Here is a 144,179-nt window from a genome sequence, read left to right as displayed (position 1 = left end):
TGAACTTGGTCCCTGGTGAGCCACTTGCCCTTGTGAAGGAGTTGGCCTTCTTTGACAACTTGATACAATTGGATATTCTGCTAGCGAGTGTGCTTGATCTATGTGTCCATGATCCGATCAGTTGCATCTTGTTCCATGCAATCTGGATTTAACTCTATGGGTGTGAGTTGTTCTACAATGTCGGATGTGTCTAGTAATGGTAGAAAGTATGGCCGAAGGCGGTCCACACTGAACACTAGGTGCAGGCCAAGGAATGGGGGAATTTTGATCTCAAATTTATTGTCTCCCACAGCCTTGGTAATGGTGTAAGGACCATATCGAAGTGGTATGAGTTTCCGATAGGCTTCTGTAAGGTGTTCCTTTTGCAAATACAACCAGACTTTGTCACCCACTTGAAACTTGTGTGGCAACTGATGTTGATCATATCACTACTTGTACCTGGCATTTGATTCCTCCAGAATGTCGTGGACCTATTGGTGAATATGTTGGATGTGCTCAATAAATTTGTTTGCCTTATCTGTTTTAGACTGCACATGAGCCGAATCTACATGAGTAGTTGCAAATGGCATGGTCACATCAATGGGACATAGTGGCTGGAATCCCAAGCCCACTTGAAAAGGGCTATGGCCAGTCGAGCTATGGAGAGGCCGGTTGTAGCTGTCCTAAACATAGGGGAGGCTCTCATCCCATGTGCGTGGATGCTTTGATTTGTACATGCGTAGAATGTGTATGATCATCCTATTGACAACCTCTGTGTGGCCATCAGTTTGAGGATGGAAGGCTGTGGACTTAGTGAGTTTGGTGTCCAGCATCGACTAGAGACTAGACCAAAATGTACTAAGGAACTTGCTATCCCGATCTGAGATGATAGACTGTGGGATCGCAAAGTGTACCCACACTTGTTCAAAGAAGAGTTTAGTAGTGGCTTATGTTGTGATATTCTTCTTGCAGGCTGCCATAATGGCCATCTTCGAGAACCTGTGGACGACCATAAAAATAAAGTCATTTCCATGCTTAGTAGAAGGAATGGCCAACAAGTAATCCATGGAAAGGGATTCCCAAGGTCAACTAGGGGTAGGCAGCGAGGTATAGAGGCCTTGCTTCTTGATGGTTGGTTTGGCAATGGCGTAGGCAGTGCATGATTTGATGTACTTCCTGACATCTTGTCGAAGATTCGGCTAATAGAAATACTTCTTCAGTACTGCCATCGTTTTCTCGACTGCAAAATGCCCAACAACCCGACTGTAGTGTGCTTCCTAAATCATCTTGGCATGCTTGCTTGAAGGAACACAAAGGTCACCCAGGTGGCATAACAGGGCATCCTATAGATGAAAATCTGGAACATGCTGACCCTCCAAGAGTGTCTAGTATGTGTGGCCGAATTCTGTGTTGCTTTTGTAGAGAAGTGGCCAATTAGAAGTCTCGTGCCCACAAGAGTTGAGCACAGTGGTTAACACCATGATCGGTGGTCAACTGAGGCAATGTGCAACATTATTGGTGTTGCCCTTCTTATACTTGATATTCAAATGGAACTGTTGCAGGTATGTGGACCACTTCTGATGGCGATCATTCTACAATTTCCCTTGGGTCTGTATGAACTGCAGGGGTCAGTGGTCTATGTGGATGACCATTTCCTTCCCCAAAATGTAATGCTTCCATTGTTAGTAGGCTTGCACAATGGAATACATCTCTTTTTCATAAGTGGGATACTTCCAGACTGTGTCTGAAAGTGTCTCACTATGATATTCCACTAGATGCCTATGTTGAGTAAGGATTTCCCCAATAGCATAGTCAGAGGCATCTGTCTCGGCCTCAAATGGTTGTTGCAAGTCTGGTAATGTGAGCACTGGTGCCAAGCATAGGTGATCTTTCAACTCTGTGAATGTCTTCTATTGAGATTCAGAACAAAAGTATTTTTCTTTCACTCCTCCCTTGGTGACTTGACTCAAGGGTCAAGTGATATGAGAAAATCCCAACACGAACCTATGGTAGAAGTTGGCAAGACCTAGAAAGTTGCAGAGCTCTATCAGAGTGGTTGAAGATGGCCAATCCCAAATGACTTGGATCTTGGCTAGATCCACATGCATCCCCCATTCATCAATAATGTATCCCAAATACTGAACCTGGGTCATGCCAAATGTGCATTTCTCCAAATTGGCACATAACTTGTGTTGCCGCAGTGTTTGGAGAACCTGTCGGATGTGGTGGAGGTGCTCTTCCCAACTCTAGCTAAAGATCAGGATGTCATCCAAGTATACCACTACAAATGAGTTGGTGAATAGCTGCAATATGTCATCCATTATCCTCATGAAGGTTGTAGGAGCATTCGTCAATCCGAAAGGCATAACCAACCATTCGAAAAGGCCCTCCTTGGCTTTGAAGGTAGCTTTCCACACATTGGAGGGTTCGATTGGTACCTAGTGATATCCTAACTTCATATCGATCTTGTTGAAATATTTTTCCCCCTTCAGTTGGTCCAGGACGTCATCAATCTGTGGGATCGGGTACCTATTACAGACAATGATCTTGTTCAGCGCCCGATAGTCAATACATAGTCTCCAAGTCCCATCCTTCTTTTGTACCAACACGATCGGGCTCCCATAGGGTGATGAACTCGAACAGATGTGACCTTTCTGCAGTAGCTCTTGAATATGCCTCTTGATTTCATCATTCTCCAGAATAGAGCGGTGATAGATTGGTCCATTGGGCAGCGGTGCACCTAGGGTCATCGATGGAGTGCTTAACCTGACAATGCTGAGGAACCCTTGCGAGCGAGGTGAAGATGTCCTCGTACTCCTCCATGACCTTGTCCATCTATAGTTGTTGTGTGGAGGGGCCCTGTCTGGAGGTCATGGCCACCATCTTCTTCTTTCCTTGAGGGCGTACCATCAGGAAAACAAATTTCCTAGTTTTGGAATTGAGCTTACTACATTGTTTTGCAGTGACCAGAGAGATGGCGATAGGCGGTGCTACCTCCGGTACCTTGTACAATTTATTTCCCAAAGTAACAATAACAACATGGGGCTTTGATTCATACACAGCATGTCACTTCCACAATTATGGTTTTCCTAATAATACATCACAAACATCAAGGGGAGCAACATCACACAATACCTCATCCGTGAAGGGCTTGATGTTGTATGGAAGGCGACACTGCTGGCTCACGCGAAGATCTCGTCCTTGGTGAAGCCACCCGATGGTGTACGATTGTGGATGTGCTATGGTAAGTAAGCCCAGCCACTTCAAAACCTCTGCTGAAATGAGGTTCTTTTGGCTCTCGATATCGATAATGAACTATAGTGGGGAGCCGTTTACCCACATCTAGGAGTGGAAGAGACGCTCCTGCTTCTTTGGATATTCGAGTTCCTCCTTCTAGATCTTCATGGTGGCAATAGTGGTGTTGGGCTCCACATCGATAATCTGCTTCCCTTTGTCATTCCCCTTGTCCGGTTCTGACTCAGAGTCGGAACATGCATCCGATTCTGAAACCTTTAGCTTGGCCACTAGTGACTGCTTGTCACAACACTCACTTGTGTTGTGAGTGGAGCTCTTATGGAACTCACACCACTTTCCCGTGTCCTTTTTTGGCTTCGTGGCACTGTTCTTTGCTTGCATCTTTGGCGGGTTTTCTTGGGCTACCCCGCCTTGGCTTTGTCCTTTGTTTTGCGGTTTGGGGACACCTTTCCCTTGCCTTGGATTCACTGATCCAAAGTCTCGCTTCTTCTGTTTAAACTTTTTCTCGATCTTGACGGCATATCGGTATTTCGTGCCAAGCGAGGATATGTTCAGGAATTCTATTTCTTCCTGGATGTACCTATGCAGGCAACCGCAGTATTTGAGTACCAAATGCTACTCTGAATCCTTGATACCCAACTTTGTGCAAAGGGTGTTAGCCTCTTGTTGCAACAGGTGTTCATCTTTCATGATTGACAGTTGAAAGTGCCAAATATGTCATACTTTGCATGCTGCAATGCTCCATATTTCCAAAAGAGGCCAAAGAAGAAGCCATGAAAGTGTGCCAGTCTAAATGCCATTGCTCTATTCCAATTTTGATGAGTTATTCCTTTTTGAAGAATTTTCTGTTAAGGGAAGGCAAAACAGCTTAATCTTGGCTTCCCTAGTGTTGTGGGGGAAAGTATCCAACTCGGAATGACCCTAACCCACTCTAAGGGTGACAGTTCCTTAGCAACAGCTGAAAGCAAAGCTATCTAAAGTTTCTTCTTTATGACATGCAAGAGATAGAAGGAAGAGATCCACTTACCGATGTCTTGTGCAAATGGTCGATCCAATCTCCTTCGTTTGCCGCTTGCTCCCAGATCCAAGTCTTTTCACGGGCCCAGCTACACGAGATCCTGCAAATAAGACAAGAAAAGGAAACTACAAGAGGCATGCATTCATAATCGATTCAAGGATTAGCATAAATCAAAGACGCAAGTAAGACAATACACCATTGAAACACATGCGAATAGAAGAACCTCAAATGCTTTATTAATATATGGAAGTAAGGTTCAGGCGGCGATACAACCATGAGAGGTCCAATCCAGCATCACCTTCCCGACGGAGAGAAATCTCTTCTTCACCTCCCTCAAGCAATCACCCAAAGCTCACAACTGTAAACCAACAGCAATTCTTTGCACAAAATTCCGGCTTCTAGATCCCATGGGATGAGATCCTTATATAGAGTTTTGGAGTGAAGATAAGTCAGCTTGATGTGTGACTTGTTGTCCTCTTCAACTCCAGTTGTTCTTCAGTTCTTCACTCGGAGTTTCTGTCTTCCACTTGGAGTTTTAGAAGCTCTTAACTCATCATTAGGCGAATCTTATCATCAAGTGTCTTTTTAGAAGCTTCCTGGGCACTGGCACTTTGAGAAAAAGATTCCTCCACATGTCCAAGTATGCCCAATGCAGGTAGCCTTTGTTCTACTTGCTATGCAACGCAGGTAGCCTTTGTTGTACCTGCTATGCAGTGCAGATGCCTAGTGGAGCAGCTGCAATGATCCAAAACTGACCTGTTTTTGAGTGTTTTTCAGTGGAGAACTGATTTGCAGTGCTGTGGTTTGCTGACCTTGTTCCTCTAAGGGTAAGAACAACATGTTTAGGGACTTTGGATCCCTTAGATTATTGACATTTCATGCTCTATGCTGTAAGGCACAAAAATGTCTATAACAGTTGCCCCCTAAAGTATGAGGTCGTTTATCGGGTGAAATGCTTTATTAGGAGGATCCGAAGTTCATTCAATCGCCGGGAGGTGACCTGTAACAAAATACAATACAATACATTATCTTTTCATACTTTCTTTTCATGATCTAGCTGATGCGGGCATTTCCCATGATCAGCTTTATAAATACATTTGCCGTACATAAACAGACGATCGTCTGATAAGAGACGGATAATTCTCTGCTTTTAATTATCATCCTTTTAGTAGGATGCTCATCTGCTGCACATGTCTATGTTTTTATCTCCTGAATATCTATCGCAGCCCGGATGGATGAAACTAGATCCGGGGTCTTCAAACTTGTCCGATCTTCACTCTAGTACAAGTCGATCCATGTGAGAATTTCTTGAAGTCGAACATGGAAAGACATCGCTTGATTACCAGTCAATAATGTAAACTGTTAACAAGCGCGAGAGGAATCACCGATAATGATGATGACCCTCAAGGTACTGCAGCACAATTCACGTGGTGTGAATATAGGATCTGACGTCGAACACCACGCAAAGTCTCCCGGTCGAAGGTAATTAATGTATACCTATCGCCGGAAGTGAGAAACTTGCCATTGAGGCATGCAAGCTTCAAAGTACTGAGGGGGTGTTCCTAGATCAACTTCTTGGATAATGAGCTGATGTCGACAAGAAGTGATCCGTCAAAGGAGGGCCTTAATGAATCCCACATCAGTGACACGGAACGGAGCTAGTGATGATGGTGAAAACGATCTGTGAAATATGATTCAGGGTGGCGGTCATGGAAGGATGAAAGATGATGTATGGTAGTGGATGGGACCCGGTTGACACTTTCTGAATGACGTCTCTTGAACATATAACGACACTGATGTGATGGATCGGTAGCATTACCCCATGTATGGATGGTATGGCGAGACCATGGTGAAGGGACCGGTTAATGATAATAACCCAACCCGATATTTACGGAGGCCAAAAGTGTCATGTTCAAGAGCAACTTGCTACCATTAAGCTTTGAGGTTCTTCCCAATTTTTCCCCAGTCATTTCTGACCAGTACCTCTTTATTTTTGTCAAGCTTGAGGAGGATAACATATGCTTGATCTATAACCTGCCCTTCGGGCAAGCCCATCACTATGTTTTAACGAGCCTAGCAATAGGGAAACTCGTTCTTGTCTAAAGACAAGTTTGTCGCTATCTAATATTTTTAACGAGCCCAGCGACAAAGACAACTCGGTCCTTTTCATTTTTAGAGACTCTGAAAAGGGTACATAAAGTGGACTCCAGGGGTCCTTTTTCGTCATCTAATCCCTTAAGTCCGAAAAAGTATAAAACAATACAGAAGGGATGAATGTTCGATATCTTTATCGAGCCGAACCAGACAAGCGCTCGATCTTTTTGTGCACTAATCCCTCAGGTCCAAAAAGATTAAAATCTAGAGGAGGGATAGCTCTTCCGGTCCTTTTAACGAGCTGGAAGGCCAAAACTCGGCAAACTTTTCATTTTTTTACGAGTCAGTGAAAAGAGCTCAAAGAAGACTCGTATTTTGAGGAACGAGTGATAAACAGGGATAGCAGCAGATTCCAGGTACAGGTTGGAATTTTCCAATCACGGCAGTATTACAAGGATGGCTAGGTGAAATCACTATTCGCAGCTATTCCTCAAAATAGGTAAACAATCAAGTGGATGTGAATGATCGGCCAAAGGAAAAGTGGAGGTGACGGTGCACAAACACGACCAAGGCTTTTATGGCTAATGAATTTACGGTCTCAAATGGTTATTTACCGGTTCATTTTTTCTGAATGAGCTTGAACACTGGGGGGAAGCCTGCTCACATGTGTGTTTATTTTTTAACGAGCATGAACTCTTGCGAAAACTGCTCGGTTTTGCGTTTATTTTTTAACGAGCATGAACTTTGCCAAAACTGCTCGTTCTTTTGCATGCCCCCAGCATCATAATAATGCATGTCAAAGGAGGGTGCCCCCCAAGCTTCATTGCATTCAACTTGGTGGTTGGAATGAAGGTTTACCTTTGAATTTTGAAAAGGGGATTTGTTTCATTTTTTAATGAGGTTGACATAGTAAAAGAACTATCCTCGTGACTCCTTGTTTCATTTTTTAACATGGTTGACATGAGATAAGAACCGTCCTCGGAGCCCACTGTATTTACAGTATTTCCATTAGGGCGATGATCCATGCTGACAAAATATTTAGGAATCTTCCGAATCCGTTGGATATAGAAGATTTCATATTGTAGGTTTCCATTGTGGCTACTTCTGCCAGATTACTCCCCGGTGGTAGGGCAAAAGTACCCATTAAGGCAGGGTCTTTTAGGAGACCTACTCCAATATTTTGGAGCGATTGATTACTTTCATGGATCATTGTGTTGCTTCCCGTAACTTGAGAACTGTTGGGGAGAAATGTTTGTTGGTCGACGATTGTAATTTTTCCTTGAAAAGGAAATACAATCCTCCTGAAGTAGGTCGACACAACTGCAGCCATGGCATATATCCAAGGCCTTCCCAGTAGGATGTTGTAATCGAGGTTTCCGTCGATTACTTCCACATCAACTTCTACTGTTTTTCCCCCCAGTTCAACTTGCAAGTTATTTAAAATCCCATATGGAGTGTATGATCGTCCATCAAATGCTTTTAACATCGTTGACAATTTCGACAAGGGTGGTGAGCCTAAATTTTTCCAGCAACTCGTCGACATAAGACATGTAGATGCCTCCTCATCAATAATTGTTCGATGAACAGTTTTGTTGAGGGCTTTCACTTGAATAAGGAAAGCTAGTTGAGCTGGTATCTGAGGGTCATATCCTTTATGATCAAAGGCCACAAGATTGGAATCCATTGGGCCAATCCCACCTATGGCTGATAATAAAGCTTGCTCTTGGGAGGTGCATTTTTGCGCTACCTCAAGTGTCGACATAGCGGATGACGATTGGGTCAGGTCCTCTATTATATTGTAATCCTGTGTTATTTTTTCATGAGGATTAAATGTCGATTTGTGTACTACTCCCTTTGGCGACTTTATCATTGGTTTAGGAACGATGGGTGGCACAACTTTGGTCAAAGTTGTTGTTGAACTACTAGGTTGTTTATTTGCCTTGTTGTTCAATTGCTTTGGATTCCTGTGATCTTTATTCCTTGTCAAAGCATTATTCTGCTACTTTGAGGTGGACAACATAAGCACTTGGGATCGGGAAGCATTTTGATTAGCAACCAGATTTTGTCTTGGATTAGGAAACGGATCAGTCAATACTGCTGGGGTTTTTGAACTCTTGAAGAGTTTCTTAACTTCAGTTATATGTGGACAATCTTTCGTCCAATGATCCTCATCGCATATATGACACCCTGTCGGGGGCTTCCCTTTCCTTTTCTTTTCTTCTTGCCCCCTGGTTGCTTCAGTTGTTTTCCCTTGTTGGTCGACATGGCATTTACTTCTGAGGCAAGAAGTTCCTCATTTTCATTTTGACTAGAAATTTTGCGTTTGCCAGTCACGCCATTGCTGGCGTGAGAGTCAGTATTCGATTTAGGAGGGGGAGGAATTGAAAATTTAGGTCTGGGGGCGTCAGGTATTTTGTCATAGAGCGTGCCAGACTGAGTATATACTAAGTCCAGATATTGAGCACGAGCAATTACCTGCTCCTCTGTTACGACTCCCACCTTGGCCACATCTTCCGTTATAGCCGGAAGTAACGACTTTATAAACCATTCAGCTAACAGCTGATCGGGAACGTAAGTTTTCACCATCCTACGACGACGTCGCCACTCATGTATATGATCAGATATGTGAGTGGCCGTTGTCTGTTTGAAGTTGGTAAGGAGTTCTGTTCCCGTTTCATACCTTATCGGTAATTGAAAATGGGTTAAGAAAGTCGTGGCTAAGGAGCTGAAATTGTCGAAAGAGGCTCTTGGCAATTCAATGTACCATTTAGCCGCTGGACCTGTCAACGTCCTCTGGAAGAGGCGAAGTCTTATCGAATCATCGTTTAGAGTGTTCGATGAACACCACAGATGAAAAGTCATGACGTGATTCGACGGGTCTTCACCTGGATTTCCATTGAATTTAGGAATGTCCGATGGAAGTTTATGCGGAATCACTGGCCACCAAGGGGCATAAGCAATTGGATCATTCGTCAGCCGGTTTAGATCTGGCAATTCTAGAGTTGCTACAAAGGGCAACTGTTGGTTCAGGTTAGGCGAAGCATATCCAGGATAAGATAGTATCGCCTGAGCAATGGGTCTTTGCAGACCAGCATAGTGCTGACAACTTTGACAAAGTTGATGGGCATAACCATTATAGCATGGTTGCCCATTACTTACAAAGACTTGTTGCTCAGGTCCTTGATATGATTGCTGGAATGGCGGTTGTTGAGATTGAACTAGCTCTGGTTGTTGGACCATTTGCTGTTGACCAATACTGGATGATTGACCAAGATGAGGAGTCACAGTACTTGTTCGAGCCTGAGTCGCTCCAGATAAGGAGGCACTACCCTGAGATTGTGATTGAGCCACCGAGACAAGAGGTTTTTGTATTACAATAGGTAGCGCTTGTACTTGCGACGCATTCGCCGTAGCAGGTGTGGTGGGAATATTCGACACAGGGTGTACTGGTTGCATTGAATATGCAACTCCTGATTGTTGAGGCAGTATTGGTACCCAACCGCTAAATGTGATTCCAGTTTGACCTGAACTTTGTTGTAAACTCCCACATGGTTGTTCTCCGGGAGGGAACAATGAAAGAGCATACTGCCCTCCACATGGTGGAAATCCAGTACTTAAAGGGTAAATTGGCCTTTGAAGACACATTGGATCAATTTGTTTAGTTTCAACATAAGAAGTACCAGATGATAATCCGGATGAAGAAATAGGAATTAACCATATTGTTGTCCTTGATGGGACTCCGGCTTGTTGTTGGCAATTTGCCAGGACAGATGGTATACCAGCAAACATCGTTGGAGTGGCAGTAGGAGGCTCTGCTGTTGCTGTGTCAGACGACACAGTCCTAGATGTTGACGGTTGTTCAGACATTTTGAGTCTATCCAAAAGATTTTAGTGATTCTACAAGAACTTACGATGCCAAAAGACTAACTTCGAAGATCAACGTAGGAATAGGAGGTGATTATGTTCCGTTTAAAATGAATTTTATTATGACGATGCTTTAGACACAACTTGCTTTTTCACTTTTTAAGAGTCGAGAAAAAGCTAAAGATGACTCTAGTTTCCTTCGATGTATTAACGAGCCCGAAGTGACAAATGCTCGGATGGACTTTTTCAGTTATAGAGTTTGAAAAAGGCCAAAAGAAACTACTCTGGAGTTCTAGGCAGAGGGTGTGCCAAACCTTTCGCGAAACCACTAAATACGTTTTATGGTACGAGTGGTCGATCTTCGTGAATGTTGTGTTCACTGCATCGCGATCAGTAGGGCGGCCGACACGGCTTCCTATGAATAAAGGCTTTTTTCCTATAGGGGTCCCCCAATATACGCGACGGTACGCGGGGGCACAAGTCCGTATTAGTGCTATCGTCTCTCAGGAGGAATCGCCCACCTTCGTAGAGATCGACAGTCACTATGTTTAACGACGTCGGTTCACGTCTCTACCTAGACCTCTACTGTGTTTTGTTATGTTTCAAAGCGTTGTTAGATAAATTCAGTTCTTTTTAGGTTGATCATGCTTAGCAGTTTGCCTTTATGGATCACCACGTGATGTATGATACAACTCCTAAATGCAGTCTAAGAATGATAAGCAAGCTTTTTCGATTCTTTCAACTTATGAAAATCTTAACTACTGAAGGAAAAGAAAGACATCATCTTTTCAAATAGATCATAGAGCACACACTGATGCACTTTTCCTAAATCGGCATGCAAACTGTCAAAATGCACATGCACAATGCAAGTATTTCTTTTCTTCTTCCTTAATGTTGATGTATTACAAAAAGAAAGCTGTTGTATGATTTCGAATTCAATTTCAAGCGAAAGCAACAAGTGTTTGTCCAATTATCAAAAGAACACCTTAAGATTCACTCGTTTCAACACAAGAAATACTGAAATTCGAACCATATAACGAAAGCAAATGCTCAAGCAGCTATGAACAGCAATAAACTAGCTCTCAGAATCACAACGACACTTTCTCATAGGTCTAGATCCAAGAGGTCATAGCAAGACTAGTTCACTTTCGCTATGGGAAACTGTGAATGACAACAAGAAATACAATAAGAACAATCACGGTTTCTTCATACAACTGAGGGGGAATGAAGGCAAATAGAAGTGGTTTCAGCTGGGTATACAGGTTGACAACAGGCTGCAAAAACAATACTGAAAACTGGGCAACAGACAGTGGGGAATCCCAGTTGCACAAGGCAAAACTGGATCAGCGCAGGTGTTGCACTGTCAACCTGTGATGCAGCTCAGGTAGCCCCTTCGGGACCTGCGTTGCAGTGCAGGTAGCCTTTGTTGCAGCTGCACTGATGAGAAAACTCTCGCCTCTCTCAGATTCCGGGTCACAGTTTGCTCAAAAATCAACGGTTTTTGGCCAAATCAGAGGCTGTCAGTCAAGTATACACTAGAGGATGATTAAGGAAGATGAACACTATCACAAAGAGCTAAAAAGAGTCCTTGTGAATCAGCTCTTCAAATCATAAACATGCCCAGCACTGAGCTAGAGTAGTTGCCCTCTACTTTGCATTCGAAGGATTCGAATGCAGTTCGATTTGGTACTCCCTTTGTTTAGGAAATGAATAGTGAGAAACACAAGCTACCAACAAGACACGATTCCCCAGTGGAGTCGCCAGTCTGTTCTGGGGGAAAGTATCCAACTCGGAATGACCCTAACCCACTCTAAGGGTGACAGTTCCTTAGCAACAGCTGAAAGCAAAGCTATCTAAAGTTTCTTCTTTATGACATGCAAGAGATAGAAGGAAGAGATCCACTTACCGATGTCTTGCGCAAATGGTCGATCCAATCTCCTTCGTTTGCCGCTTGCTCCCAGATCCAAGTCTTTTCACGGGCCCAGCTACACGAGATCCTACAAATAAGACAAGAAAAGGAAACTACAAGAGGCATGCATTCATAATCGATTCAAGGATTAGCATAAATCAAAGACGCAAGTAAGACAATACACCATTGAAACACATGCGAATAGAAGAACCTCAAATGCTTTATTAATATATGGAAGTAAGGTTCAGGCGGCGATACAACCATGAGAGGTCCAATCCAGCATCACCTTCCCGACGGAGAGAAATCTCTTCTTCACCTCCCTCAAGCAATCATCCAATGCTCACAACTGTAAACCAACAGCAATTCTTTGCACAAAATTCCAGCTTCTAGATCCCATGAGATGAGATCCTTATATAGAGTTTTGGAGTGAAGATAAGTCAGCTTGATGTGTGACTTGTTGTCCTCTTCAACTCCAGTTGTTCTTCAGTTCTTCACTCGGAGTTTCTGTCTTCCACTTGGAGTTTTAGAAGCTCTTAACTCATCATTAGGCGAATCTTATCATCAAGTGTCTTTTTAGAAGCTTCCTGGGCACGGCACTTTGAGAAAAAGATTCCTCCACATGTCCAAGTACGCCCAACGCAGGTAGCCTTTGTTGTACCTGCTATGTAGCGCAGATGCCTAGTGGAGTAGCTGCAATGATCCAAAACTGACCTGTTTTTGAGTGTTTTTCAGTGGAGAACTGATTTGCAGTGCTGTGGTTTGCTGACCTTGTTCCTCTAAGGGTAAGAACAACATGTTTAGGGACTTTGGATCCCTTAGATTATTGACATTTCATGCTCTATGCTGTAAGGCACAAAAATGTCTATAACACCTAGGTTTCAATTTCTTGTTCTAGAATGTAGAGAATGAAAATCTGTCCAAACAGTTTAATCTTGGAAGATTTGTAGATAGGTAGAGAAACAAAGGAGCCCAACTGCTTAATCTGGGCCCTTGGAAGAAATAAGTGTAGATTTAGATAGGAGGACAGCAAAAAAGAAAAAAGGATAATCAAGGTCTGCAAGTCCAAGTGCACCCATGCAAAAAGAAGAAAAAATGTCAGGTAAGTAGGCTGGGTAAGTAGTTTTGTGGTTGCAGAATCAAGCTAGGTGATCCATTTCATGCCTTTTAATGCTATAACTATTCAGATCACAGGTATAAGGCAATTCCCATTTGGAAGAGCTCAAACGAGGCATGTCTAATTCCCCTTTCTTCTAAATCCCCAAATCACTCACTAAAATCCCCTTGAGGACCTTGGGATCTGCCCAACCAGTGCTATTATTACTTCATTTTTGTAGAATACCAAGTCAAGCTTTGACTTTCTTTAGTGAAAAGAAGCCACATTTCTTCTGTAAAATCATGTCTCCACAGTCCATTCACTTCCTATGTCTAAGTTTTAGCTCACAAACTTAGCCTCTCCCCTACACTTCACCTCACAAATTCATATTAACTCCTAAATCTACTCTCTAGCCCCCTAGATCATCTCCTTATCCCCTATTACACAAAAAACTATATAAAAGCCCCAAAAATATTACATATCCCACCCTATAGCACTATAGCTATGTACATACAGTTCTGGGATATAATAGTCCACCTGGGACTATTATGAACCCATCCGTGTCATAACTCTGGGATTGGTCTAAACCTCTGGTTAGGCCAATAACCTATATCCACCCCTTTACCTATAAAACCTCATATTCCTACCCCTCCACAGTCATTTTCCCAAAATTAATGTTTAAATGTTTTATTAAACATTAAATTTTCGTCTCCCCCCGCTTAAAACTAACCCATAAAACCCACATTTCCAAAGTTTTGGAACCCCCCCCCCATCGCGCATTTTTGATTAAATAAAATGGGCGGGTCCCATCCCTAACCTCCCGCTACCTCACCTACCTCGCCAGCTGTCTGATGGCCAGCGCCCGAGATCAACGGTGGCCAGGTGTTTTCATATGCCGATCCGCCGGAGGTTAACATCCGGGGGATGCACGGTTTCCCCGTCGTACCCCTGCCACATGTCAGCCTCCCGGTGTGTTCAGAGGCCCCTCCCCCAATATCGCCTGTGCCGAAAGGTGGTGCGGGGAAAATCGGATACCGACTTCCGCCCTCCTACGTCAGCGCCACATCATCATGACATCATCATCCTGCATCGGCCTCCTGCCACCGTGTCTTGTGCCACATCACTGCCACGTCGTTGCCACCATGTCGCTGCCACGTCACCCTGCCGTACTGCTGACATCACCCTGCCACGTCACCATCGTACTGGGACCCACCGGTGATGTCATGCTGACGTCATCATCAAAAAGGGCGCGAAGCGCGAAATCTGCAGCAACGGATGCCCGAAATGAAAAACCGAACCAGTTTTTGATGCACGATTAGCGCTTAGCGCTAATCGTGCATCGCTAAGGGAAATAGGCCAAAATGGAAGCCCTCTCATGGCGCGGCTGCCAAAAAGGGTCCGAAATTTGCAAATTGACAGCAATTTCTTCACATAGGTTCGGAAAAGGGGAAAAGACAGTTCTAAAGGCAACAGAGGGCTGAACAGCAGCCATAAAATGTCGATGGGACACTTTAAGGCAGTCAGAAGACAATAAGGAGCCCATGTTCAGTGAAAGTGTATCAGAGGAAGCGGCGATGACTATCAGTTAGTATTTTTGGTGGAAATCCCTATTTCCAAAGTAGGCAAACATTAAGAGACCCCCATCAAAGTCAATAAAGCAGTATTCGGCCATCAAAGCTCACCTAATCAAAGTTAATGCGTAAGGCCACCTAAGGGCAGCGCTGCAGAAATCAAAGCACAGTTATGGCCAAATGCCGGCGCAAGGCTCTAAGGACATCATAATTACTCATTTTTGAGGCAGCTGCCCCCGGCGCAGCATTAGATAGATATTTTGAGCATTTATTTCAAGCATATGTTAGGTTAAAGACACTTATTGCATCAGATCTGTCTCAGATCTAATTATTGTAGATATTTTGCTTATAAAACCACCCTAATTTAATGTTTAGAGGGTTGGTTGGTTGATTTGCTCCACTAGAGACTCGCTCTGTATACTTGATGTTTTCATTAATCAAAGATTGCTGAAAAGCTTGGAGGATGGACTGTCTACTGTGTTATTAATGTTTTAAAGAATGAATATGGAATTCTTGTGCTGCAACACGACTCAATAAGTGATTTCTACCTCTGTTTTCCATTGACATATGCTCATATCATACATATGTCATCATCTAAATAGCAGATAAAAAGATTAGCTTAGAACTTGCTTGATTGCACTCTATGCTCAATTTCTACTGTTTCTTTATGTTTTCCTCTGAATTGGTAATGAATATGAATTCCCTTTGGCTCATATTTCTCCTAATTCACCCATGTTTGACAGTTATCTAGGGATTCTTTACTGCTCCTAGATAGAGCTCATTCACCTTCCCTCTGTTAAGCTGAATAAGAGATTCTTAATTGCCTCTCATTCCTTAGCCTTCAATCCATCTCCATTTAGCTTGAAAGTTGTTTCATGTGTATCTATCTTGCTCCATATTCCTCTTGTGACCAAGAAAACGCACCAGCAGTCCTACTCCATGACTCCATGCCCAATGGTTTGAACTTATCATACTATGCATTACCTCTCTACTTGAAAGCTTCATCCTTCCCACCAAAACTCAAACAAAACCCCTTGAACTCAATAACTAGCCTAAAATCATCATCAACAAAGCTAAATCATAAAGAGAGAGCCCTCTCTGATTGTGGGTAGGCTAGGACCTGCAGTCCAAAGATTGGTTAGTGGTTACCTCGGCCGTATTCCCTTGGGAGTCAAAGGGAACAACCTGAGTGATAACAATGGGTACGTAAAATATTGGTAAACTCTGAAACATCTTGGTCCCTCCCTACCGCAGCTTGGTTCACTTTATGTATTGATCCTCATAGCTTCCGATAGGGTAGTACTGCTCCTTGATGGCAGTCCGGAATGAATTCCAAGTGGGTGTGGATGAAAATAGTGAGGTCGTACTTTCATCCTTTTGCTCGCAGTAGGTTTCCCACCAGTCCTTGATGTGGAGGGCGACTTTGAGAAGAGCGAAAGTAATCTTTTCCCGGACGGAAAAATCATGAACATAAAAATACCCTTCTAGCAGATTTAACCATTTATCTACGACGTCTGCATCTATCTGACCCTCAAATATGGGAATGTCAAAGTTAACTTGTACCTTAAAGGGTGTGGCACTTCCAGAGTAACTGCTGGAAGTAGATGTGTCACCCCTGGGTAGCCGCTGAAGGATCTGGGCAAAGTTTTCCATCATCGCGTTCCTTTATCGCTTGAGGGCCTCTTTGAGCAATATTTTGATAGGATCTCCTGCCCAGTTCAAGAAAGATTTTGATAGGATCTCCTGACCATTTCAAGCCCTAACTCCTTATATTCCGACCTCGTTGGGGACATGAAAAGAAATATAGAGAAAGAGCAGACCCCTCTGATACCACTTATCTGGATTTAAACAGGAACACAACAAATTATAGATATAACCATACATATAGAGATGCGGTAGAAATAATACTTCATTTCATTACTGTAAAATACTAAAATATGCTTACAAACAGAAATGGAAATAAACTAGCTAGGGTGATGGTAGCTTATCTTTGAGAAGAGATGTGGTAGCTACATGCCTCTGAACTGTGTTACAATGAGGCTCGAAGGCCTATTTATTGTTTAGAAATAATGGAACCCTAAACATCCAAAAGCCTAACCCTAGAAGATGAAATGCCAAACTGTGGGCCCCGTTTGGGTAAATTGGTACATCAACTTCCCAGGGTCGTAACTTTGGCATGCGATCTCTGTTTGATGCACACAATATCTCGTTTAGGGCCTCAAAATGGCTCCAGAAGTTCAGGACCCGAAAAACTGCTAAAAATAGTAAACTGTGCTACAATTAAGGAAAATGAAAAGCTGAAAGAAACAATGGTGGGGGTCCAAGTGGACTTGGTGGGTGGCCACCAATATCCACCTAGATCAACTAGGTCCACTTTGTATTGTTCGCCTCCCTCACCTCTCATATTAGGAAAGGGAGGAAAGAGGCTTCCATTTATTTCATTCATATGACATACTTGTATTATATATGTGAGGAGTGGAGAGCACTGGTCTATTTCATAGTACTTTTCTTCATTGAAATTTCTCTCTTTTGAGGCATTTGGAAAAATCAATGCTACTTCTTATGCTTACTATGGTGGAGAAGAGAGGGATAAATATTGTGCAATAATAAGATGCATGTGTAGGTGCCAAGGAGGAATTGTTGATGATGATGTTGGTTTGTTGAGGATATTTAGGTAGTGGCAAGCTTTGGTTAAGGGTGATTTCTAGATAGGAGGAGTTGGTGGTTAAGGTTTCCATGGTCCCCCTATCTAGGTTTCTGAGCACTTGACTTTTATCAACTTTGTGATAAAGTTGTGGTATGTATTTGCACCTCATCTTTTAGAAAGAAGATTCTTGATGGATAATTTGACTAATCATTTGAAAGTTCTTAGTGGAATATTTTGAAATGACTTGATGGTTTAGCCCTTCTTGCTGGTATTCAAAGTGTTTCCTTTGAATGAGGCCTTTGGCCCTTATCCTCTTTGTTTTAAAGTTGGGAAAAACTTCAAAAAAGGGTAGACAACATCTTTTGTTTACATTGGCTACATCTTTGAAAGAAGTCGAGGGGATTTGTTTTGAATTTCAAAGTATCATATTTGAAAGAGGCCCAATGCTTAATTGGTTAGATTCAAAATAATACATTTGGAAAACACCCAAGAACCTATTGGGTAGATATTTTGAAAGGGATTGATGGCCATATTTCAAAGAGGGCCCATGGTTTTTGGGAAGATCTTTCAAAATTGGTCAATAGATATGTTTTAAAAGAGATTAATGACTTTTTGATGTATGGATACGATTTAAAAAAGGGAGATATTTTGAAGAGGTCAAGTGGGATATGTTCTATGTGTATGGTTGAGTTTTTGAAAGGGGCCTATTGGCGATATTTCGACAGGGCCTAATGGCCTTTCCTTTGATTTTGGTGGAAAACTTGATTAAGGTAGATGAGATTTTCTTATGCATTGGGAACATATTTAGGAAGGGATCAATGTGATATTTCCAATAGGTTTAATGGGTTATTTGAAGGGCCTTGGCAATTGTGAGTATTATGATGATTTTTGAATCAATCCCAATAGGTTCATTCAAATAGGATGGACGGATTGAAGGTAGAGTAAGAGGAAAGGGTTTGATGGGTTTGAATGTATATTTCAAAGAAGCCAAAGTAAGGGCATTTAAATAGGTCGAATGAAACTTTTAAGGACCACGCCTTAGTAAGATGATTTTTTTGATGGTTTATTAGTAGAGAAGGGGATTTTTGAGCCTTCAAGGGTTAAGTTGAGACAACCATATAGAAAATATGTGAATGTGGAGATACAAGGAAATGGGTACATTACAAATAACAACACTAGTTAGAATTTATATAATGAGTTAATGCTAGTAGAAGAAAACTTAACATAGTAGAGTGAATAATCATTTTGATGCACTTGAGTGAGTTTTCCCATTGATTTTTCTAGGATAAATTTTTATGTCATATTATATATGATTTTTCTTGGGTTGATCTCTTTTCTTTTGAATATATAGTTTCTTAGATAAATCTTTGTGCCGTATTGCATATGGATGTTATTTTCTTGCATTAAGTTCTTTTCATTTGAATACATACTCACTCATAAAAACTGAAGTGACATGAAATATAGATAGGGAAATTAATTATTCACGTATCTATTTGGGTGAATCATGTTAGCCACGGGCTAAATGATCATAGACCTTATTTAGTATTTATATCAATAAATTTCAGCAAAGTTCAAAAGAGAAGTGGTGCACCCATATGAACATCGTTTGGCTCAATATTATACTTTTCTTATATGTTGATGATATTGTTTTTCTTACAATATATATATATATATATATATATATATATATATATATATATATATATATATATATATATATATATATATATATATATATGTAAAAATGAAGAACCTTCCATTTTGCTCCTTCCCAATCCAAACACATTTACATCTGTTAGAAATTTTAGAAATTTCAAAAAAAGTAAGAGAGAAATTAAACACAAGACAAATTAGACACTGTGTATTATTGAGCACAAAACAAATTACATATATAGTTGTATACCACCAATTTCTAGATGATAAGATTGGAAGAAGGTAGATCTATGACTCATAGAGACCTCACACACATAGAGAAATAACTACTTCTAGAATCACACCTAGAAACTCACAATGACAACTCACAACAACCGAAAACACATAAAAGCATTACATCCAATAACATCTCTCACTTGATGGGTGACTCATCCATTTGCATCTCTCAGTTAACTTATACTGGGTAGACTCAGGGATGGGAATTGAAACAAACAACATAAATCAAACACGAAAGCAATACAATTGCTATTATTGGGGCTAATATTACCAGTAATAATGCATGTGCTTTATTTGAAGAACACGAATGGACACTAACAAAACTTGTTGGATCACCCCAGAGATTGGGATTGCCAAGAAAACTATCTTTAAACATCCAAACCTGGAAAGTGGATGGAATTGTGCCAAACAAGTGGTTGACAGATATGTTGAAAAGAGTCAACCTCAAATTCCCCAATTCAGGAGGAATACCCCCCTCCAGTAGAGTGTTTGACAAGTCTATATTGTCCAAAATTGACATGGGGCCTAACCATGCAAGAATATCTCCTGTTAACTGGTTGTTCGCCAGATTCAGCTCAAAGAGAACTGCCAATGACATTATTATGTTTGGAATTTCCCCAGAAAATAAATTGTGATCAAGCTGGAGGCTAGTGATATCACGCAAACCTGCAAGTTCATCAGGAAGAGGTCCCTAGAGTTGGTTATTTCTTGCACTAAAGTTGACAAGATTTTTCAGCTGTCCAATCTATGCAGGAATGATTCCACTAAACTGATTGTTGGAGATCTGTAACCATTTCAGCTCCTTTTCCCTCCCAATCTCTTTAGGAATGTGGCCCTCAAACATATTATTATAGAGCTTCAATTCGATAAGATTTTGAGAGCTCCATAATGCCAGAGGAACCTCACCACTTAGTTGGTTTTCATAAAATTGTGCATATTGCAAACTGTTGTAAGAGTATAAGGACTTCAAGCTCCCATTGAAATTGTTTGAAAATATAAGCAACGCCTTAAGATTTCTTCCCTCGCATAGATTTCTAGGCAGAGGGCCCTTGAAGACTAATGAAACCAAGGGCACAGAGCAGGCTTAAGAACCCGGCTGCTATGAAGAATTTCGAACCTCAGAGTTTCGTAACTCCTATGTAAATGTCCTATAGAGGAAATGCAAGAAGGGGCTAAAGGCCAATTGGAAGATCGCAATTTTGTAAGGTATGTTTAATAAAAGTTATGATATGTAGGGGCTCCGATATAACACCATAGTGGAATATGAAGCCTCTGGTCACAGGAAGCGGTCCTATAGAGGAAATGCAACAAGGGGCTAAAGAAAGGAGGAGATAAAGGCCAATCAGAAGCTCATAATTTCAGAAGGTCATTTTAATGGAAGTTACGATGAAGTGGAGCTCCGATACATCACAGTTGTATTTGAAGTGCTCGGTCATAGGCAATAGTCCCATGGTAAGAAGTGTGATAAGGATATAGGCTTGGAGGAGCTAAAGGCCAATCAGGACCTTGCGATTTCATAATCCTGTATTAATAAAAGGTTTCGATGTGTAAGAGCTTTGATATAACAGTTGAGTGCATTGCAAGGTTGGATGAGTCAACAACTAAGGGAATTAAAGAAGGTTGGTCGCTAGAGTTATTATGACTTCAGAAGTTTGTTGATACAGAGACAGAGGCCATCTCCTATTTCTTGTCCATGTCTTACTTTCTTAAATGAGGAACAAATAATTCATTCTCAAAGCACTGGCAAGATCTGTTAAGGCTTGAATAGGCATGAAAGTCACATTAGAATGGGAAGGATGATTGAGATTGAATTATCGATATGGAGGATTTCTCAGGGAGTAAGTGAAGAACTTGGAATCCCATCATTATGTTTAAATGCCATGAAAAAATCCACCCATTCAATACAACAGTAGCATGGAGGAGCCCTATAGAGGTACACTCGAACAGTGATGGAAACTTGTGACAAAGACAACAATGAATAATGTGTAACATAGGATCAAAACCACTGATTTCCATCAAGCAAGTTGGGAATGAGAGTATTGTTGAATGTGTTAAGTTGTGTGGAGTCTAAGGGACTATGTCAAGTGGTGAGCTGAAGCGAAGAGCTAGTGAGAGCTACTGGAAGAGAAGTCTGAGGGCTGAGAATTGGTTGTTGTGAGTAGTGGATGGAGTGTAGCTGTGAAAGACCAAAGGAGTCTTGGAACATTAGAAGAACAAGAGCAGAAGTTGATTCAACAACCAACCAGAGTGTTATATTTTTGTGTATGTAAATGTCTCTGTTTTCAGTTTGACAATAGTATGAAAAGTAGATCAGTGGCATGAAGAGGTTGGTGCCTCTCAGCAAGTATATGCTTGCTATCCTAAGGGGGTCGGTGCCTCCTATGAGTGGTGCTCATAAACCATCTGATGTAATTAAGTATGTGCTTATTTTTACATCATAATAACAAACAAATTGGTGGTTTTTTCCCTTTGGGTTTCCACGTAAAAAATGCTGATGTCATTATGTGTATGCTTCTCATGTGATGAATTATATGTACATGTGAATGTCTCATCTTGCTGCTCATTTGATTTATGCATGAATACTTTCATAAGTAAGAGACAATAGAGGAAAGAATTAAAAACATATTCAGTGAAAATTGTAAAAACCTCATTGTTACTGATTCACCCCCCCTCTCAGTAATTCCTTATACCAATAGTATTGGTATCTTTGGAAACCCCATGATTGATTCCATGGATTTGAATTCCCAATTTCCACCTAGGGATTGGAATTGGTTGCAATATTTTGGCTAGATGTTTGCATTCCTCCTTAACTTGTTCACATTCCAGACACTTGGAAATGTACTCAATAACTTTCTTTTTCATTCTCTACCAACAATCCATCTTCTTGATAGTTTTTAATCTTTTGGTATTTGGAATGACCTGCATAAGGTATTTCATGAAACCTGTATAGAATGAGCTTCTTCAAGTCACCCATTTAGGGTATATACCACCAATCTTTTAATTTTAGCATTCATCTTATGTGAGTGTGTATTTCTTACTAAAAGGTCATTTTGACTCTTTTTTCCAAAAATCATTCACATATTGGAAGTGTTTGTTCTATACCAATGTTTCCTTGATCTTTTCCTTGATGTTAAACTTGTAAGAGCTCAGGGCTTACAAGTGAGCTACGTGTAGGCTTCTACTAAATGCATTTGCTAGCTTGTTTTCTTTGCACTTTATGTGCTTGATTTAGAAGTCAGATTTACTAATGAGGGCTAACCATCTTTCCCTCCTTGCATTCAATTTAGGTTGTTCGAATAGATATTTCATCCCTCCATGATATGACATCAAAAGAAATTTCCTTATGAGAAAATAATGTCTACACATTTTTAATGCATGCACAATTTCTATGTGCTCAAGGTCATGGGTGACATGGTTTCTTTCATGTCCATTTAACTTGATTGATAGAAAATTACATGTCCTTCCTACATTAGTAATCCACCCAAGCCTTGCAAGCATTTGTGCAAAATAAGAGATCTTTTTCCGAATTAGCTATCCTCAAGATAAGTGCACGCGTGAGCAAATGTTTGAGTTGCTAAAAGTTAGTTGTGCACTCTAATGTCCATTGAAAATTTTCCCCTTTTCTTTGCAAGGATATAATTGGATGCCTAATCTTCGAAAATTCTCCAATAAACCACCCATAGATCCAGTCAACCCCATCAAATATTTGAGTTTTGTGACAATTCTGGGAGTGGGCCACTCCATGATGGCTTTGATCTTCTCGGGGCCCACAACCACACCTTTTTTGAGATCACATGGCCCAAATACTAAACTTGTGTTTTAAACAATTCACATTTACTGACTTTAGCATATAACTTGTGTTCCCTCAGTAACTCTAATATTGCCTTTAAGTGCTCGTCATGCTCTTTGGTTTTTGAGTAAACCAAAATAACAATTACAAATAATAGCACAAATTTGTCTAGGTATTGGTTGAGTATGTTGTTTGTTAAGCACATAAACATGTCTAGAGAATTTGTAAGTCCAAATGGAACCACAATGAACTCGTAGTGCCCTTATCTTGTTCTAAACGTAGTCTTATGAATGTCTTCATCCTTAATCTTGACTTAGTGATAACCAAACCTTAAATAAAATTTTGAAAACATAATAGCTCCTCTTAGCCGGTCAAATTTAGTAGTGGACATTTATTCTTTATTGTCGCTTTGTTTAACTATTAGTAGTTGATGCATAGTTGTAACATGTCATCTTTCTTCTTAACAAATAGAGCTAGTGCCACCCAAAGTGACATGTTGGATTTGATATATCCCTTATCCAACATCTCTTTTCATTGTAGTTTTAATTCCACTAATTTGAGAGCGTTCATGCAATATGGTGTCTTAGAGGTTTTCACAGAACCAAGAATTATCTCAATAGCAAAATCAATGTATCTCTCAGGTGGTAACCCTGGTATTTCATCTGGAAATAGATCATTGTACTGCTACAAAATTGGGTGATCCTCTAGTTCGATTTTACTACCCTTTGCTACACTATTTACCTAGATCATGAACAAAGTACACCCTTTCCAATTGCATTTCCTTACTTGCAATACTTAAATTTATCTGAAAAAATTAGGACTTTTCTTCCCTTGTAGTGTCCTCCCTTATCCTTCATCACTAAGACACTCTAAATATTTATTGTAACAATCGACTTGGTCATGTGGGCTTCCAGCCAGTCCATTACAATTAATACATCATATGAAACCAACAAAAGGATGTTGAGGTTTGCTATTATAGGCATGCCATCTAGTTCTAGGTGGCATGATTCTACTAAATTTGTTACTTTCTTCTTGGATCCTATGGCTAGGTGGACAACCCACAACTTGGTAAGCTCTTTCTTTTGCATTGTACAATATTTTACAACTTTAGGGATAATATAACTAAGGTTATATCTTGGATCAATTAAAATTGAAACTTATTGGTTAATGATCTTACTTTCCATGTCAATGATTGAGGCCTAACGATCTACTTGTTGGTTTTCCAATACTACATAAATTTGAGGCATACTTTGAGCCACATCAATCGATGTCATTTCCTCTTCTATGTTGTACAAACTTTTATAGTTTTGTTTTTGTAGTTGAGGACAACCCTTTCACATGTGGTTTCCTCTAGAAATCCAACACTAAAGTGGTGCTTTTATCACCTTTCCTCATTTGCTTATGCCCACAAGGTTTTGGTCCTTTCCGTTTGAAATTGTTTCGATCCTTCTTCTTCAATTCAATCTGGTTCTCAGTCTTATGTTTGGATTTCTCATAATAGTAACAATTTTTCTGAATAGTATCATATGATGTTTTAGGTTCATCGAACTCGATCCTATTTCTGAATGCTTGAGGTAACGCACTAAGGTACCTTTGAATCTTTACTCTTTCATCCTTGATTGATCAGGGATCAATATTTTAGCTAAAAAATGAAAGTGCTCAGAATTGCTTCAGACCTAAATGAATGGATATATTTCATCTCCATATTTCAAACGCAAAAAAATGGTTCAAAAAGCCAACATTGTATGCAAAAGTTAGAGCTTCTGAATGTTTGGTTAAAAAATAAGCCCCGAGGGGCCAACCCCCACCCCATGTGACCAAGCGCCCGAACCAGGAGCTAGGGGCCAACTGTTAAGCGGGATTAGTGCACCAAAAATTAGTTTAGAATTTAATTAATCCTTAATTAAGTTGGTGGAATTTATGGCGGAGCCACTAAATCTGGAACCGCCACCAAACTTGGTGGACTTAACTGGCAGTTCTCCAGATTTAGAGGAGGTTTTCTAGGAAAAACTGTTTGAGCCATAACTTACTCAATTCTCAACCAAATTTCGAAAATTAATAGTCATTTTTCACTAATTGGAATGTTGGGAATTCATTGGAGTAGGTTTCAGAGGTATAATAGGTCATATATAGGTGTTTTTGTTCACTTGAAGATTTTTGAAGCCCAGGGCGACCAAGTGTTGGAGGCCATTCCCAGAGCAGCTGGTAACCAAATTGAGTAAAAAAATAGTCATTTATGATGTATTTGAATGTTTTAAACTCATCAGAGTAGGTTTCAGATGCAAAATAGGTCATCTACAAGTGTTTTTGTTCACTTGAATATTTTTGAAGCCGAGGGCCACCAGGTGTTGGAGGCCATTCCCAGAGCAGCTGGTAACCAAATTGAGTAAAAAAATAGTCATTTCTAATATATTTTCATGTTTTAAACTCATTGGAGTAGGTTTCAAAGGTAGAAGAGGTCATCTACAGGTGTTTTTTCTGACTTGAAGATTTTTGAAGCCCAGGGCCACCAGGTGTTGGAGGCCATTCCTGGAGTAGCTGGTAACCAAATTGAGTAAACAAATAGTCATTTCTGATATATTTTAATGTTTTAAACTCATTGGAATAGGTACCAAGAGAATTGGATGCATTTAAAAACAATTTTATCACTATTGAAGCTAATACAAAGGCCCACACTATGAAGCTGGACCAAGGAGATGTAGCCCAAGAGGGGTGAACTCCTTCAACAAAAATGTGTGTATTGAGCTCTGTTATTTGTGCTTGTTGTGTTTTTATATGCTGCTATTCAACCATTTAAATTCATGCTTTTAAGTTCATGCAAAACACTAAATTTCACCAAGTTAGATGAATTGGCAATCACATGCTCATGGATAAACTCTTTATGGATAAGCAAACCAATGCAAAGAAAATTTGATATCTGGAAATGATACTAGCATAACATTAACTAGCAATCAATTTCAGATCAAGTTGGTATCAGAGCACAAGGTTGCTTGCTTGATTTTCTTGAAGGGTTTAATAGTTGCAATTGTTGTTATGATTACAAGGTTGAAGTTGCAGAGAGGAGAAGGGAAGCTACTGATAGCTAGTCTTGAGATTAGGAAAAGAAGGAAGAAGGTTGAGAAAGCATCATCCTCACCCAAAGGACCACTCAAGGCAGCACCTGAATCACCTCAAGTTCCATCTCCATCAGTTGAGATTGAAGAGGCACAAATTGCACAAGAGGTTGAAGTGATTGAAGAGGTACAATCAGTACAAATCTCTGAGCTTGAATCCATAGCCATTATGTCTGGAGAAAAAGAGCATGAAGGTCCCTCTTCAGAAGAGGAAGAATTCAAGAAAGCTTTCTATACTTTGACTGAGATGGTTAAAGTCCTCTATGAAGAGAGGAACACTAGAATGGTTGGAGAGAGTTCTAAACCTCCACATGGAGAAGGAAGCTCAGAGGACAAAAAAGATGAAAAGAAGGATTCCAAAGGGAATGGTGGAAAGCCACCTCCATCTCCACCATCCTCATCATCTTCCTCATCATCTCCATCATCTCACACAACATCATCTTCCACAACCACCACTGCCCATATTCATTCCAAAACCCCAAAAGGAAAAACTTCATTACTGAAATTAGACATAAAATTTGAACTTCCCATGTACAATGGAGAAGTGAATGTAGAAAAGTTGGACAATTAGATTTGATAGTTGGAGGTATAATGTAGAATTCAGAACCTTCAAGAAGACGACATAAAGATCCAGTTGGCTTCACTGAGGCTAGGAGTTGCACTAGTTTGGTGGGAAGCAAAGACTCAAGAGGAAATGTGAATCCATGGTAAGATATCCATTTCTTGGGTTGAATTTGTTTATGCAATTAAAAGACAGTTTTATCCTTTAGCTTATATGCAAAAATCCATTATGAGTTGGCATAATTTTAGGCAGCTTAAAGGCCAAACAGTCCAATATTATACACAAGAGTTTAGGAAAAAGGCTTTATTGTTGGGAGTAAACTTGAATTCACAAGACACACTCTTGAAATATATTGGAGGTTTACATTCCTATTTGCAGCATACTATCCTTATGTTTAACCCAAGCAACTTAGATGAAGTATGTGTGCAAGCCACGCATCTTGAGGAAAGGGGAAAACAAAACATAGAGGAGAAAGGTGAAAGCGAGGGTAACGGAAAAGAGAAGGGAGGAAAATGGAAGGGAAATAAGAATGCAAGTATCAAAAAAGAGAAGGAAAAACTCACATGAAAAAACTGTTCAAAGACTGGCCATGATGAAGACCATTGTTGGCAACTTCATCCAGAATTAAAACCAGATAGATTGAAAGCCAAAGAGAAGGGAAAAAATGTTGCTATAGCTGAAAAAGACTTAGGGTCAGATTCAGGAGATGAGACAAAAATTACAACTATGGGTTTGAAAGGTCGACATGTTGAAAGTACTAGTTCCTCAACTAGTCACAACAACACTCCAAATGAAGACAAAAGGGAAGAGTTGTTCATTGTCAAAGTAATCTCAAATCATACCAATATTGATGCACTCATTGATAGTGGATCCCAAGCAAAGTTGATTTCAGAAGACTTAGTTAAAGAGCTTAAACTTGAAAGCGTACCACATCATAAACCATACCCTTTGGGTTGGATAGTTAAGGATGGCAATTTACAGGTTTCAAGGAAATGCATTTTTAGATTTTCTATTACTACAATCTTTGTTGATGAAGTCGAGTTAGATGTGGTTCCACTTGACATTTCTGGAATTATCTTGGGAAGTCCATATTTGTATGACAGGAAAGCGGTGTTTCATTGCTATGAGCACAAATATAATTTGCTTAAAGATGGGGTGAAGTATATTGTGAGAGCTCATTGCAAGAAACTGAACATTTCTTTAGTTAATGCAAGGAAAATGAAGAGGCTAGTGAATGCAAGTCATAACTTGACATTGTTGATGATCAAACAAAGAGATGTTTTGAATCATATTTTTCATAAAGATGCTTATAATTGTAATGAGTTGTTTCAGAATGATAACAGGTTGCCTATGAAAGAAGGTGAAAAACATTTGCAGAAGCCAACATTGGTGTTGAGCGGTGTTGAAAACAAGGTGCCGGTGCAAGAAGTTGCAAAGGTCAAAGAGAAGAGGACAAAGAAGCTTGGCAAAGAAGGCATGGGTTTCACAAATGTTCATTGTTGGTTTCCAAAAGGCACATTACAATGGCAAAGAAACTTGGGCAAGAGTCGACTCAAGTACAAGGCAAAAGTAGCTAAAAATTGCCATAGAGACAAAGTGAAAGGTGGGAAATATTCCAAGTTTCCTTTGATTGTTGACCAAGGTAGGAACAAGATGTTTTCTACAAAATTAGATTTTTGTTCTGCAAATTCAGAAATATTGCAACATGATGGTGTCAAAGACAACAATAGATGGTCATCGGAATCAAGGAAAAATTTGACTTTTTATGAAAAGCTCCAAATGATGAAATTAGGAAAATTTCAATGGATAAAGACTAGAAGGATGAGGGAACAGTCCCCTCATCAACATAATCAGTGATCAAGAGAGCTTTTGGGGTCCAAAAGGCTTCTAGTGGGGAGGAATGATCAGGGATCAGTATTTTAGCTAAAAAATGAAAATGCTCAGAATTGCTTCAAACCTAAATGAATGGATAGAGTTCATCTCCAGCTTTTGAATGCTGCAAATGGTTCGAAAAATCGACATTGTATGCAAAATTTTGAGCTTTTGAAAGTTTGGTTAAAAAATAAGCCCCGAGGGGCCAGCCCCCACCCCATGTGACCAAGCGCCCGAACCAGGAGCTAGGGGCCCACTGTTAAGCAGGATTAGTGCGCCACTAATCAGTTTAGCATTTAATTAATCCGTAATTAAGTTGGAAGAATTTAAGGCAGAACCACTAAATCCGGAACCGCCACCAAACTTGGTGGACTTAACTAGCAGTTCTCCAGATTTAGAGGAGGTTTTCTAGGAAAAATTGTTTGAGCCATAACTTACTCAATTCTCAACCAAATTTCAAAAATGAATAGTCATTTTTGGCTAATTTGCATGATGGGAATTCATTGGATCAGGTTTAAGAGGTAGAATAGGTCATCTATAGGTTTTTTTGTTCACTTGAATATTTTTGAAGCCTAGGGCCACCAGGTGTTGGAGGTCATTCCCAGAGCAGCTGGTAACTAAATTGAGTAAAAAAATAGTCATTTCTAATAGATTTGAATGTTTTAAACTCATTGAAGTAGGTTTCAGAGGCATAATAGGTCATCTACAAGTGTTTTTGTTCACTTGAATATTTTTGAAGCTGAGGGCCACCAGTTGTTGGAGGCCCTTCCCAGAGCAGCTGGTAACCAAATTGAGTAAAAAAATAGTCATTTCTAATGGATTTGAATGTTTTAAAATCATTGGAGCAGGTTTTAGAGGTAGAAGAGGTCATCTACCAATGTTTTTTTTGACTTGAAGATTTTTGAAGCCAAGGGCCACCAGGGGTTGGAGGCCATTCCTAGAGCAACTGTAACCAAATTGAGTAAACAAATAGTCATTTATGATATATTTTAATGTTTTAAACTCATTGGAATAGGTAACAAGAGCATTGGATGCATGTAACAGAAATTTGAGCACTATTGAAACTAATACAAAGGCCCACACTATGAATCTGGACCAAAGAGATGTAGCCCAAGAGGGGTGAACTCCTTCAACAAAAAATTGTGTATTGAGCTCTGTTATTTGTGCTTGTTGTGTTTTTATATGCTGTTGTTCAACCATTTAAATTCATGATTTTAAGTTCATGAAAAACACTAAATTTCACCAAGTTAGATGAATTCACAATCACATGCTCATGGATAAACTCTTTATGGATAAGCAAACCAATGCAAAGAAAATTTTATATCTGGAAATGATACTATCATAGCATTAACTAGCAATCAATTTCAGATCATTGATGTAAGGTTCATATCTCAATAGTTTTAAATATTTATTTGTGTACTCATCTATAGTGAGTTTCCCAACTTGATCTCATGAAATTCCTTGATCTTTCCATCATAATACCTTTCCAACATGTACTTCTCCTAGAAAAAAATTTCAAAATCATTCCATGACATCTCCTTTTCTCTAATGCCTTTAACATTTCTTAAGTCCTCGCACCATATATTAGTCTTACCTTTAAGTTTAAAATTTCTACCTTGGATTTCATGTTTTCAGAGTAGTCATGTACTCTAAAGTATTTATTCATCCCCAACAACCAAGCCTATCCATCTTCAACTTCCTTATTCTCTATGTCAAAGGCGGGGGCTCTTTCTTTCTTAAACTCCTCTAGCATTTGAATTTTTCACTCTTTCCTTATGAATAATGTCTTTAGTATAAGTCCTTAACAACTAATCAGGGTTGAATGCCATTCTCTTTGGAGTGCTTAGTGGAGTCTTTCGTCTTACAATATCTTTGCTAGCTTACCTGTTCTTTTTTATTGATTTACTACCATTTTCTCTATTAGCTTCAAATCCATGCCTTTCTATCTCATTTGGGATTTATATGGATTTTTGCTTGCTCAAATAGGTGGCACTAGGCTCATATTTCTTTTTCCTTTGTATGTCTGGTAGACTCTGCAAGATTATTGCATTCACTTTTGCTTGTTTCTCCTATGCTCTAACAATTCTTTTGTTGTTTTCTTTTTAACTTCTTAACTTCACCTTTAGACTTCTGAGCATCTCCATCCAGTCAGGGGAATTATCCTCCACCCTATTCCCAATTGATTCTTCCTCCTGATCATATTGGGCTTTGTATGTGTTATATTGCACCATCCTCCTACTCATCCTTTATTTTCTAGCTAGGATGTATGTTGTCTTATGTGTTGTTATACACATGTACTTGTCAGTTAAATCTAACATAAATATATCAATCGATGTGGCACATCTGTGGTTTTTGGATTTGGTCCACATGGTCCACCGTACTAGCTCAATCCCAACACTTCCAAGCTCATCCCAACATTGGGTGAACTTAGTCAAGTACTTCGGTATTGTATCACCTTTCTCCATCTTGATATTTCTGAGCTTGTCCTTCAATGCCAACTTCCTGTGGTCACTAATGTTTTGAAACAGGTTTGTCAAGGCCTTCCACATTGCAAATGGAGTTTCCTTACCATGGAGATTCGAGACAACGTGATCTCGAACTCTTTCTAGTATAATACTTCTCACCTTTTCCACACACTTTCTCCATTCTGCCAGATCCTGAGTATCAGTTGTTGGAGGCTTAGGAATATCATTGTCTATGAATTCCTTGAGCCCGTTGTCTTCCAACACTTCTTCCATCCTGTCCTTCCAAGAAATGTAATTTGTGCTACCCTCAAGGGCATACTCGAGTCTCAATCCGTAGAATGACATCCTGCTGGCTATGAAGTATGAAACTGTAAATTTGATTTCTCTTGCAAAAGGCAAACTCGTATTCTTCTCTTCTATAGTGATTTCAACTCTGATACCATGTAGAAATTCCTTGTAGATCCAAACTGTAGATTGTAATATGCTAAAACAATTGACTTGAATCTACTCTACTCATTAGCGAAAACAATAATTGATCAACGAAATCACGAAGTAGAAAAAGGAAAAATTCAATCACACATAACACAATAATTTTCTGGGGAAAGCCAAAACTAAAAACCCCTACTATCTGTATATTGCATTAATCAAAAAATTTGAGAAGAATACAATGATTTTCTCAATCCAGAGAAAACTATGCATTATCACAATCTATATCACTACTTCCTAAAGAAGCTCCAGCCAATACTTAGCTAAATCTGTTGCCTACCAAGCTCCTATTTCCTTGCTCAATTTCCTAGGGAATTAACCCATATTTAATTGGGAAATTCCTCATCCATAACTATGCAATCCATTAATAGGCCTTCCTCTGATTGCATGCACCATCAGTTTAATTTAGATGAGTTTACAACTGATAGTACATTTTCCCTGAACTCTAATCTTAATTGGGTCTTTCTCTTATCTTACATGCATGAGTTAATTATGAGTGAATCTTCAGTTTATTGGATGAGAAGTGCTAGTTACACCCCACTACTAGATCTCCCATTAATTCCTCCATTAGTTGGAACTAGTTTAACTCAATTTAACTTTGTTAAACTGAATTAAATAATTACAACTCAAAAGAACTCAACCTGGGCCCCTAAAATTTAGGAACCACTATAGATGACTCTAGATAGACTCAAACTTATTGAGGCAACTAAGTCAAATTAACTTAGTTAGCTATTACAAGTTGCTATGAGACTTATAATTACAATTTTGTTTCTAATTTAATTCAAGTACAAAATTAAATTAGGATTTTCTTGTTGCATTTTTCAACACAATGTACCATAGGTAGGTATCCAACTTGTTTAATGCAGACAATAAACCCAATATTTGTTGTTAGTTATTGATGTTTTTTGATATCGTATTACTGTGAGATACTTTACCCACATTTGTATCGATTAAAAGATTAAAATTAACTCAAAGGCATTAAATTGTTCCTATTTAAGATACAAAGCCAACTCAATGTCATGTAGCCATGTCACAGTCACAGTGTGCTCATTTGTCCTTAAATGTCTCACTTAAATTTCCAGGAAATATCAGCAAAGAGGTAGCCCATAAGAAATAATTTAACAAAGAAATAATTGTTCAATCTAACATAAAGAAGGTAGTTGGCAGACTTATGATGGCGCAATGTGCGGAAAAATAGTGTGGGGAAGGTTTGTTTGTGCGGATCATTCTGCACATTGCTCCATCATAACTCTACCAAACAAGCAAACCTATGCACACTTACAATGCATGTTTTAATATATAGGATGCGCTAACAAGAATCATAAATATCTTTTCAAGATTCATCTTCGTGATTTCTTTTTTATTTCACACAAGAATTTTGTATGAAAACGTTGACAGGTTCATCGTAAAAAATTATATAAGAACATATCTTTATTGACTCTCTCCAACTAAAATATTATATAAGTTGATGGTACGACACAATAATAGACACTGTGATTCTCTCCTATGTTAATCTCACCTACCATATTTTTTTAATTTATTAAGAAATCTACATAATTTGCATCCTTTCATCATCAACATCAACATATCTCTCATGTACCTCTTAATAAGAAAGCTTGCCAAATTTATTCTATTATTTGCACAGATCAGGGATGGGATCAATCCTGTCTAAAACAAACGCACTCGAGTGGAATTAAAGAAGCATGTGTGAAGTCCAAATAATTCAAATGACCTCTTCAAATCAAGACACTAGAGTTTTCGAAGAATCGTTCCTTGGTCGAGCAATGATCGACAATTTGAATGCAGAATCTCAAAATTAAAACCATGTAAGCTCTGAAACATAAATTTGGATCTTGTTGATTGAAATCCATCATCAAAGAGGTTGGTTCCAGTGGTTTTTAGGTGTTAAATCATGTCTTGTGTAATTACTATTGTGCTCCTTTTTGCACGCAGGTGAATAATGCACTTACTTACCATATGAAGGGCTAAAATTGTGCAATCATCCTCTAAAATGGATAAGAGGCACGATAACTATTATGAAGAGTAACATTATGTGAAGACTTTTGTGTGGAGGAAGTTGTGTAGATTGTGTGCAAATGAAGCTTTGTGGAGGTGGTTGTGTGGAGGAAGCTATGTGAAAGAGCCTGTGTGGAGGAAAGCATGGCCTTAATCAATTAATTAGCAGTAGACGCGGGGACTATGCTGCTTTGCAGCGATTAATCTTGTTTCAATTCTTGCATGAAGTTGTGACGTTTGAGTGAAGTTTGAAGTTTGAGTTTTGGAACCAGTAATAATGCATGTTCTTTCTTTGAAGAACACGATCGGACGCTGAGAAAACTTGCTGGATCACCACAGAGATTGGGATCACTAAGAAAACTATCTTTAAAAGTCCAAACCTGGAAAGTGGATGGAATTGTTCCAGACAAGTGGTTGTCAGATACGTTGAAAAGGGTCAACCTCAGACTCCCCAATTTAGGAGAAATACCCCCCTCCAGTAGATTGTTTGACAGGTCTAGAGAGTCCAAAATTGAGAGGTGTGCCATGGTTGCTTGGTGTTTTAATTTGGCTTGGCTTCCCTTTATATATCAACGCACACCTTGAGATGCTCAACAGTGAAATTCTCTGGACAAATTAAGAAAGACTAGAGATATGTAGCTGACTTGTAAATGTAAATGACTCGTAAAAGTCTAAATATGTGTCAATATGTTTTCTACCTACTATCATACTTATAAATATTTTAATTTTACAAAGATTATAATAAAAAGCATTATTAAAATATTATAAGGAAAAAGAAGAGGAGTGTGTTGAACAATTTCGATTCGGAAGAAAGGTGGGCCATGGTTGCTTGTTGTTTCGATTTGGCACAACTTCCCTTACAATATACATATCAAACACACCTTTGACACATATGTGTGGTGAAGCCTGAGAGTGAAATTCGCTGCAATGGATAAATTGCTTACCAAAGCAAATTCAGAAAATCTTGACAAAAACAACACCATCATATAATCAGCAAATCAGTCTATAAAAGTATCAATCTCAAAATATTTTGATATGTTAAAAATGAGAACATATGTTTTCTACAAATTTTTAACAGTCTAGATTGATATTTACCATGATTATCAAGCTTATAATGAAAATCATTTATAAAATACCTTATTCCAGTATGATTATGATTATAATATAAAACATTCATAAAATACTTTCTAAATGATAAAATATCAAACACCATGCAATGAGTTTATCTTTACCTATTGTTTTTATTAGATGAGAATAAAGTAATATTCCACCGACATACATGAGATGGAAAGAATAAAGTGATATTGCCTAAAACAATATAAAAAAAAATATAAGTCAACCATTTATTTGGTGTATGGAGTTTCAAAATTATGATTAATAAAAATATCAAGTTATACACAAAAACATTAAATATTTTCAATATAATTATCAAAATTATAACAAAAACTATAAAAAATAATACATTATTTGATTTTAATAATAAAATAATCAAAATTTAATATAAATTATGATGAGATGTTAATTTTTATAGATTTTTTATTTTTATTTATTTAATTAATATATAATTTTGGATATATTAAAATAAATATATAAAATTATGAATATATACTTTTTGAGATGATAAAATTGAAATCATAAATTTTCAACAATCTTTTTATTTGTTTATCGAGACAAACGATTTAATTTATTAAAATCATCATTAAAATTATTAAATATAATATAATTTAGGCTTAATTTTAGTAATTATATACTCAACATTCATATATTAAATTTTAATTCATTATTTACAAATTTTGATATTATATTCACATGACTTCAAAACTTGACATTATGATGTATATCTTCAATTTATTTAATCAAATAAAAAACTAGTATCAATAATTATAAACTATCTATTGTATTTTTGTAAGTCTTCAATTTTATTATTTTGATTACAAGTATATTTTTTAATATATATATATATATATATATATATATATACCACTTTTACAATTACCATATATCCTTATCTCTTTCATCAGCCTTTAATTTACTTTATTTTACTTAGTGAATGTAATAAACATCCATATCACTTTGATAAGTTTATAGTTACTTTATGTGAAGTTATTCTTTAAATATACATACTACTTTTACAAGTCTTTAATTTATTCAATGATCATGTGTAAGGAATATCCATATCTCTTTCATAAGTCTTAAGTTTATTTTATCTTAGTTAGAGAGTATAATAAACATCAATACTATTTTGAGAAAGTTTTTGTTACTTTATATGATGCAACTTCATATAGAACACTCAAATTATCTACTAACCATGGAGTCTCCATCCCACTCTTGCAAATATTCAATTTACTTAATGATCATTTGCATAGAATACTTTGTGTGAGGACACTTTATGTGAGAAATAAAATAATAAAATTCAATAATAAATTAATTAAAACTAAACAAAAAAACATCTAACCAAGTATTCAATCATAGGTTAAATGTCTTAGTATAAAGTTGCGGAAAAAAATCTTCCACTAATCTTTTTAATAATCAAGTGTGGTGCATTTTATAGATTGAAAGTATCATTTAACTTCTTATACGGTTGATATGTACATAAAAAAGGTTTATTTTAAAGCCAATATCATGTTACATTGATGTGCTAATGTGGTCTCAGTTCCCAATATGTAAGTTTAATTTTCCTTCAATGAGCATTGGGGGGGATTTCCTTGAGACATTGATTCAAATTAGATCATTATGTCATGTTTCATCCATATTGATGCTTTCGTAGTAGAAAAATGGGAGCAATCTGCCCAATAACCCATTTTACCAGTGGGTCCCAATTTGGCGAATTTGGATTTTAAACCTTCTAAATGAAGTACGAGCCATTTCCTAAAGTTTTTTGGGGTCCAAAAATTCTCACTAGTTCTAGCCCCCGAATGTTATTTTACACTTAGATACCTTTCTAGCGGCACAAGAAATACCTCAAATGGAGTCCGCATTCAAAAGTTATGCCACTTAAATATTGAGCTTCATGCTTTCCCCACATGGTTTGAGAGGATGCCATGTCATCCCTAGAATGGGTCAATTTTAACCCTTGGTAGGATATTGGGCTATCTTATAACTAGGCCATTAAGATTAAAGGGGGTTTCATTATATTCAAGTGCATGTCGTTCAATGTAGAGTAGAGTAGCTGAGAGTGGATAGAGAGAGGGTTTCTTTTCTATAGCAATCCACAGATCACAGGAGTCACATTTTGCATTTGCACCATTTCCATTTAGAGAAAGAAAAAGAAGAGGACCCTTACCTTCCTATTGGGTTTTCCCACGGAAACGTTTCCCGAATCATATGTTGGTGCTATTTTTGTTTTGTAGTGATTTTTTTAAATGTTCTCTATTTTCTACATTTTTATATTTTGAATGCATAAGTAGTAAACAATAAATTCATAAATATATAAATCTAAGGAACACGTAACCTTTTAGTACAAATTTTGATAAATTATTATCAGATATGTTACAATAAATTGTCTAATGGAGTATCCAAAATAGTTTATGGATCATATTGGTATAAGATTAAGTTTCTTTGGGTATCTTTTGTGGAGTTGCAGGTGATCTAGATTAGTTAACCTGAAAGTCATAAAAACCTAGCCATGTTCGACTAATCTATTAATGACCCTTGAGATCAAGTAAATTAGGAGAGGTTCTTGAGCCTATATGAGCAGGTTACAGAAGTATGCCACAATATGAACCTCCTTATTGTCATTCTGGTGAACAAGATTGGAATTAGAGAAGACATGGGTTCCAACTTAAAGGTCAGATCATAAGGAAAATTGGTGGGTCGCGCCTTGAAATAGTGGGAAATCTTAGCACAAAAATTGAGGTTGGAGGGGGATTCTACAGTGATTTAGTGGGAAGATTTAAAAACTATCATAAATACCAAGTTCTTTCCTACTAGATATGTAGAGGACCAATGTATCTAGTGGCATCACTTAAAGAGTGTACAAGAATAGACCGAATAATTTAGGAAGATGGTTATAATACTGGGTATCTCTCCCAAGACCCCATAGAATCTCCTAAGTATCTAGGGGGTGTACACATCGATCTAGGGAGGGAAGTGATGTTACTTAAATCCAAAATGTTGGATGTAGATTGCGTACAAGGAAAATAACTAAAAAATAGGTAGTAATAAAGGGAAATTGAGTGGGTCAAAGTAGATGGAACACCTTTAAGCTTCCAAATACGAGAATAAATGGAGGAGGGGGAGGATAAAAAGAAAATATCAATGACACACTAATGAAAACATCCCAAAAACCACTATAACATTGATGGTCAGATAGAAGCAAAATGATGGAAGCTACATCTAGAACTCAACTTCAAGAACTAGAAGAAGGATTGGGAAAAGAAAAATCTCATGGCCACTGATTCGAGTAATCGAATGGAATGTAGCTTGGATGTGAATGAGAATATCACCTTCACATCAATGTAGAAGGAGGTGAATCTAGGTATCCTTCACCAACAAGAAGAGAAGAAGATGAACAAACTCTTCCATATAAAGATACAGGTCAAGAAGACAAAAATTTATGCTTTGTTTGACTTGGGATCATGAAAGAATCTCATTGCAGCAAAGTTGGTCAACAAATTGCGGTTGGAGGTGTGAGATAATCCCATCCCATATCCATTGGGATGTGTAAATAAGGATTTAAAATTTAAGCTAACAAAATAGTACAAAATCAGATTTTCTATTAATGTTGATTTTTAATGATGAAGTAGAGTTGGATGTGGTTCCATTTGATGTATGTGGAGTGGCTCTTATAAGTCCCTATATGTACATGGAGGATGAAATATTTATGTATAAACCCAACTACTACCACCTCACCAAGGATGGAAAATTATTCACCATTAATACACACAAGGGAAAGTCCAATTTTTTGTTGGTAAGTGTTATCCAAAATAAGAAACAATATGATTTTGCACAACAATGTTGTTTGGAAAATGAAAAGAAGTGAAGGTGTGTACAATATTATTTGGCTTAATTAGGCTATGTGATTGGTTGAGGAGAGTTAACAATATATCCTTCCAAGATGGAGGGAATCATGAAGTAGTTGGTGCTTACCAATGTTTCTGAGGTTAGGAGTTTTGTTGGGGTAACTTCGTACCTAAGGAAATTCATAGCATTATTTTTAGCAGCAGCAACACCACCTCATGCCATAATAATGAGTAGTAAGAGTTTCCAATGTGGAAAGGGTTAATAGAAGACCTTTGAGGATTTCAAGAGGAAAATTCCTCAAGCATTAGCTCTTGCATTACTAAACTAGCAATAACCCTTCAAAGTGGAGATACATATGAGTGGGTATGCTATGGTGTAGCACACATAAATCCCTAACATTACATTAGGGATATGGTGCGTAGTTAGACCCAACCTTCAAGGCTTATTATGAATATGGGTTTATAAAATCTTCTCTTTCTTCCATCATCTCAAATCACAATTTTGATACCATCATGACCTTCTACTAGTTGATATATTTCCAAAAATATAAATTGCATCCAATTTTGAGCTCAAAGCACAAAGTTACACCCATTTTAATATTTACCTCCTTAAATACCCCAAAAACATCCATACAATCCATGTTGCTAACACGTGGCAATCCTTGGCCAAACATCACACCCACACTTGTTCGCATCCTCTGCCCACCTGGCATATCAGAGCCTTTCCATATCATTATTTCCATAAAAAGTTCACTTTCCCTAGTTCTGATGATTTGATATGCCAATATACTTGTGGCCCATACTATCAATATGGGGATATGTTGATATGTTGATACAACAATGTTTCGATATGTTGATATCTAATGTTATACACCTATGAGGTGCCAATATGAAAATCTAGTTGTATTATTTCAATATGCTACCATGTTGATATGGAAATATCCTTCTATATGTCGATATGAAATACCAAGGTATCAATGACTTTATGATAACTGCAAACCTTTACGATTTCCTTATAGGCTGATAGGTCAATGGCCAACTCAGCATGCCACTTGGTATCTCTGATGCCCAATCAACATCCAACAAAGTGAACATGTTGACATGTCCCATGCCATGTGGCACTACTAAAATGTGTTATGCGTCACTCATTTTCCTAGTTGGCAAGCCAAAAATGCCAAATGTGGGTGACATGTGTCTGTCATCTGCACTACAACATCATCAGTTTTTACCTCATCATGATGTCATTCTTCATAAGTCTTCATTCTTCAATACTTCATTGTCATCTATGCTAATAGATATTTCATCATCAACTAGAGCTTGTTGACTAGAACGCACCATACCAAAGTGTCCCAAAGGAAGTTCCTTTGATTTCTCTTTGGGTTCTAGTATTTTGGTAATCCTCCTTTTGATTGGCTCTAGATCTTATCTCTTACGTAAGAAATATGACCAGAGGATAAGATCAAGGCATCGAAACCTTAAATTCTCATAGAAATCCACTGAGGGGCTCCATCTCCATAATTCCTTTCACCCAAAATAAAGGGTCAAGCCCCAAATTATCTCCTAAGCAACACTTGACCATAGAGAGAATCCTTAACTTGTCTTGAAAGTTGAGGAGAGATTCTCAATAGGGCCTTGATTTGTGGAGAAAACCCTTCATGGCACAAAGTTCTCCATTGAGATATAACATCAACAAAAATCCTCCATTTTAGATCTAATTACTAGGTCTTCCTTCCAAGAGGTCAAAGAGCCCTCTATGCCTATTTTTTTTCCATCTGAGGTCTCCACGCCTCTCATTCCCTCCATGTAAAACCTTCCCATTAGTTAGTGTTTTCATTAGTGTACATTATGGCCAATTTAAACTTTCAGTTAGCCTTCAACAACTCCATATTTCTTTAGTGAACTCTTTCATATTTCATTAGATGTTTTGAGAAGAATACTTCCCTTAAGTCTCCCTTTTCTTTAAATCAAGGATTTTATTCATTCCTTCAACATCGACATGATTCACAAGAACACGCTCAAAGGCTTGTTATGACCCAAGGGATTGTTTTGTCTCCCTCTATCCAAGTCAATCTTCCATAGCCCCTATGGTTCAATATCCAAACATCGAATTACCAGTCATGGGTTCATAAGATACTACCAATTTATAGCAGGTGATGAGTTTGGATTCACACATAGTCCCTGTAAATGGATTTCCTTTGTCCTCACATGTGAGTATCTTTTTATTTTTCTCCCTTCTATGTTTTTTATGTCCTTCACGGGTTAGTTTCCTTGTGTTTCTTCCTTGATTGGTTTTCTATCAGGTTTCCCCATGTTGGTTAGTGGTAAATTTCCCATAGCCTTGAATAGTATTGCTACCACTTCTGAATCCTCTCATAACAACTGGTAGTTATCGTTTCACCTTCACATTAGATATTTTCTTGGGGAAAGGTTGAAAATCTTGATGATTATGGGCATTTAACTCAGCCAATAATCCATTAGAAAACATTAATCCTACTATTCCCATTTGTTGGATATCCTGCTCCTCATTACTTCTCATGGTTTGTATCATATCAAGGATACACTATTTCATTAGATGGTATTTAAATTGTAATTGCAATTATTCTGGGTCTTTTGGCCATTTACGTTTACATTCCCATACAAGGATCAATAACATAATTAATTACAATTAAAATTTCAATGGGGTGAAGTGTTGGGGATGTTACAATACCCTCCCCCTTAAAGGAACAATTCCCTCGGTGTTCACACCATTTCAAGTGTCATCTTTAATAGCATTGCACTATTTCAAGTGTCGTTTTTTCATTACAATAGTCTATGGACTATTACCTTTTAACTACACCAACATCCTTTCTCTTTTGTATCATCATCTTTATTCATGATCTTTGCCTTTTCCACTGCTTTATCAATGGAAATTTATTCATGGTCTAGTCACTTTCATACTTATGGCATTCCTACAACAATTATTAGCATAAAGGTGTATTAAAATATTTTTCTAATCATGAGAAATTTCTTGAATCACAAATTTGAGTAAACTATTTATTTTACCATAATAATTATTTATATGATTATCCTTTTTTTCATCATGCTTCCACAAATAACAAGTTTAGCTCACTACTTGTAATCAAATGTACCCATTCACTCTCTCAATCTAATGAGTGTGTGACAAGTCTCCCCTTCCTAATAGTTACTCACCATTTCAATGTCTAGGTAATCCCCTTCCTTGGGAGATGTACTTGACTAAGATCCTCTTTCCCTAGGGTCCAATATCATTTTAGTGGCCTTGCTCCCAGGCTCTCTACCTCTCAACCTTTAGTTATTCCAATTAGGGAATTTACCAAATCCCTCTAAGGAGGCATCACATGGAATACTTTCAAGCATTTCACTACACCAATTTGATTTATAGTCACTTTATATTCGCCCTATATAGATAAATCAAGTCACTTGTATCACATTCATATATATTCCCATAGATTTATCACAAAATTTTCAATCATAAATTTTATTTTCCAAGCTTTCTTCATATAGAATCCATATCTCACAACTAGAAGACTCCTATTCTAATGTTTGGATTTTTTTTGTTTGTTTATAGGTGATAATATTCCCATCCTTCATCATGGTCATACATTTCATTCCACACCCAAGACATTCTACCTTCAATCTATATTTTACATTCAATCGTAATGTGCTAGTTTCTCTGGAATAAATCCTTTAAATATATCATTTACGAACATTACTAATTTTGTTTCAAAACCATCACATAGTCAATCATTGCATCATATTCAACTGCATACCAATAAAATAAAGGGAAAATAATGGCACTGCAAAACACATTCAAAATTATCCTAACCTTTTCAGAACATGATATGGCAATTAAAACCTTATCATGATAATAAATAAAAATGTCAAGGTTGATTGTTTCATTTTCATTCTCTCTTTTACATACAAGATTCAAGATTCCACACTTTAAGCATTGAGCCCATTCCTATTAACACATAAAAAACATGGCAGATTAGGCTAACACAAATAAAAAGTAGCCCTTCACTGCTCTCATAGTCCCTTAATGCATATCTGTCTTCTAGTGCTTTGTGTGTTTTAATCACAACAATATTTCAAAATTTCCTTCAGGCTGCTAACTAAGTTGAAGGTTTCTTCACTGACCTCCTCAGTTAAACAAGGTTCAATCACAATCTCACCCAAGTTGTTGTGACTCAAGGAGTTTTCAACCATCCCCTTTTTGGAGTCACACACACAACCTCTTGGGTGGATCAAGTTGCATTCTCATGGGCTTCATAGTTTCAAAATCCCATATTTCTTCCATATTATCCACCATTATCCTCTTTAACTTGTCAGCATGCTACTCACCTATCTGACAACTATCCAGCGGGGAAACTGATACATATTTATATTATCGTACCAAATCATATGTGTATTGGTATCTTTCTGCCTTAATGATTCCCTTCTTGTGAATTCATGCAATACATGAATTCCATTGAAATTATTTTAACAACAATATAAACGAAGCTTGAAGGAATTCTTACCCAATTCCTTCAACTTACCCATTATTATAGTATGGCTAATTTCCATTTTTTCATGGCTTCCATTACTATGCATGTTTAGTTAATGGTTTTATTTAAGGATATTTTGATGGTTGGAGGCACTCACTTGCCTCAAATCCTATTTCCATTAAGGGTTATTTTAATATCAAATTCCTAGAATAGCTTGCATCCTTTCCTGATGGACAATGTAATCCATACATCAACTATTAGTCAAATTAATCCACACATTGCTATAACAATTATATTCAACAACCATTTCAATTTCTTTGCATATATAGTCATTCAACAAAAATATAATATATATCAACAATATCTCAACATGCTCAAGTTGAAGGCACTTCACCATTTGACCTATTTTAAAAAAACGGCATAACAACCAAACTTCTACTTATAGCAACCCAGGTGTCACTCCCCCTTGCACTCTTATGTACACAACTTGTTTCAATATTGGGTATACCAAGATAATTTTCCTTTTTTATAGGGAGAAGGTAAAGGGTTCTCCCTTTTGAATTTTCTTTGCATTATTAGAATTTCATAGCACTCTTATCTATTTCCTGAGTAGTCGTTGGAAATCAGGATGGTTATTTCTTCCTAGATTTAGCACATCATTTTACATAAGATATCTACTTAAAAAGGCCACATTATTATCTTAACATGTCAATATTGTGCAATTAAATTTATAGAAAAAAATCAAATTTGTTTGATCAATGTTAGAGTAATTATCATTTATTTTTATCTTTTGTATCTTTCCTCCTCAACCGAGTATTCCTGGTAATCCATTCACATATGATAACATCATCCTGCAACTTTTCTTGGTTGCAACGTCCAACAACCTCTGAGATTATCTTACTTTCATGAGTTAGTACCAATTCTAATAATTTCATATCTTTAATAAACCATTTTCAAATGTAAAATTCATAAACATGCATTTACATTGTGCATTCAACCATTCATTCGAACAATTCCTCAACGATGCACATCAAATCATACACATTATCATGCTCACGGACTACCTACATCCTTTTTATTATTCTTATACATTCTTGAAATATGAAAATAATCTAACTTAAGAGAAATTTCATCCATTCAATGATATGTTTCGTAGGTACAACATGCTTTCCCCTTTCATATGACATCAATAAAAAAATAACAATTTATTCCAAGCACTTTGGAATGCTTAGCTAACCATTGATATCACCTAGAACCTAATCAATTCCAACTCTTGATTTACTATCCATTTATGCATTCATACCATTACGAATTTTATATTTTCAAGAGGGGAATTCTTATGTAATTCAAACTCAATGTTTTAAACATACCACAACATACATGCTTAGATGCTATCAATTATTGGATGCTACCTAATCAACTGGTATTTTAGGGATTTTTCTCACACTCTTCTTCACCAACCTCTTCATCAATACTTTATCATCCCTATCCTTTTCCCCACAAGACCCTATGTAGAAACCTCATCAGCCTTTCTAATAATATAATCAACCTTTTCCTAGTTATATATTTATCAATCCATGGTTAGTCATCATAAATTTCTAATGAAATCCTAATACTCTAAAGATTTTCTCATACCATATGCATGATCAATCATTATTTTTGTGCACCATGGAATATCTATGTGCATTTAACATTTCATTATCCACATGCCTATCAGTGCATAAGCATTTTATATATTACATTCCTTACAATCTCATCATGCCTATGCTCTTATTTATCAACATATTAGAACATTTTCAAAACTTTGAAGAAAATACATTCAATCAGCAAGAGATAATTTCAGAGATTTCCCCTCATAATTATGGCCATTTAATATTTTTAGCTATGGCTTTCGCTAGGAAATCATTGTGTAATGTTTTGATTGAATTCTTTCTCTTGTATGCTTCATGATTTCACAATCGTTTAATTGTTTCCACTGATGAGTAGAGTAGATTCAAGCCTTTTGCTTTAGAAAATTACATAAGCAATTTGAATCTACAAGGAATTTCTACATGGTATTGAAGCATAAATCACTCTAGAAGAGGAGAATATGAATTTGTGTTTTGCAAGTGAAATCGAATTTGTAGTATCATTCTTTAGAGCTAGCAGGATGTCATTCTACAGATTGAGACTCGAATATGCCCTTGAGGGTAGTTCGAACTATATTTCTTGGAAGGGCATGATGGCCATAATGTTGGAAGACAACGATCTTAAGGAATTCATAGAAAAATATATTCCTAAGCCTCTAGCAACCAATTCTCAAGATCTGGAAGAGTGGAGAAAATGTGTCGCAAAGGAAAGAAGGATTATCCAAGAAGGAGTTTGAGATCATATTGTCTTGAACCTCCATGGTAAGGAGACTCCATATGAAATGTGGAAGGCCTTGATAGACCTATTTCAGAACAATAATGACCACATGAAGCTGGAACTGAAGGACAAGCTTAGGAAAATCAAGATGGAGAAGGGCAACACAATACTAAAGTACTTGACCAAGTTCACCTAATGTCAAGATGAGATTGGAAGTGTTGATGTTACTGTTGGATACCTATATCAATAGGTTTCATATTTCATGATTGGCAAATGCAAGTGCCAAATATGCTCTGCTTTGCTGATACAAAGATCCCATATTTCCAAGAGAAGACAAGGTATGTACATAGCTTGATGTTGACTCAATTTTGGTGGATGGTCCAACAGCCTAATCTGGACCATGCCATGTTTCAATTTTCTGTTGTAGAATAGAGAAAGAAGTCTATCCAAACTGCTTAATCTTGGCAGACCAATAGTTAGGCAGAGAATTAAGGTTCCCAACTGCCTAATCTGGGGCCTTGGAAGCAATAAGGGTGGTGCTAGATAGACAATCAAAAGAAAAAGCCAATGGAAAAGAAAAGGCACATAAGGGTCTGCAAGTCCAAGTGCACCCTCCAAGAAGAAACAAAAAATGCTAGGCAAGTAGATGGGTAGGTAGATGGGGTTGTAGAAATGTCATTCCTTTCCAGCTGAATCTTGCTGGTCAAAACAAGGAAAGCATCAATGGATAGAAAAGCTCCTCTTCTCTATCACTTTGCAGTAACACAATGGAGCATGTCTAACTTCCTTTTTCCCTTTCTCATATTCATTACTAACATCCCTACACCAGTTGTGTTCATGAAAGAATTCAAGGTTTTATGTTGGTTCTGGTTTCCTTTAGAGCCACATTTCTTGTCTAAAAATTCCTTTTATTTTGATCTACTTCCTATACTAAGTTGATTTCATACAAAAACTTAGTGTTTCACCCCTTCCCCCACTCTTACTAACCCCTAACTTCTTATTATCTAAATCCCCTATGTTCCCCTTTTCCCTACTATTACAAACACTATGGTGTATAAACCCCAAGCATGCTATAAATACCCCTTCCCCTTTGGCACTATAGCCATATGTTCACAGTCAGGGATTAAAGTGACATCTGGTCACTTTAAGAACCCAAACCCTACCCCTTGTCCCCCTTCAGAAGTTATCCAAACCATTAACCCCTTCATTTGCTAAAAGACCTTGTAAAAACCCCATTTTTACCCCTAACCCGCTCTATTCGCAAAAATACACAAAAAACCCACTTTTTCCGACTTATCCAAAGTATGGGCGCAATATACATTTTCATTTGAAAAATACAATGAAAACTATATAACTCCGCCGAAACCCAAAGTCCTGCCTGGCGCGTTTTTTCAAAGAAAATAATATTTTATTACCCCACCCGCTGCCGTATCGTCTGCACAATTTAGCGATCCGTCAACCGTCGGATTGGGCACCTTTGATCGGACGGCCTGTATGCATATCGGGTTGGGCCCGACGTCCGTAAGATAGCACTCGAGAAACTGTCAGAGGGTGACGTCAGGCCTCTGCCACGTGTCGCCCTCACAATTTCTCGGGTCGCCCTCTGACAAAACAGCGACCGTATCTAAGGCGATCCGAGAAAAACCATTACCGCTTCTGGTTTACCACCGGTCCTGCTATGCCTACGTCATCACCATGTCAGGCCCACGTCAGTACTACCTCGCCGCCGCGTCAGCACCCTTGTCCGCAACTGCTCTGATCTGTCCACCACCTCACCATCCCCGTGGACCACTCACAGCTTGCCACATCACCCGATGACGTCATGCTGACGTCATCCGACCTTGACCCCACCTGATGACGTCATGCTGACGTCATCCAAAAAACGCGCCAATATTCCAAAAAATCCATATTTTAGCCAAAAAATTGCGTTTTTCCCACTTTTTGCGAAAACGACTATTGTTCTCCTTGCATGCATTTCACGACCAAACCAGCGCCAACCTGCAGAACTCGACTCAGAAACCGTGGGCGCATCCGTCATACCTGCATTTGCAACTGTTACCGGCAATTCACAAGGTATTTCTCAAAATCATTCCCCGCACCTGGTTTTATCCATATTTATCCAAGAAACTGGCTTAAGAGAGTGTAAAGCACTGAATTCACCAGCAAACATCCAGTGACCTGTATCCATTTCCAACTGGCGGGGAAAAAAACCTTCTGCAGAGCCTGCATTTAGCAAAATTTACCTAAATTCACAGGTAGTTCGCGCAGTCGTGAACTAAAAACCTCAACTGCATAAATTCACCGTAGAAACACTCTTATCAGTCCTGGTACTAGCTTCATCAGTCCTCTGAGCAGTATTTCAATTGCTGCTTTCACAATTTACCCTCTGTTCCTTACAACTCACCTCTCTATTGCAAAGAAACCCCTCTGTGTCGCTCTGCTCACTCAAACCAGTTCACATACAAGTCAGAAGCCTTATTAGCCATGGAAACACCAATAGCCCTGAATATTCAGCCTCTGAATGCCCCTCAAAGGGAGTTAGAATGGAAAGCCCTGGGAGATGTAGATTATCAGATGATAGACTGGTTCCCAATGAATTCTAAGTTTAATATTCATATGCTAAATGAATTGAAAGCCCAACACCTTAGTGGAGCTGATATTTTAGGGATTTGGGACTCAAATTTGCCCATTTACAACCTCCCTCAAGTCAATGCCCTTCCAGACTTGATCCATAGATGCCAGGAGTGCTATGATCCATGCCAGAGAGCTATTCTCAGTCTTGCAGGCTTAGTCTTGTTCCATATCACCCCAGAAACCATAAATGAGATGCTGCATTTTCACACTGCAAGACCATTGACCCCTCTCTCCATGTTGGACTTAGTAAAGAAGGGGAGTAATTTGTCAAGTGCCCAGATCATCAAAATCAATCAGTTATTCATACAGCCAAGCTCTGAAACTACGAGAACTCCTCCTATTGGATATCATTACCTGAAAGACTTGGGAAAAATGCTGGTGGATTTGATCAGCTACGTCCTGGGGTACAGGGAAGTTGAGGATGTTGATGACACCATAATGGCAATGTTGTCCATATTTTCTCCTGGAAAGCCTCCTGCTGCACACTATGACTATGCCACATATATTGCAGAAAAGATTCATGAACAGCTAATGAATCTACAAAGGGAAAGGGTGTTCAGATACACCTCATACATCTACCATCTGTTCTTATTTTATCAACCAGACAGTTTCTCCATTCCCCTCAAGAAACTTAATGCCCAGGGAAATCCAAGGTCAGTTGTGTTTTGGACTTCAGTTTTTCATTATACTTCTGAATCACCATACACATACTGTGAATTCATAGACCTATTCATTCACCCAGCTATGACATTGCTGTATGGTGTTCCTCCTCCAAGGTTGACTGATGACATACAAAGAGCTCTCCATCTCTCCAAGGCCTACAGCATTGGTGATTGGTACTTTTACCAACACCACACAGTAATCAGAATATATGGCTATGAGTTGAACCCTTATAGGCTGCCAAGATATGTCCCTATGATACTTTTTGCCTTAGAATACTTCAGGCAGTTTGGAAATGCCGACTGCTTCCATTTCCAAAGTAAGAACAAGAAGGTGCAGCTGAAGGTAAGGAACCAGCTAGGCCCTTTTCTATACAACAAAAGAGAGGAGGGATGGAAGGAGGCAGATATGATCCTAGAGGGCTTCCAATCACAAACCAGTTTCAAATGGACACCTTATGACCCTAATCATTTTATTTCCCTCAGGAGGATAAAATACAAATTGGGTAACTATGCACATGTAAGGCTGCCTCATGTTGAAAAGTATGCCAATTCTTTGAGCTGGAAAGAGGGCACTCTAGAAGAGCCAATTACTAGAGAGAAAACGCTAGAAAGAGAGGCCAGGAATATTCAAAAAGAGGCTGACTTGGAAACTTGTGGACAGGTTTCCTTCTCATATCAAAGGCAACTTGGAGCATCTGCCTCATCTTCAACAGCACATCAGCAAGCTGCCATGGAGACTCAATAAACATCCAGCAAAGGCAAACAAAAACAGGTGGAACAGGAACAACCACCTCCCATGACTGAAGAGCAAACAGAAAAAGAGGTGGAACAGCAAGAAGAAGTGCAGCAGCAGGAAGTGCATCAACAACAACAACACCAACAGCAAGAAGAACAAAGACAGGAGCAGCCTGTGCAGCAAAAGAAAACAGTGGAAGCCCCAAAATCCACTGAGCAACAGCCCCAAAAAATTGTGCCTCCTAGGCAAGAGACAAAAGTGGAGGCCTCAGTCCTCCAAACCCCACAAAAAGAAGATATAAGCAGGAAGAGGGACAGAGAGACTCCCCTCACAACATCGACAACTCATGGGGAGAAAAGACATAGAATGAATCCCTTCTCAGAGGAAGAAGTGCCTATAGGGAAATCTTTGGGCATGGGCCCACCTAGCAGGGAGGCATCTGGGAGTTCCTTCCAGCAGGAACAAGAGAGGATAGTGGGAGGAGAAGTCAGCTCCTCAAGCCAGCAAAGAGAAGGTGAACTGAGCATCAAACAGCAGTTCATTGACATAAAGAGGAGGAATGGGCCAATAAAGATACAACTATATAATCATTTGTTGAAAATGGTTCCCACTAACCAGCAAAGACTGATGTCTTCATATGATGTTAGTGAAGGCAAAATGATCATGAGTCACTTCATGCCAACTACATTACAACCACAGTTCCCTTCAGACTACTTGAGGACCAATCTTGAGGTCGTTGCCAAGGACATCCACCCAATGGACAAAATCGAATTTCATAAGCAAACGGGTGAGATGGTGTATGCCTCCTTGGCAGACAAGACATTGGATAACTACAGGCTAGAAAATAGCCTAAATAATACAGCTGCCCAACTTGAGTTGGAGAGAGCATCCTCTCAAGCAAAGGACAACAGGATCATGTCCTTAGAAGATATAATCATAGAGATTGGTCATGATCCCAAGGACATCAAGGGCATACAAGAAATATTGAAATTGAGGGATGCAGACATGGCAGCTTTGAGGAGGAAGATCAAAATCCTAGCAACAATTCACCCTCAAACAGATGAAGTTGCCCAACTGAGACATCATCAAGATGCCACAGCTTTGTTGGTGTCTTTATATAAACAGCTAATCCAGACTCAAGAAAAGCTGGGAGAATCAGAGGCTGCACAAGCAGCATTGCAAGCATCATTACAGCAAAAGGAAGGAGGTCAAACATCTCAGCCTCCTCCTGAAATAATTAACCTTGAGGAAGCTCCTCCAACTACTGCTCCCCTCGCTCAACAAACAGAACAGGCAGCACCTTCTACCTCAGCACCACCACCAACAACAGAGCAGGCCCCAAGCCTGGACATGCAAAAGCTGAGAAATGAGATTTAGGCCCTGGAAGCTCAAATGACAGAATTAAATGAGGCCAGGGAGAATTTAGCCAAGGTAAATGAAAGATATGACAAATCCAAGCAGACTGTGGCAGAAAAGGGCAGGGAAATAAAAACCCTCAAAGACAGGATAAAGGAGCTGGAGAAGGAGCTCAAACTGGATAAAGTAGTGGCTGAGCTCAAGACAGTGCTATGGGCCAATATTGGCCAATCCATCACTGATCAATGGCAGTATATTGAGACAATTCATGAGCAGTTGGAGCTCATTGCAAAAGCACAGAAGGAAATTCAGAGATCAAGGGCCTCTCTAGGCAATATGCCTGAAGTTGCCAACAGGATGATCAATGTGCTTAATAATAGAACAAGTGCTCAGTTAGCAACTATGGGAATTTCCAACAGGACTGAGACTATTTTGTTAGTAAAGAGGGTCCTGACACTAAGAAACCTGGTGCAGACATTAGAAAGAAGGACCCAGGACATGCAGACAGAGGTCAACAGATTCATGGACAAATTTGTGGCATTGCAAAATAGAGGTCTCCCTAGCTTACTGAACAGCGCAGGAAGACTACTTACACATGAGCAGTATGCCAAGAGGGTCAACACATTCGCCACAAATCAGATCACTGAAAGGCCCAGCACCTCAGAGGAAACAGGGCCAGCTACAGGACAAAATCTCTACAACAGGGTAGAGAATTTATTCTTTATAATGAATGAAATTAAACACCTGTTTGAAGTGCCTCCCAATTTCTATAAATACATAGAGGCAGATGAGACTTTGGATGCAATTCTTAGACATCAACTGCCCACACAGGAATGGTGGACTAAGGCAATACAGATGATCTTATAGACCAGGAAGCCATTCACTAAGTTTTTTCATCAAAAAATACAAGTTGGCATGCACAGGAAAACTTAGTAAAATCAGCATGCATGAAAAGGGAAGGGCTGAGCCAACTCAGCAGATCATATTCGGCCAACAAAAGCAAGATTGACAGCTAACAGGTAACAGGGCCGAAAAGCTACAGCACAACAGCCATAAAGGCACATTTCCAGCATTAAAGCAGAACGTTCAGACCGACTAAGTGGCCTCCAAGGGTCAAAGTATCTCCTGACAGATATAAAGGGCATTCATTTTGTATTAATAGCAGCAGTAACTGCTTTTCTGATATTTTGTAAAAGTTGGTAACGTATTTAATTATCAGATAACTCAGTGGTTCAGATATTTTGGAACCGATTGTATAAATTCCCCCTCGCATAAGCTTGCAGGGGTTGTTGATTTCCTCTTGAAGAGATCCTATGCTGTAATTTATTCAGAGTTTAATAAAAGAAGTGATGGAATCTCTCAAGTTCTGAGCTGTTTGAAAGCGTTCATGGTGTTTGTTAAAAGTTGGAGGATCCCTGTGCATCTCACAATACAATAAGTCTTCTGTGACTCTCTTCGTTATGTGTTTCAGTCTTTTACAATCCATACATGTTTCTAAGTTCTAGTATTTAGCAGCAAAGAAAAAGAATAGCTTCGGGATTTATTCATGAAATACCCTGAGCTCAATCTATGTTGTTAATGAATGTTTTCTTCAGTTATAATCTTGATAAGTATAATTCTTAATTGTTGCACTTTCAGAATATATCTTTCACAGTGACCCTTGTTTCAGGAATTCAAGTTTGCTCCTGTGCAATATACTTCACTTTCACACCACTAGCTTAGTGGAAAATTCTTAATTGCTTTCCATTGGCTAATGATACATCATCACCACAGTTTTAAGTTTGTTTGTTGGAATACCCAATAGGCCCTGCAGTCTGAACACTCCCACTTAAGCATTTCAAACAATTCACAGCTCTAGACTCCATTGCCCAATGAATTACGACTGTCTGAACACTACATCTTAGGTATTGAAAGATATCATTCAACCAAAATTCAAACCAAACCTTCACTTCATAACTAGCCTAAAATCCTCACAAAACAGAGATAAATCTTAAAGAGAGAGCCCTCTCTGATTACAGTTTGGCTAGAGACTGTAATCCAAAGCTTGGTTAGTGGTTACCCCGGCCGTATTCCCTTGGGAGTCATAGGGAACAACCTGGATGTTAACATAAATGGCGACTCCACTAGGGACTCCTTAGGATTTTCTAGTTGCTATATATCCCCTAAAGCTGCTTCAGTCAAATCTTCATGATAGCTTTGAGACATATACGGCCATTCCAAAATCTAGTCTAGTCCTTGCAGATATAAAAATTTCCTGAAAATACAAAAAAAAAAAACAAGTTCAGAAGCTGGCTCCCAAGAAGGATCCACGGTACACAAGGTCAAATCCGGACCCCAACCCACCCACTATTTTTGAAAATCCTAACACAATCCTTAAGATTGTTAGGAAGCAGCAAGGGCCAGATAAGCTTGCTGACTTAAGTCTAGAGACAGTTCACCCTAACCCCATTTCCACTCCAATCAAGATTCTTTTTCGGTCTACCCCCAATTCCCCTAGTTCACCATCCACATCTCAAAGCCCTCCTTTCACACCTTCATCCACTGCACATATTCCCTTGACCAACACTCTAGGTTCTGCTATACCTGTTACCCCTGTGGTACCCATCGTTCCTGTTGTCCCAGTTGCCCTTGTCAATCCTCTAAACCCTGTAAATATGGCTAACAGATATGCACCCTTACAGTTGCCTGCTAATCCTGCAGCCTTACCTCAGGATTACCAAACCAAAATCTCATATTTTGACTCCACTGGCCCTTTCACAGCTATTCAGCATGCCAAGAAGATGCAGGATCACTTTGAGAACTATGAAATAGATGATGATAGTGTGAGAATGAGAATTTTTGTCCAGAGCCTGACAGGTGATGTCCGAACTTGGTTCAGATCACTTGCTGTAAATACCATCACAACCCCTGATGAGCTTTATCAAGCCTTTACTAACAGATGGGAGAAAAAGAAAGATCCCTTGCACATACTTGGTGAATATGACATAGTCAAGAGAGGTCCTCAAGAGACCGTTCTGGAGTATTGTGCCAGATTTAACAATGTATACAACGCAATACCACAAAACTTAAGACCTCCTCCTGATTTAGCCTTGTACAAATTCCCTGATGGATTTGACCCTGACATGGCATATTAGTTAAAGGAAAGAGCACCTGAAACTCTCCAAGATGCCCAAAAGGTAGCTGTCACAGTAGAAGCAAACCTGATTGCTAAAAGAAACAGGGCAAGCTTGGAAAAGAGAAACATATACAAAGAAGAACCCTCGGCCTTTGATCAGAAACTGGATGCAATACTCAATGGCATGAAGAGATTGGGTGATAGAGTGGAATCGGTTGAGAGAAAGGCATTATGGGAAGCACCGCAAAACAACCCTATAAGGAATCCCAATTTTAGGAGAAATCAAAACCCAAACGTTGGCAAGGCCAATTCTGATCCAGAGATAAGACCTCCGTTCCAGGAAAACTATGCTGAAACATCCACTTCAAACGAGCAAGTAGATGACACCCACATCAACCTAATGGGCCTCAATGATGAGCATCAAGTTTTTCTGAGTCAAGAAGATCACAAAGATGATGACATTAAACAATTCCAAACCAAGTCAGGTGAGTCATTTGACTTCAAACAAGGTTATGACATAGCTGTTTATGAAGTTCATAAACAATACAAACTAAGAAGTAGAACTGTAAATATAACACAGCCTGAAAAAACAAAGGACAGGCTACAGCCTAAAAGAGCCATAGTCACAGAACCAATTAACACAACTGATTCACTTACAAAGGAGGTAACTGTTGAAGAAGTTAATGAACAACTTCCCTCAACACAACAGCCACTGGCTGCATCATCTTTGCAGCCTAATCCAAGTGACCTTGCTCAAAAGATGAATGAAAGGCACAAGCCCCAAGATCAAGACAAGGATCAAGAAGAAAACTTACTAAACAAAGAAAAGGTTGTCACCCACAACACTAAGGTTCAATCTGAAAGACCCTTTGACTTGGAAGCTAAAATTGGCAAACTGAAGGTAGCCATCCCTCTCTCAGAACTAGCCAAGCATGGCATCTACAAACAACAAATTAAGAAGTCCCTCCAACTTACTCGTAATAAAGACAATGTCAATGTGTTGGATGATACCCCAGAATTGCTGTTCGGTCCAGAGGTTGATGGAAAGACAACAGTCACAGGGATCTTACCTTTTTATGTCAGTTTACATGTTCATGATAAGATACTACACAATGCAATGTTTGACTCAGGTGCCTCTCATAACCTGATGCCGAAATCAGTCATGGAAAGGTTGAATCTAGATATTACAAGACCATATAAGGACCTATTCTCATTTGACTCCAGCCAAGTTAAGTGTTTAGGCTTGATAAAAGACTTATGTGTATCCCTTGTCCAATATCCAAATAAAACAATCTTAATGGATGTTGTAGTTGCTGATATCCCACCCAAATATGGAATGTTGTTATCAAGATCATGGGGGGCTAAACTTCAAGGGTCCCTACAATTAGACATGTCATATGCCACAATCACAGTCTTTGGTCAACCCAAGAGACTATATAGAGAGTCACTTATGAAATACATGGTCAGCAGTGAAGAAAAACCTCAAAATTTCCCCATATATGCTGTCCATTCTGACATTGACTCCTACATTCTCTTCAATGACAAAACAAACCCCACAGGTGATGAGGAATTCCACACACTCAAAAAAGACCAGCAGACAAATGAAGAGACTGTTGTTCAAGAAATGAAGGTTTAGAAATCAATTAACAAAAATGTTCCAAAAGAAAAATCAAGGGTAAACCAAGATCTCAAGTTGTTGATGCCAACTCCCATAACAGTTGACAAACCTTCCCTTAACCAAGAAGTCCTCTGGTTTCTTGAATTTGATGGGTCAGTCAACAAGTTAGGGGCAGGAGCAGGGGTTTGGATACATAACAAACAAAACAGTCATGCAGAGGGCCGAGCCTATAGGTTAAACTTCAGGTGCACCAACAATATGGCTGAATATGAAGCTCTCTTACTAGGCCTAAAGCTAGTAAAATCCTTACAAGCCATAAAAGTCTCAGTCCTAGGAGATTCAGACCTAATTATCCAACAAGTAAAGGGAAATTTTGTCACCAATGACAAAAGACTGAGGGCTTATAGGTCTGTTGCTGCTGAACTACTAAACTCCTTCACTGAATTTCAAATAACCAAAATTCTGAGAACACATAATCTTCATGCTCATAGTTTGGCCACATTTGCAAGCACCTGTAAACTTCCATTTGAACCCAACCACTGTTTTACAGCTGAGATAAAACACAGACCATCTGTCCCAAATAATGTCAAGGATTGGCAAGTATTTGATGATGATACACAAATAAACAATTTCTTGACTTTACAGCAAGAATTTGCAGGACTAAACATTGATACCAAGGGAGCAAGTCAATCACAAATACTAGGTGAACAGCGCCAAACAAATGTTTCACCCAAAACAGCAAACCAAATGTTACATCCAACAATTTTTAACAAAGAAAACATACAAGAACTTGGACAAAACAGTTGTGAAGAGATAGCTGATGATGAAGCCGAAGTTATACAATTGAAAGACAATTTTCTTCCAACAGGCTTAGCTCCATTAGAAGACATTTTCGACTCCAATGATGTTCCCAGCAAATCAAAAATCCAGCCCATCAACACTGCCATAGAAGAGTGTAACATTGGGACTGCTAAACAACCCAAAATAATAAAACTGTCTGCTTCATTACCTCTTGATCAAAAGCCTAAATACATTGACCTCTTCAAGGAGTTCCAGGATGTATTTGCATGGAGTTATGAGGATTTAAAATCCTATGACACCTCTGTAATTCAACACACTATCCCTCTCAAGCCAGATCAAAAACCCTTTAAGCAAAAATTGAGGAGAATCAATCCTATGCTTCTCCCAGCAATGGAACAAGAGGTACAAAAAATGTTTAAAGCTGGCATCATAGCACCAATCAGATTTTCTGATTGGATTTCAAACTTAGTCCCTACAAGAAAGAAAACTGGTGAAATAAGACTCTGTGTTGATCTTAGAAACCTAAACCAAGTGTCCCTCAAGGACAACTATCCCCTACCTAAGATGGATCACATCCTCCAAAGAGTGGTAGGAGCATCAAGGATCTCATTACTGGATGGATTCTCAGGTTTTAATCAAATCCTAGTGCACCCTGATGATCAAGACAAAACTGCATTCACAACCCCATGGGGAACTTTTAAATATGTAAAAATGCCTTTTGGATTGAAAAATGCAGGGGCTACCTTTCAAAGAGCAATGGATATTGCTTTTGCCAAAGAGATCCATGATTTCCTTGTGGTCTACTTAGATGACCTTACACCATTTTCAAAATCTGACCCTAAACATCTGAAACATCTAAGGCAGATATTCATAACTTGTAGGAAATATGGAATTTCCTTAAATCCCAAGAAATCCTTGTTTGGTTTGGAAGAAGGTAAACTGTTGGGTCACATCATTTAAAAGGATGGCATTAGGATCGACCCAGACAGAATCCAAGCCATCTTACAAATGCCTCATCCAAGAAATGTAAAGTAATTACAAGCCTTTCTGGGTAAAATCAACTTCCTAAGGAGATTTATCCCAAATTTGGCCGAATTAAGCAGATTACTCAATAACATGCTAAAAAAGGATTCAAAAGTAAAATGGACAGTAGGAGCAAATCAAGCTTTTGAAGGTATCAAACTAGCCCTCACCCAAACCCCAGTCTTAACCAACCCTCAATTTGATAGGGAATTTATCATATTTTCCTTTGCTTCCCAACACACAATTGCTGTTGTCTTATTACAGAAAGATGACCAAGGAAATGAAAAACCTATTGCTTTTTTTAGTAGAGCTCTTAGAGATGCACCCCTGAAATACCAGATCATGGAAAAGCAAGCATATGCTTTGGTCAAAGCTATTAAAGACTTTAGGATCTACATCCTATACTCCCATGTTATAGCCTATGTACCAAGCCCAATTGTGAAAGACATACTTACTCAAGAGAACTTAGAGGGCAGAAGAGGAAAATGGATTGCCAACATTTTAGAATTTGACATTGAAATAAAACCTACAAAACTGATAAAAGGGCAAGGTTTGGCCAAATTAATGTCTGAAACAAATTTCCAAGCCTTGGACATCAACCAGCTGGACAGTGAACCGGAGCTGGCGACTCCAAAGATCAATGTAGCCTTTGAATAATCCTCGTGGTATTCTGATATCTGTTATGTTTTACAAAACCTGTGTGCTCCCCTAGGACTGTCCAGAACTAAATGTAGGTTCCTAAAAATGAAATCTTCAAAATTTTGTGTTATGAATGGAAATTTGCTTTGGAAAAACCATGAGGGTATATTGTTAAACTGCTTAATGGAAAATGAGTCTAACAAAATCATGGAAGAATTTCATGCAGGTAATTGTGGTGGACATTTGTATTGGAAGTCCACTGTGGATAAGATATTAAGAGCTGGTTATTATTGGCCCACTGTTTTCTCTGATATCAAGAAATTTACCACTTCATGTCATAAATGCCAAGTGTTTGAGGGAAAGAGAAAGTTACTGCCACTTCCTTTGAGGTCTATTACAACAGAGAGACCTTTTTAGCAATGGGGCTTGGATTTCATTGGAGAAATTCATCCCTCATCTTCAGGCCAACATAGATGGATTCTAACAGCTACAGACTACTTTACTAAATGGATTGAGGCCATCCCATGTAGACAAGCAAATGATTCCACTATCATTCAGTTCCTTGAGGCCAATATCCTTGCTAGATTTGGTTGTCCTGATAAAATAATAACAGACAATGCTGCTGCTTTCAGATCTAAGAAGATGGTGAACTTTTGCCTTTGATTTCACATCACTTTGGGCCATTCCACTGCATACTATCCCCAAGGAAATGGCCTAGCTGAATCATCAAATAAAAGCCTTGTAAACATCATAAAGAAGGTATTGGAAGAAAATAAGAAGAATTGGCATAAGAAGCTTGTGAATGCCTTATGGGCAGATAGACTAACAACCAAGAGATCAATTGGGGTCAGCCCATATGAGTTAGTCTATGGATTAGAGGCCAAATTCCCTTCATCACTAGGGATCCCTGTTATGAAACTACTTCAAGAGACTCAAGCTGAGCCCAATGATATGCAAAGGAGGGTAAATCAAATTATATGTTTACAGCAAACTAGAGACCAAGTTTATAACAGAGTTCACATCCTACAAGAGAAGCTGAAGAAAGCCTTTGACAGGAGGACTAAGGCTGAAGATTTCAACATGGGTGGCAAAGTCCTCAAGTGGTATTCAAGAAGGGAAGATAAAGGAAAACATGGAAAATTTGATTCCCTTTGGAGAGGACCATTTGTCATCCAAGCAGTACAAGGAAACAACACTTACTTCCTCAAGAATCTTGATGAAATTGATTTGGATGAAGGTCTTGTGAATGGCAGGATGTTGAAGCACTATTTTGACTGCCCCCCATGTATATAGCATGGCTGTTCCCTTGTACATAATTTGTTGTGTTTAGTGTTTTCTTTCAGCGTGTGAATAGCTTAGTTTGAAGGATCTTGCAGAAGCAGGAAAAGGCTGTAATTCAGCAAGTTCTATAAATATGACAGTTTACAACTTTGAGGTTTCAAGGAAGAAAAACTCCAAGTTTTGGTAAAGAGTAGTCAAAGGGCCAAGGCATTCTGACCTGTTGTTCTTGGTCTTTCAAGAAGAAAAACCATCCCCATGTGGAGCCACTGTTGGATACCTATATCAATAGGTTTCATATTTCATGATTGGCAAATGCAAGTGCCAAATATGCTCTGCTTTGCTGATACGAAGATCCCATATTTCCAAGAGAAGACAAGGTATGTACATAGCTTGATGTTGACTCAATTTTGGTGGATGGTCCAACAGCCTAATCTGGACCATGCCATGTTTCAATTTTTTGTTGTAGAATAGAGAAAGAAGTCTATCCAAACTGCTTAATCTTGGCAAACCAATAGTTAGGCAGAGAATTAAGGTTCCCAACCGCCTAATCTAGGGCCTTGGAAGCAATAAGGGTGGTGCTAGATAGACAATCAAAAGAAAAAGCCAATGGAAAAGAAAAGGCACATAAGGGTATGCAAGTCCAAGTGCACCCTCCAAGAAGAAACAAAAAATGCTAGGCAAGTAGATGGGTAGGTAGATGGGGTTGCAGAAATGTCATTCCTTTCCAGCTGAATCTTGCTGGTCAAAACAAGGAAAGCATCAATGGATAGAAAAGCTCCTCTTCTCTATCACTTTGCAGTAACACAATGGAGCATGTCTAACTTCCTTTTTCTCTTTCTCATATTCATTACTAACATCCCTACACCAGTTGTGTTCATGAAAGAATTCAAGGTTTTATGTTGGTTCTGGTTTCCTTTAGAGCCACATTTCTTGTCTAAAAATTCTTTTTATTTTGATCTACTTCCTATACTAAGTTGATTTCATACAAAAACTTAGTGTTTCACCCCTTCCCCCACTCTTACTAACCCCTAACTTCTTATTATCTAAATCCCCTATGTTCCCCTTTTCCCTACTATTACAAACACTATGATGTATAAACCCCAAGCATGCTATAAATACCCCTTCCCCTTTGGCACTATAGCCATATGTTCATAGTCAGGGACTAAAGTGACATCTGGTCACTTTAAGAACCCAAACCCTACCCCTTGTCCCCCTTCAGAAGTTATCCAAACCATTAACCCCTTCATTTGCTAAAAGACCTTGTAAAAACCCCATTTTTACCCCTAACCCGCTCTATTTGCAAAAATACACAAAAACCCACTTTTTCCGACTTATCCAAAGTATGGGCGCAATATACATTTTCATTTGAAAAATACAATGAAAACTATATAACTCCGCCGAAACCCAAAGTCCCACCTGGCGCGTTTTTCAAAGAAAATAATATTTTATTACCCCACCCGCTGCCGTATCGTCCGCACAATTTAGCGATCCGTCAACCGTCGGATCGGGCACCTTTGATCGGACGGCCTGTATGCATATCGGGTTGGGCCCGACGTCCGTAAGATAGCACCCGAGAAACTGTCAGAGGGTGACGTCAGGCCTCTGCCACATGTCACCCTCACAATTTCTCGGGTCGCCCTCTGACAAAATAGCGACCGTATCTAAGGCGGTCCGAGAAAAACCATTACCGCTTCTGGTTTACCGCCGGTCCTGCTATGCCTACGTCATCACCACGTCAGGCCCACGTCAGTACTACCTCACCGCCGCGTCAGCACCCTTGTCCGCAACTGCTCTGATCTGTCCGCCACCTCACCATCCCCGTGGACCACTCACAGCTTGCCACATCACCTGATGACGTCATGCTGACGTCATCCGACCTTGACCCCACCTGATGACATCATGCTGACGTCATCCAAAAAACGCGCCAATATTCCAAAAAATCCATATTTTAGCCAAAAAATTGCGTTTTTCCCACTTTTTGCGAAAACGACTATTGTTCTCCTTGCATGCATTTCACAACCAAACCAGCATCAGCCTGCAGAACTCGACTCTGAAACCGTGGGCGCATCCGTCATACCTGCATTTGCAACTGTTACGGGCAATTCACAAGGTATTTCTCAAAATCATTCCCCACACCTGGTTTTATCCATATTTATCCAAGAAACTGGCTTAAGAGAGTGTAAAGCACTGAATTCACCAGCAAACATCCAGTGACCTGTATCCATTTCCAACTGGCGGGGAAAAAAACCTTCTGCAGAGCCTGCATTTAGCAAAATTTACCTAAATTCACAGGTAGTTCGCGCAGTCGTGAACTAAAAACCTCAACTGCATAAATTCACCGTAGAAACACTCTTATCAGTCCTGGTACTGTCTTCATCAGTCCTCTGAGCAGTATTTCAATTACTGCTTTCACAATTTACCCTCTGTTCCTTACAACTCACCTCTCTATTGCAAAGAAACCCCTCTGTGTCGCTCTGCTCACTCAAACCAGTTCACATACAAGTCAGAAGCCTTATTAGCCATGGAAACACCAATAGCCCTGAATATTCAGCCTCTGAATGCCCCTCAAAGGGAGTTAGAATGGAAAGCCCTGGGAGATGTAGATTATCAGATGATAGACTGGTTCCCAATGAATTCTAAGTTTAATATTCATATGCTAAATGAAATGAAAGCCCAACACCTTAGTGGAGCTGATATTTTAGGGATTTGGGACTCAAATTTGCCCATTTACAACCTCCCTCAAGTCAATGCCCTTCCAGACTTGATCCATAGATGCCAGGAGTGCTATGATCCATGCCAGAGAGCTATTCTCAGTCCTGCAGGCTTAGTCTTGTTCCATATCACCCCAGAAACCATAAATGAGATGCTGCATTTTCACACTGCAAGACCATTGACCCCTCTCTCCATGTTGGACTTAGTAAAGAAGGGGAGTAATTTGTCAAGTGCCCAGATCATCAAAATCAATCAGTTATTCATACAGCCAAGCTCTGAAACTACGAGAACTCCTCCTATTGGATATCATTACCTGAATGACTTGGGAAAAATGCTGGTGGATTTGATCAGCTACATCCTGGGGTACATGGGAGTTGAGGATGTTGATGACACCATAATGGCAATGTTGTCCATATTTTCTCCTGGAAAGCCTCCTTCTGTACACTATGACTATGCCACATATATTGCAGAAAAGATTCATGAACAGCTAATGAATCTACAAAGGGAAAGGGTGTTCAGATACACCTCATACATCTACCATCTGTTCTTATTTTATCAACCAGACAGTTTCTCCATTCCCCTCAAGAAACTTAATGCCCAGGGAAATCCAAGGTCAGTTGTGTTTTGGACTTCAGTTTTTCGTTATACTTCTGAATCACCATACACATACTATGAATTCATAGACCTGTTCATTCACCCAACTATGACATTGTTGTATGGTGTTCCTCCTCCAAGGTTGACTGATGACGTGCAAAGAGTTCTCCATCTCTCTAAGGCCTACAGCATTGGTGATTGGTACTTTTACCAACACCACACAGTAATCAGAATATATGGCTGTGAGTTGAACCCTTATAGGCTGCCAAGATATGTCCCTATGATACTTTTTGCCTTAGAATACTTCAGGCAGTTTGGAAATGCCGACTGCTTCCATTTCCAAAGTAAGAACAAGAAGGTGCAGCTGAAGGTAAGGAACCAGCTAGGCGCTTTTCTATACAACAAAAGAAAGGAGGGATGGAAGGAGGCATATATGATCCTAGAGGGCTTCCAATTGCAAACCAGTTTCAAATGGACACGTTATGACCCTAATCATTTTATTTCCCTCAGGAGGATAAAATACAAATTGGGTAACTATGCACATGTAAGGCTGCCTCATGTTGAAAAGTATGCCAATTCTTTGAGCTGGAAAGAGGGCACTCTAGAAGAGCCAATTACTAGAGAGCAAATGCTAGAAAGAGAGGCTAGGAATATTCAAAAAGAGGCTGACTTGGAAACTTGTGGACATGTTTCCTTCTCATATCAAAGGCAACTTGGAGCAGCTGCCTCATCCTAAATAGCACATCAGCAAGCTGCCATGGACACTCAACAGACATCCAGCAAAGGCAAACAAAAACAGGTGGAACAGGAACAGCCACCTCCCATGACTGAAGAGCAAACAGAAAAAGAGGTGGAACAGCAAGAAGAAGTGCAACAGCAGGAAGTGCATCAACAACAACAACACCAACATCAAGAAGAACAAAGACAGGAGTAGCCTGTGCAGCAAAAGCAAACAGTGGAAGCCCCAAAATCCACTGAGCAACAGCCCCAACAAATTGTGCCTCCTAGGCAAGAGACAATAGTGGAGGCCTTAGTCCTCCAAACCCCACAAAAATAAGATATAAGCAGGAAGAGGGACAGAGAGACTCCCCTCACAACATCGACAACTCATGGGGAGAAAAGACATAGAATGAATCCCTTCTCAGAGGAAGAAGTGCCTATAGGGCAATCTTTGGGCATGGGCCCACCTAGCAGGGAGGCATCTGGGAGTTCCTTCCAGCAGGAACAAGAGAGGATAGTGGGAGGAGAAGTCAGCTCCTCAAGCCAGCAGAGAGAAGGTGAACTGAGCATCAAACAGCAGTTCATTGACATAAAGACAAGGAATGAGCCAATAAAGATACAACTATATAATCATTTGTTGAAAATGGCTCCCACTAACCAGCAAAGACTGATGTCTGCATATGATGTTAGTGAAGGAAAAATGATCATGAGTCACTTCATGCCAACTGCATTACAACCACAATCCCCTTCAGACTACTTGAGGACCAATCTTGAGGTCCTTTCCAAGGACATCCACCCAATGGACAAAATCGAATTGCATAAGCAAACGGGTGAGATGGTTTATGCCTCCTTGGCAGACAAGACATTGGATAACTACAGGCTAGAAAATAGCCTAAATAATACAGCTGCCCAACTTGAGTTGGAGAGAGCATCCTCTCAAGCAAAGGACAACATGATCATGTCCTTAGAAGATATAATCATAGAGATTGGGCATGATCCCAAGGACATCAAGGGCATACAAGAAATATTGAAATTGAGGGATGCAGACATGGCAGCTTTGAGGAGGAAGATCAAAATCCTAGCAACAATTCACCCTCAAACAGATGAAGTTGCCCAGCTGAGACATGATCAAGATGCCACAGCTTTGCTAGTGTCTTTATATAAACAGCTAATCCAGACTCAAGAAAAGCTGGGAGAATCAGAGGCTGTACAGGCAGCATTGCAAGCATCATTACAGCAAAAGGAAGGAGGTCAAACATCTCAGCCTCCTCCTGAAATAATTAACCTTGAGGAAGCTCCTCCAACTACTGCTCCCCTCGCTCAACAAACAGAACAGGCAGCACCTTCTACCTCAGCACCACCACCAACAACAGAGCAGGCCCCAAGCCTGGACATGCAAAAGCTGAGAAATGAGATTCAGGCCCTGGAAGCTCAAATGACAGAATTAAATGAGGCCAGGGAGAATTTAGCCAAGGTAAATGAAAAATATGACAAATCCAAGCAGACTGTGGCAGAAAAGGGCAGGGAAATAAAAGCCCTCAAAGACAGGATAAAGGAGCTGGAGAAGGAGCTCAAACTGGATAAAGTAGTGGCTGAGCTCAAGACAGTGCTATGGGCCAATATTGGCCAATCCATCACTGATCAATGGCAGCATATTGAGACAATTCATGAGCAGTTGGAGCTCATTGTAAAAGAACAGAAGGAAATTCAGAGATCAAGGGCCTCTCTAGGCAATATGCCTGAAGTTGCCAACAGGATGATCAATGTGCTTTATAATAGAACAAGTGCTCAGTTAGCAACTATGGGAATTTCCAACAGGACTGAGACTATTTTGTTAGTAAAGAGGGTCCTGACACTAAGAAACCTGGTGCAGACATTAGAAAGAAGGACCCAGGACATGCAGACAGAGGTCAACAGATTCATGGACAAATTTGTGGCATTGCAAAACAGAGGTCTCCCTGGCTTACTGAACAGCGCAGGAAGACTACTTACACATGAGCAGTATGCCAAGAGGGTCAACACATTCGCCACAAATCAGATCACTGAAAGGCCCAGCACCTCAGAGGAAACAGGGCCAGCTACAGGACAAAGTCTCTACAACAGGGTAGAGAATTTATTCTTTATAATGAATGAAATTAAACACCTGTTTGAAGTGCCTCCCAATTTCTATAAATACACAGAGGCAGATGAGACTTTGGATGCAATTCTTAGACATCAACTGCCCACACAGGAATGGTGGACTAAGGCAATACAGATGATCTTATAGACCAGGAAGCCATTCACTAAGTTTTTTCATCAAAAAATACAAGTTGGCATGCACAGGAAAACTTAGTAAAATCAGCATGCATGAAAAGGGAAGGGCTGAGCCAACTCAGCAGATCATATTCGGCCAACAAAAGCAAGATTGACAGCTAACAGGTAACAGGGCCGAAAAGCTACAGCACAACAGCCATAAAGGCACATTTCCAGCATTAAAGCAGAATGTTCAGACCGACTAAGTGGCCTCCAAGGGTCAAAGTATCTCCTGACAGATATAAAGGGCATTCATTTTGTATTAATAGCAGCAGTAACTGCTTTTCTGATATTTTGTAAAAGTTGGTAACGTATTTAATTATCAGATAACTCAGCGGTTCAAATATTTTGGAACCGATTGTATAAATTCCCCCTTGCATAATCTTGCAGGGGTTGTTGATTTCCTCTTGAAGAGATCCTATGCTGTAATTTATTCAGAGTTTAATAAAATAAGTGATGGAATCTCTCAAGTTCTGAGCTGTTTGAAAGTGTTCATGGTGTTTGTTAAAAGTTGCAGGATCCCTGTGCATCTCACAATACAATAAGTCTTCTGTAACTCTCTTCGTTATGTGTTTCAGTCTTTTACAATCCATACATGTTTCTAAGTTCTAGTATTTAGCAGCAAAGAAAACGAATAGCTTCAGGATTTATTCATGAAATACCCTGAGCTCAATCTATGTTGTTAATGAATGTTTTCTTCAGTTATAATCTTGATAAGTGTAATTCTTAATTGCTGCACTTTCAGAATATATCTTTCACAGTGACCCTTGTTTCAGGAATTCAAGTTTGCTCCTGTGCAATATACTTCACTTTCACACCACTAGCTTAGTGGAAAATTATTAATTGCTTTCCATTGGCTAATCATACATCATCACCACAGTTTTAAGTTTGTTTGTTGGAATACCCAATAGGCCCTGCAGTCTGAACACTCCCACTTAACCATTTCAAACAATTCACAGCTCTAGACTCCATTGCCCAATGAATTACGACTGTCTGAACACTACATCTTAGGTATTGAAAGATATCATTCAACCAAAATTCAAACCAAACCCTCACTTCATAACTAGCCTAAAATCCTCACAAAACAGAGATAAATCTTAAAGAGAGAGCCCTCTCTGATTACAGTTTGGCTAGAGACTGTAATCCAAAGCTTGGTTAGTGGTTGCCCCGACCATATTCCCTTGGGAGTCATAGGGAACAACCTGGGTGTTAACAGTTACATTTGGTGAAGATGATATGATCAGCCTAACACTTTTAGGAGATGATGGAAGTTATATCGTGACCGACACCAATACTGTCACTTTTCAGAGGGAGTCTGGTTCTCCTCTCACATTAAAATATGTCATGTATGTTATGGGTTTGAAGAACAATTTGGTTTCAGTTTCTATGTTGGAGGACCATGGATATGATGTGATATTTAGCAAAGGAAAGGCTTTCCTTCTTCATATAGCCTTAGGAAAAGTGATGCAGATCAGGGTTCGGGTGAAGAACCTCTACAAATTGGATGTAGAATATTGTGGAGCATTGAGCACAAAAGCATAGAAGGTGTAGAGCTAATACATCGGTGAGTTGTGGCATAGAATATTGGGTCACTTGCACCATGGAGCTTTGACGATCATGCAACATATTTCTACATGACTTCCCAAGGGTGAACTAGAGTAGAGAGATACATCCAAAGGGTGTACATTAGGGAAGTACACCAACTCCACCTTTCATGATAAGGACAGTCAAGCGCAAGCGATCCATGAAAGAGTTCACTCAGATGTGTGTGGACCATCCTCAATATCCTCCATAGCCAAGCATAGGTATTGTGTAATATTTCTAGATGATTTCTCACGTAAGTGCTAGATTTTCTTCATGCAAAATAAAGATCATACGTTCTCTAAATTTTGTGAATTTAAAGCACTTGTTGCGAAAGACACTGGTAAGAAAGTGAAGGCTCTTAGGAGCAATAATGGTGGAGAATATGTGTCCAACGAATTCAAGAAATTTTGTGCATCAGAAGCCATTTGACGAGAGTTAATAGCACCCGATTACCCACAAAAAAATGGGGTGGCTTAAAGGAAGAACATAAGTATTGTGGGAGATGCACGGGAAATGTTACATGATTAGGGCCTACCATTTCACTCATGGGATGAAGCATGCCACACAACTTCATAAGTGTAGAACATGAGTCCTCATCGGATTCTAGGGATGAGTACACTAGAAGAATCGTTTTTAGGTAAGAAACAAAATGTGGCACATTTTAGGATCTTTGATTCATCAGTTTACTTTCATGTTACGAAGGATGCAAGGAAAAAGCTAGAGCCAACAATTGAGTTGGGAATATTTTTGGGGTACACTAATACACCTCACAACTATCGGTTGTACCTACCATCTCACAGGATGAAAATGATTCGTAGAGATGTGAAGTTAGATGAAGAAAATGCCAAGAAATGTTCCCTTGAGAGGGAGCCTCAGTTGCATGGAGATGAGGAGATTTTAGCTCCAAAGGAAGAACCTTAGGATGACGTGGAGAAGCCACATACAGAGGAGAAAATAGCGGAAGCACCCACTCATGTAGAGACTTCTAGAGATGGAAGGAATTTCATGAGAGAGGCTGACAGATTGATGCATGATTCTAGAGAGAATGTGGGAACACCCACATCACACACAGGCAGAGGAGGTCACCATATTGGTACACTGGCTACATGGCTCTGATGAGCTAGAGTGTACAGATTGACCATCCTCATTCAAGGAAGCAGTGCAACAACCAATATGGGTTGATGCCATGGTAGAGGATTATGACTCCATTTTTAGAAAATTTGTTTGGGAAGTGGTCCCAAGACCAGTAGACAAGTTAGCGCTGAGTTCCAGATGACTTTACAAGGTAAAGCAAGAAAAAAATGAGAGTGTGGAGAAACACAAGGCTATATTTGTGGCCAAAGGGTTCTCTTGGATGGAGGGAATTTATTATGAGGAGACATTTTCTCCAATAGCAAGGTACTCTTCAATCAGATCTATTCTAGCACTTTTAGCGCAGATGGGATGGAAGATACAATACATGGATGTGAAGACATCATTCCTCAATGGAGTGATTGAGGAAGAGGTGTACATTGAGAATGTGGAAGAATTTGAGACCTTCAACACATATCCGCATGTGTGCAGACTCAAGTGAGCGTTGTATGGATTGAAACAAGCACCCTGTGCTTGGTACACCAGGATTGGAAACTATTTCACTAGGTTGGGCTTCACCAAAAGTGAAGAAGATGCGAACCTTTACCATATTGTGGTTGAAGGTAAATTCTTGATTATAGTATTATATGCCAATGATTTAATTCTAATAGGTGATGAGAAGATGGTCAAATCTTGCAAATAGGATATTGCAAGAGAATTCAAGATGAAGGACCTGGGGCTTATGCATTATTTCCTTGGTATGGAAGTATGGAAAGGAGATGAGCAATTGTTTGTCTCTCATGGCAAGTATGCCAACGAGATACTGAAGTAGTTCCACATGAAGAGAATCAAACCCATGGAGACTCCTTTATAAGGGAATTAGAGGAAGGAAGATGTTACTTCAGGTGAAGTAGTGGAGTGTGACTATTTACAGTTAACTTATGGGTTCACTTATGTATTTGGTGAACACACGACTAGACATATGTTCTGCAGTTAACCATCTTAGTCAAGCAATGGTTAAGCCAACCACACTCTATTGGAAGGAAACTAAACATGTGTTGAGATACCTCAAAGGCACCACTCAATTTGGTCTTTGGTACAGACCGATAGAGGGAGTGAAGATTCAAGGCTTCACAAATGCAGATTGGGTAAGGATTCCATCTAACAGGAAGAGCAAATGAGGGAGAATCTTTAGTATTGGTTCGATAGTAGTTTCTTGGTACAACATGAGGCATATATCAGTTGCACTCAGTTCGGTAGAAGCAGAGTACATGGCTATTAGTCAAGAAGCTTTTGAATCTAGCTGGATGAGGATGATCCTTATTGGGTTATTTGGTTAGCAGATGGATCCTACAGTAATATACTGTGACAATCAAAGTTGTATCAAACTCTCCAATAATCCAATTTTTCATGATCGGTCCAAGAATATCGACATCCGGTATCACCATCTATGAGATTATGTGTAGAGGAGAATCATGTTGTTGGAGTACATTCCTACAGAGAAACAAGATGCAAATATATTGACTAAGGAACTTTCAAGAGGAAAATTCAAGTTCCATAGAGGCAGGATTGGGGTCTCTGATAATCCCTTTCTTGTTGAGAGGGAGTGTTGAAAATGAAACAAGAAAATCTTGATTAATTTTTTCCTTGAATTAAATTAGGAATAAAATTGTAATTCCACATCACAAGACAACTTGTACGAGTTAACTAAGTTAAATTGACTTAGTTGGTGCACCTTATTGGAGTTGAGGGTCTAACATGAGTCATGTAGAGTGTCTCCTACATTATAAGAGCCCTGGTTGAATATATTTGTAGTTTTAATTAATTATTTCAATTTAACTAAGTTAAAGTGATCAGTTAAACTAGTTCCAATTAATGGAGGCAATAGTAGGAGGTTAGACAGTGGGGTGTTGCTTCATGTGTTCAACCAGTTAACTGATGATTCAATCATAAATAACTCATGCATGTCAGATCTGAGAGTTACACAGTTGAGATTGGAGTTTAGGGACAATGTACTATCAGTTGTATAATCATCCAAATTGTACAGGCGGTGTATGCAGTCAGAGGAAGGACTATGAGGATTTCACAATTCCAATTGAGGAGTTTCCCTAATTAATAGCGGCTAATTCCCAAGGAAACAACACGAGGAAATAGGGACTTTGGCAAGAAGAAAATTGGTTAAGTATTGGTCTGGGCTTGTTTAGGAAGCTGTGAGATAGATAGAGATAGTGCAGAGGTTGCTCGGGTTTGAGCAAAGTGTTGTAATCTTCTCATATTTTCTGACTAATGCAATATACAAATAGCAGGGGTTTTTAGGTGTGGTTTTTCCTAGGTTATCACTCTGTAATGTGTTGATTGAATTGTTTCTCTTGTATGTTTCGTGATCTTGGGATCGTTTAATTGTTTCCGCTAATGAGTAGAGTAGATTCGAGTCTTTTGTTTTAGAAAATCACATAAGCAGTTTGAATCTACAAGGAATTTCTACAGTGGACATATATTTTATATTATATCCCAAAGATGTGAATAGCCATGTTTCATTAGGGTTGTAACTTTTCAAAAAGAAAAAAAAATATGTACACTAATTACTTAGAGATAAGATTGTTTGAAAAAAGTCAAAATATATCTTCATCTCAAAGGTATCAAGGCTTATGATAGAAGGTAAAATAAGTGGTCTCAATAATTATAAGATGAGTAATTTTCCTCAAAGAATACTTTAGGCAATTGAAAGGTTAAGACTTTGGTTCATTTTTCAATGTGTACTTCTTTTGTGATTTGATCAAAGTCTCATAAGGATAATGGTTCATTGGATCATACCTTGTCTACAAGAAATGGTCCTAGCATAATCTTGTGATCATATTTCCATCATTCCACTGTAAAAATCCATCTACAACAATGATCCTTGAAGGTCTGGAATCGAGTCCCTTAATCTCATAATGATCTTAAATATGTCACTATGAAAATGCTAGCAAAGTCATCCTTTTTTAAGTTCTGGAAGGCATTGAGAAAATGTCTTAGTTTGGACTGATATACCAGCCTGAAGTATCCTTATGAATCACATGACTAGTTCATGCCTAAAGGAAAAACTGATGCTACATAGTGTTGAATTATTCATGGGCATTCAGACCGACAAGAAGAACCGTAAAGCTAATACTTTAGAATAATGGCACCTCTAATATGCAAGCTATGGATCAAATCACAACCACATAAGGAAAGCTTGTGACCTTTTCTAAAATTGAAGTATTGAACAGATCCTTTATTTGAAAAATATTACTATGTCATAAACCCTACGTTGCAAATGATTTCTACAAATATAATTGAAATATACCTTTTAAGAAAGCTTGCTTACAATGAAAAATATGTTTAGATGTCTCTTAAGAATCATGATAATTATTTGGAAACAAAGGAAGAAGTTATTGTAAGATTATCTAAGCCCAAAATATCAAATTGTCGAATTGAAGAAGACTCGAAATTAGCCCTGCAGTATCTAAAGATGATCCTTTAAGGTCACTTAGTTGGCTCAAATATCTTGAGTTCGAAGGAAAGGTTGGGCCCCTCTTCAAGCTTAGAAGTTATAAGGTTTTCTTGATAAATTCAAATGAAAACCCTACAATATGGTAGGTCTGTTGTGGGGAAAAATGCCTATGCAGGACGATCCTATCCACCTAAGGTGTGACAGCGCCTTAGCAACAAACGAATACAGCTATTATGATTTCTTCCTTTATGAAATGTGAAAGAGGGGAGATTGGCAGACTTACCGTTGTCTTCCGGTTGTCCCTCGATCTAGATCCTCTTCCCTTTGTGTGTCTACAGCTACTCGTCTCCTCGCTTGCTCAAGAGAACAGCTACTTGAATCCCACGAGGTCACAAGAGAACAGCTACCTGTGACAAGAGAATAGCTACTTGCGACAAGAGAAGAACACAATACAAAGGCACATATGCATATTCATAAATGATTCAGGATTAGAAGTAAATCAAATATACTAATGCAATCATACAAAATACACCAGCATATAGGAAAGAATCAAGATAGCTTTATTGATAAGTAACAGGGTTTAGGAAGAGATACAACCCATAGGGCTCCAATCCAGCATCTCCTTCCCAGCAGAATGGAATTCCCTCTTCAGCTCCCTTCAAAGCATTAAGCACCCAATGTTTCTAGCCACAAACCAACAGCAATTCTTTGCAATCACAAAATTCCAGCCTCCCTGATCTCATGTAGGAGAGATCTATATATAGGGATATTGGAGAGAGGATGAGTGAGCTTGAGACTGGTATGAAACTGACTAGTGTCCTCTCCCTCTCATAGTTCTTGAGTCCATTTGGAGGTTCTTGCTTCCACTTGGAGATTTGGAACCTCTTACTCATCACTAGTCGAATTCCCTGATCCAAGTGTCATTTTGGAAGCTTCCTGGGCATTGACACCTTGAGAAATGACTCTGCCACTTGTCCAAACTCGCTCAGCGCAGGTAGCCTTTGTTGCAGTTGACATTCAATGCAGGTAGACAGTGGAGCAGTTGACATTCAGCGCAGATGCTTAGTGGAGCAGTTGACATGATCCAGAATTGGCTTGTTTTTGAGTGTTTTCAGGTGGAGAACTTCAGTGAATTGCTGTGGTTAGTTGGCCTTGTTCCTCTAGGGGTAGGAACAACATGTTTAGGGACTTTGGATCCCTTAGATTATGGAAATTTCATGCTCAATGCTGTAAGGCACAAAAATGTCTATAACAGTTTCCCCCTAAAGTATGAGGCCGTTTATTGGGTGAAATGCTTTATCCAGGAGGGTCCGAAGTTCATCCATCTACTGGGAGGAGACCTGTAATAAAATACAATACAATACATTATGATTCATACTGCTTTCATGATCTAGCTGAGGCGGGCATCCCCATGCTCAGCTTTATAAATTCATTTTTGTACATAGAACAGACGATCATCTGATGGTAGACCGATAATTTTGGCGAAATTATCATCCTTTGAGTAGGATGATCATCTGCTGCAATAATGTACATGTCAAATGTCTTTATCTTTCCTGAATATATATCGTAGCCTGGATGGATGAAAATAGATCCGGGGTCTTCAAACTCGTTCGATCTTCACTCTAAGTACAAGTCGATCCATGTGAGAATTTCACTGAAGTCGAACATGGAAAGACATCGCTTGATTACCGGTCAACGATGTAAACCGTTAACAAGCGCGAGAGGAATCACCGATAATGATAATGACCCTCAAGGTACTGCAGTACAATTCACATGGTGTGAATAAAGGACTTGGCGTCGAACACCACGCGAAATCTTCTGGTCGAAGGTCATTAATGTATACCTGTCGCCGGAAGTGAGAAACTTGCCATTGAGGCATGCAAGCTTCAAAGTACTGAAGGGGTTGTTCCTAGATCAACTTCTTGGATAATGAGCTAATGTCGAAAAGGAGCGATCCATCACAGGAGGGCCTTAATGAATCCCACATCAGTGACACGGAACGGAGCTAATGATTTTAATGGAGGTGAAAACGATCTGTGACATATGATTCAGGGTGGCAGTCACGAATGAATGAAGGATAATGTATGGCAGTGGATGGGACCCGGTTGACTCTTTCTGAACGACTTCTCTTGAACATATGGCGACACTGATGCGATGGATTGGTAGCATTACCCCAAATATGGATGGTATGGCGAGACCATGGTGATGTGACCGGTGAATGAAAACACCCAACCCGAATGTGGTATGGAGGAAAAGTGTCATGTTCAAGAGCGACCTGCTACCATCAAAGTTTTCTTGATTTTTCCAAATTTTTCCCCAGTCATTGCTGACTAGTACCTCTTTATTTTTGTCAAGCTTGAGGAGGATAACATATTCTTGTTCTATAACCTGCCCTTCGGGCAAGCCCATCGCTATGTTTTAACGATCCTAGCGATAGTGAAACTCGTTCTCGTCTAAAGACAAGTTTGTCGCTATTTAATAATTTTAACGAGTCTAACGACAAGGATAACTCGGTCCTTTTCATTTTTAGAGAGTCTGAAAAGGTACATAAAGTTAACTCCGAAATTCCTTTTTCGTCATCTAATCGCTTAAGTCCGAAAAAGTATAAAACAATACAGAAGGGATGAGTTTTCGATAACTTTAACGAACCGAATAAAACAAGCGCTCGACCTTTTTGTGCCATAATCCCTCAGGTCCAAAAAGATTAAAATCTAGAGGAGGGATAGCTCTTCCTGTCCTTTAAAGAGCTGGAAGGCCAAAACTCGGCAATCTTTTCATATTTTACGAGTCAGTTGAAAAGAGCTTAAAGAAGACTCGTCTTTTGAGGAACGAGTGATAAACAGGGATAGCAACTGATTCCAGGTACAGGTTGGAATTTTCCAATCACGGCAGTGTCACAAGGATGGCTAGGTGAAATCACTCTTCGCAGTTATTCCTCAAAATGGGTAAACAATCATGTGGGGGTGAACGATCGGCCAAATGAAAAGTGGAGGCGGCAGGTGCAAACACGACCAAGGCTTTCATGGCTAATAAATTTACGATCACAGTGGTTATTTACCGGGATAGGTTCATTTTTTAGTTAAAAATGAGCTTAAACACTGGAGGAAACTCTGCTCACTGCTTATATTTATTTTTTAACGAGCATGAAGACTGTGTTAAAACTGCTCGGATCTTGCATTTATTTTTTAACGAGCATGAACTTTATGCAAAAACTGCTCGATTATATAGTCAAATTTTGATTTTTACCATAAATAGCTTTTCTCTTTTCAGGGATAGTACTGCATTCTCAATTGCTGCATCAAACCTTGTTAGAAATGAATAATATTTGCATGAAAATGAGATTATAACCCTAATATTTCGCTTTGAACTACGTAAAAAGCCATTAAAAGGTGTTTTTACCACTCATTTTACCATTTCATTTGAATTTGGTTTGTTGGAGCTCTGGAGGTGCCTCTTCCCCCTTGATTTTCACCAGCTGATTCCGGGAGATTCTGCGGACGATTTTCGGTGCCATCTGGACTAGGTAGGAGCTAAACTCTAGCTCTTTCTTTTCATGGTTTCCTTTTTCCATTTTGTGCCTGTTTTCCTGCCCCCATGAGCCCCTGGGGTTTTGTTAGGGCGCTCTAGCATCAGCGCAGGCAGTCCATTCGAAACCTGCATTGAATGTCAAGCTGCCTTAAGGAAGTTTGACCTTCAACGCAGGTAGGACACTTGCCAACTGCGCTGATCTCAGAAAAGCAGTTCTATGCACAGTTTTTTTTTGATGAAATTTCGCCAGTTTCTCATCAAATCCAGGAACTTACTCTTTCTCTTGTTTTCTTTGCAGGGATCTTTGAGCAAAATGTCCCTTACATGGCGAGAACGAGAACATGAAGAGGAGGACATGATTGCCCTCCATGACCCTGTCACAGTGAACGCGCTGCGGAACTGTGGCCTGTTGAAGTTCTTTCGTATCTCTAGCATGAGAGCACAGATTTCTTTACTGCAGTATATGCTTGATGCTTGGGATCCTATAAACCAAGTATTCCAGATTAGGGGAAAATCCATCTCCTTGACCATAGAGGACATTTACTTCTTGACAGGGTTGTCAAGGTGGGGTGCCCCCATTTCTTTGTCAGGTTCGGCCCGGGGGATTGACTCCGTGAGAGATTATGTCCGTCAGTATTGTAGGGAAGGTTCCCAGCCGAGCAGAGACGACAAGGTTGTTATCCGTGAGATCACTGACAGGTCTCTCAGGTCCATTCTGTATACTATTGGTAGGATGGCCGGTAGCGCATCTCTACATGTTGCCAACAGATCTTATGTGCAGCACGCCTTGGAGTGTCTCCAACCGAAAGTATTTAACTGGTGTGATGCAGTACTTGCTTAGATGAAAAGTCAATTGACCAAGGTAAAGGACGGGAAGCTGAAGAACTTTGGGTATGGTTCTATTCTGACTGCCTTTGCCTTGGAGAAAATACCACTGATGCAGCCTCAGTATATCGCACTCGACTTGCCTTCTCCTACCGAGCCACGCATGCAGGGATGGGTTGATCACATGTCTAGGCATGTCGGTCAATCTCAGATTACTTTCACTGATACCTTCTTCAGGTGGTTCGAGCACCAGGAGATGGTCTATTCCGAGTACCCATATGTTGGCATGGATTTCCGAGGTGATCCGGACTTGGTACTGCCGGATGGCGAACAGTGGGGCGCTATAGGTAAAATCTTTGACCATATTACTGTTTACTGTTCTTATTTATAATGTCCTTGTGCTTTATTCTATCAAGACTTTAATCAAACTCATGTGTGCATGTAGATGTTGGTCCTGTTCGTCCAGCAGCTCGCCCGAAAGCGCCAGTTGCTGCCCCAGCAGGGGAGACTGCTGGGAGAGTTATTCTCCGCGATCTTGATGTGGCAGAGATTCTTACAGCTGTGCAGGAGCAGGTTGAGAGCCTTACTCTCGGCATTCCCGATGTGAGGATTGATGAGCTCCCTTTACAGTTGCAGCGCCATACCACTGGTGTGCCTAGACGATGGACTCGTCTCTTGCGCATGATTGCACAGGCCGTGACGTGCTATCATGAGCATCACTAGGCTAGGGTGCCCCCTAGCATTTTTGAGTTTTGGGTCATATGACCAATTTTTGTCTTGGTTACAGAACATTATGTATGAACGATAAACAACTTATATATATTTTGATTTTCGGGATTTATTTTGGTTGAGTTATATGATCCATATGTACAACATTGATGATGTATCTCTTTTTATAAATGTTGCAAATGTCTATCTAACACATAGTTTGCTAATGAGTCGGTTAATGTGTTTAAGTTTCTGGAAATATGCTGGTATTGAATTGAATCAAACTGTCTTTCCAAAATTTTAACCCTTAGTAACATGCGATAAATAGCTGGATTGCGAACGGAATATATACCATTGAGTTGTAGTATCACGAGTTGTGAGTCTAGCCTGACGATTAGTTGGCGTATGCCACGGATGATGGCATCAGAGAGTAGTTATATCAACGCGCTATACTCAGCGATGTTATTCGTTGACTGCCCAATACACACACCTCTGAAACTTACTAACTCGCCGCTTGGATCAAAAATGGCCCAGGCTGCGGAGGATAGGTTCCGCGAACTACGACTCGCTCCGTCGGCATACCCAACACATGTCTCCAGAAGGTTTGACATCTGCAACAAATGAAAAAGTTGGATCACTCGACCAAAACAAACACTTTAGCGAAAACAAAATACAACAAAAGCATACAGGTTACTATTTAAGCATAGTAACGCTTGAGGTACAACCCGTTGCGGGGTTGCGCCAGTGGAATTCCGTCATAATCCATTAACTCGTAGGCTCCTTTTGCTAACACCCTTTTAACAATATAGGGGCCCATCCATAAGGAATTAAATTTACCTGCTCCCAATTTATCGGATTCTTGGTCATAAAGCAAGACCAAATCACCTTCTGAGAAGACACGGGGTTTGACATTTTTGTCGAACTGCGCCTTGACTCGTTTCTTATGGGCTTCATTAGCCAAAGCGGCATCACGACAGGTTTCATCCAATTGGATTAATTCCAAGAAACGAGCCTCTTCTTCCGAAGTTCCGGGGAGGAGATCAATTGCGAGTTTAAGCGACGAAATTTCACACTGGATTGGCAAGACTGCTTCCAGGCCATACACCAGTTGAAAAGGTGTGAACCCGGTCGCGTTCTTCACTGATGTTCGGTAAGCCCACAAAGTTGAGTACAGGATTAGGTGCCACCTTCTTTTATGAACCCCGATCATCCTTTGCAACATACGCTTCAGGACCTTGTTGATTGCTTCAACTTGTCCGTTGGCTTGTGGATAGTATGGGGTAGAGCTGTCGTGAGATAGCCCTAGCTTGGTAGCTAATTCAACCATCATCTGATTGCGAAAATGCGACCCATGATCTGTAACTATAGCCTGTGGTACGCCGAACCTGGCGACTACATGATTGAAAAAGAAAAGGGCAGCTGTTTCACCAATGTTATCTAATGTAGGCATCGCCTCGGCCCATTTGGTAAAATAGTCAACAGTGACTATAATATACCCATGCCCCCCGGTCGAGGTGGGGTTACATTGCATGAAATAGATGCCCCACTTGGCGAAAGGCCCAACAGCAACTATTGGCTGTAAAGGTGCGGGTGGTCTTCTGGTTTTGCTATCAAAAATTTGACAAGCATGGCAACTTCTGACTGCGATTATGTAATCTTTGAACATGGTTGGCCAGAAGTATCCTACTCGTAAGATTTTCTGTGCTGTTGCATATCCAGATTGATGCCCCCCACACGCGCCTGAATGACATTCATTCAGGGCTTTTTCGGCCTCCTCATGGGTAAGGCACCTCCTCAGGACTGTATCGATACCACGACGGTAAAGCGTATCACCGATGATCATGTAGTCTTTAGCTTGGTATCGTATACATTTCTGTTCTGAGTGAGAGGTGTTAGGCCTCAATTTTTGGGTTTGGAGATAAATTATGATATCTCCATACCACTCATTGCTTGTAGATATAAGAAACAAACTTTCGTCCACGATTGACTCTTCTGATGTTTCATCGTTGGACGGCGATGGGAGATTGCACAATAATTCTGCGAAAACTAGAGCTTTCTTTGATTTGGATTTTACAAATTCCAGATCAAACTCTTGAAGGATCGCTATCCATTTTGAATATTTGCCCCCCAGCAACTGTCGCGACAGTATATAAGTCATGGGGTTGCAATTTGATAAAATGGTAGTTTTCCGAAAGAGGACATAATGTCGAAACCTTTGAATCGCTTGAACAGCTGCAAGCGCTAGTTTTTCAACATAAGAATATTTACTTTCTGTATCATTTAAGTTTTTACTTAAATAATATATAGGATGTTCAATTCCATCGACTTCTTGAACTAAAACCATCGCAATGGTCGTATCCGCTGCAGCCAGATACAGGTTAAAATCTCTTTGATAGTCCGGGGCGTACATTAATGATTCTTTTACTAGACAATCTTTCAGAGCATCAAAGGAAGCTTGCGCCACCTGGTCCCAGATGAAAGGTACATCCTTTTTCAAAAGACGAGTATAACCTTTAGCAAGTTCTGCGTAATTTGGAATGAACCTCCTCAGAAAGTTTGCTTTCCCTTGGAGTTTCTGAATCTGAAGCAAATTTGAAGGTGGAGGCAAATTAATGATTGCCTGAACCTTGCAAGGGTCGGGACGAATCCCATCCTTAGAGACTACAAAGCCATGTAAACAACCAGAACCGACGCAAAACACACATTTGTGCGGATTGAGTCTTATCTTGTAGTGTCGGCAACGTAGAAATATCGCTCTTAAATGCTGCGGATGATCAGTCCACTTTCGCGAATGAGCCGGAAGGTCGTCGAGATAAGGTTGAACGATGTTCTTGATGTCATGGAAGGCATAATTCATTGCCCTCTGAAATGTCGCCCCTGCGTTATTTAAACCAAAGGGTAATTTTCAATAAGCGAATGTGCCTCATGGACAAATAAATGCAGTCTTTGACTGGTCCTGTGGGCGGATATTTATTTGATTATACCCGGAAAATCCATCCATAAATGAAAATATTTCACATCCGGCGCATTCATCAATTATCTGGTCGATGAAGGGTGTAGGGTAGTTGTCCTTTGGACAAGCTTGGTTTACATCCCTATAATCGACACACACTCAGATTGTCCCTTGTTTCTTCATAACAGGGACAATATTCGATACCCAATCGGTTAGAGGAACTGGGTAGATGAAACTAGCATGGAGGAGCTTTTCAACTTCTGCCTTAATGGCCGCGGCTTTCTTGGGGTGCACCTGCCGAAGCCGTTGTCTTACTGGTTTGACATCAGGATACATTTTAATTTCATGTTCAATGATACTCGAGTCTATGCCTGGCATTTCATTATACGACCAAGCAAAGACATCTCTGAATTCGCGAAAAAGAGCGTTATATATTTCCAGTTCTGAAGGGGAACAACCTTTGCCGACATAAATATTCTCTACAACATTTGTTTTAGTCGAGATATTTATGGCTATAGTCTCTTCAATATTGGATAAGTTTCGCTCGGAATCCACCGTATTTACAGTATTTGATAGGAATTCAAAAACTGAAGGGTGATAAAGATCTTGTTGAGTATCTTCTTCATATTCCGGAAGAAGGGAACGATGGTGGTGATCATTCCATGGTGTCCCTTCAATCAACATTGATTGTAAGATTCCTTCGTCAGTCCCATGTATTTTCGACCAAGGATCTAATGGGGTACCATATTCTCTAGACCTATCTACCCAAACGCTTGACGAGCGTTGATTTGGGTTCGCCTCCCATGCCCGAAACATTGATTGCTACAATATTTCTATAGGGCTTGGGGGCAAAACCATTGCATGATCCATGTCGACTTTGTCTTCCGCGACCTTCGTGGAAGATATCATGTTGCAGGTTGCTACAAACGGTATATTTCCTATGTAGATAGGAGGTGGTAGCGCGAAAGTTCCCATCATTGTGGGGTCTTTCAATAGGCCTACTCCGATATCTTGAATTGAATGGTCGCTCCCATGGATCATGGGAATGCTTCCTGTAACTTGTGAACCATTAGGGAGGAAGTTCTGTTGGTCGACGACCGTAATCCCTCCTTCAAACGGGAATGCGATCTTCCTAAAATAAGTCGACACAACAGCTGCCATGGCATATATCCATGGTCTTCCCAGTAGGATGTTATAGTCAAGATTCCCATCGATGACTTCAACATCTATTTCTACTGTTTTTCCTCCTAGTTCAACCTTCAAGTTATTTAGGATGTCGTACGGGGTGTACGTTCTTCCGTCAAATGCTTTTAGTGTCGTCGAAGATCACGACAAGGTTGGAGATCCTAAAGTTTTCCAGCAACTCATCGACATAATACATGTAGATGCCCCTTCATCAATAATTGTTCGGTGAACAGTTTTGTTGAGGGCTTTCACTTGAATAAGGAAAGCTAGTTGAGCTGGTAAATGAGGATCGTATCCTTTGTGATCAAAGGATACAAGATTGGAATCCTTAGGATCAACCCCACCAATAGCCGATAACAAAGCCTGCCTTTGGGATGGGCAATTTTGTACTACCTCAACAGTCGACATAGCGGATGGCGATTGGGCCAAATCTTCCACTATGTTATAATGTTGTGCCGCCCTGGCGCGAGGATTAAATGTTGACTTGTGTACTACTCCCTTTGGCGGTTTTATTGTTAATTCAGGAATGATGGGCGGTACAACTTCTGTCGAAGTTATTGTCGAACTACTTGGTTGATCTTTACCTTTGTCGTTCGACAGCTGCGGATTCCCATAATCTTTGTTCCTTGTCGAAATCAAAGCATCATTCTGCTGTTTTGAAACCGACAACATAAGTACTTGCGACGAGGAAGCATTTCCACTATCAACCAGATTCTAACCTGGGTTGGGAAATGGATCAGTTAACACAGCTGAGGTTTGTGAACTTTTAAAGAACCTTTTCAACTCAGCTTTGAATGGGCAATTCCTTGTATAATGATCCTCTTCATCACATATTTGACATGGATAATTTGGTTTCCCTTTCCCAGGAGGGTTTGAAGAAGTTTTTCCAGGAGATGACTCACCCTGTTTCTTCTTCTTCCCTTTGTTTTGCTTCTTCTTGCTTCCTGGTTGATTGGTTTCTTTGCCTTTATCTGCTGATACGGCATTTACTTCCGAAGCAAGAATTTCTTCTTTTGCATTTTGATCCGAATTCTTACGGGCTTTCTTAGACGAAGCCTTTATCAATTTCGCGTTTGCCGTGCCAATCACGCCATCGCCGGCATGAGAGTCACTATTGGATTTAGGAGGAGGAGGAATTGAAAATTCCGGTCTAGGGGCGTCAGGTATTTTGTCGTAGAGCATGCCAGACTAAGTATAAACTAAGTCTAGATATTGTGCATGAGCAATAACTTGCTCCTCTGTTACGACTCCCCCTTTTGCCACATCTTCTGTTATAGCAGGAAGTAACGACTTTATAAACCATTCAGCTAACAGCTGATCGGGAACGTATGTTTTAACCATCCTACGACGACGATGCCATTCATGTATATGATCGGATATATGAGTAGCAGTTGTCTGTTTGAAGTTGGTTAATATTTCTGTTCCCGTTTCATACCTTATCGGTAATTGAAAATGGGTTAAGAAAGTCGTGGCTAGGGAACTGAAATTGTCGAAAGAGGCTCTAGGTAATTCAATATACCATTTAGCCGCTGGACCTGTCAATGTCCTCTGAAAAAGGCGAAGCCTTATCGAATCATCGTTCAGGGTGTTCGACGAACACCACAGATGAAAAGTCATCACGTGATTCGATGGGTCTTCACCTGGATTTCCATTGAATTTAGGAATGTCAGATGGAAGCTTGTGAGGAATCGCTGGCCACCAAGGGGCATAGGCAATTGGATCATTGGTTAACCGATGTAAATCAGGTAACTCTAAAGTTGCCACAAATGGCAACTGTTGATTCAGGTTAGGCGAAGCATAACCAGGGTACGATGGAATCGCTTGAGCGGTGGGTCTTTGCATACCAGCATAATGTAATTGATGTTGGTATGAATGATACGATTGGTGGACTTGACCACTGTAAAGCGGTTGGTTTTGACCATTTTGAATATACGGTTGTCCACTATTCGCAAAGATCTGCTGCTCAGAACCTTGGTACACTTGATGGAATTGTGGTTGTTGGTATTGCACTAGCCACGGTTGTGAAGCCATGTTCTGTTGCGCTATGCTAACCGTTGGGCCAAGGTGTGGGGTAATTGTACCCGTTTGGACCTATGTTGCCCCACCAGTTGGCGATTGTGGTTGTGACCCATGGTCAAGGGGCTGTTGCATTACAACCTGAGAAATTTGAGGTTGACATGCAACAGGCATCGCTTGAACTTGTGACACTGTTACAATAGCCGGTGTGGTTGGGATGTTCGTCATAGGTACACATTGTTGCATAGAATATACAACCCTTGGTTGTTGAGGTAGCATAGGTACCCAACCACTTGATGTAATTCCAGTATAACCTGGATATTGTTGTGAACTCCCGTATGGGTACCCTCCCGGAGGGGGTAATGAAAGGGCATACTGCCCCCCATACGGTAGCAACCCGGAACTCAAGGGGATTGATTGTCCTTGGGGATTGGATTGCCCAAACTGACCTCCAAATGGATCAATCTGGCGAGTCTCAACATAAGAGTTGCCGGATATTATTCCGGATGAACAAACTGGAACATACCACACTGTCGAAATAGTCCCTTGGTGGACTCCTTCTAGCTGTAGCGAGCTAGTAGGGACAGATGGTATGCCGACAAACATTGTCGGAGTGACAGCAGGGGCTTCCGCTGTCGCTGTGTGATTTGACACAGTCCTGGATGTTGACGGTTGCTCAGACATTTTAAGTCTATCCAATAGATTGCCTAGCGATTCTACAGGAACTTCCACTTGTGGTGGATTAACTTCTGATGAAGGAAATAGAGTGACCCCTACTCCAAAATGGGTTGGAGTACTTGCTTGCGGATCCTCTACAATTTCCTCTATCGCAATCAAACCAGGTGGAAGAGGAAGACCGTCAGGTCCGTAAAATATTTCTGGTGCCGAAGAAGGGGTTGTTTCGACAGCGACAGTTGTTTGAGGAACAAGACTCTCTGAACCGGTTGCAGATGGAACTGGCTCAGTAACACGAGTATTTGCCCCCAGACTAGGATCAATGTTACTGTCCCTCTGTGGCTGTTGAACTTCTTCTATAGAGGCAGGGATTCCAGAAATGTTTGGAGTAACCGGAACCTCAGATGTAGTTGGAACACTTGTTCTAACTTTGATAGGAGATTTTGAACCGGTTAAACGAGTTCGCTTTGTCCGTACTGTTTTCGATTCCGGAGACAAAGACAGTTGACTCGTAAGCCTCCGCGAACGACGGGGTTTCAATTGAATTTCTTCCACAATTGCCGATTACTCGATCATCCAAAATAAAAAAGGGGAAATTGGTGTTTCCGAATTGAATGAATTTTATTAGACGCTTTAGAAACAACTTGCTTTTTCACTTTTAAAGAGTCGAGAAAAAGCTAAAGATGACTCTAGTCTCCTTCGATGTTTTAACGAGCCCGAAGTGACAAATCCTCGGATCAACTTTTTCTGTTATAGAGTCTGAAAAAGGCCAAAAGAAACTGCTCTGGAGATCTAGGCAGAGGGTGTGCCAAACTTTTCGCAAAACCACAGAATAATTTTTACGGTACGGGTGGTCGATCTTCGTGAATGCTCTTTTCACTGCATTGCAATCAGTAGGGCAGCCGACATAGCTTCCTAAGGATAAAAGATATATGCCTATAGGGGTCTCCCAATATATACGCGACGGTACGTGGGAGCACAAATCCGTACTAGCGCTACCGTCTCTCAGGAGGAATCACCCACCTTCTTCGAGATCGACAGTCACTAGGATTAACGACGCCGGAACACGTCTCTAGCCTAGACCTCTATGTTGTGCGTTATGTTACAAAGCGTTGTTAGGTTCATTCAGTTTATTTTAGGTTGATCTTTTTAAAGTTTTCCTTTCAAGGTTCACCACGAGATGTATGATACAAATTCCTAAATGCAGTCTAAGATGATAAGCAAGCTTTATTATCTTTCAACTTTGAAAATCCTAGCTACTAAGGGAAAAGAATAACACTATCTTTTCTCAAAGAGCAATCAACACACTCTAATGCACTTTCCCTAAATCCAACATGCAAACTATCAAATGCAAAATGCATAATGCAGGTGTTTGTTTTCCACTTTCTTAGTATAAATGCCTACAAAGAAAGCTTTTTGCACAACTTTGAATTTGCTTTTAAAATGATCAATACAAACAAGTTCACTCTTTTCGAAAACAACAAGGGTAGAAGAGATTACAATCACTTTGCTACTTTCGAAATAAAGACTTGTTTTGACACTTAAAAGACACAAATTCAAACCAATAAGCAAAAGTAAATCTATAATCAATCTGCGAACAGCCAACGAACTCTCTTCTAAGATTACAATCAAATCTGAATCAAAGGCTTCAGGATGACTATTTTACTCATGCAAAGGAAGACTGTAAATGACGCCACAAACACATAAAAACATTCACAATATTTTTGTACAAAAATGAGGCGGAATTCAAGCAAAGAAAAGGGTTTATCAGACTGGTACCTATGCTGGTTAAAGGCTGCAAAAACAGAGATCAAAACAGGGCAACAAAGGACAAAGAACCCCAGCTGCACAAGGCCACACTGGTTCAGCGCAGGTCCAACACTGTCAGTTTGACATTCAGCGCAGGTAGCCCCTTCGGGACCTGCATTGAAATGCAGACTGCCTTCACAGTGTCTGCGCTGAAAGAGAAAACTCTCGTTTCCCTTGGTTTCTGGGTCACAAAATGCTCAAAAATCAACTGTTTCAGGCCAAATTAGAAACACAAGCAAGGTATAAACAGAGGGATACTTTGATAGGGTACTAAAGACTATCACAAGGACCATCAAATCATTTGTGGATCTAGTTTATATCATAGACAAGTCCAAAAACTGGATCAAAGCAGCAACTTTTTACTTTGCATCTGGGAAAGATGCAGTTCAATAGCTGCTGTCAAGTCTATGAAGTAAACAAATGACAGAAACACAAATGAAATGAATAAACAAGTTCTTCCCCAGCGGAGTCGCCAATTTGTTGTGGGGAAAAATGCCTATGCAGGACGATCCTATCCACCTAAGGTGTGACAGCGCCTTAGCAACAAACGAATACAGCTATTATGATTTCTTCCTTTATGAAATGTGAAAGAGGGGAAATTGGTAGACTTACCGTTGTCTTCCGGTTGTCCCTCGATCTAGATCCTCTTCCCTTTGTGTGTCTACAGCTACTCGTCTCCTCGCTTGCTCAAGAGAACAGCTACTTGAATCCCACGAGGTCACAAGAGAACAACTACCTGTGACAAGAGAATAGCTACTTGCGACAAGAGAAGAACACAATACAAAGGCACATATACATATTCATAAATGATTCAGGATTAGAAGTAAATCAAATATACTAATGCAATCATACAAAATACACCAGCATATAGGAAAGAATCAAGATAGCTTTATTGATAAGTAACAAGGTTTAGGAAGAGATACAACCCATAGGGCTCCAATCCAGCATCTCCTTCCCAGCAGAATGGAATTCCCTCTTCAGCTCCCTTCAAAGCATTAAGCACCCAATGTTTCTAGCCACAAACCAACAACAATTCTTTGCAATCACAAAATTCCAGCCTCCCTGATCTCATGTAGGAGAGATCTATATATAGGGATATTGGAGAGAGGATGAGCCAGCCTGAGACTGGTATGAAACTAACTAGTGTCCTCTCCCTCTCATAGTTCTTGAGTCCACTTGGAGGTTCTTGCTTCCACTTGGAGATTTGGAACCTCTTACTCATCACTAGTCGAATTCCCTGATCCAAGTGTCATTTTGGAAGCTTCCTGGGCATTGACACCTTGAGAAATGACTCTGCCACTTGTCCAAACTCGCTCAGCGCAGGTAGCCTTTGTTGCAGTTGACATTCAACGCAGGTAGACAGTGGAGCAGTTGACATTCAGCGCAGATTCTCAGTGGAGCAGTTGACATGATCAGAATTGGCTTGTTTTTGAGTGTTTTCAGGTGGAGAACTTCAGTGAATTGCTGTGGTTAGTTGGCCTTGTTCCTCTAGGGGTAGGAACAACATGTTTAGGGACTTTGGATCCCTTAGATTATGGACATTTCATGCTCAATGCTGTAAGGCACAAAAATGTCTATAACAAGGTCAAGGACACAAATGACTAAATATATTGAAGGTTTTATTGCAAATAAAGTTTTGATGCCATGAAAGATATCTTCCATCTACTATTTAAGAATGACAAAATTATTCTTTGTACATTGAAATCAAGGCCAAGCTCTTATGAACAAAATGATACTACTATAGTGATTTAGAGGAATCAAATCACAATTACACTCTCTTGATTGATTGCTGACAAAATTGGATATGTGAAGGACATGATAATTATATGATTTTTCCATTTGATTATGAAATTGAAAATCTAGGGTTTGTAAACCCTAACAAGCAACAAAATCTTGAATTGGTTGTTTCCACTAAAGATAGAAATCTTAGTTCATGCAAGGAAGATATGACATCATGATGACATTGTCGATGAAGTTCATGTAAGAAGGCCAAGATCAAGAGGGAGATAACATTATTCTCAAAAGTTTTTCTTCCTTGGTTTCCTAGTGAGGATTGCAGGTACTTATTGAAGGTTGCCAATGGATCTGGAAACAAAAGGAGAAGAAGTGCATGAACTAAGAAAATCTTGTGACAAAATAATTTGTCCCAGAATCGAGATTTTAATATCTGAGCTTAAGAGGGATTAGGGAGATAAGAAAATTTGAAATATGCCTACCTATGACTATAGATGAGAGAATAGAAGATTCTCTGAGTAAGAGGGAGATCACGTTTTGATATAGTTTTCATAACTTTGAAGAAGTATCATAATTTAAGAAGGCCCGTAAGGGCTCATGTGGAGAAACTATGATATGTTGTACCAAAGAATTGTTAGATAGAAAAAATTATGTTAGCTTCAAAGGGAGATCGAAATGATCATAGTAGAATATGTCTCATATTAAGAGGGAGTTGGCCTGTTATGAAACCAGCTCAAGAAAAGATAGAAAAGATAGATCAACGCCTTAGAATTCAGCCTCTTCGAGGGGGCAACCTCCTTTACATTACATAAATGAACAATTCTTGGATGATACAAATGACACAACCTCCTTTCTATATATAGGAGTCTAAGGAGCCACAATATAATCCAGCCGACCTAACAATAATAATATAAAGCCACAAAAATAACAATAGAGGGATTCTATGGGGCACAGAAATAACAATATGGGGGTAATAGGGGCACAACAATATAAATAAGGGGTATAACTACAATAGTAATGGGGTAATCACTAGTATTATAGGGACCCAACATGCCCCTCTCCTTCAAAAAAGTGTTGTCCTCAACGCTTGAGTAGTTCTGGATACTTCTGCATAAAATTCTCATCCTCCCATGTGGAATCTTCAGCGGATAAGTTCTTCCACTTGATAAGATACTCTGAAATTGATCGATTTCGTAGCTGTCGAGTTCTTGTTTCTGTGACTGCTTCCGGTTCCAATATAATTTTTCCTTCCTCGTCAAGTTCTGGCAATATTGTTTGAATTGGGAGCTTGTCACCTATAACCTTCTTTAAACATGAAACATGGAAAACTGGGTGCAATCGAGAAGCTGCAGGAAGCTCCAATTTGTATGCCATAGTACCAATCTTTTGCAACACCTTGTACGGACCATAATACTTTGGTGATAATTTATTATCCTTCTTAGCTTGCTTTAGGGACATTTGCTTATATGGTTGTAGCCGTAGGAATACCCAATCACCTACATCAAAACTTCTTTCACTGCGATGTTGATCTGCCTGTTGTTTCATTCTATTTTGTGCCAACACGAGGTTATCCTTTAAGAGTTGGAGGACTTGTTGTTGATGTTCGATGTGATGTTCCACTGCCTGAACCTTAGAATTTTCTCTTAAATATGATGTGATGGATGGTGGTTGATACCCATAAAGTGCCATAAATGGGGTCATTTTTGTTGCTGTATGGAAGGAAGTGTTATACCACCATTCAGCCAGAGGCAACCATTTGACCCATTGTGTCTGTTTATCAGATACAAAGCAACGAAGATATCCTTCCAAACATTTGTTTACTATCTCAGTTTGCCCATCAGATTGAGGATGATAAGATGAGCTATGAGCTAACTGAGTACCAAGACAAGAAAATAATTCTGTCCAAAAATTTCCAGTGAAAATGGGATCTCTGTCACTTACAATAATCTTTGGGTTTCCATGTAGCTTTTGAACTGTTTCCATAAATGCAGTAGAAACTGTACTGGCTTTAAATGGATGTGATAATGCACAAAAGTGTGCATACTTGGTAAGTCTGTCAACTACCACCATGATGACACTCTTTCCCTCAGACTTGGGTAAACCTGTGATAAAATCCATTGAAACCTCCTCCCAACGTTGGCTTGGAATGGATAAAGGTTGTAATAGACCCGGTGTCTTAATTGTTTCAACTTTATTTTGTTGGCAAACCAAACATTCCGCCACAAACTTTTGAATATCTGATTTAAGGCCATCCCAAAAAAATTCCTTCTTAACCCTGTGGTAAGTTTTTAAAAATCCTGAGTGCCCTCCTAAGGGAGAAGTGTGCAATTCCATAAGAATCTTTTGTTTTAGCTGGGAATTCTTACAGAGGTATAAGCGATCTTTGTACCATAACGAATCATTTTGCCAGCTAAATGTATCAGAAGTACTGGAATCTTGTTGTAGCTTTCGAATAAGTGCCCACACTTCTTCGTCATTCTTCCATTCCTCCCTTGCTTCGTTTATCCAATCTGGTTGGATAATAGAAATGGCACACAACAATGCTTCCACATCCTCATCCTTTCTTGAGAGTGCATCTGCCACCACATTTTGCTTCCCTTTTTTGTAGATGATTTCAAAGTCATAACCCAACATCTTTGTGACCCACTTTTGTTGCTCTTCAGAGGATAATCTTTGTTCTAAAAAGTATTTAAGGCTATCATGATCCGTTTTTACCTTGAAGTGTCTTCCCATTAGGTAGGGTCGCCATTTCTTAAGTGCATGGAGTATTGCCAACATTTCCTTCTCATAAATAGCTTTGCTTAAAAACTTTCCCTTGATTGGACGACTTTCAAAAGCAATGGGTCTTTCATCTTGCATTAGAACAGCACCAATTCCATTTCCTGAAGCATCACATTCCACAATAAAGGTTTTTGTGAAGTCCGGTGTAGCTAAGACCGGTGCTTGGCACATTGCCTCTTTAAGATGTTCAAAGGCCTTTGTTGCTTCCGGAGTCCATGAAAATGAATCTTTCTTCAATAATGTTGTTAGAGGTGCTGCTATTCTCCCATAATTCTTAACAAACTTGCGATAATACCCTGTCAACCCAAGAAATCCTCGCAGATGCTTTATGGATGTGGGGATTTTCCATTCCTTAATGGCTTTAATTTTGCTAGGGTCTACCTTAACTCCTTCATGAGATACAATATGACCCAAATATTCCACCTCCTGGACTCCAAAGAAACATTTGGATCTTTTTGCATATAATTGTTTCTCCTCCAATAGTTGTAGCACCCTGTCAACATGTTCAACATGATCCTTCCAAGACTTGCTGTAGATTAGTATATCATCAAAAAATACTAACACAAATTTTCTAAGGAATGGTTTGAAAATTGAATTCATCAAACCTTGAAATGTTGAAGGTGCATTGGTAAGGCCAAAAGGCATGACCAAAAATTCATAATGACCCTCATGAGTTCTAAATGCCGTTTTTGGAATGTCTTCAATCTTCATTCTGATTTGATGATATCCCGAACGAAGATCCAACTTGGTGAAGTAAATTGATCCATGCAATTCATCCAGTAATTCATCAATGACAGGAATGGGGAACTTATCTTTAATAGTGAGCTTGTTGAGCTCCCTATAATCTGGACACATGCGCCATGATCCATCCTTCTTGTGCACCAATACTACTGGAGCTGAGAAAGAACTTTGACTCGGTTGAATTATACCAGCCTCTAGCATTTCTGCAACCATACGTTCAATTTCACTTTTTTGGACATAGGGATATCTGTACGGCCTGATGTTTGGAGGAACACTTCCTGGAATCAGATGAATAGCATGATCATGATCACGCATAGGTGGGAGACCTTTGGGAGTCTCAAATACCTTGGAATGATTGTCCAGGACTTTTTGGAGATCTGGAGAAATAGATGATTCCAATGTGGAAACATCTAGCGAACATAATTGTGCAATTACACCTCTTTGCTCCTTTTTTAGAAGCTTTGTCATACCATTAGAGCTGATTATCTTTCCTGGTTTCCCTGCAATACCCCTTAATTCAACTTCCTTTCCTTCCGAAGAAAATTTGATGAAAAGTTCTTGAAAATTAAAAGCTATTGTACCCAAGGATTGTAGCCATTGGACTCCTAGTACAACATCAGCACCTCCCATTGGAATGGAAAGCATTGGGCTAGTCAATACATATTCTCCCATGGATAGCTTGATATTATGGCACTTTCCAGAGCAATTTATTGTTCCTCCATTTGCAATCATCACTTGACACTCTGGTGCTGGATATAGGAAGCAATTCAATTCTTTTGCTACCCTACAATGAATAAAATTGTGGGTGCTTCCTGAATCAATCAACACTATTACCTTTTTCTTCTTGATTTGTCCTTCTATCTTGATGGTTTGAGGAGTGGTAATTCCCGCCAATGCATTACAAGATATGGTCGGATTTATTTGTTCTTCATCTAGGCTTTGTTCCTGGAATATATCCTCTTCTTTTGACCTTTCTTGCTCCTTTTCTTCTTCCTCTTCACAATCTATGTAGAATAATTTCTTCTCAGCACACTTATGACCTTTTGTGTATTTGCTATCACAATTGTAACAAAGCCCTTTTGCTCTTTTTTCTTCCAATTGTTGTGGTGTCAACCTTGTAGGTTGTGGAAGACTATGGGCAACAACACTTCCGTCTTTATAGTTGTGAGTGGTATGCTTCCTAGTTGCCATAATTTTGCTTTCCATTTTTCTTGCTAACCTGAATGCCTTCTCTAATGAATCAGGTTCCCAAAGGCGCACATCATGTTGGATATTATCCTTTAAAGACCCTATGAACACATCAATCCTATGCTCCTCTGGAATATCTTTTACCCTTATGTTCAATTTTTGGAACTCCTCAATGTGCTCCATTATTGAACCCTTTTGTTTGAGACTTATCAATTGGCTAAAAAAAGTGTTGCTTTTTGTATCCTCATAATGTGCTATCAATTCTTCCGTAAAAATTGCCCAAGTGATAAATTGTTTACGAGAACAAAGCCATTGATACCATACAAACTGATTTGGTTCCAAATATAAAGTTGCCATACGTACCTTTTGTGTGTTTTGCACATTATTGAGATCGAAGAATTGCTCCATCTGTAATATCCATGTGGCGGGATCCTTGCCATCAAACTTCCTCATATCGATTTTTGGAATATGGTGAGTCTTCGATCCAACATTAGAGTCTATGGAATCATGATTAACATTTCTTTTGTTCTCATCATGAGTTTCCTTTACTACCTTTTCACCATTAGTGACCCTTTCTTGTAGCAACTTCTTCAATTCTTCCATGTCTGTCTTCAAATCTATCTTCAAATTTACCATCGAATCCTCCATCTTAGCTTCCATGCCCTTTATCTTAGATTCCACGCCATTTATCTTAGATTCCACACCATTTATCTTAGATTCCATGCCATTTATCTTAGATTCCACGCCACTTATCTTAGCTTCTGTTAGCTTTTGTGAGCGTGACATTTGTTGCACTTGTTCTTGTAATTTTGATATATCATGTAGCATTTCTTCCTCTTCTTCATGAGTCATGCTAGAGCTTTCAGGTTCCTTACTAGGTGTTTGCATTTTCTTTCCTCGGGGCATCAGTTACCGATAATAATGCTTTACTATGCCCTTTGAATTCCGTTAAACCAAGCTTACACAAAAAATTAAAAAAAAACTACACACCTTTTTTCACTTTATAGAAGCCTGATATTGAATCTGATGTATCTCTGTAATTTCGGATCATCTAGTTCTGAAATTTCTACCTGTAGTAGCCTTCTGCGTCCTCTTTCCAATGCCACAAGTCTGAGCCAAATTGGATTCTCCAAGGAAGAGTTATGTGAAATCTCCCACAGTGACTTGCTTTTAGACTGGTTCAGTAGAGCGAACTTGTACGACGTGCCACGAGTCACTGTTTCAACCTTTGAATCTGAAACACACATAAAAGAAACTACAGTCCGTCCTCTTTCTGTACCTTTTTACGAAATTTCAATCCGATCCTCAGAGAGAAAGTTATGACGATTTTCCCCAGGTCACCTGTTTTGAATGTAATTCAGGAGTCTGCAAAAAGACCAACTTCCTCAGATCATATCTCCGAAAATATCACGCGAAAAGCTCTGAAATTCGGACCCAAGGTTCAGCGCCAATTCTTCTCAAATGGGTTTTTTTTGCGACTTCTGAAACGTCACAGAAAAAAAGTTATAGCGAAAATGCCACGATGACCTGTTTGGAGCAGCGAAACCCTAGAATCCAAAGCTCTGATACCAAATGTTATGAAACCAGCTCAAGAAAAGATAGAAAAGATAGATCAACGCCTTAGAATTCAGCCTCTTCGAGGGGGCAACCTCCTTTACATTACATAAATGAACAATTCTTGGATGATACAAATGACAAAACCTCCTTTCTATATATAGGAGTCTAAGGAGTCACAATATAATCCAGCCGACCTAACAATAATAATATAAAGCCACAAAAATAACAATAGAGGGATTCTATGGGGCACAGAAATAAAAATATGGGGGTAATAGGGGCACAACAATATAAATAAGGGGTATAACTACAATAGTAATGGGGTAATCACTAGTATTATAGGGACCCAACATGGCCACTGAATGTAATCTTGAACTGACGAAGCCGAATGAAATATTCTTTGCAAAACTTTGATGATGATATGGTTTGATTGGTTCTTTAATGAACTTTGTTTGTATATTTTATTTACAGTGAATACATTAAATCATATGAAGCCAAAGTATGATCACTGGATACTCTTATGGTACTGTTAATTATTGTTTGAAGTATGTGGCAGAAAATGATCTTAGGCTCTTGGGATACTCTGATTCTTATTGGGATGAAAGTGTTGTTGATGGAGAGAGTATATATGGAAAATGTTTTTCGATCTCAACAATGGTTTCTTGGATGAGAAGGGAATAGTCTTCCATGACACTCAGTGCTGCTAAAGATAAATATATGGTAGCCTATGTAGTTGTTATGAAGCAGTCTGGATTTAGAAATTGTTTTTTAGAATGTTTGAGAAAGAGTTGGAATCGACCATGATATTTTATGACAATCAAAGTTGCATGGTAGCTTGAAGCACATTGGTATCAAGTACGATTACATTCATGACATGGTGTAGAAGGGAGTAAAAATGATTTAGTACATCTCTATTAATGAGAAGAAAATTGATGTCCTAACTATGCCTCTTTCCAGAGAGAGATTTGTTTTTTTTAGAGATAAGATGGGACTTGTGGAGCATTCCTCTTTGGCGAAGAGGGAGCAATGATTTTTCTGCATTATGATATTCTTCTTGTGTCACTTGACTAGGATTAGGGATATCATCCCTTTATCTAGTTGACCAAAATTAGGAAGAATGGTTTGAGAGATGATGTTCTTCTTGTGTCACTTCACCAGAATTAGGGATATTATCCCTATGTCAAGTTGGACAGAATTAGGAATAACAATTTGACAAATTAGACAACATCTTTATTCTTCCTATGTCACTTGACCTAAACTAGGGATATGATCCCTGTGTCAATTTGACTAGAATTAGGAAGAATGGTTTCATGGACAAATATTCTTCATGTGTCTTTTGTTGTGACTAGAATTAGGGATGTTATCCCTGTGTTAAGCACATTGAAAATAATTAGGAAGAATGGTCCAGTGGATAGACATTTTTTTGTGTCATGTGCTATGACCAGAATTAGAAAAATGGTCATAGAGGCTGAGTTGTAGCCTCCTAGCATCATGCTCAAATCTCTTTCTAGAGAAATCTTATTTGATTGATGTATTTTTTGTAGATTATGTATATGAGTACCATGATTGTGACGTACTAGTTATTTGATGATGTTGGTAATGTTGATATTGATTTGATAATGATGTTAATCTAGTCTTCATATTTCCTTCGAAATGTTTTCAACTTGTTGACATATTGTTAGACATTATGAAGACCTCCCTAGCTAAGAGGGAGTGTTGAATAATGTAGCTATGGTCGGTCTTCATAATCCTTGATGTATTTGTAATACTATGTAAAAAAACAAAAAAAAATTATTGTTACTTGTTTAAGCATGTTCTTCATGCTATTTATTTGTCAAAAGAAAATTCTAGAAAGGATATGAAGAGACACCCATTCGAAAGGATATAAAGAGATACCCATTCAGAAAGGATACAAAGAGACGCCCATTGAGATTAAAGAAAGGCTATATATATATAGCCCATTTGATCTTCTCCATAATGGACAATGAATGAACTCTAATCTCTATTCTATGAAAAAAAGATAAAGTCAAGGAGAACAAAGACAAATGCTTATAATTAATATTCTCATCTTGCTCAAATGAACAAGGAACGTTGAGTTGAAGAAAATTTTTCTGTGATGCTAATATGACGTTTTGTGGCTAATACATCTCTGAGACAATGAGAAGTTTTGTGGCTAATACATCTCCAAGCTAATGCAAAGCTCTGTGGCTCATACAATGTGAAGTTTTGTAGTGATAACATGAAGTTATATATGAAATCTAACGTTGAGATAAAAGCATAACTTCAACTCTCTTAGAGACCTGAAGTGGACATCATTACAAACTTGTTTGTAAACAGAATTAAGACATCTTATCTAGACACATTGAAGGGTTGGCTTGGCACTTGTGAATGGTCATCTTTCTAGTCAATTTTTCTATGAACTTGATGTCTTGTTGAAAGTTTATTATAAGAAAATAATTTTTGGGTTTTTACCCCTAGTAAGTTTTCCCAGGGTAAACTTTGTCTCTTGTTCTTGTTCATTGTGATCTATACTCTCCTTTCATTGTTATTGGTTGAATTTATGAAGTATAATTTCTTAATTAATAAGATTGAATTCTAAAAGAATACTAATATATTCACAAGTAATTATCAATGATTCAGAAATAGTGCTCGTATATTTCACACTCTATTTTTCAACAATTTTCAGCCAACCCCATAAAATATTTGACTTCGGTGACATTTCTAGGAGTGGGCCACTCCATGATGACTTTGATCTTCTTGGGGTCAACAACCACGCCTTCTTTTCAGATCACACGGGTCAAATGATGAAATTGTGTTTTAAACAATTCACATTTTCTCAATTTAGCATATAACTTGTGTTCCCTCGGTAACTGTAATATTTCCTTTAAGGGATCCTCATGCTCCTGTCAGGTTTTTTAGTAAACCAGAATATCATATACAAATACTAACACAAATTTGTTTAGGTATAGGCTAAGTACATTGTTCCTTAAGCACATAAATGTGGTTGGAGCATTTGTAATGTCAAATGGAATCACCATGAACTTGTAGTTCCCGTGTCTTTTTCTAAACACAGTCTTATGAATGTCTTCATCCTTAATCCTGACTTGGTGATACCCAAAAAATAAATCAATTTTTAAAAATGTAATAGCTCCTCTTAGTTGGTCAAACAAATCATTGATTCTTGGAAGTGGATATTTATTCTTTATTATTTATTTGTTCAACTACTGGTAGTTGATGCAAAGTTGTAACGTGCCATCTTTCTTCTTCACAGGTAAAGATGGTTCCCCCCAGGGTGACACACTAGGTCTGATATACCCCTTAAGCAACATCTCCTTTAGCTTCAATTTTATTTCCACTAATTCAGGAGTTCTCATGTGATATGGTGTCTTAGAGACTAACATTGAACTGAGAATTATATCAATAGTGAAATTGATGTATCTCTTAGGTGGTAACCCTGATATTTCATCCGGAAATACATCATTGTACTACAATAAAATGGGGTGATCCTCTAGTTCTGTTTTACTTCCCTCTATTAGATTGTTTACCTAGATCATGAATAAAGTACACCGTTTCCAGCTACATTTCTTTGTCTGTAATACAAAAATATGTTTGATGTAAATATGATTTTTCTTCCATTGTAGTGTCTTCCCTTATCCTTCATCATCAAGTCACTCTAATGATTTATTGTAATAATCCACTTTGGTCTTGTGGGTTTTCAACCAATCCATTCCAATTAATACATCATATGAACCCAACGGAAGGATGTTGAGATTTACTATTGCAGGCATGCCATTCAGTTCTAGGTGGCATGATTCGACTAAATTTGTTACTTATTCTTAGATCCTATGGTCAATTGGACCAACCACAACTTGGTATGCTCTTTCTTTTGCATTGTACAATCTTGTACAACTTTAGGGCTAATATAACTAAGGTTATATCTTGGATCAATTAAAATTGAAACTAATTGGTTAATGATCTTTCCTTCCATCTCAATGACTAAGGCATGCTGATCCAATTATCGGTTATCCAACACTGCATAAATTTTAGGCATACTCTAAGCCACATTATTCACTATCAATACCTCTTCTACATTATATAACCTTTTATCATTATTCTTATATTGTTAAGGATAATCCATTTTCATGTGGTTTCTTCCACATATGCAACACTAAAGTGGTGCTTTTCTGTACCCCTCAACTTATTCTCTTATTGGTTTAGAGGATTGACCTCTGTTAGCAGGATATGTCCATTGGAATTCACCTTTTCTAGTAGTGGTGAATTTTCCACCTTTCCTCATCTATTTATGAGCATAGGTTTTGGTCCTTTCCATTTGATTTTTTTTAATCCTTCATCTTCCAATAAATCCAGTTCTTGGACTTATGCTTGGATTTCTCATAACAATAACTAGTTTTCAGGACAGTATCCTCTAATTTTTTGGGTTCATCGAACTCGATCCTGTCTCTAAATGCTTGAGGTAACCCACTGAGGTACCTTTGAATATTGATTTTTGGTCCATGATGTAAGGTACATACCTTAGTATTTCTAAAATTATTTATTTGTGTACTCATCAACAGTAAGTTTCCCTAACTTGAGCTCATTAAATTCCTTGATCTTTCCATCAAAATACCTTTCTGACATGTACTTCTCCTGGAAATACTTTTCAAACCCATTCCACGACATCTCATTTTCTCTAATGTATTTAACATTACCTAAGTCCTCCCACCATGTATCAGTCTTACCTTTAAATTGAAAATTTCTACCCCGACTTTCATGTTTTATAGTAGTCGTGTACTCTGAATTATTTCTTCATCCCCAACAACCAAGCCTCTGCCTCTTCAACTTTCTTATCCTCTTCGTAAAAGGTGGGGTGTCTTGCTTGCTAAACTCCTCCAATATGTGTCTTTTTTCACTCCTTCCTTGTTGATAATGTCTTTAGTTGCAGTCGTTGATGATTAGTCAGGGTTGTATGCCCTTCTCTTTGGAGTTCTTACTGGAGTCTCTCTTCTTACATTATATTCACTAGCTTGTAGTGATTTTTTCTTTATTTAATACCTTATGCTATATTAGCTTCAAATCCACGCCTTTCTATCTCATTTGGGCTTTTTCTGGATTTGTGTCTTTTTTTAAAAAGTTGGCACCAAACTCATATTGTTTTTTCCCTTGTAATTCAGATAGATTGTACAAGATTATGCATTCACTTTTGCTTGTTGCTCTCGTGCTCTGAAAATTCTTTCATTGTTTGCTTTTCAACTTCTTAACTTACCCTTCAAACTTTTGAGAGTGTCCATACAGTGAGGGGAATTCTCCTCCACCCTCTTCCCAACTGATTCTTCCTCCTGATCATAATTGGATCTGTTTGTGTTGTATTACACCATCTTTCCACTCATCCTATATTTTCTGGCTGGGACGTATGTTGTCTTATGTATTTTTACAGACATATAATCATTAGTTAAATCTAAAATATATATGTCAATTCATCAACTTAATATTGAATCTTATTTATATTTCATGTGAATCATAATTTTACAAAACATGTCAACATGTTAGCAAGAATAGTCATTCATATTAATTATATAAATGTAATTTCTAATATATTATTTAAATTCTATCTATAAATGTGTCTAGATCTCTAAATTTTATTTTCAAGGCTCATTTAGTCCAAGTGTTGAACTTGGGCTCTGATAACACTTTATAACACTCCTACCAACCCCTTATACTAATGTGTGCAGTGGAAGGTGAATTACTGATGCCTTAAATCTGATTTCCAGGTTTGTCGTAACAATGAGGTCATAAAAAAATTTCTCTTTCTAAAATGTTTCTAGAGTTAGAAATTGACATCAACATCACATCCAACTCAGTGAGAGCTTTTCAACGATATAAAATTTTCATTAATTCGAGTCTCGAATTACAAGTTGCATTCAAAAGAAACATTTTCCTATTAATGTTGGCCATATCAACATTAACATGCCACGCCACACCTATGTTATTTTTGGAATTGGTCCACATGGCAATGCCAAGAGTACCAATAGGTACACCTCTAGCTTGAGGCACACTGATATATATATATATATATATATATATATATATATATATATATATATATATATATATATATATATATATATATATATATATATATATATATATATATATATATATATATAATTTAGGCATTGCTTGACTTAATAGCTCACATCACTAAGAGTTTGACACAATATACAAATATACATTATTTTTACATTTTCATAAGTTAATGGCTCATATCACTCTCACCTCACTAAAATCCCATGAAACCCACAAGTAGAGAGTTTGGTGGGCCCTCCCTACTCAAAGCCCAAGTTTTAAGTGATATTATCATAAAGCTCCGCGAATTGCGAGCGCGAAATGTATGTTAGAGTCATAGGGTTGTCCGCCCTAAGTTTTGAATGTAATGTCGGCCTACCCATGGTCCGCAGACCATGGGATTGTATAAATAAAGCAAAGCTCTAAGTGTAAGAGATAGTTAAAGGAAGTAAGAGCGAAGTAGGAGATAGCGAAGCATAAGAGTCTAAGTGTATCTTGGGTCATAGTAGTAGGAAAAGGCTCTGCAGCTGAGTGTGCAGAGGCCTAGTAGAGTCCATAGCTGAGTACGCGGACCCCTACAGTTGAGTGTGTAGGGTGGAGTCGATTCTATAACCGGAAAAGAGATTAATAAAGAAAGGTTTTGTTACCAATTTTGTGCATCTATTCTGAGTTATTACATGTTTGATATCAATTGCAATTATACCATTTATTTACTACGCACACTTATATGAATTGTGAATATTGTTAAGTATAACTGAAAGCATGCAAATAAGCTAAGGTAATGAACTAATATCAGGTTACTAGTAATAACTTGGGTAATAACACTGTTCGGCCCTCGAATAGGGCTGTGCGAAGGAAGCATCTCAGACTGCGAACTACGAGTAAGTGCGCGTAGCGACGTGCGTGCAGGGTCGAACTGCGGACCACTTGAACCCATCAGACATCCCCAGGGTGCGAAAACCTGGTTCTAGCACCCTCCCATACTACTTCGGGTGAGACCTCAGTCCGCGCTCCACGGACTGTTGCCAAAAGGTCCAATAGTACCGAGATTTGTTTGGCTAAATCACCTCTGAACTTGGGTCAGGCCCTAACAAGCCAAAAAATGGTTCCGTTGCTGGGACCAGGATCTGCATAAGAGATGTCTAATGTCGTGTCACTGGAATTCGACGAAGAAAGAAATTGAAGGGTGGTTGGATAGAAAGATTCACGAGTTCGCAGTGCAGGAAAACAAGAATCCGCGAGTATCAAAGGAACAGTGGTTAGAGCGCTAATTATATACAGAAATCCATGAAATTTTCTTTGCATCCTTCCCCTCTGAGTTGTAGGAGTGGATCACGAAGCTAGCAGACAGTCAGGGAACGTGTAGGCTCAACAAACCGATTGTGTGGACTCCAGAATTAGTGCGCAAACTAGAATCATTGGAAGATAAGATCGCGCGCACTTTGGACCAATGGCTCGATCGAATTATAGGAGGATTTATCACCGAGTTCATAGTAGACACGATAGTTAGCTACAGTGAGGTGGAACAACGCTTCCTCAAAGGACCGTGAGGTAAGTACATTAAATCTTTGAACACTTGGATTAAAATGCTATTGTGCGAAAAGAGGGTTATGTGAATAAATTGATGTTTGGGGCTAGTGGGAGGATCTATAGAAATGAAGGAAGCACAAAGATAGAGAATAGCCCCTTGATTTCACCTCGGCAGGAAAGTGAGGAAGAGCTCGCGAAAGTTTCTCCAAGAAGTGTGATCAGTCTGATAAGATAGTGAATTCTACGCATACCACCTCCACCTACACTACCACCAGTCTCACCATCTTCACCTCCATCTCTGCCCACACCACCTCCGCCACCACCACAGTTCAATATGGTGAGCGCAATAAAATTTCCGGTATTCAGAGGAGTAGGGAACGAATATCCGGACCAATTTTGGTTCATGGTAAGGGTTGTATGGGAAGCACAAGGAGTCATGGATGACAATATAAAGAAGGAAATGTTGGTAATCTCGTTGCAGGATCGCGCACTAACATGGTCCATTAAGAATTCTAATGACCATCCAAATGCGGGGATCACAAATATCCAAGCTACGCTGAACAAGGAATTTAGCAGGCCAAAATCGGAGACACAATCGATTATCAGGTTTAAGGAAATCGCAATGCTTCTAGGCAAGACCCCATGGGATCTGGATCAGAGACTGAAAAGTATGATTCGCAAAGCCAACATGACCTTGACGGATGGACAGCGCAGCACATGGTTTGTAGCGTCACTAACGCCGCATTTAAGGACGGTGCTGTCACAACAGAAGTTATCTACCCAGGCCGAAGCTTTGGAGATTGCAATGAGACTGCATGAGACCCCAATACAAGATCCTGGCTTGGGAGTCCAACAAATCCATGTGCAACTGCAAAATTTGTGTCTGGAAATGCAGAGTTTGAAACAGGACAGGACAACTCAGCCAGAGGCACGTGAGGAGTTATGGTGCATAAAATGCAAAGGCCAGGGGCATGACAAGGACCATTGTCTAGTCTTTGCGAACTACTTTGTGGGAGGATGGCTGGTGCCATTAAGACCAGAGGCACAAGCAGGACTGAGTGCAGCGCTTGCATTATGGTGCACGATTTGTTAGATAGGAGGAAAACATGCTACGGATAATTGTCATCTATTATAGAAGTATACATAGACATTCCAACAATTGTTTTGTAATTTCTACAGGTCGATAGGCCATGATGAGCGCACCTGCAGGAGCTATGAACTAATGATGGATCGGACCCGTGCCTATAGAGTGCAGACCGAAATGTGAGCCCTCGATCCAAATGAAGGGATGGCGTGCGCTGGATTTCAGGGGCGTGGACGAGGTCGAGGTTAAATGGGACCAGGAAGGGGTCGCAGATAGCTGATTTGTTACAATTGCGGAGGGCCAGGGAATTATGCCCGCGATTGTACAAATACGATGAGAGCATCATGTTTATATTGTACTCAGTTTGATCATGAGATGGAGGACTACCCTACACTGATAGCGAGGCTGCACGACAAAGGGATACTCCAGCCTCCCTCGACTCAGAATTTGAAAATGATGAGGTCTGGGCCGCGTGAAGAGGACCCGAATGTAAACATCGTGCTTAGAAGTAGTATCATGACTTGAGATGGCAAAGGTAAGTAGCCTAAAGAAAGTGCGTGGGTTTGCAAGGCTCCTACAAAGGAACCTGAATTTGATTTGGAGTGCGCGAAGGAGACATTCATGGAAGCTAAGAAGAGCTTCATGCAGTCCTCCACTTCAGGTAGTAAGGATCCACTAGGACCGGAGATGGATCCTTCAATGCTCACTACCTTTCTAGAGACATGTATGAAGCTGTTGCGTGACAGCAAGGCTGTGAAAGAACTGCAAGAACATATCACTAGGTGCGATGGGTCAGGAGAACTTCGTGTAGTCCGAAAGCTCGGGAAACATACATCGCGAACAGGAAGGGAAATGAGATTGACTATGCAAATCGGAGAGTATGAAATGGATCAAATAATTCTGGATCTAGGATCAGACGTGAATGTGTTGCCAAAGAAGACTTGGGAGCGCATGGGCCGACCCGCTTTATAGTGGTCTCTTATTCAATTACGAATGGCGAATCAGCAGAATATCCTATCGATGGGAAGATTGCAGGGAATAACAGTAGACATCGAAGGTGCGAGCGTGCTTGCAGATTTCGAGGTGATAGAGATTGTTGATGATAGCAAGCCCTATCCCACGCTATTGGGAATATATTAGGCTACTGATATGAATAGAGTGATAAATCTAAAGAAGCGCAAAATGATCTTTGAGAAAAAGTCATTGCGCGTAGTGGTACCTTTAGACCCTACGGAAGGATCGTGCTACATAGAGCCAGTGTGCAACGATGAGAGCGACGACGAGTTAGACTATATCTACAAGATAACCACTCGAGAACAGGATTGGGTGAATCCTACAGTGGATGGTTGGATTTCATGGGAGTGTGAAAGCTCCTGCACATCAGATTCGGATGAGGAAACAGAACGATGGCAATACCGGTTACACGAGGTAACCATGCTCAATTGCAACAAGATGATAAGATCACTACGCTGCGTGACAAGAGAGGTAAGGGATCTCCCTGTGTATGATGGGTTGACAGCGGTGGATGAATTCCTAAACAAATTTGAGAGTGAAGTGCCAAAACAACAGCAGTTCGATGCTCTGAAATGGGCACTACACGCTATGCCCACAAGGTGGTGGGGTACACATCAAAGAAGTATTGAGAGTTGGCGCAAATGTAGAAAGATGATGCGCTTATGATTTGGGAAGCCTCAGATGTGGGTGGAAGCCAGGCATGATGGACGAAACAGCCTATGTGCTCCCTTTCCAGATGGGTACAGGCATATGGTATACAACCTACATGAACGCACACTGCTATCACGATAGGAAATAGGAACAACAAGTAGAAGTAGGCAAGACAAGTGTGCGAACAGAAAAGTATGATAAGACCTAGCGTGTCGAAAATCATACACGAGGAAGCCTTTGCCAAGGTGTGCGAAGTGCTGAACAGAGTTCACCATGTGAGACGCACCGATTGGGACCTACATGTGCCAGTGGTTGTGTGGGCTTATAGGACCATGTGCAAATCTCTGACCGCGCAAGCACTTCCGAAGCAGAAGCTTGAAGCAGGGGTTGTAATCCCTGTGGCGCATGCGAATCTGAATCTGCACGTAACAACACCCGTAGATACGACGTTCCGCGCAGACCGAAACGAAGAAATCACACAGCTACGTGAAACAAAAAATATAAGACTTGAGGAAGAAATCCGACGGGGAAACTTTAGACCTCACGAACTTGAAAAAGACCAAGTACGGCTAAGGGAGAAAAGCACTTTAATGGACGCAGAGGTCAAGAAGCTGGAAAACGAAATAAAGGAAGAAATTCTTGTCAAAAAATCGAGGATGGCAAGGCAAGGTGCGTACGGTCATACTGACAAATTGGAAAAGTATCATCGTGAATTGGTTAGTCTGCTGCCTTAGCTTGGACCGCATATCACTAAATGTAGTGACCAGGGTAGCGCATTGCAAATAGTAGAGTGCACGACGCCAATCACCATAATGGAAGATGAGGATTCTCCGCGAACTAGGCTAAGGGATGGGATGGAGCCCCACACGGGTGGTGTGACCACCTGAATAGCCATAGGAAGAATAGTCTTAGCGTTCCAGGAAGTTGAAAGGGACCGCGGGACTATAAAATATTCTACCTTGGAGCTCCGTGATATTGGAGATGCGCGCAAAATCAGAACTTCACAGGGTTTGCGACCGTGCATGGAGGGTTGTGCTGCTGCATGGGTTGGCTAGGAAGTGACCGTTGGTTTCACTATTCATGATGGGATGTTCGATTTGAGGCCAAATGGAGAGGGCGGCGAGCATTTAAGATGCGAGTTATGGGCAAGATTTCGGAAAATCTGCCACCAAGAAAGCATTAATGGCTCAAAATTAGGGGGAATGATTGAATTCGAATTCGAAAGGCACTATAAAGCTCAAAGGGATAGCCAGCGAACAACACTTGGTCATTTGAGAATTGAGCGCTTGAGCAGAGCATAGAGCATTGAAAGCCGAGCGATAATTGAGCCCCTAAGTTCATGAGAGATAGAATACAACCTAGAGATGATGACTACCACTAAGGATGGCTTGGGAATTGAAGAGGTAACCACCAGCGAGGCCACACAGACCCAAATGGTAGAGGATGTTCCAGAAGACACCGGGATTGTCATAGAAATCCCCAAATTACCGCGAACACTGAGGCCCAAGAAGGATAAACAGGCAATGGGTCCAGCACGCATGTCCCTGAGGAATCTGCGGCACAGCAAACTATCCATGGAAGAGAAGGGGAAAGCAGTCACAATAGAAATAGATGAGGAAGAAGAAGACTCACAAGCCCTGATTGCCGCAACAGAAGAAGAAGAAGAAGAAGTGGAGGAGGATATCCAACCGTTGCGCTCTGCAACAAAACTGCCAGCGTATGTCCCTCCATGGAAAGGGAAAACCAAAGTGCTGAAGAACTTGGACAAAACGAAAAGCTCACTCCAGACCCCGCTCCTCCCTAACGACATTGTACTTAAGGGCACGCACCTAGGCTACGTAACAACCATGAAATTTGAAGACTGGGACCTCGCTGACAACGAGAAGTTCCAGCACCTAGATACCGTGAACTTAATGAAGTAGAACATCGAGGGGGCGGTGATCACATTAGAGCCACAGAAATGGCTGCGCGGTGTGGAAAAGGTCAGGTTGCTGCATTTTTTATGGATACCACATTTCCACCGCGCGCCCATCACCATTTTCGTCATCAGGCAGCTGCTTTACCTGGTGCATGATGGGTATCTATGGCTGGAGGAGCCTATTCCCATCACGGCAGACCTCTTTCACCAGATTTCTTGGCTCCCCTGTAAAGGAAAGGACCCTGCGACTCTAGCTGGAAAAGGTAGCAATTTGGATCTTGCAGAAGCCATGAAGGTAAAATATAAGCTGGAGAAGAAGAAGAGGGGCTACATCATCTCCAGCATCAAGGAAAAAGGGGTGCACGTAGCAACCCAACTTTTGGCTGGCAAAGTAATGAGGAAGTGCCGCACCGATGAGGTATCGGCGTCGGTGGTCGCGCTGGCCGAGTAGTGCGCGGAGGGGGTCCAGTTTAACTCAGCTGAATTCCTCTGTGAGGATTTTTTGATAAACTATCACGAAGCCCAGGAGAAGGGTAATACATTCCACTACACGTGGTTGCTATTATCCATACTGCTCGTAGCAGGAGAACCATCGGAGGACAATTAGTTCCCCAACATTGATAGAGGGTTACCAAAGGCCACCAAGGACACGAAATGGATTTGCGACATCAAAATTTTATGGGTGCTCATGGAGACGAGCATCCGGATGTGGATCAATAGGAGGCTGCTCATGTCACCTATGGTGCACAATAGTCTACAGAGTTTTGCAGACTTCAAAGCTGATATGCACAACATCTATATCAAGGCGCGAAAGGATTTAGCGAAGCAGTGGATGAAGCTACCATTTGTAGCCACTGACGACGTGATTTTTACTGTCTTGGAGACATGGCCTCCCGAATGGCGCGCTCCAGACTTGACACGACTAGAGAAGGCAACAGCCCAGAAGAAAAAGGACGATGCTAAGTTGCACGTCACTCAATTAGTAGAGAAAAGGTAGAATGGAAAGCAACAATTGACGTAAGGGCAGTGCGCGAAGCAGCACAAAAAGCCGTGGATCATAAGAAGCCCGCAGAAGCAGCAACAGTAGTGTAGGCAGCAGAGGCAGAAACAACACAGGCAGATGAGGGCTGTAAGGACCACAATGAGACTATATACATTTTTTTTTTTTTTTTTTTACAGCAAATACAACCAGAAAAGAAGCGCATTGAAATTTCAAATTTATTTAGCACACACATTCCTGACACTCATTTCAGGAAAACATATCATAACATTTACATATGTTTAACTAAGATCAATAGTAATGAAATACATGTGTACCATTCACCAGAAGGCGAGACTCTGCTTGCTCTGTTGTTACTGGTATTCCCTTGTAGCCGGTCACCTCCGTGAGTGAATGATGACGCACTTGATCTGAATGCGAAGACCCACCAGTTAACCTCCCAGCCTACTCCTTGGGTACTCTTCTTTCCCGCGGACCCCCGAGCTGCAATGGGGTTGTACAATGGAGGAAAGCACTAGCTGGTAGAGGAGAGCACACCTTGGCTCAAGAGTCCCCTCTCTAAAATCCTCTACCTCACCAAACTCACTATAGCTTTGTAATCACTACTCTGACATCATCTCATCCATCCAACAATAGGGTTCCCAAAAAGTCCCTTCTCCCATGGCTTGCCCCTTCTTTTATAGGAGTCCTCATAGGTGACACTTGTCATGTCATGCATAATTAATTATTATTTTATTTTTTTTATAATTCAATAGCTTGATTATTCACCCACCCATGTGTCATTCTCACATCAAGGGTCTCCCAAAATTATTTACTTAAATTTTTATTTAAAACCAATATTTTCCTCACCTCAACAAGATTCCTATTTCTTCTCCTAGTTGTCTCTTTATTCCCCCTTTTTATTCCTTAATTTGTGTTCATTACTTAAAGTCAATTAATGAGTCAAGATTTGATCCCCAATCTACTCCCTAATTTAACTCAGGTTATCTCTTAGATGGGTATTCTTATGTTGGTTGTTGACGCATGGAGCTTCTCTACATTTCTCTAAATTTAATTTATTTTTCTCATTTTAATTCACCTTCCTATTTTCTTAATTAGGTTTAATTTAGTTTAGGATTAATCTTTATCCTTACAATTATGTTTATCTTTCCCCTTTTTCCTAATTAAACCACATAATCTTCCTAGTACTTTCCAACATGGGAAGGATAGAATTTTTAAGGTACTCTATTTTAATTCTTACTATGATCCTCCTTATTCCAAGTTTTATTTTTGATTTAATTACATTGGTTTCTAATCATCATTTACCCTTGATGTAAATTTACCTAGTTTTCATTCCTTGCTTATATTCATTTATTATTATTTATTTTTAAAGATTCCAAGGGTGCCAAGTTTGGTTGTGCCCTTCAAGAACTTCCCTAGAAGTTCCAAGGGTGCCACACCTAATAGTTTATTTGTGATGTCAGGGGTGCCAGTTTGGTTGTGCCCTTCAAGAACTTCCCTAGAAGTTCCAAGGGTGCCACACCTAATAGTTTATTTGTGATGCCAAGGGTGCCAAGTTGGTCGTGCCCTTCAAGAAATTCCCCTGAAGTTCCAAGGGTGCCACACCACTTTCCCTTCAAGCATCCAGTGGCTACGAGTAGAAAGTATAGCGCAATGTCATAGACTACTATCATCTCTTATGTTGCCTGCTATAGTGAGACTAATGGTGTCGGGGATCAAGGGATCTGCCTTGATGCGCGCCCCCCGGTAAAGTCCTCATGAGCGACCCAACTTTGGGACCTGCCCTCATGGCATCGTGATCTTCAAGGCGAAGGTGTTTCATCCCTTCCAACCCAAGTCACGATGGGAGTGCTAGTGGGTGAGATCAAGGACTCTGTCCCACCCCTCCCACGTAGTTCCATCCACCTGTACAACCCCATCACCCATATGTGGGTCATTCGGTCAAGCAACTAGTCTGTGCCTGCAACCATTTACATATCATCAGAATATAGTTAAACATATATGGCAGATTTCAAGATCGACTTAGACTTTAAAAGATAAAATAATATGAATTTTCATCAAACCAAGTGTCATCGACATGTCATATGCGAGTATCTCTGATGGTTTCCTGCCATACTCAATAATCATCAGTAACAAGGTTTGTCAATGTTAGTCATTATCATAATAGCATCATTAACAATTCCTGGTCATTCACATCATTGTCCATTGTAAGTCTGAACTAAAGGAAGTAGGTAACATAGGGAACACATCCCTTATGGCTATCATCAATAATCATCAATGGAAACATACATATTCATTAAGCTATCAACATCGTAACATCGTAGAAATATACCTATCCATCAATTTATCATCATTATGCTTTTAGTAGAGCGCATACATATTCTTTACTACCCTCATCATAAATTCAAATAGAGACCAGCTTAACTATTTAATGTTGCAATCATCAGAATACTGATAGATACGATACATAACCATTCATGCTATCATAATATCAATGGAAAGTATTCATGAACATCACAACCATGAATATGTCAATCGCTAATAATAGTGTCATGTGTCCAGATCCTCAATCTGAGGTCCTCAAAGAATAAAGTGTCTAAGATAATGTCATATTGAGGTCAGGAAACTAGAGTGGGCACTACATACACCCCCTCTTAACAATGGACTTCGTCCCGAAGTCCTCAAAACATAAAGGAAAACGACGACACATATCCTAGGAATCCTTCCTGAAACTCTTGCTAACCTTCTGGTAACAGGCATCTCTGATTTTTAAATTAAGCACATTTTTTCTTAAGGAATTAAAATAAATTAACAAAATCGTTTTCATCTTCTGGATTAAGAAATTTTCTCAACTAATTTATTTATTATTATTATTTTTATCATTTTTACCTAATTAGTTCTATTAAGCCCTCATGGAACATTGTCATAAAATCTAATGCTTCTCATTTTCATTCCTTTAACCTCTTGAATATTCAAGAGTGTCTTTCAGGTATAGTTCCTTCGAACATGAGCTTGAGATGTAATGCCCAACAATTGTCCTTGTTATGATCATCCTTCATACTATGTTCATAATGCAAGTCTCTTTCTTTTTCTTTTTTTTTTGCATAATATAACTTTAAGTAAAATGTCAATATGTGGATTTACTAGCACAAAAATTTAAACAACAAAACATATTAGACTGTCATATATTCAGAAAACATGATATCAAGGTCCACACAAACTAATTGCTTTGAATTTACAAACTAACTGATTTATCATAGCATTACACCTCTTACTTACTATACAAGTCCATGCTGATACTAATTATTTCAAAAGAAGCACGTTTTACTAAAATATCTGAAGGAAAGTAACTTAGAGCAATGCTTTTCAGACTATAATAGCTTAAGGTGCGTTGATATTGCCCTTAGGAGAAATAACATATTCTGGATCAAAGAGACCAGTTGAGGATTTTGAAATTAGTGAACCAAAATTCTCATTCCAAGTTCCTATTCATCATCTTAAAAGGAGATATCACTTATAAAATCTTTGATATAAATTTTCACTCTGCAATACAAAATTTTATTTCCTCAGGCACTCCAAAAATAAGCAGAATGTTTGTATCATATTTTAATAATCATTCCCAATGACTACTTTGTTGTCTGAACCATAATATGTTTTTTTTTTTTCTTGTTTTTCTTTTTTTTTTCCTTTTTTTTTTTCATTTATCATCTAACAACCCAAAAACTTGTACAAGGAACAAACCAAAAATAGATTGCTTGAGTTGATAACTCTAAAGCACTGGTGTAGAGAATTGAACCAAGATAATATAGATTCAAATTGTATTAGTTAACAACATAGAAAGGATTTTTTTAACGATTAAGGGTGTTATTTAATACTAACATTGTTTTATCCCCAAAAACAAGATTCATTTCAAAGCTTTACCTAGAGAGGAAAACGAATAGACTCATAAATACCACAACTCCCTAATGGAAGTAAGACTCATCAGTATTAAAGATCTGTGTTTTAAATCAAAGGATCACCATAGCAGATTGAAATAGGGAATAGAATAGATAGCTTGGGATTCATTTTCAGTGATAATAAGAGACATTAACAATCAAGGTTCATAAGCTATGTTATTAGAATCATTTAACATGTTAAGAAACTCTAGCATAACAGAGGAATACTTTAGCAGAAATGACATTTCAGCATATCTAGAATCTTTTAATCATATGATAGATGAAGGTGCTAACAGTAAAGGCCTTAAATGCACCCTCAACAACCAAAACATTCGTAAGAAAGCCTATTCCAATATGAAACAAGATTTTTGGCAAACATATAAACAGGCTGCATTTTCGATAGATTGAAAATTAGCAAAATCATGAAATCAGCATTTGGCATGCATCTACCCCATGCAAAATGGAATGTCTTAAATGAAAACCAAATAATTTTAGAAGTATTTCTACACAACTGGAAAATTTTACTGTATAACAATCTTTATTAGACTATATGGTCTATTTATCAAAGCAGTAATTTTAACCACGCATTGTCTTTCATGCTAAAGTAAATGTCCTTAATGATTGGATGTAAGGGGTGGTGAGGTGGGAAGCCCCTACACTTGCAAATAGTACAATAATTGGGACACTGGTAATGTGAGACCGGGCAAAAGTACTTTGTCAAACAGCAGAGTACGCTAGAACATGCAAATTCCCAATATGGATAAAATTCTTCAATGTGGAAATTTTTAGCAGTGATTTTTCCAACAATAAACTTACGAGGAAATCTAAGGGATACATTCCTACATTTCTGGATGGCATCCTTAGTAGACTTACTGGCGTAGATGGTGCACGTCACTTGGGTTTCGAACCAGATATCTGCTGACATAGGACTACCTAAATGCTTAATAAAATTGGCGATAATCAGTTAAGTTAATCCCTTAGGCTAAATTATGAGTAGTTATATCCTAAGTATGCCTTGTTTTACGCTTCATTTGATCTTTTTGAAGTGTTGTTATAGTACCTTCTTGTAGGTCGGCTATATTTTTTCGATGTATTTGGATGCTTTTGCTGAAAGTATTTTCTACAAAAAGACTTTTTGTTGCATCAATTGATTTTTCAGCAACAATGTCAAAAAGAGTTTGGCTTAGAAACCTAAACATGTTTCAAAAACAGGACTGATTGATTGAGCAATGAATTGCTCGATTTTAACAATCCTGAATATAGGGTGGGTGTGCATTCTATGTTCTGTGGCTTTTCTGATTATTTTAATAAGAGGTTGAACAATTGTCTTATTCACAGAGTCAGTTTGTCCATTGGTCTATGGATGCAGGGTTGTAAATCTCTTCAACTTGGTTTCATCTCTTCCGAAAGTGTGGTCCAAAAGTTACTGAAGAGTCAAAATTTCCAATCAGAAATACAAGTCTAACTAATCCAGGTGAATCCAAACATCCTCTTAGATTGTGTGCGCTTCTTTCTGTCCTAGACAATCTTCTTACATGAGATTAAAATGCAAATTTTATTGAACTGATCAACAATAACAAGCAATCAATCATTTCTTCTTTTACTCTTTCCATGGGAATGCTTTCCCATGGTCTAGTAGATACTGATAATGACATATAAAATTCTAGTTTTCTATTACTTAATTTACTTGTACTACAAAGAACACATCCTCTTAGAAAATTGGATTCTGGACACATCAGCGTGCATTTTAATCTGGTAAATATACCTTTGCAAAGTATACCTTTGCAAATAGATTGTAGTTTTCCCAATCCCAAAATGACTAGCTAACTTTAACATGTTTGCTTCTCTAATGGGTTAATTTTGGTTATTCCTCGTGGAATGCATAATTTGTTCAATTTGTACAGGATTCCTTAAAGAGAATAAATATATAAGTGTATGCTTCTCCAAAATCAGCATCGTTTGCATAATGTGCTTTGATCTCCTCATGAGCAAATGGCTCCAGTTGAATAATTGTACTTGTAACATTAATATTTTGTATTGGAGACCTAGATAACAAATCAACAATTTTATTTGTTTTATCTTTCTTATACTTGATCAACAAATTGAATTATTGCAGAAACCCTATCTATATAAAGTTCTTGGATTGTATTGTTGCAACTTTATTTGAATTTGAATAATCTACAACACACAGTTCACTCCAAAAAGAAAAATCTCAACAGTAATCGGCCGTTATGAATAATGGTTTCGTTTCCAAGCAAATATTGCTTCCATTTCTTTATGGTTTGTATCAATGCTTTGTCATATATGGGTAGTCAAGCACTGCTCATGCGAATTACGTCAAAATGATAAGCTACTTTCCTCTCTCTTGCATGAGGACTACTTCCATGGCATAACCCAATCATCTATTCAAATTTCAAATGGCTTTATCAAATTGGATAGAGTTAATATTCGTGCTTCACAATCCCGGTTCCCTTCTGTAAGGGGCATGTAGAGGGGTTGCGTCATATGAGAAATGGCAATAAATATTATCAGGTAGCGCACTATTCCCCTGAAGCTCTGCATTTGAGTGGAATTGATTGGCCTTGGATATTTCATGATGGAACTGTGCATTTGGGTGGAATTGCTTGGTCTTGGACATTTCATGACGGAACTTTGCATTTGAGGGGAATTTCTTGGTAATAAAATACATATTCTGATATTCAGACCCCGATAGTCTGATAGTCTGAATTTTTCCAGTTGTAAATGTCCTCGGGTCATATAGCTTAATATTGATTACATGTAGAGACAGAAATGTTCTCACAGGTTCAGGTGTTCAAAACACATCAATTTATAAGCTAACTGGCCTTGATGTACACTATTCCCGACAACTCCTCTGTTCCCATGCCTTCGGCCACTCTCATCCACTTCCAGGATTTGAATCTCTGGTAGAGAAGTTCTCAGAAGCCTGTGAGGGATCACCTTTATCATTGAAACTCTCCGGGGAGCACGTTTGTGGAGAAATGTCCGTCATTGGGAAGATCAGTTCAATAGACTTCAACAAATACTTCTGCATGACATACGTGGCAGGCTTAAAAGTAGTTGCGATGCACTCCATGCAGATGAAAAAGTGGTGTTCTTTGACACTCCAAGTTTTTTCATAGGAGAGAGGGTTGATATGGCAATAACGATATGGGACGCATTAGGCTTGCAAGGTTCGCTGGTGTTTCAAAATCTAGAGGACAAATCTCTTGTGGAGGTGGACAGCGAAGGTAAAATAAAAATGCACAATCCCATGAGAGATAGGGGAAGAGAGATCGCGAAGTCTTCAGGATTGCCGCTCCGTCTCTGGAGTCGGAAACAGGTGGATGATCTGCTCCAGCAATCATATGGAAGAACTGATGTGCGCGGAATTAGGATGCGTATGGATGATGATGACACAGATAGTGACGATGAGAGCGCAGAAATGTCATGCTACAGATGGAGTCGTCATGAGTTGTTCTGCAAATGCGTGGTGAAGAGATGAAACAATGGTACTGCTATGAGGAATGTGCAATTTCTTGATGCTGAAGGTGGTCAGTTGAAGCGCATTTTGAAGAGTGTGCACTTATTAAATCCCATCTGGCTTCGCTGGTTGAAATGCCCACACAATACTTTGCCTTCCTAGGTTCCATTGGAGAATTTAAGTGTTTTAGAATTGTCTGGGAGCTACTTGCAAAGATTGTGGCAGGACAAATCTCAGGCACCTTTGCGGCTAAGAGAGTTATTTGTAGACTCTCCCCTGTCAAAGTTACCAGAGTCTTTAGTGCAGCTGAAGCACCTCAAATGGATTGTACTAAAAAATAATAATCTCAAAAGTTTGCCAGAATTGTTCGGGAATTTAAAGAAGCTAGAACAGCTCGATGTTTCTCACTCCCGCTATTTGCGGAAGCTTCCAAATTCTTTTGGTGATTTAACTCAGCTTAAACATCTCGATCTGTCTAACTCTTCATCTTTGCAGAAGCTTCCAAATTCCTTTGCTAATTTAATTCAGCTTGAATATCTTAATTTGGACGATTGCTTAAATTTGACTGTATCGAGAGAAGCACTTCCACATATCAGCCTGTCATCCATAAGTCTTTTCCATTGTACACTAATTTGATGTTTTGCCTCCTTGATTCGCCGATTATAATATACTTGGTTTCACGCCGCCGTCCTTCAAGGCTTCATCTTTTTCTGGCATCCAAAGATTTACAAAGTTTCAGGTGGTGAAGGATTGATTTTCAAGTACATCTATCCCTGGAAGCATCGAACTACAGTGACAAATAGAGAGGCAACTTCGGTCCCTTAACATTATTCGGGTGTTGTATATCTTTTGCTGATGAATTAAAAGTTCTCTTATCCCCAACTGAGAGGAACTGCAGTAATCCCATCCTCAGTGTTTCAGCTGCTAAGTTCTGTGTAGAGGTTCTGATATAGGTATTTATGATGTCAGTGGCTTCAATCAATCCCCATCTCTGCAGTTTCTGAGCCTCTAAGTGGAAACCCTAAATAACCCCAAAATATGAAATTAGGCTCTTACGTAGGATGCCTGTGGCATAAATTGATTATCTGGGAGGGCGGTTGGATGAAACAATGAAAACTCAAGTTTGACTAATTTTCGTTTTTAAAAAAAACAAAAGAACTCTGTGGTTTCCAACGTATATCCGTGGCAGCTCGCACGCCTTCTGTTTCAGGAAACTCCATATGAAATTCAAAGTTTCAGTCGGTAAAAAGTATTCTCCTGGACACTTCTGCGGATCGACTGTGGAATCTCCTGCTTCTTTGTTATTTGCTAATCTCCATTGCATCTTTCATCGAATTTCTCATGGCTAAATATCGAGATCTCAGAAGAATCATCGATGGTGCTTCATTAGTAGCCAAGGAGGCCGTGGAGACAACCCAAGGGTTTAAGTTCATCCGAAATGGAGATATAGGGGCTTTGTTTCTTTGACTTTAAAGGCCATTCTCAATACTTCTACGGACGTTACTGGGCTGACGCGAGGAACCATACACGAATTCTCAGAAACCAGAAAACCTCAAAACAGTGTTGTGTATTTCACGGCCGAGAGTTCTGTAAGAACGCCAAAACTGAAGAGATCAACAGGCTATCGGAAAAGAACGAGATTTCTTTAGCTTCAGATGCATCTCGAGTTTCCTTGCCAGTGCAAGAATCTTCTGCTCTTTCAGAACAGGCCGATACAGAGATTAGACGTTATGCTTCGCAGCAAGATAAAATCCTGGAAGATTCAGAAACTAAAGTCGAATCTCTGGATCGAGAGAATTTTTTTATATTTTTTATCAAATGGTTCAGAAAGGGTGGGTGCCTGGTCGGAGCTTAATGTTCGAAACATCATTCTTGAGCATCCTGGTATTTTCTACCTGTCGACAAAGGGCAAATCTTGATTGTTTTCCTCCGGAAGACTTATATCCGCTGTGGATTGATAGAGTCCAATCCAGTTTATGTGGTTCGGAAGAAATTTATGGACTTGATTCGGTTGCGTAATCGTCATACCAGAATTTCGAGGTCTAGAAAAATCAACATTTTGTAAAAGTTGCTCCTGCGCTGCCAAAAAAATAACTAGGCAAAAAAAATGGTAATCTTTATGCTTTCGGCTCAATGAAATTTCAATGAAATTTTACCCCAATTGCTTACGGCTTCCTTACAGTACTCCAGATCTGTAAAATATGTTGTAAAAATTTACAAAGGTTTGTAAGAAAAAGAGACTGGGGCAGCTGGCATAATTTCAGGGGCTGAAGTGAGACTGCCTAGGCAAAAGGACGATGGTTGTTGAGTCACGCGCAGGTCTTTTTTCTGGTTTTGGGGATCCCATTTATTTTGGGGGCTTCTCCTTGGTCCAATGAAGATAAATGTGTGATAACATCGTGTTTTCGCTAGCTGGTTGTGGTAGTTATGATTTGTTCAACCAGAACGGAGATCCGGTATGGGAGACTCAGCAAAAGCTGAAAAATACGCTGTCTAATCAAGCAGTGAATTAATGTGGAAGAATACCTTCTCAATCGACTAAGCACGGCACAGGTTTTACTCTGGGGAACACCTCCCAAGATCAGTTTTCAGCTGGCAAGCATTGTAAATCAAGGAAAACTGGTACCAGATGACATCATTGTTAATCTATTATCGATGCGTCTTCAAAAAAATGCGCTGAAGGGTGAGACGGGATTTATTCTTGATGGATTTCCAAGAACAACAAGACAAGCTGAGTTTTCCTTTCTTCTTACTGGAGGAGATTCTAGAAAAAGTAACAGAGATTGATCCGCTTATCAACCTCAAGATCAGAGAAGATGTCTGGCTTCAAAATGTTTGGGAAGGAGAATCTGTGGCCAGAGTGGGAACAATTATAATGTTGCTGCAATATTTAAAAGATGGACACCCAGCTATCTACACGCCTCCTCGTCTGCCACCACCAAGTTGTGAATCGAAGCTGATAACTAGGGCAGATGATACTGAGGAAGTTGTGAAAGAAAGGCTTCGTGTATCCTGAAGGAAGGCTCAATGAAATTTTCAAAGTTTCGTTCTAAAAAAATTTGTTGAAAAGGGTTTGCGATTAAAAATAAATAAAAATTTTAACACCGAACAAAATTCGCATAACCCCAAACCATTGTAAATGATTTTATAAGATCTTATAAATTTAAACTCTTGAAGATCAAGTTGTAGAGATGTTCTGAAACCTAAGAGTTTGATGGTACTCCTCATACAAAATTTACAATGTAGTAACTATCTATCAAAACCAGTCACGCATGCATGGGCCCATAGGTCTCGAGGTTTCAACCTGGGCTCTGATACCAAGTGTAAGGACCACAATGAGACTATTTACATTTTTAATTTTTTTTTACAGCAAATACAACCAGAAAAGAAGCGCATTGAAATTTCAAATTTATTTAGCACACACATTCCTGACACTCATTTCAGGAAAACATATCATAACATTTACATATGTTTAACTAAGATCAATAGTAATGAAATAAATGTGTACCGTTCACCAGAAGGCGAGACTCCGCTTGCTCTGTTGTTACTGGTATTCCCTTGTAGCCGGTCACCTCCGTGAGTGAATGATGACGCACTTGATCCGAATGCGAAGACCCACCGGTTAACCTCCCAACCTACTCCTTGGGTACTCTTCTTCCCCGCGGACCCCCGAGCTGCAATGGGGTTGTACAATGGAGGAAAGCACTAGCTGGTAGAGGAGAGCACACCTTGGCTCAAGAGTCCCCTCTCTAAAATCCTCTACCTCACCAAACTCACTATAGCTTCGTAATCACTACTCTGACATCATCTCATCCATCCAACAATAGGGTTCCCAAAAAGTCCCTTCTCCCATGGCTTGCCCCTGCTTTTATAGGAGTCCTCATAGGTGACACTTGTCATGTCATGCATAATTAATTATTATTATTATTTTTTTTATAATTCAATAGCTTGGTTATTCACCCACCCATGTGTCATTCTCACATCAAGGGTCTCCCAAAATTATTTACTTAAATTTTTATTTAAAACCAATATTTTTCTCACCTCAACAAGATTCCTATTTCTTCTCCTAGTTATCTCTTTATTCCCCCTTTTTATTCCTTAATTTGTGTTCATTACTTAAATTCAATTAATGAGTCAAGATTTGATCCCCAATCTACTCCCTAATTTAACTCGGGTTATCTCTTAGATGGGTATCCTTATGTTGGTTGTTGACACATGGAGCTTCTCTACATTTCTCTAAATTTAATTTATTTTTCTCATTTTAATTCACCTTCCTATTTTCTTAATTAGGTTTAATTTAGTTTAGGATTAATCTTTATCCTTACAATTATGTTTGTCTTTCCCCTTTTTCCTAATTAAACCACATAATCTTCCTAGTACTTTCCAACATGGGAAGGATAGAGTTTTTAAGGTACTCTATTTCAATTCTTACTATGATCCTCCTTATTCCAAGTTTTATTTTTGATTTAATTACATTGGTTTCTAATCATCATTTACCCTTGATGTAAATTTACCTAGTTTTCATTCCTTGCTTGTATTCATTTATTATTATTTATTTTTAAAGATTCCAAGGGTGCCAAGTTTGGTTGTGCCCTTCAAGAACTTCCCTAGAAGTTCCAAGGGTGCCACACCTAATAGTTTATTTGTGATGTCAGGGGTGCCAGTTTGGTTGTGCCCTTCAAGAACTTCCCTAGAAGTTCCAAGAGTGCCACACCTAATAGTTTATTTGTGATGCCAAGGGTGCCAAGTTGGTCGTGCCCTTCAAGAAATTCCCCTGAAGTTCCAAGGGTGCTACACCACTTTCCCTTCAAGCATCCAATGACTACGAGGGGAAAGTATAGTGCAACGTCATAGACTACTATCATCTCTTATGTTGCCTGTTATAGTGAGACTAATGGTGCCGGGGATCAAGGGATCTGCCTTGATGCGCGCCCCCCGGTAAAGTCCTCATGAGTGACCCAACTTTGGGACCTGCCCTCATGGCATCGTGATCTTCAAGGCGAAGGTGTTTCATCCCTTCCAACCCAAGTCACAGCGGGAGTGCTACTGGGTGAGATCAGGGACTCTGTCCCACCCCTCCCATGTAGTTCCATCCACCTGTACAACCCCATCACCCATATGTGGGTCATTCGGTCAAGCAACTAGTCTGTGCCTGCAACCATTAACATATCATCAGAATATAGTTAAACATATATGGCAGATTTCAAGATCGACTTAGACTTTAAAAGATAAAATAATATGAATTTTCATCAAACCAAGTGTCATCGACATGTCATATGCGAGTGCCTCTGATGGTTTCCTGCCATACTCAATAATCATCAGTAACAAGGATTGTCAATGTTAGTCATTATCATAATAGCATCATTAACGATTCCTGGTCATTCACATCATTGTCCATTGTAAGTCTGAACTAAAGGAAGTAGGTAACATAGGGAACACATCCCTCATGGCTATCATCAATAATCATCAATGGAAACATACATATTCATTAAGCTATCAACATCGTAACATCGTAGAAATATACCTATCCATCAATTTATCATCATTATGCTTTTGGTAGAGCGCATACATATTCTTTACTACCCTCATCATAAATTCGAATAGAGACCAACTTAACTATTTAATGTTGCAATCATCAGAATAATGATAGATACGATACATAACCATTCATGCTATCATAATATCGATGGAAAGTATTCATGAACATCACAACCATGAATATCTCAATCGCTAATAATAGTGTCATGTGTCCAGATCCTCAATCTGAGGTCCTCAAAGAATAAAGTGTCTAAGATAATGTCATATTGAGGTCAGGAAACTAGAGTGGGCACTACAAGGGCCAAGAAACCTACTCAGTGCAGGAGGCAGAGGACACAAAAATAGCAGAAGGGAGTGCAGACCCAAGGGCTGTGTCCACACAGTTAAAGCACTCGCTCATCACAGAGAGATTGAGCCCAAGGAAGAAGGTCAAGGCCTCGAAGTTGGCCATTGACCCGATCACCTTAACCGAAGGTGATCTCCATGACATCGGCGAGACAGTCCGCGATGTCACAAGTGAAGCGCTTCAGGAGTTCATGTAGGAGCATCAAACTATGTTGGGGGCCCTCAAGGTGCAGCTATAGGAGTTACAGGTATGGCCCCCTCAGGAAGGTACCCTATCAACACACGTCACAGCAGGAACTTCAGCAGCAGAGTAGATGTTGTGCGCAAGGATGGCAAACACAATAGTGTTTCCAAAGGGAGCTCTAGTGTCATCCAATCTGATGGATCGGTTGTCACTTAGCATGATAAATGACCTTGGCCTTAACCTGGCTACCCTTCCCTGAGAAACACTATATTAGTTACAAGATGGGATAATGATAGAGTTGTGGGTCAAGGAGAGCCGCGTGATCTAAGTTCTTAGTGAGTAGAAAATAAACATAGAACAACGTAGCTTGCAGCGCGACGAGTTAGTGTCGCAGAATCAACATTTAGTGCATACGGTAGATGATGCTTGCCGACGCGTCCTAGAGCTAGCCATAGCAGCAGATCTACCGGTAGAAGTGCGGATCCACAGTTTGGCAACTGGAGTCCGCGAGGCCAGAGAAGAGACAACAAAGGTTTAGCTAGAGCTGAATCTTCAGATCATCGAGCTGTGGTTGGAAAAAATTGGAGGAGTAGTGCACGACTGTACTGACATGTTGGAACAAGCACTTGGGGTCCTCACAATGTTGCAGGAGGATCCCAACATCCAGTGCCTAGAGACAGAGGCGTGAGAACTCCAGCAATAGTACGACAGTATCAGAGGAACTGTGCAAACAATAGTCCTCACTCAGCAACTTGTGAGGATGTAGCAAGCCAAGGCATTAAAGGAGCACGTGGACATAGCGCGCCATATGGAAGCAGTTCTCAAAGCGTGTGTTCAGCCATGGATTGACGAAGCCTTCACAATCACAGTAAATATTGAAGGGAAGCTTGCACACATTCAGGGGATGCATGCGCAGATGCAGGGCAGTACGTCGGACATAGAGGTCTCAGAAGACTGGATGCAGCAAGTTCAACAAGCAGCAGCTCAGTGCGTTGCAGACATTGGGACCGTTCAAGACTAGTTGGAGGGACTCTGTGCCAAGATCACTGCACCAACAGAGTGACTCAAGGGCGAGTCACGATGTTTGTGTTGGGGGACTGTTGGGCATGGAATCCCCCCACAACATGTTTTGGGGCTCAAAGCCCAAGTTTTGAGTGATATTATTGTAAAGCTCTGCGAATTGTGAGTGCGAAATGTATGTTAGAGTCATAGGGCTGTCCGCCCTAAGTTTTGAATGTAATGTTAGCCTACCCATGGTTCGCAGACCATGGGATTGTATAAATAGAGAAAAGCTCTAAGTGTAAAAGATAGTTAAAGGAAGTAAGAGCGAAGTAGGAGATAGCGAAGCATAAGAGTCTAAGTGTATCTTGGGTCATAATAGTAGGAAGAGGCTCTATAGCTGAGTGCGCAGAGGCCTAGTAGAGTCTGCAGCTGAGTGCACGGACCCCTGCAGCTAAGTGCGCAGGGTGGAGTCGAGTCTGTAACTGGAAAAGAGATTAATAAAGAAAGGTTTTGTTACCAATTCTGTGCATCTGTTCTGAGTTATTACATGTTTGATATCAATTGCAATTATACTGTTTATTTACTGCGCACACTTATATGAATTGTGAATATTGTTAAGTATAACTGAAAGCGTGCAAATAAGCTAAGATAATCAACTAATATCGGGTTACTAGTAAGAACTTGGGTAATAACACTGTTCGGCCCCCGAATAGGGCTGTGCGAAGGCAGCATCTCAGGCTGCGAGGTACGGGTAAGTGCGCGTAGCGACGTGTGCGCAGGATCAAACCACGGACCACTTGAACCCATCAGACATCCCCAGGGTGCAAAAACCTAGTTCTAGCACCCTCCCATACTACTTCGGGTGAGACTTCAGTCCGCGCTCCACAGACTGTTGCCGAAAGGGCTAGTAGTACTAGGATTTGTTTGGCTAAATCACCTCCAAACCTAGGTCAGACCCCAACAAGCCAACAGTAGTCATGTTGTTTAACATGTGGGGTTAAGCCCCCGAGGCCCAAAAACTTGAAAACAAGGTAGGTCATACCCATGGACTTCTCCCCATTGGTCTATCTACAGTGATAACATGCAACTTGATATGTGGAGGGGCTTAAGCCCCGAGACCTGAAGGCCTGATGTTATTGATCTAGAATATCTCCCTCCAAAACCACAACATATTGTGTCGAGGGGATCTGGAGTGATGATCCACTAATTACTTATGTTTCCCTCCCCCAATGCTCGATAACTAGCAAGACCTACTAGGCTTCAGTTGTGTACGTTGAGGGTGACCAAGTCAGTGTTATGAAATTTTTAAAATAGTCCAAAGGAACAATGCCTTTATCATTAGATCAAAGGTTAAAGACCTGAAGGAAGATTTCACGATCTTTTTATGGTTTCTAAAATAAAATAATATGCATATGTATGTTTTATAAGTCATTAGAGAAAGATTTATTTAGTGATAAGTTTAATCATGCCCCATCATGGATATTGCCCCTTAGTGCACAAATATATATATATATATATATATATATATATATATATATATATATATATATATATATATATATATATATATATATATATATATATATATATATATATATATATATATATATATATATATATAGATATATATATATATCATCTTGACATAATGATTTGGTAAGTTCTAATTATAGAATTCAACGTGCGACGTTTTATATTCAGCTAGGAATTGAAAAATGAACTATTATCACAAAGAAACACAACTGCATATATGTAGGCCAAGGGTATTTGAACGCTTTGATGCCCAACTAGGTATCAAACCAAAATTTGAAGCCATTAAATCACCTTTAATTGTACACATGGAGGAACAATGATGTTGAATTACGACGTTCACCAATTTTGATATCATAGTAGAGTGGGAGTATATGGTGATAGCTATCGATCAACGCTAGAAGACGGGGCGCCAAAATTGGCAATGCATGATTTCCTTTTGGGGGTGAACGCATCCATGCAAACGGTAGTGTGAAGGCCAGAAAGGACAGCGTGACCCAATTAATTTTCCAAGACACATATAATTTAGTTGTTTACGGACACTGATTTAGTGGTTATTTACACAAACCACTTTGAAATTTAACCAACAAATGAAATATACGTCATCCATTAATTAAATCTGGAACATGAAACCACAATTTATAATTCACATCATTTTTAGAAACCATAGTACGCTCAAATAATAGTTGTAAGATCTAAGACTTCCTTTCTTTCAAATCATAGTACCAATTCAATATCTCAAGCACATCAATCCATGACATGATTTTAGTATTCTCTAAAATTTTATATAGGTTGTAAATTCTAAATCATTAGTTGGAATTACATTACCAAATAACTTTAAATGACCATGAACATCCAAGGTCAATAATAATCATGATTATATAGTCAAAAATAAATCACTCGTGGCACATGCAAAAAAATAAATATTAATTGGTAATTATGAATAAACATAATGCAGAGTTCATAAAATGAAGGCATAAACCATTCTAATTTTTTGATTAAGTCAAATTCCGCAAGAAATTGCAGAAGAGCTTCACGCTACCCTCCCAACCATAGGTCAGTTACATTTTTTTTGTCTCGTAACTAACCACCCCCGTGCTAGGTCCAAAATCTATTGAATCAATTTCACAAGAGAAACACCACTTCGACCGAGAGATGGATACCACTTGCAGGTGGTTTAATAGTGGTATATCAATCACTGGTGGTTTCACATCCACAAAAAGTATTAGTTGTTTCACAACTAGCCACAAGCACTAGTGATTTGTTGTACGTCTGGATTCATGGTAGGAGACAAGCACTAATGGTTTCACAACTGCAATAAACACCTATGGTTTCATAGTCTCAACAAGAACCAAAATTTTCCAATTTAATCTCTCTATGTCTAAACCAGTAATCCAAGGTCAAAACCGAAGAGAGAGTAGTGGTCTAGCATAGGTTGAATTCTCTCCATGAGTTTCACACTCACATTGGCTCTCCACGAAAATCCTCTAGAATTTAGTCATAACCCTTGTCTGAATTGGCCAACATATTTATGGTTGAAATGTTACGTCTAGGGTCTGGCTAAGAGGGCATCCCTTGCCCCCCCTTCCCCCCCCTCCTCGCCCTCCTGGAATGATTCCTTCATTCACAGATTACCCTTTTGACTCACAAGAAAGGAAGGTCGTGATGATACCTCCTGATTGCATTAATAACCAATCAAATCAAGGAGGTTTTTTCCAACCATAAGGGTTTGGCATTAAATTTAGTGGTATATGTGTATGGAAGTTCATGTCAAGTGGGTGAAACTAAAGACCCCATCTCCCAAGACTCTGGAACATCATATTTCTCTAGCAAATTTAAATTTCAAAAATAAATTAAGTAAAAATTACAACTTTTGTCATTAAATAAAACACACACACAAACACACATATATGTGTAATCAAGCATAATGCATGATCACTCATTTTAATATCAATTAAAGCATCAATTACATGACTAATAACTTTAAATATTGAGCACAATATTCATACACCGATACAACAATCACGACATAATTGAACACTAGATTGCACATTTACATAACATGTTTATAAGCATAACAATCTATGTAGTGGATGTTACATTATTGAACATAGAATGAATTACACATGATGCAGTATCAATAATATTATTTTTACATTACATTTGCCAATATCATATTAAGTACTAACGAAATTAGATACCTCATACTATATTAGATATCTCTCTTTATATAAATTAAGGTGGAAATTGAAGTATTTTGACATTTTCTTTTGTTATTCGTATTTTTTAATTTGTTAATGTAAGTATTATTTTATTATTTTTAAATATAACACTAGTGTAGCCATATAAATTAAATGGATGGTAAACATGGATATACATCAATCCATGATAATCATCAAAACACTTACCCCATTATACATTTCACATTTCCTAAATTAAAAAAAAAAATCATAAAATTTAACTAAATTATAACTTTATTCTAAATTATTATTGTTATTTTATTAATGATATATATATACACACACACACACACACACACAATTATATATATATATATATAGATAATTGTGTGTGTGTGTATATCTATATATATATATATATATATATATATATATATATATATATATATATATATATATATATATATATATATATCTATATATATATATATATATACACACACACACACACACACACACACAATTATCTTCCAGATCCATCACATAAACAAGTTGATTGTTGATGTGTTTTGAACCATCGAATGTGTTTCATCATTAAAACTTCTTCTTATGCATGATATACCTAATCATAACCATGCTTTCAATAGGGGAAAGTCTAGATTCAATCAGGAAGACAGGGTAGGGAGTACATCCTTTAATATTGAGGTTGTAGGTTATAAAATGCTTTTGAATTTTCTCAATCTTATTCCATGATTCCCTGGAAACTTCAAATCCCACATCCATATAAAATAACAGGGGTGACAAGAGTCTTAAAGATGAACCTTTTTTTAATCCCAAATCCAAAAATATGTTGACTTACAATTTTTTTCAGGCCTATAGTAAACTTTCCACCCTCGACTTATTATTTTCTCAATGCTATAATTCCAACTATGTTGATGATCAATGTTGATTCCTAGATCTGAAGGAAGTTCCCCCAAGTAGCTATTATCGTAAATGAAACTATGACAGGTAATATTTTTGGATTTAATTATCATGACTTTAGTCATGTAAGTGTTAATAGTCATACCCATATTTGAGAAAAAGTCTTGGAGGATTCCTAATTGTTTGTTGAGATTGTCACAACTCTTTTCCAAAAGAGAAATATTGACATCATAAAGAAGAAGAGTTATGATGATACTAGTGAACATGGGGCCAACACATCTTGCATCTTATAAACACTCTTGAAGCTTGTCAATATAAATTCCAAAAAGAGTATGGGATAAAGGGACACCCTTGCTTGACTCTGATATTGCAATTAATTTCTTTTGACCAACCCTTAGTGGTCTTCATCTTGGAAATAACATTCTCATATAGCTTTATCACAAAAACCCTTAAGCTTGGGAGGAACCATTATCTCCACCAACCTCTTCCATAGCTTTGTCCTAGGAACAGTGTCAAAAACTTTTCTAAAGTCCACAAACCAACCAAAGAGGTCAATCTTACTATTGCGATATTCCTTTGCAATGATCTTGAGAGTAACAAGATGGTCACAATTGAATGATGTCTCATAAATCTAGCTTGGCCTTTAAGTCTTTTACCATGGCTTCAAGCCATAGGCTAATCTTGTTTACCAAAATAAACATGTACAACTTGGCTAAAATGTAGCAGATCATAATAGTTTTGTAATTAGAAGGAATGCTTTTATGCCACTTTTAAAGATATGCACAATAAGGCTTTGCATCCAAGACTTAGGAAACCCTTGCTTCACCACACAATTGAAGAGCTTGTCTATGTGAGGAATGAGGACAAGCCCTCCAATTTTAAAAATTGCAATTTGATTGCCTTCAGTATCCTTAGCCATTAGTGAGTTGTTTAATCCCAAATTCAATGTCTTTTAAAGAAAATATATCACCATATATAGGAGAAATCAAAATGATGCCCTTGGAATTAGGGGACTTATAAAGGTTTTTAGGGTAGATATTCCAATTATTTAAGGGGATCACACATTATTTTCTTTATTTTTACAAATTAGAAATTTTCTCCAAAACTTTTTGTAATCAACTTTAGAAAGGGGAAGTAGTTGTTCTTGCTTACTATTTATATAACATCATTTCTTTCTTTTAATAATAGCTTTGTACAAATTTATCTTATCAATTTTTAAGTTTTCACTATGAGCATCACTAATCAAATTTATAGCAATTTTAAATAATTACCATAACAATGGTTGCTAGTTCTATTATTATTTTTATATGTCACCTTGATAGGGAACTTCCCGATGGTAGTGGAGAGGGTTGTAGTAAAATTATGATAGAGATGCTCAATATTATCATTATAAGTTCAAAAATATAAATCCATTTTTAAATCCTCTAAGAAGAGTCCCATTTTACCTTTTTCAAAGAGTAGGTGTCTTTGGCTATCATAAATATCTTGCATGTGGCTAGTGTGCATGTCAAAGTTTAGAGTTAATGATAAAAGCCTGTGATTAAAATCAATCTCATGGTCATTTCAGAGGTCAAAATTTACAATTTTGTTGGAAACAAGAATATCAAATATCACATAATTCATGACACTACTGGTAATCCCATGAATACAAGTCATCTGATTAGACTTTGGTCACTTGGTTATGGTATTACAAATTATAGGGTCTTGGGAACTATTGCTTAATTAACTCAATACCAAATAAATTTTTGGTATGGTATTCAAAGTTTATTTTGAATCTACTAGTTAAATCGAGGTCCTCATCTATCCAAAGAGGATTAGGGTTGGAGTCATTACTTAGAAGAATTGCTTTCTTAGTTGCAATTATAGCATTGAAGTCTCCTAACAAGAGGATATTACTTCATTCCTTAGATTATGAATATCATGTTCTTGGTTATTATAGGGGAAATTCTTATCTATATTGCTTTTCTTATAGAAAGTAGAGTTGATAGGTGCAAAATAAAAAATTGTGATATAAATTCTCTTAGCGTTAGTGTCAGATATTTCGATCCAAATGTAGTAATTGAGGGACTTTGTCTAATGAAGTCGAGTGCGATGGAAAACATTTTTTTTATATAAGAAGTTATATCTCTAATTTCTCTATGAGGGGATTTCTTGTTCCATGTTGACCATAGAACAAATCCATCTATGAGGGAAATTAGACTCATCATGTTCCCAAGTTTCAACTGAGAAAACAATAACCATTTCACTTGGGATCCAACTTAACGTAAGATCTTTATGCAATGGAAACTCATGACAATTCCAAAACAGGTTCCAAAGTGTTCCAAGTTCCTATTTATCACTCTCATTTTGGTCGCTGTCCCTAATAACAACCTTCCTATTTCCAATGATTGCCTATTTTCTTTCTTTTATGGCTTCCTTTACCTCTTGAACCTCTTTCCTGAATTCAAATTGGTCTATGGGAATGTGATCCTCATTTATAAAGATTCATCCCTTTAGGATAGAAGATTTACTGAGCATGGAAAATCCATGGTCACTGCAGCTTACCTTAACACGAATCAATCTATCTTTATGCTAGACTATCTTTCCCAACCTTCTTTGCTTTTATGAGATAAGTTATTTCAATTTGAGACTTTTTTTAAATTTCCTTTTACTATTTATATTGTGTCTTCATGTTTCTCCTCATTTATATCAACAATTATTATGCTCATCATCTAACTCAATTAGTATTTAAGATTAAATTAAATATATATATTAATTAGAAAAATTAAATTTTAATAAAAAAATCATTAATTAAAAAAATAAAGTAAAATTATTAATAAAAATAAAGTAAAATAATATAAATATTTTTCAATCTTAATTAAATAACCATTGTCCTTCTTTATGGCTTCATATACTGTAACGTGTAAACCTCAAACTTGTAAGTTAATACACACACACACACACACACACACACACACACACACACATACCCTTTTAAATAGAATGTACCGATCCCTAATATGTGATCACCATACTTGTCTAATCACATTATAGCAAAATGTTATATGATATGTGTATATAGGTAATCAAAGGTGGAATACAGTATGGGTCGCATGTGATTTTAATGTGGCATAATTTGTTAAACTTATGCCTTAACCCTGTTGTCACTCACTGCTTTATCAGTCATCAGTTGCTTCAAATGAAAAATCACAGTGAGATTTGATGCTAACTTTTGAGCCACATAAGCTATCAAATCTTAATCAGACCCTCTTCATTTCCTAGTGCTAGGAAAGAGCTTTCCAACGGTATATGGAAGTCCAAAAATGGACTCCTGGAGCAGAAGTTAAAGTATTTTCAAGATTACCCTTGGAAAGCCCAGCAAGCAAAGGAAAAAACAACAAAGGAGCAAGGAAAATTGCAGTCCTGCATTCCCGCAATCCCACAGTCATGTGATCCTGTAGTCCAGCATCCCACATGTCCCAGGGCATACACTTAAGGTTATTAGCAGTTTGCAGTGCCGAACACCAATATTGTAGCCCAAAGTCCCGTGATATCGGTGATCGACGGGGTTTTGAACTTAAAAGACCCATAAACTGTCGATCGTGTGATATAGTGGTACATCACCAGGGAGGCCGAAAAATCGTTTACAAGGGAAAAGCATGAAAAAACCAAGGTTGGGCCACCCATTTGTCTCTCCTCCCCGTGGCATCGACACATCAACATGTCGGAGATGGGAAATCTTGCATCCCACAATCTCGCATTATCCGCGATTGCAGGAACAGAGGGCTACCTCCCCAAAATCCTTGCGGGGTTTCGATTTTGTGATTTAGTATAAGATTGTCGGGGAAGGCCAAAATTATTTAACAAAGGAAACCCATGAAAAAGTAGGGTTGGGCAGGCCCTTTTCTCTCTCCTCTAGGGGGCCACGTGGTGGCATATGATTGCTCCTCAAAGATGACATGGCAGCTGATGCCATCAATGACATGGCAGTATGGATGCTGATGTGGCAGATGAAATGTGGGACTCAGTTTCAGTGTTTTTAAGGGTCCTATGGGGCCATTTCCAGGTGACGCGTGTCACCATTCACAGGGTGACATGTGGCAATGATGATGTCACCCCGTTGATCGATGGTCGCAGCTGCCTAGGGGAGAAACTTAAGGAAAAGTGCATTCAGCGCTGGGATGCAGGATTCCGACTAAGAAAGAAAAAGGACCCTAGATGCGATGTTTCATAAGTCATATTTCAAAAATATTTTGCGTCTGGGATATCAGCCAATGCAGTGTAAGGGGATATCAAAGGCATTTCAAGTTATAAAGGAAAAATCCCCCGAGCAGTAGTTAAAAGCCTTAATGCCCGAAGGGCTAAGCGCTTGGTTCAAGCCCTCGATCACATGAAGGAAGAAACACAAAGGGGCTGAAATCTTTCGGTAGCAGAGCCTTACACTGGCCGAGACAGCTAGTCTAGTAGACAGCTGGTGCTCTGGCTTAGATTTTGGGATTGTAACTCAAGCTCTCCCCCTTTTCTTATAAATATGGGGAAGCAATATTATATAGTGGTTTAGAAATTCCTCACCCAAGCAGTCTGAATTCTGAGATGCCATTTTGGTTTTATTTTCTTATGCATGGTGGACGACCAATGTGGTGCTGGATGTTATGGACTGGTATGTTGGACTCATTTGGATGAATGAAACTCTCTAGTGATTCCAAGCATGACCGATGTGAAGTATGTTTTCCCTTATGTAATCTCATTTCATAAGTTGTTCTGCCTTCTCTGAAATAGTGTAATGAGATTGTTGGTTCTCCCTGATTCATGGATTTACCCTGGATGCTATATATAGAACAGTGCCTTTGTGTATTACATAGTTACTTGTGTTATTGGATTAACTTGCAATACTTGTATGAGCACAACCTTTCTCACACTGTTTGGTGATAGAGGTACCCATGTTATAGGCATGAAACCTCAATAAGTACTCTGTTGTTTCTATCATTCCACCTCCTTCCTCTTCCATATTTCTATTGGAAAATCTTTGCTTAGGATTATGTGTTTTTTACAGCCCTATACATTGAATTCCATTTTTTTGGTGGAACATTGCTACTTAGGATTCTGTTTGTTACAACCCTATACATCTATTTCCCTCCTTCCTTCCTCCTCTCCACCATTACTACAACTTCGGTATTGAGTTTTCTCATTGTTGTGTGTTGGCGGCCAAATGAAGCCATTTCTCTTTGAGATTGCCCCAATATACCCACAACATTTGGATCCATGTGTTGGCTTGAAGCTACCTCAGTGAAGCCTTATTGAACCAAGCCCATCCTATTACCTATTTACGTGACAATTGGAGTGTTGAAAAACCCTCACAGTTTATCTCTTAAGAACTCCTCTCTTTAAGATGTCCTAGGCACTGGTCTACAATCAACCCAGAGGTTGTCTCTAGGAAGCTTTCTCTGTCTCCCAGAGCACTTATTCCATAGGGTGATAGATTTAGCTACAATGAACCTGAACCTTAGATTTAATGCTCAAAGTATTGAGAAGGGTACATGGTTTACAACTAGGTATCACCACATTGGACAACTGGGCATACGACGGAAGATGATTTCAAAAGAGTTGATCTGACGATAGGAAATCACTTACAAATGGTTAGGGTTCTGGTCGTGGGTACCCTTGGCCTCATTTTGTCATTTACCTCTTGTTCTCCTCCCAGACCATGCTTTGCAGCTCGAATCTAATGCAACCTCTGCTAAGGGTCAATCCACAGGCTTCCAGGTGATTTTTCTACCAGACTTGCACCATTCATGGTATTGTTCTTTGTTCCCACAGTTCATTCTTCCGTTGCTCAGATCTGCAAAGGGTTTCATCCCTGTGGTCTCTTCAAATCTGGGTGGAGTTCGGAATGCTCACCTATACAGGTAGATTAATTTAAAAGTCATTTATTCTTATTCATTGCATACGACTTAGATTTTGTGTCTATTTTTCTCTTATTTGTTATATGGTTGCGTCCTATGCAGGTACCCTTCCTCTGGTAAGCTTCTCTGTTATGAGGAAACAACGTCTCTGGAATCAATTCTTGAGGATGGAGTTTCAAGGTTTCGGGAAACCAAAACCTCCTGACATCGGTAATTTTTCCTCCCTTTCACTTTCTTTGCAGTTACTCATATTACTTAACTAGTTTAGATACAAACTCTCTTAGGGTTTTTACCCTCTGCATGGTTTTCCACTTGCAGGCACACCTTCACAGGGGTTTTGGATGATGGCTTCGAGGCTATGATATCCTAAACTCCAGGTGCCTATCTGTTAGCTTGCGGCCTGTCAGCATATAGGGTTTAGAACTAGGGTTTTTGGACTTCGTTTTAACTTAAGAGTTATCTTGAATGTAGCAACAATTTTTTTTAAGTCCCTTTTTCTTTTCATTTAAAGCAGAGTTCTTTGCGGCAAGGGTTATTTGTATAGCTACTATGTAAGGAATATGAGGCCTTTAATTGATATTCTTAATTAAACAATTCCTTGATAAATCTCTGGTTTTTGGCTTAGTAATAGGTTTAAAGATAGATACTATGAGTTCCTTTTTGTATACAATCCTAGCGACATGGTTATAATGAATCTCATTCTGCTCATGATTATTATGGTTATAATGAATTTTGTTCTATTCATGATTATTATGGTTATATTTACACAGTCTCTATAGTTCGGTATGCAATCTTTAAAAATCTTCTATACATAATAGACTCTCTTTTAAGCAACGAATTGATGCTCCAATTTGATTTTTTCTTGTGCTCATAATTATACATGCTACAACTATTACTGCATTTAACATTTCGTTTTTTACTTTTCTTTAATATATTTAGGGTCATTAGTTGATTCTGGAGTACCTATCTACGCATAGTCATGTAGGGGACTAGACTGAGTCACTTCTGAGGCGGCAGCTCGTTCCTTACCCGTTGTTATGATCCTGTGCATTTCCAGAATATCTTCAGAACTACACCTTTATTTTAATAAAACCCTGTGTTCATCAAACACAACAACACTACATTTATGATATTAAGTTACTTCTCATGGTTATATTACATGCAACATAATTGTATGCTTTAGTTGTTTTCTGGTTCAAATTCCTTGTATTATTGTTTTCTAGGTTTACTATTTTCTTGGTTCCAAGCTCTAACAATATTTCCCCATTCGTTGTCCTAGTTGGTTGCAGGGTTTATTAATTTCCATTCCTTCATTTATCCCCTTTGCTTCCTAAGGCAATGTTTACACCAACACTAAATATTGCCCCATTTTCCTACCAGTCTGAAACTGCAGAATGTAAAACAAAACTTAAAACATTTACCAATCACTTTCAGCTTATAACCACCAGCAAGATATAAATTCTAGAATTTATTGGCGCAGTTTCAACCTTAACTTTAGTAAGTACTCAAACATACAAAAGTACAAGTTAAAGACCAATCCTAGATACTTATTTGTTCTCTGAAATTTCCTCGAATTCAATAGAGTGAGACCTTCTTCACCCAATCGTAAGAAGAGAAATAACATCCTCTTCTACCCCTGAGCTTCCGCTCCAGAACAACAAGAAACAGTTCTAGTTATTCTCAAATCAGTTTACATACCTCAGGACTATTGTCCAGTCTTCCTGCCTCTGATTCCTTTCCGTAATGTGGTGATCCAATGGATCAAGTCCATCTCTGGATGCACCTTTTGTTACTTCACTTCCACTTCTTTTCCAAAACAAATTGAACCCCTTTGTTTCCACTGAGATCTCCTTTTATCTCCAGGAAATAAAGGTATAACTATTTTAACTGTTCCTAACTGCCTGGAGGTTGGAATTCATTTCCGATCTCCCTTCTTGAATTCTGAAATTTCATAATATATATAAAAATAAAAAAAATATTATTACCATTTAAATTATCAATCCAAAATGTCATTGGACTTTCCAGGGTCCCATTTACCAACAAAATAAAATAGTTCTGACTGCTATCCGGAAGGTGTTACATCTTCCCCCCCTAAGCAAAAAATCCTCCTTGGTGTCTAATGTAGCCCATGAAATGGAGAAGGATAATCTTGTCTCAATATACTTTCATCTTCCCAAGTAGCTTCCTCTGGGCTAAAGTGCTTCCATTGCACTTTAGCTTGGGTGATAACTCGCTTCTGCAACATTGTTTCTCTCCAATCGAGAATACACAAGGGTTCTACCAAAAATTCCTCGTCCGGTTTGACCTACCAAAACACCATTATCACCATTAGTTATTCACTTTTTGTTGGGTTATAATATAACTCAAATTCATACATACTTACTTGCACACCTTGCAAATTAATAATGTGTCTGAGATCACACACATATTTCTTTAATAGTGATACGTGAAACACATTATGTACTTTTATGTGATGAGGAAGAGCAAGTTGATAAGCTACTGGTCCTACCCTTCCCAAGACTTGGAAAGGGCCATAATAGTGGGGTGCCAATTTAGCACCAATTACCCCACTACAAAGTGATTTTCTTGGGTTTTATCCAGACATAAACATGATCCCCAACTTGGTATTCCTTGAAACTTCAATTTTTATCTGCATGATGTTTTTTCTGTCTTGAGCCACTTTCAAGTTTTGTCGAACTTTATTCACTTCTTATTCCATTTCTGCTAACATTTTGGGTCCTAGGATCATTTTATCTTCTGGGTTATGCCACCCAGCAAGAGTCCTACACCTTCTTCCATACAACACTTCATAGGGGCTCATATTTAACGATTCATGGTAGCTATTGTTATAAGAAAATTCAATCAAATGGAGGTAATCCTCCCATTTGGTTGGCTATTGCATCACATACATTCGCAACATGTCTTCTAGCACTTGATTGACCTGCTCCATTTTCCCATCCTTCTGAGGATGAAAGGCAGTTCTAAATTGGATCTGAGTACCTAGCCCTGTAAAAAGAGATTTCTAGAATGCAGATGTAAATTTTACATCTCTATCTGATATTACTACTTTTGGCATGTCATGCAATCGAAATATTTCCCTCATAAAGATGTCTTCTATTTCCACAGCTTTATAAGTGGACTTAACAGGAATAAAATGAACAACTTTTCTCAACTTTTCCACCACCACCATGATGGAGTCATGCTGCTTATGGGTTCTCGGAAGTCCCATTATGAAGTCTAATGTAATCATTTCCCACGTCCACTCAGGTATAAGGAGTGGTTGGAGCAGTCTGGCAAGGTGCTGATGCTCAACTTTAACCTGTTGGCACCCAAAACACTTTGCCAAATACATCATGATGTACTTCCTCATTCTAGGCCAAAAATATATTTTCTTGATTGCAGAGAATAAATTCTTATAACCTAGGTGTGCAACATAAGGACTGTGGTGAAACTCATCTAACAACATTTGTTTGAAGCTTACTTGATTGGGGACATACACCCTTCCTTTCAAGTTCAACAATTTTCGATCATCAATGCCATACTCAGTTGGTTTTCCTGAGTCATACATTTGCATAGTTGGATACAATAAAAATTTATATTCAGGATCCATAAGGGCAGCTTCCTTGAGCTATTCAGTCACATCAAACTCACTCAGGAATGTTGTCCACCAAGCTTGGCGTGCATTTAAATTGGGTTTCTTAAAGAAATTAGTTAGATTGCTATGGTCTATCATGAGTACATTTTTTTTCCCAACAAGTAATTGCGCCATAGCTTCAATGCATGCACTACTGCAATAAGCTCTAGATTGTAAGTTGAATATCATTGCTCATGCTCTTTGAGCTTCCTTGACTCATAAGCCACTACTTTACCATCCTGTATCAGGATTCCTCCAACTCCTTACTAGCAGGCATCTGTACAAACGGTAAAGTCCTTTTCTGGATCAACTACTTTCAAGATTGGGGCGAATGTTAACAAATGTTTTAATTGTTCAAAATTGAGTTGACATTCTATTGTCCATTTAAAATCTCTCCCCTTTTTCTATAGGGATGTCATGGGGTACGCAATTATAGAAAACCCCTCGATAAATTGATGATAATAACTTGCCAAACCCATAAAGGACTGAATGTCTGCTGCATTTTTAGGAACAGGTCAATCTAAAATGGTTTTAATTTTTTCGGGGTCAATAGAAATACCTTCGGACGATATGATATGCCCCAGATATTGTATTTGTTCCTTTAAAAAGTCACATTTGTTGAATTTGGCATAGATTTGATTCTCTCTTAAGGTTTGGAGAACAATCCTCAAATGCTCCTTATGTTATGTTGCATTCTTTGAGTAAATCAGAATATCATCAATAAAAATTAGAACAAACTTGTCCAAGTAGGAATGGAAAATCCCATTCATCAAAATCATAAAGGTTGTCGGAGCATTAGTCAACCCAAACGGTAACACAATAAACTCATAGTGGCCATAACGTGTGCTAAATGATGTTTTACATACATCCTCGTATTTAATGTGAATTTGATGATACCCCAATCACAGATCAATTTTAGAGAATACGGTGGCACCTTTGACCTGGTCAAACAAGTCATCTATTTGAGGTAAAGGATATTTGTTTTTAATGGTTAACTTGTTTAACTTCCTATAGTCAATACAAAGTCTCAATGTTTCGTCTTTCTTCTTAACAAACAATACAGATGCTCCCCAAGGCGATACACTTGGTCGGATGTACCCTTTATCAAGTAATTCTTGTAGCTGCATTTTGAGTTCAGTCAACTCAGGAATACCCATATGGTAGGGTGCCTTTGACACCGGGGTAGCTCCAGGAATAAGTTCTATGGTGAAGTCAATGCTTCTTTTTAGAGGTGACCTAGGTATGTCTTCTGGAAATACATCAATAAACTCTTGGAGAACTGATATATCTTCAAAAGCTGCCAAATTATCCTTCGAGTTGGTATATCTGACCTATTCTGCATATATTTGACAACCCTTCTGGACACATTTCTTTCACTAGTTAGCAGTGATTAGCCGCAACTTAATATTTCTTTTAATACCCTGTATTTCCTATCTGTTTCCTTCCTCTATGAGGAAACTGATGGCTTTATCTTTACAATTTACTAAGGACCAATGTCCTTCCAGCCATTCCATTCCAATCAATACATCATAAGAACCCAAAAGTAATATATTTAAATTTACTTTGGTGGGTTTTCCTGTAATTTCTACAGGGCAATTCTCTACATTGGTTGTCACTCTACATTTTGCCCCTATGGCTAACTGCACCAACCACAAGGTTTTAAATTTCATACTTGATAATTGACATTTTTCGACTATTTTTGGACTAACATAACTAAGACTTGCTCCAGGGTCAATCAAAATAGACATAATCTAGTTAGCTATCTTACCTTCAAATTCCTCCATAGCGGGTTGATACTCTACCTTATGATCCTCCAAGGCAGCATTGATCTTGGGTATGTTTTTGGCCACGTCTCCAACCATGGAAGCCTCCTGAACACTTGTTGTAATTCCATTTCTCGCGCGATGAGGAAATTTCTTGTAGTAGTGGGGTTCCTCATGTTATCACTCTTGTTATAGACATTTTTGTGCCTTACAGCATTGAGCATGAAATGTCCATAATCTAAGGGATCCAAAGTCCCTAAACATGTTGTTCCTACCCCTAGAGGAACAAGGCTAACAAACCACAGCAATTCACAGAAGTTCTCCACCAGAAACTGCTCAAAAACAAGTCAATTCAGGATCATTTCAGTGGCTACACTTGCTGTTTGCATTGAATGTCAAAGCCAACACTGGCTACCTGCGTTGAATGTCAAATGGAACACTGGCTACCTGCGTTGAATGTCAAATGGAACACTGGCTACCTGCGCTGAATGAGAATGGACATGTGGCAAGCTCATTTCTCAAGGTGTCAAGACCCAGGAAGATTCCAAAATGACACTTGCCTAAGGGAATTCGACTGGTGATGAGTAAGAGGTTCGAAATCTCCAAGTGGAAGCAAGAACCTCCAAGTGGAATCAAGAACTGACAGAGGGAGAGGACACTAGTCAGATCTCAAGCTGACTCATCCTCTCTCCAAACATTTATATATGGATCTCTCCTCCATGAGATCTAGAGGCTGGAATTTTGTTATTGCAAAGAATTGCTGTTGGTTTGAGACTGGAACTATTGGGTGCTTAATGCTTTGAAGGGGGTGAAGATAGGAATTCCATTTGCTGGGAAGGAGATGCTGGATTGGAGCCCTCTGGGTTGTATCTCTTCCTGAACCTTGTTATTCATCAATAAAGCTATCTTGGTTTCTCCTATATGCTGATGTATTCTTGATGTATGATTGCATTAGTATGTTTAGTTCATTTCTAATCCTGAACTAGTTATGAATGCGAATATCTGTCTTTGTGTAGTGTTCTTCTCTTGTCGCAAGTAGCTGTTCTCTTGAGATCTTGCAGGAATTGTGGAAGCCGGGCTAGCGAGAAGGCAAGTAGCTGTTCTCTTGTGATCTCGTATGAACCCGTTGAAGCTGGGTGAGCAAGAAGGCAAGTAGCTATGAACACCCAAAGAGAAGAGAGACTGGATCGAGGGACAAACGGAAGACACCGGTTAGTCCATCTATCTCTCTTCATTCTTAATTCATAAAGGAAGAATACTAGAATAGCTATCTCTGTTTGTTGCTAAGGCACTGTCACACCTTAGGTGGATAGGATCATCCTGCATAGGCATTTTTCCCCACAAAAAATTGGAGACTCCGCTGGGGAGATCTGTTTAGTCATTTTATTTGCGTTTCTATCATTGTTTGTTTCATAGACTTGACAGCAACAATCGAACTGCATCTGCTTTTCCCGGATGCAAAGTAGACAGTTGCTGCTTTGATCCAATCACTGGACTTGTCTATGATCTGAACTATGGACTCACAAATGATTTGATGATCCTTTGTGATAGATCTTAATACTCCCTCAAAGCATCCCTATGATTGTACCTTGCTTGTTGCTTTTATTTGGCCTGAAACAGTAGATTAAATCGCAATCTGTGACCCAGAACCAGTGAGAAACGAGAGTTTCTCCTTCAGCGCAGACCCAGTGAAGGGATTCTGCATTTCAACGCAGGTCCCGTGAAGGCTACCTGCGTTGAATGTCAAAACCCCTGTGTTGAGGTTGCGCTAAACCAGTTTGTCCTAGTGCAGTTGGGGTTCTCTGCTCTGTTTTGCCTTGTTTTGATCTCTGATTTTTGCAGCCTGTAACCAGCATAGGTACCAGTCTGAGAACTCCTTTTCTCTGCTTAGATTCCGCCTCCTTTTGTACAAAAAGACTGTGAGTGTTTTTATGTGTTTGTGGCGCCATTCACAGTTTTCCTTTGCATGAGTGAAATAATCATCCTGTAGCCCTTGATTCAGATCTGTTGATTGTGATCTTAGGAGAGAGTTCATTGGCTGTTTACAGTTGATTATACATTTGCTTTTGCTTATTGGTTTGAGTTTGTCTCTTTTAAAGTGTCGAAACAAAAGTTTATTTCGAAAATCGTTAAGTGTTGTAATCTCTTCTACCCTTTCTGATTTCGAAAAAGTAAACTTGTTTGTATTTGTCATTTAAAAGCAAATTCAAAGTTGTGAAAAAAGCTTTCTTTGTAGGCATCAATACTAAGAAAGCGGAAAACAAACACCTGCATTGTGCATTTGCATCTTGATAGTTTGCATGCTTGATTTAGGAAAAGTGCATTAGAGTGTGCTGATTTCTCTTTGAGAAAAGATGGTGTCTTTCTTTTCCCTTAGTAGCTAGGATTTTCAAAGTTGAAAAGACATAAAGCTTGCTTATCATCTTTAGACTGCATTTAGGAAGTTGTATCATACATCTCATGGTGAACCTTGAAAGGTAAACTGTAAAAAGATCAACCTAAAATAAATTGAATGAACTTAACAACGCTTTGCAACATAACGGACAACATAGAGGTCTAGGCTAGAGACGTGTTCCGGCGTCGTAAAGCCTGGTGACTGTCGATCTCGTGGATGGTGGGTGATTCCTCCTGAGGGACGATAGCGCCAGTACGGATTGTGCTCCCACGTACCGTCGCGTATATATTGGGAGACCCCTATAGGCATAAAACCTTTATCCTTAGGAAGCCGTGTCGGCCGCCCTACTGATCGCAATGCACTGAACACAGCATTCAGGAAGATCGACCGCCTGTACCCTAAAAAGTATTCTGCGGTTTTGTGAAAAGTTTGGCACAGACTCTGCCTAGAACTCCAGAGCACTTCCTTTTGGCCTTTTCAGACTCTATAACGGAAAAAGTCCGTCCGAGCATTTGTCACTTCGGGCTCGTTAAAACATCGAAGGAGACTAGAGTCATCTTTAGCTTTTTCTCGACTCTTTAAAAGTGAAAAAGCAAGTTGTGTCTAAAGCGTCGTTAAAATTTATTTTAAACGGAACAATCACCCTTTATTCCTGCGTTGATCTTTAGGTTGAAAAAATGGAGCACACCAACCAAGGAATTCCCCTTGGTGGAAATCCTAGTCCCTTCTCCTCTTGGGGAGATGTTGGTGCACCCCACATGGCCACATTGTCGCTTCCAGGACTGACAATTGGCCTGCCAGTCTGGCTCTTTTCAACCAATGTCGTTCAGAACACCACCATTCCTGAACAGTCGAGTCAACAGTTAGACCAGACCAGAGTTGCCAACCAGCCTTCTACTTCATCTAACTCTTCCTCTCCTCCTTCCTCTTCGCTTGACGGAACTGGTAAAACAAAAAACCAAGTTCCTAAGGAGAAAAAGGAAAAGATGAAGAAAGAGAAGAAGAAGAAGGAGCCAAAAGCGACTAGGGGCAAACAAGTGTCATCTGACAAAAATCCACACACAGCACTAACAAGGCCTAAATCGCCATGTGTTATATGTAAGGGAGACCACTTCCACAGAGATTGTCCCTGCATCCCTCGGATACTAAGGGACTGGTCTCCCTGTTTGCACAATTCGGAAGCATCAACCTCTGATAGCCATGTTGACTGCTCACCGTCAACTAGTGAGAGTGAAGCCACAGGACAGAGAGGGAAAGCTATATTTCCCTGCAAACTGTGTGAAGGCGACCACGCCATCCACCGTTGTCCCTTCTTAGACGAGGCTAAAAGAGTTTTGGAAGATCGCCCGGTTTTACCAGTGCAACTTCCTCCTGGATATCAAAAACTCCTACCAAGTCCTTCACTAGTTGAGAACCCGGCTGGCCCACCTAGGTGGTCAGCCGAAGCACCTATCATTGAAGATGAACCGTCTGGATCCATGCCTGACGAAAGTCAAAAGGTTGAGGCGGCAGTTGACCCGGTTTTGCCTTCAGAGGCTCTATCTTCGAATGATACCATCACAGAGGAGAATAAAGACGACACCGTCCAAATTCTCTTCATCAACACAGACTCCGACGAACAAGGGGGCAATTTGCCCATTCCTTTGTCGCAGGAAGGAACTTCGTCAGAGTCATACCCGGCCGTCTATTCGGTCCCACCACCAAGCAACCTAGTTGTCTCGTTCGACTGGAACCAACTAGGCAGACCCCGGTTGCCAGCAAGCATACCATTCAGAATTATCGTTCAAATATACAGAATGGTAATGGCTGGCACTATCATTGATGAGGGGGCATCTGTGAGTATCCTTTCCTCTATTGCTTGGAAAGCGCTTGGTTCACCAGCGCTTTTGCCTGAAATGAGAAATCTATCAGGCTTTGATAAAGGAACCAGTCGACCTTTAGGGATCCTCCCCAATGTGCCCATTACATTGAAAGGGAAGACCGTTCAAATGAACGTGATGGTCGTTCAAGGACCCTTGGATTATAACCTACTCCTTGGACGAGACTATATATATTGCATGGGGGCCCTCGTCTCCTCACTCTTTAGAGTAATGTGTTTTCTGCATGAAGGAAGAATGGTCAAGCTCGTGGACCAACTTTCGTTTCCTGGATCACGCATCGCAAATAGTCATATACCATCCCTAAATGGTCTCTTCACGCAAGAAGTGTCTCAACCCACGGTCTGTCCTCCTGATGAGCGCGAGTAATCCAGGAGGATATGACTGGAACCCAGGGGGCATGCGTCCTGGTCTGCGTCGACAGGAAAACTTTGGGTATAGAGTAGGTTTCCGCGGGAGAATATGACTAGTCTGTACCCCGTCTGTCTAGGAAGAGGGTTATTCTAGAATAAGATTCTTTTGTCAAAGTTATGTGAGTTGGCGGGCATCGTCGCTCACCTTTGTCTATTTCGGTAGACATTGCCGAGGAAGTGTTTTGTTTAAACTACTAACGAGACAATCTTTGGGTAACCTGAAAGAGGTAAGCCTCTCTCGTTAAAACAAATGTTTTGGCAGAAGTGAAGTAGAGGTAACCTTGAAACTCTGTTTTATACCTGGGGGCATGCAAACCTTTTGGAGTGCAAGCAAGGGGCGGCTATTTATTTTTTAAATTTTTAGGTCCTCCCTTTAAACCTGTAGGTCTAACCCTTTAAACTCGTAGGATTAGTCGTTTCCGAACTTACATAACGAAAGGATCCGGAGCAAAGCTTACGTAAGATCTAAGCTCCCTAAAAAATAGCATCTTCAATGAGACACTCTTATCATATGACTGGTATAATCGAGCAGTTTTAGCACACAGTTCATGCTCGTTAAAAAATAAACGCAAGATCCGAGCAGTTTTAGCACATAGTTCATGCTCGTTAAAAAATAAACATAAGATCGAGCAAATGTTTCCACCCGCGTTTAAGCTCGTTAAAAAATGAACTATCCCGGTAAATAACCACTGTGAATGTAATATCATCAGCCATTAAAGCCTTGGTCGTGTTTGCACCGTCACCTCCACTTTTCCATTGGCCGATCGTTCGCCTCCATATGATTGTTTACCCATTTTGAGGAACAGCTGTGAAGAGTGATCACACCTAGCCATTCTTGTGACACTGCCGTGATTGGAAAATTCCAACCTGTACCTGGAATCAGCTGCTAACCCTGTTTATCACTCGTTCCTCAAAAGACGAGTCTTCTTTAAGCTCTTTTCAACTGACTCGTAAAATATGAAAAGATTGCCGAGTCCTTGGCCTTCCAGCTCGTTAAAGGGACAGGAAGTGCTATCCCTCCTCTAGATTTTAATCTTTTTGGACCTGAGGGATTATTGCACAAAAAGATAGAGTGCTTGTTTATTCGGCTCGTTAAAACTATCGAAAACTCATCCCTTCTGTATTGTTTTATACTTTTTTGGACTTAAGGGATTAGATGACGAAAACGGACTTTTGGAGTTAACTTTATGTACCTTTTCAGACTCTCTAAAAATGAAAAGGACCGAGTTATCCTTGTCGTTAGACTCGTTAAAATCACTAAATAGCGAAAAACTTGTCTTTAGACGAGAATGAGTTTCACTATCGCTAGGCTCGTTAAAACATAGCGATGGGCTTGCCCGAAGGGCAGGTTATAGAACAAGCATATGTTATCCTCCTCAAGCTTGACAAAAATAAAGAGGTACTGGTCAGCAATGACTGGGGAAAAATTGGGAGAAACTAAAGAAAACTTTGATGGTAGCAAGTCGCTCTTGAACATGACACTTTTCCTCCGTACCACAATCGGGTTGGGTTGTTTCATTCACCGGTCACATCCACGGTCTCGCCATACCATCCATATTTGGGGTAATGCTACCGATCCATCGCATCAGTGTCGCCACATGTTCAAGAGAAGTCGTTCAGAAAAGTCAATTGGGTCCCATCCACTGCCATACATTATCCTTCATCCTTTCATGACCGCCACCCTGAATCATATGTCACAGATCGTTTTCACCTCCATTAAAATCATTAGCTCCGTTCCGTGTCACTGATGTGGGATTCATTAAGGCCCTCCTTTGACGGATCGCTTCTTGTCGACATCAGCTCATTATCCAAGAAGTTGATCTAGGAACAACCCCTTCAGTACTTTGAAGCTTGCATGCCTCAATGGCAAGTTTCTCACTTCCGGTGACAGGTATACATCAATGACCTTCGACCGAAAGATTTTGCATGGTGTTCGACGCCAAGTCCTTTATTCACACCATGTGAATTGTACTGCAGTATCTTGAGGGTCATTATCATTATCGGTGATTCCTCTCGCGCTTGTTAACGGTTTACATCATTGACCAGTAATCAAGCGATGTCTTTCCATGTTCGACTTCAGAACATTTCTCACATGGATCGACCTGTACTTAGAGTGAAGATCGAACGAGTTTGAAGACCCCGGATCTAGTTTCATCCATCCGGGCTGCGATATATATTCAGGAAAGATAAAGACATTGACGTGTACATCATTGCAGCAGATAATCATCCTACTCAAAGGATGATAATTTCATCAAAATTATCAGTCTACCATCAGACGATTGTCTGTTCTATGTACAGAAAAATGAATTTATAAAGCTGAGCATGGGAATGCCCGCCTCAGCTAGATCATGAAAGCAGTA

Source organism: Pinus tabuliformis, chromosome 3_2 (assembly GCF_031772625.1).
Source record: "Pinus tabuliformis cultivar Carrire ecotype Pingquan chromosome 3_2, CPIR1, whole genome shotgun sequence".
NCBI lineage: Eukaryota > Viridiplantae > Streptophyta > Pinopsida > Pinales > Pinaceae > Pinus > Pinus tabuliformis.
Note: the sequence above shows the minus strand (reverse complement) of the source record.